Source organism: Salmo trutta, chromosome 14 (genome assembly GCF_901001165.1).
Source record: "Salmo trutta chromosome 14, fSalTru1.1, whole genome shotgun sequence".
In the NCBI taxonomy this organism is placed as follows: domain Eukaryota; kingdom Metazoa; phylum Chordata; class Actinopteri; order Salmoniformes; family Salmonidae; genus Salmo; species Salmo trutta.
The window spans coordinates 17,993,261-18,137,439 of NC_042970.1; the positions used below are offsets into that span (position 1 = coordinate 17,993,261).

The 144,179-nt window shown below is 43.4% G+C and overlaps 1 protein-coding gene across 3 annotated transcripts; it reads left to right on the plus strand.

The window, feature by feature from the left end:
* The first annotated feature begins 4,484 nt into the window (after positions 1–4,484).
* LOC115207541 (contactin-3-like) lies at positions 4,485–88,819 on the plus strand. 3 transcript variants are annotated; one of them, XM_029774703.1, is made up of 23 exons: positions 4,485–5,014; positions 27,187–27,322; positions 29,094–29,229; positions 59,588–59,763; positions 62,057–62,155; positions 66,658–66,861; positions 67,416–67,518; positions 67,946–68,130; positions 70,934–71,070; positions 71,501–71,630; positions 72,282–72,432; positions 72,918–73,045; positions 73,865–74,040; positions 78,050–78,167; positions 79,430–79,588; positions 79,681–79,830; positions 82,667–82,737; positions 83,643–83,877; positions 84,263–84,372; positions 85,768–85,954; positions 87,292–87,404; positions 87,671–87,836; positions 88,354–88,819. In XM_029774703.1, exons 2-23 carry the CDS (start codon positions 27,268–27,270, stop codon positions 88,455–88,457), a joined length of 3,093 nt encoding a protein of 1,030 aa, XP_029630563.1. In that variant the 5' UTR covers positions 4,485–5,014; positions 27,187–27,267; the 3' UTR covers positions 88,458–88,819. The 3 variants fall into 3 exon arrangements, with proteins under 3 accessions (XP_029630563.1, XP_029630564.1, XP_029630565.1); XM_029774704.1 differs by lacking the exon at positions 4,485–5,014 and having other exon boundaries at positions 26,964–27,322; XM_029774705.1 differs by lacking the exons at positions 4,485–5,014; positions 27,187–27,322; positions 29,094–29,229 and adding exons at positions 48,460–48,570; positions 55,370–55,452.
* Positions 88,820–144,179: the final 55,360 nt, after the last annotated feature.

The window sequence follows — 144,179 nt, forward strand, 5'->3', positions numbered from 1 at the left end:
TGGGTGGGGTTATATCCTGCCTGGTTGGTCCTGTCCAGGGGTATAGTCGTACAGGGCCACAGTGTCTACCGACCCCCCCCGTCTCAGCCTGGTGTAATTCTCCTGTCTTATCTAGTGTCCTGTGTGAATTTAAATATGCTCCCTCTAATTCTCTCTCTTGCTCCCTCTCCCTCCTCTCCCGGAACCTGAGCCCTGGGACCATGCCTCAGGACTACGTGGCCTGATTACTCCTTGCTGTCCCTAGTCCACATGTCCGTGCTGCTGCTCCAATTTCTGTTCTGCCTGTGGCTATGGAACCCTGACCTGTTCACCGGACATGCTACCTTGTCCTGGACCTGCTGTTTTTGACTCTCTCTGTCTACCGCACCTGCTGTCTCGAACTCTTAATGCTGGGCTATGAAAAATCAACTGACATACTGTATACACCTGAGGTGCTGACCTGTTGCACCCTCTACAACCACTATGTTATTATTATTTGACCCGCTGGTCATCCATGAGCGTTTGAACATCTTGGCCGTGTGCAGTTATAATCTCCACCCGGCACAGCCAGAAGAAGACTGGCCATCCCTCAGAGCCTGGTTCCTCTCTAGGTTTCTTCCTAGGTTCCTGCCTTTCTAGGGAGTTTTTCCTAGCCACCGTGCTTCTTCATCTGCATTTCTTGATGTTTGGGGTTTTAGGCTGGGTTTATGTATAGCACTTTGTGACATCGGCTGGTGTAAAAAGGGCTTCATGAATACATTTGATTAATCGCGTGCGGATTGTGACTGTTGCGTGTCATTTTCCCTACCTAAATACCCACTCACTCATGTCGATAAAGATAGTCTGAGTTTGGCTATTAAAATGTGTAGGCCTACTTTATGCTCCACACTGAAAACACTAATGCCTAGTTGATTACATCACATTGATTATGCAAACATTGTTTGCGAGAGCAGACCGCGATTTAGCAACATTCATGTCAGCCATATCCCCTGATTGTAGCTAATCACAGTAACATTTTTGTCAAGGGCTTTATTTTCTCTACCTTTGAGTAATTTGAGTTAGATATAATTCCAATAATCAATAAAAGTGTTTCTTACCTGTATCAGGTAAGAAACAGGGGAGAGTGGGTAAAAGTTTGGGAAGGGGCGTAGGCCTATCCATTGTCGACCTGAAACAGGTGAGTTTACTTTTGAGAAAAGTGTGTAAAAACAGTGTTTATTGTCATGTATTTCCTTCCTTATTCATACCTGTTATCATTTGTCAGGTACATGTTCTTGCATTTAGTTGTTTTGTTCCAACATGTAGGCCTAAAAGGAATGTTGTGATAACAACATAGGCCTATTACCGGATGCCACCTGTTTATAATATGGTGGTAGTATATTACACTAACACGGGCTTCCTGACATAGACATATTTAATTCATTTGGTTTCAGTCCTTTGAATTCTACTAAGGGGCCAGAGTTCCTGTCTAGAAGCACGGTTTCGAATACTCCTACAGTTTTGCTTCAGTACTGCAGTTCAACTGACGCCTGGTCCAGAAAGACAAAATTCCTAATAAGACACTTTAGTCATCCCCTTTGTGCACAGAACATTCATTGAAATATTCAAATAATTGTAGCTGAGAACACATTTTTTTCCATCACTCACAGCCGAAGATATAAAAATGTTATATTCCACCATGTCTGCCATGCTTTTGGATGATGTGATGACGTCATCGCTGCTTGCACTGCTCCCTTTGCACACTGAGTGCTAGTGTGCATGTGATGTTGGTCCGTATAAACCGGAAGCAATATAGACGGTCCATGAATTGGTGTATGCGAAAGTGAGTAGATTATCTTGAAAACAATTGTTGGACATCTTAGACGCAGTCTCCAATATAAGAAATCCTGCTAAGGCCTCCAATGAGACATCAAACAGGCAAAGCGTCAATACAGAACTAAAATCAGATCCTACTACACTGTCTCTGATACTTAACGGATGTGGCAGGGCTTGCAAACTATCATGGATTACAACGGTAAACCCAGCCGCTAACTGCCCAGCAACATGAGCCTACCAGACAAGCTAATTGCCTTCTATGCTCGCTTTGAGGCAAGCAACACTGAACCATGCAGGAGAGCACCAGCTGTTCTGATGTGAGTAAGACCTTTAACCTATCTCGGGTATGTGGGACGAAATCGTCCCACCTAGTCAACAGCCAGTGGAATCGAGTGGCGCGAAATACAAAAACCTTAAAAATGCTATAACTTCAATTTCTGAAACATATGACTATTTTACACCATTTTAAAGACAAGACTCTCGTTAATCTAACCACATTGTCCGATTTCAAAAAGGCTTTACAGCGAAAGCAAAACATTAGATTATGTTAGGAGAGTACCCAGCCAGAAATAATCACACAGCCATTTTCAAAGCATGCATATATGTCACAAAAAAACAAAACCACAGCTAAATGCAGCACTAACCTTTGATGATCTTCAACAGATGACACTCCTAGGACATTATGTTATACAATACATGCATGTTTTGTTCAATCAAGTTCAAGCTTCAAGTTCCTCACTGTCAACATCGCTAAGGAATTAACATGGTCCACACACAGCCACACAGTTGTAAAGAGGGCACGACAATACCTCTCCCCCCTCAGGAGACTGAAAAGGTTTGGCATGGGCACACAGATCCTCAAAATATTCTACAGCTGCACCATTGAGAGCATCTTGACTGGCTGCATCACTGCTTGGTACGGCAACTGCAAGGCACCCTACTGCAAAGTGCAACAGAGGGTGGTGAGTACATCACTGGGGCTGAGCTCCCTGACATGCAGGACCTCTATACCAGGTGGTGTCAGAAGAAGGCCCAAACATTTTTCCAAGACTCCAACCACCCAACCCATAGACTGTTTTCTCTGCTACCGCAAGGCAAGTGGAACAATGCACCAAGTCTGGAACCAACAGTACCCTGAACAGCATCTACCCCCAAGCCATAAACCTTCTAAACAAGACTGCTAAATAGCTAATCAAATGGCTACCCGGGCTACCTGCACTGACCCATTTTTGCACTGACTCTATGCACATACACTTGACTCTACCCACACACTCACACATATGTACAACGACACCACAACACACACATACACACATGCACTACATACGCCCACACACATAAAATGCGCACACATACACTACCGTTCAAAAGTTTGGAGTCACTTAGAAAAGTCCTTGTTTTTTAAAGAAAAGCACAATTTTTGTCCATTAAAATAAAATTGATGAGAAATACAGTGTAGACATTGCTAAAATTGTAAATGACTATTGTAGCTGGAAACGGCTGATTTTTATTGGAATATCTACATAGGCGTACAGAGGCCCATTGTCAGCAACCATCACTCCTGTGTTCCAATGGCACGTTGTGTTAGCTAATTCAAGTTTATCATTTTAAAAGGCTAATTGATCATTAGAAAACCCTTTTGCAATAATGTTAGCACAGCTGAAAACTGATTAAAGAAGCAGTAAAACTGGCCTTCTTTAGACTAGTTGAGTATCTGGAGCATCAGCATTTGTGGGTTTGATTATAGGCTCAAAATGGCCAGAAACAAATATCTTTCTTCTGTAACTCGTCAGTCTATTCTTGTTCTGAGAAATGAAGGCTTTTCCATGGGAGAAATTGCCAAGAAACTGAAGATATCGTACAACGTTGTGAAATGCTCCCTTCACAGAACAGCGCAAACTGGCTTTAACCAGAATCGAAAGAGGAGTGGGAGGCACAACTGAGCAAGAGCACAAGTACATTAGTGTCTAGTTTGAGAAACAGACGCCTCACAAGTCCTCAACTGACAGCTTCATTAAATAGTACCGACAAAACACCAGTCTCAACATCAACAGTGAAGAGGCAACTCCAGGATGCTGGCCTTCTAGGCAGAGTTCCTCTTTCCAGTGTCTATGTTCTTTTGCCCATCGTAATCTTTTATTTTTATTGGCCAGTCTGAGATAGGGCTTTTTCTTTGCAACTTTGCAACTCCCGGTGTCACCTCTTCTCTGTTGACGTTGAGACAGGTGTTTTGCGTGTACTATTTAATGAAGATGTCCTGTTTATTGGTTGCTTTATAAAACATTGATCTTTCAACACAATTTGTGATACATTTTCTGTAGGATATTGCATTTAAGCCTAGAGCTAAATAGATGTATTAGATATAACTTGATGCACCAGCCCTACAGTGGAATACATTTGAATTGGTCTGTTGACTTTGAATACTGGTCTTAATTGAATAATCATCTCAGGACGATATGATGCTCATAACATTCACTATGCAATTACCATGAGGTATTACACAAATTACCCTGACAGTCGTGAAATTAAACTACAGCTGTAACTCCCTCCATTTGGATGGCTGTGACTAATTCCAAATGGGCAACGCATATAAATGACCGTGTGCCATGTAATAAAAAAAAACTATCCATTTGGCTTTGAATGTGGAAATTAGAGCATGCAGGGTGTATATTGAGAGCCTGACTGGTGCTGGATTTCATTTGCACGCGTTTTCACGTGTCATCAGTGTGCGCTTCACCACCTCTGCACAACCGCTGAAGCCCAGGGATGCGCAGAATGTTAATAAATCTCGACTCAGAGATCACTCTGTCACAGTATTCCTCCAGACTGGCAGCATTTTTGGAGTGTCTTAGTTGTTGAAAGACTAAACCAAAGCACCTGTGAGTGAGAAGGCGACGTCGGAGTTGGAGTTCTGTCACTGCTGAGCTAATTGTTTGGGTGCCTCGGGATTACATCGAGGAGCATCTCCCCCAAACCAAGAGGAGAGGCATATGCGGGACTTTTTACGAGTGTAGTGTGCACGGACTGGGATTCTGTGGACCAGCGTTTACGCGCAACCTCTCGATGGGATTCTGAATGAGAGAGCCAAACCTGCTACGAAAATGTATATATTTTTTTAAAGGACATAGAGACACTCGATAAATACCACCACTTATGTCCGGCTCATTTCTCTGATCATACAATTTCATGAAGAGGAAAAAACATTCTGTTTAACAACTCAGTAAGTATTTATTAGTTGACTTGATAAGCTTATACAAATGTTAAAAGGCTACTTTAAATGTCTCTCATAATAGTGGATACATTGCATGTCAGTATGAGTGTCTATGAATTCCACAATCCCTCCGCATAGGCTATAGACTACTAGTATTTTTCGAAATGCTGGGAAGTTTATTTTTCATTTTCAATAAATGAAAAGGCAATGAGAAATATACGAATTATTTTATAGTTAACAATGTTATGGCAACTGCAACGTAAATCACACGGTCCATTGTTATGGTTGGTTTTGTGGCTAGCAAGAACAGCCAAATGAGAGGTAAAAACATCATAAGCGCCTATGGTGCTGAGTTATTCCTGAACACTGCAATATACCCCTGACATCTATTACTACAGAGGAAAGGATTGTGTCCATTTTATTTGAGCTCAATTGGTTTGTAAATCCCTTCTGAAGAGTGGCAATCTTTTTCATGCAATCTTTTTCATGCTTCACATTTTCACTTATGGGCAGTGGCAAAGGTGAAACAGAAACAACACCCTGATTCAATAATTTATTACACTTCCTGTCTTCTGAATTATAGAAAAAGCTATTTCATGTTAAAAACAAATATATTGAGGTGTGTGAGGGGGCACCATCAGACGTGATATATAATGGTTGTGCATGATCATCTCATGCATAATGCTGATATAGTAGACTACACCATGAGCCGTGAATGGCTGCTCCAGGCTACTGAGATTTGTCTTGGTGCTCAGGCAGCTCAGTTAACTCATCTAGGGCACAAGGGGCTGCTTTGCTTTGTGCGGTGCGGCCAGGGAAGGTACAGTAGTCTTCATAGCTCTTGACTGCAGATAGGCTATAATGCTGAGGTTGGTTGCAACAGAGCCCCCTTTCTCCACATAGTCAGATGCACCTTGTGTCTCTTTTGAACACCATCTTTTCCATATTAAACTGTGATTAGTCATCCAACACATAATTCAATTATGCTTTTAATTATGTTGTTATGCTTTTAATGATGTTGTTGTGCTTGTAATTATGTTGTTATGCTTTTAATTATGTTGCTGGCATTGTATTTTGTATTGTATTTTTCCTGATAAGTACTTTGACTCCTCTGACTGTGTGGAATGATTGCCTACAGGCTGCCGTCTGGGGGACCTTTGTGACCAAAACCGTGTCACGTTTGTTATATTTCCTCTAGCTAAATACATATATGAATGTCTCAAAACTCTATCTCTTCTGTTTTGACCATATTGTGGACCCCTTAAAAAAGACAGAACACCAGCTGCAGCAGAATCGCACATGCTCAGCCAATACACATCTTCAAAGTATGAGCTATTCATGGGGGATTTTGATCCCTCTCCTCTATTCATGTTTATTTATAGATTTCTCTAGCATGCTTTGCTCATCTCATTTTGTGGCTAACAAGAACAGCCAAATGAGAGGTGAAAACATCATAAGCGCCTATGGTGCTGAGTTATTCCTGAACACTGCAATATACCCCTGACATCTATTACTACAGAGGAAAGGGTTGTGTCCCTTTTATTTGAGCTCAATTGGTTTTGAAATCCCTTCTGAAGAACATCAGAGTGGCAGTCTTCTTACAGTAAGTGCATTTCTGTTTTGAATATAGTGCTGTACATGGATGCACAGAGATCTAGCTCTAGTCTAGAGATAATCTGTCCCTCTACCGCGCTTCATTCCACATAACCCACACCTCCAACCCAGTGATGTATCTATGGCTATTGGGATGGGGGTCTGGAGATATGCGACCACAATGATGTGGTTGTGGAACGGATCACTGCTCCCTGTCTCACTGTCTGTTAAAGGGATGCTACAGAGGTTTTGTATAATTTCAGCCAGTAGTTTTGAAGGCAGTGCTCACGAGCCAAAATAGGTCCTCGAAAATTGTGCACAGTTGTGTACTACGTCATTTGTCCAATCATATGATATGTTATGTCGTTGCAATTCGTACGATATGTTACACATTTGTAAGTGCTTAAGATCCCAGACTGCTTCTTTAAGTGCATTTACTCTTCTGCCTGGCCCCATGGTTTGCAGCAGCTGCTGGGTTCACCGATGCATTGGACCCTTTGTTAACATCTGAGGGAATGACTGGATTATACTGTTTGTTGTCTTTTGAACAGTGTGGCCTTCCAGGAATTATTTAGTTTTTCACAGTTATAAGAACCTTCCTTCTTTGGTGATGTTTTTTCGACCAGATAACTATCAATCACCCCACCCTTTGTGCACAGCTGTTATTGGAGTGTTAAACAAACTCTCTCACTTAATGTGTGAAAACTTTTAATTTCTTCCCCTGAAAATATCTTGCTACATAAAATGTAGTTTAATGGATTACATTTGTGACATATTGATTGTCTTCAAATGCAAGATTGTTGATTAAAAACCTTAATCTTTACAAATAATTTTCAATTTTGAGGTTTGGCGTTACTTTCTCGGTTTCAGTTAACCATTTATCTGTTATACTATACTGTAGCTACATAAAACAATTGTGACTCAACGTCACTATAATGCTTCTCTGAGTGACAGAAGTGAGAAACGCAATAACATTGGCCTCTTTAAGGGTTCGGTCTACATTACTCATTAATGTGATCTGTGCATTTTTAGTCTTAGTCACAGCCAGTTTGTCAGTTCTAATCATATGTTATCTTATGCACGCATGTATCTAACGACATGTCAATCAGTCATCTTTATGGAGCGTCTCAGTGTTCTGCATTATGTGATGAGCTTCCATGGCAGCCGCACTTGAAACAGCAGACAGAGACATCTCTGGAGAGGCATTCATATGATTATGTAAAACCATTCTTTCATTGGATGGACATCGTACACAGTTTTAAGGAGAGCAAGGGAGGCAGTAAAGTAAGAGGTTACAAAATATATTACAAGTCACTACATTGAAATGGTCTTGGGCAAACACCATTCAGTTACTCAGCTCAGTGCGTTTAGACCATCATTGTGTAACAATCTCAAATACTTCTTTCAATGCCCTTGTTCCGTTCTTTAATACCCAACTTTGATATCCTAACCATGTGCAATGCAACATTTATTCATCCTCATTGGCCCATGTGAAATTAAGTCTACTCAGTAGCCGGATCGCTGGATAAACTAAACAGTGAGGCACACTCAGATGACGATGAGCTCATTATCTTTCTTGGGTAAATCACAGCACATGGTGGAACTTAGAACTGAAATCATGTCTCTGGTCGATGCTGGCCTAAGAGATTTTCCAACGTAGTGCAATAATAGTGATTACAGCACAATTATATGTATCCTGTTCTAAAAAGAGACAATCTTCAATATGAATGAGGTTTTAGATGAGGCTGTCTTGTCATACAGTGAATAGCATACCTATGATCTGTTTTTCTAATCTAACTGTGTAACAGTGTCTCCTTTTGAGGTGTACACTACAGTACATGCTGGTCCAGCTTTGTTTGCCACAGGTCTTGTTGCATCAGAAAACAGCTCACCCTCTCTCATGTTGTGAAGGAACCTCTCTCCTTTACTCCCGCCATTATTAGATTCTTTGGAATTATGCATCCCCTCAGGGGAAAACGAATGCCTTTAACCACCTCTCCTATCATTTATGCGCCAAACAACAACCCCTCTAACCAAGAAGTCATCTAATTTACTCTGGGATACGTTTAGCCATTGACTTTCATTAGGCTTAGCTATTGTGAAGGTGAAACTGTGATGCCTCATTATATTTGGCAGAGCAATCTCGTATTCATAATTTCACTTCACCTCCGCCAGTGCATAATGATATCCAGCCATCCTTACCATTACAGTACACGGCCAAATAGAAGACAGACTGTAATTATAATGCATACCTACACTGAGTGTACAAAACATTAAGGACACCTTCCTAATTGAGTTGCAACCCCCCCCCCCCCTTTTCACTCAGAACAGCCTTAATTCATCAGAGCATGGACACTACAAGGTGTCGAAAGCGTTCCACAAGGATGCTGGCCCATGTTGACTCCAATGCTTCCCACAGATGTGCCAATGCCCATGTTGACTCCAATGCTTCCCACAGTTGTGTCAAGTTGGCTAGATGTCCGTTTGGTGGTGGACCATTCTTGATAGACACAGGAAACTGTTAAGCGTGAAAAGCCCAGCAGCGTTGCAGTTCTTGACACAAACTGGTGCGCCTGGCACCTACTACCATACCCCGTTCAAAGGCACTTACATTTGTTGTCTTGAACCTCTGAATGGCACCCATACACAATCGATTTCTCAATTGTCTCGAAGCTTAAAAATGCTTCTTAACCTGTCTCCTGCCCTTCATCTAAACTGATTGAAGTGGATTCACTTGGGCCTCCCAAGTGGCGCAGCGGTCTAAGGCACTGCATCTCAGTGCATGAGGTGTCACTACAGACACCCTGGTTTGAATCCAGGCTGTATGACAACCGGCTGTGATTGGGAGTCCCATAGGGCGGCGCACAATTAGCCCAGTGTCGTCCGGGTTTGCCCAGTGTAGGCCGTCATTGTAAATAATACTTTGTTCTTAACTGACTTGCCAAGTTAAATAAAGGTTAAATACATTTTTATTTTTTAAATGTTTTGAAACAAGTGGCGTTAATAAGGGATCATAGCTTTCACCTGGTTTTACCTGCCATGGAAAGAGCAGGTGTCTTTAATGTTTTGTATTTGCAGTATGAGCTCTTTATTTTTGATGAACTCAGTGGAGATATTTTTGCTTGACATGTTGACTGCCCAACTTGATTTCTCTCACAAGCAGGGGATCCAACATGCCAAGCAATGTCTCCACCAGAGTATGTGAGCGAAAACCATTTAGGCCTACCTCTCTGCTCAGCCTGGAAAGAGTGTCCAAAAGGGTGTTTAGCATCCACAGTGGCTAAATGTGGAGAGAACATTCTCCGCTGCTGACCGGCTCTCCAGGCACCATCGCATGAGCCTGAAGCCACAGACTGGCCAAACTCGTGTTTCTAAAAATTAATTCTAAAAATTAATTCAAAGTCACTAATAAGTCATTTTTCATTTAATTTGTATTTAATTCTAAGTAAGGCACAGACTATATGCACCATTTATAGACTATAATGATTTAATACAATGAAATGTTGTTTAAATGCTTCACGTTTATGTCCCTACCAGTCGATTGTGTCGCAATTATAAATACTTCTCAATGTATTTCTTTGTAGGCTATAGCCTTGAAATAATTAATATATTATGCCTAAATAATTCATTTTTTCCCCTTCTTAGTCTCCTTGTCCGGCTCTTGACGTATTTAGAGTGTTTATATGCTGTTTATTATGACATGTAACCTATTTGAAATTATGCGCGCTTCTTAAATTCAGCTTTTCATGTTTATTCAAATGCTTTTCATTGAAATCCATATGGTTTGGTTTCAATACTTAAAAAACTATTCGTAGATCCAGGTAGTCACAAAAATAGATGGGTGTTGGTTAAATTGGGATTTTAATGAATGGAGTGAATTTGGAGTGGGAGTTTTTTTTCCCTGTGAGCATAAAGCGGCTTTTAGCAGAGCGGTAGGTAGGAAAGCACATGGAGCCCAAGCAACGTTCCATGAGCAATGAGCGGGATTACTAGAGGTACAGTCTGTCCTCCATGGGTCCCTGCATTAGACTGGGAAGGATAGGATGGGATGACTGGGATGGAGCAGAGCAAACCAGACAAACTGAGGAATGTGGCACACATCTCTACCCAGTACGATCTCAAAGCGTGTAATCCAATGTGACACGATTTACAGTGGCAAAATGCCCCCTAAAACTTGAAAGACAACAGGAAATCCACTCTGAGACACACTGTCCCGTAATTACAGCAGATGAGGAACAATTACTGGCACTAGGACCATGGTGCTAAACCAGCACTGGCCGGAAGATTATGTAATCTATAACCAAATGAGATCACCCCCCTGAAGAGTGTGTTCTGGGCGACAGTATTGGTGGCTGCAGGAGGCTGGTGCTTCTTGCAAAATGTGACTCATAACAATGGATATACAATAACTGCTAGGCTTATACTGCTCCCTTTAAACTGCACACACAATTCTGTCTTGGTTTGTAAAACATTTTAAGATGATGAAACCATAGTTTTATATGCCATGTTACTGCTATATTAAGAATGCAAAAGATAGTAGTACCCTATTGGGTTAATCCACAAAAGTGTCACGTTCTAAGAATGTGAAGAAGGGATAGGATGCTTAATCCTGAGAGGCATATCAGTTACCTGTGGTAACAGGGATGTATTGTCGGTCAAAGCTTTAGGAAAGAAAGCGTTTACCATTGGAATAATGCTTGAATTGGAATTCTAGAAAAATAGGCACCAGTTCCAGATCAGAAATGCTTTAAATGCCCATTAGATTACTTGTCAGACAATATTGTGTATGATGCATTGTGAATTCAAATCAAAACAAATGTTATTAGTCACATGCGCCGAATACAACAGGTGTAGACCTTTCAGTGAAATGCTTACTTACGAGCCCCTAACCGACAGTGCAGTTTCAAAAAATATGGATAAGATTAAGAGATAAAAGTAACAAGTAATTAAAGAGCAGCAGTAAAATAACAATATATACAGGGGGGTGCCGGTACAATGCGAATAGTCTGGGTAGCAATTTGACTAGATGTTCAGGAGTTTTATGGCTTAGGGGTAGAAGCTGTTTAGAAGCCTTTTGGACCTAGACTTGGCGCTCCGGTACCGTTTGCTGTGTGATTGCAGAGAGAACAGTCTATGACTAGGGTGGCTGGAGTCTTTCACAATTTTTAGGGCCTTCCTCTGACACCACCGTGTGGCTCAGTTGGTAGAGCATGGTGTTTGCAACGCCAGGGTTCGATTCCCACGGGGGACCAGTATGGGAAAAAAAAAAATGTATGAAATGTATGCATTCACTCTGGATAAGAGTGTCTGCTAAATGACTAAAATGTAAAATAGAGGTCCTGGATGGTAGGAAGCTTGGCCCCAGTGATGTACTGGGCCATTCGCGCTACCCTCTGTAGTGCCTTGCGGTTGGAGGCCAAGTAGTTGCCGTACCAGGCAGTGATGCAACCAGTCAGGATGCTCTCAATAGTGCAGCTGTCAAACCTTTTGAGGATCTGAGGACCCATGCCAAGTCTTTTCAGTCTCCTGATGGGAATAGGTTTTGTCGTGCCCGTATCATGACTGTCATGGTCTGCTTGGACCATGTTAGTTTGTTGGTGATGTGGACACCAAGTAACTTGAAGCTCTCGACCTGGTCCACTGTAGCCCTGTCGATGAGAATCGGGGCGTGCTCGGTCCTCTTTTTCCTGTAGTCCACAATCATCTCTTTTGTCTTGATCACGTTCAGGGAGAGGTTGTTGTCCTGGCACCACATGGCCAGGTCTCGGTGTTCCTCCCTAAAGGCTGTCTCGTTGTTGTCGGGGATCAGGCCTACCACTGTTGTGTCATCGGCAAATGTAATGATGGTGTTGGAGTTGTGCCTGGCCGTGCAGTCATGAGTGAACAGGGATTACAGGAGGGGCTGAGCACGCACCCCTGAGGGGCCCTTGTATTGAGGATCAGCGTGGCGGATGTGTTGTTACCCACCCTTACCACCTGGTACGGCCCATCAGGAAGTCCAGGATCCAGTTGCAGACGGAGGTGTTTAGTCCCAGGGTCCTTAGCTTATTGATGAGCTTTGAGGGCACTATGGTGTTGAACGCTGAGCTGTAGTCAATGAATATCATTCTCACATAGGTATTCCTTTTGTCCAGGTGGGAAAGGGCAGTGTGGAGTGCAATAGAGACTGCATCATCTGTGGATCTGTTGGGGCGGTATGCAAATTGGAGTGGGTCTAGGGTTTCTGGGATGATGGTGTTGATGTGAGCCATGACCAGCCTTTCAAAGCACTTCATGGCTACAGACTACGGGTCGGTAGTCATTTAGGCAGGTTAGGTTAGTGTTCTTGGGCACAGGCACTATGGTGGTCTGCTTAAAACATGTTGGTATTACAGACTTGGACAGGGAGAGTTTGAACATATCAGTGAAGACACTTGCTAGTTGGTCTGCGCATGCTCGCAGTCCACGTCCTGGTAATCCGTCTGGCCCTGCGGCCTTGTGAACGTTGACCTGTCTAAAGGTCTTACTCACATTGGCTGCGGAGAGCGTGATGACACAGTCTTCCGGTACAGCTGGTGCTCTCATTCATGTTTCAGTGTTATTTGCCTCGAAGCGAGCATAGAAGTAGTTTAGCTCGTCCGATAGGCTTGTGTTACTGGGCAGCTCTCAGCTGTGCTTCGATTTGTAAGCTGTAAAGGCTTGCATGCCCTGCCACATCCGACGAGCGTCAGAGCCGGTGTAGTACGACTTGATCTTAGTCCTGTATTGACGCTCAGTTCAGACTTTGCGAGCATGGCATAGGCTCAATGGAAAAACTTCTCTCTAGCATCTGGCTGTGAAACCAGGTTTGAAAGCTTTTGAAAGGGAATATGAAAACCTTAGTAAGTAACCCTATGCAAACAATTCAAATAATTTAGGAGTGATTTCATATAATATACTATATCATTTCAATGGATTATAAGGTAATGGAATAAATATCCTCACACTCAGGACTAATGCACACATTTCATTTAATTAAGCTAAGATTTCTGTCACAAGACCTTCCGGTATGGCGCAGAGCTGATCAGTCATATCTTTTTCAGCGCCGCTACAAATTTGAAATACATCCTGAAATAAGTTCACCCTTAAGCTCAATGTACCAGGAAAGGCAGTAATAGTTTATTAGCTTCGAAAACCCATAATGCGGACAAAGAAAAGTCAAACCAAAAAGGCAGACGTAATAAGTGAAAGGGGTTGTGCTAGCTTCATGTGCTAGTGGTGGAAGCAGGACTGCGGTGACAAACACGTGCAGTGCCGTTAGCTCCAAAGATATCCTCAAGGCCATCAAAGATATGAATGCAGAATTCTCTATCAAATTCAAAAATGTACTGTCTGCAGTGGACAACGTTACTCACCTGTGTGTGGATCTGTTGAGCACCTTATACGGAGTGTCACTGAGAGGTGGAGAGGGTTAATCACACATTTGTGCTTGATTGTTAGGCATGTGTTTTTGTACAATGACGTGCTTTAAAGCGTCCTGTGTTTTTGTTTATGGTGGTAACAGAGGTCTACTGGTATTCTTCCGGCGCCGACAGAGATGGCCGCCTCGCTTCGCGTTCCTAGGAAAGTACGCAGTATTTAGTTTTTTTATGTATTATTTCTTACATTGTTACCCCAGGTAATCTTAGGTTTTATTACATACAGTTGGGAGGAACTATTGGATATAAGAGCAACGTCAACTCACCAACATTACGACCAAGAAAACAACTTTCCCGAAGCGGATCCTCTGTTTGGCCTACCACCCAGGACAATGGATCGGATCCCAGCCGGCGACCCAAAACAACGGTGCCGTAGAACGGGCAGACGGAGCGGTCTTCTGGTCAGGCTCCATAGACGGGCACATCGCTCACCGCTCCCGAGCATACTACTCGCCAATGTCCAGTCTCTTGACAACAAGGTAGACGAAATCCGAGCAAGGGTAGCATTCCAGAGAGACATCCGAGACTGTAACGTTCTTTGTTTCACAGAAACATGGCTCACTCGAGACACGCTATCTGAGTCGGTACAGCCATCTGGTTTCTTCATGCATCGCGCCGACAGAAACAAGCATCTCTCTGGTAAGAAGAAGGGAGGGAGTGTATGCCTTATGATTAACGAGACGTGGTGTGATCATAACAACATACAGGAACTCAAGTCCTTTTGTTCACCTGACTTAGAATTCCTCACAATCAAATGCCGAACGCATTATCTACCAAGAGAATTCTCTTCGATCATAAGCACAGTCGTGTATATTCCCCCCCAAGCAGACACATTGACGGCCCTGAAATAACTTCATTGGACTCTATGTAAACTGGAAACCACATATATATTTTAACAAGGCTAATCTGAAAACAAGGCTCCCCAAATTCTATCACCATATCGATTGTGCTACCAGGGCTGGTAAAACACTGGACCACTGTTATTCTAACTTCCGCGACGCATATAAGGCCCTCCCCCACCCTCCCTTCGGAAAAGCTGACCACGACTTTGGTGTGCAAGTTTATTAACAAGTGACAAAGGCCCACTACCAAAACCTGTGGGCTCTCCTTCACTGCAGCCAACGTGAGTAAAACATTTTAACGTGTTAACCCTCGCAAGGCTGCAGGCCCAGACGGCATCCCTGGCCGCGTCCTCAGAGCATGCGCAGACCAGCTGGCTGGTGTGTTTACAGACATATTCAATCAATCCTTATCCCAGTCTGCTGTTCCCACATGCTTCAAGAGGGCCACCATTGTTCCTGTTCCCAAGAAAGCTAAGGTAACTGAGCTAAATGACTACCGCCCTGTAGCACTCACTTCCGTCTTCATGAAGTGCTTTGAGAGACTAGTCTAGGACCATATCACCTCCACCCTACCTGACACCCTAGACCCACTCCAATTTGCTTACCGCCCCAATAGGTCCACAGACGACGCAATCGCCATCACACTGCACACTGCCCTAACCCATCTGGACAAGAGGAATACCTATGTAGGAATGCTGTTCATCGATTACAGCTCAGCATTTAACACCATAATGTCCTCCAAACTCATCATTAAGCTCGAGACCCTGGGTCTCGACCCCTCCCTGTGCAACTGGGTCCTGGACTTCCTGAAGGGCCGCCCCCAGGTGGTGAGGGTAGGTAACAACATCTCCACCCCGCTGATCCTCAACACTGGGTCCCCACAAGGGTGCGTTCTCAGCCCTCTCCTGTACTCCCTGTTCACCCACGACTGCGTGGCCATGCACGCATCCAACTCAATCATCAAGTTTGCAGACGACACTACAGTGGTAGGCTTGATTACCAACAACGACAAGACGGCCTACAGGGAGGAGGTGAGGGCCCTCGGAGTGTGGTGTCAGGAAAATAACCTCACAATTAATGTCAACAAACAAAGGAGATGATCGTGGACTTCAGGAAACAGCAGATGGAGCAGCCCCCTATCTACATCGACGGGGCAGTAGTGGAGAGGGTGGAGAGTTTTAAGTTCCTCGGCATACACATCACGGACAAACTGAAATGGTCCACCCACACAGACAGCGTGGTGAAGAAGACGCAACAGCTCCTCTTCAACCTCAGGAGGCTGAAGAAATTCGGGCTTGTCACCAAAAACACTCACAAACTTTTACAGATGCACAATCAAGAGCATCCTGTCGGGCTGTATCACCGCCTGGTACGGCAGCTGCTCCGTCCATAACCCGGAAGGCTCTCCAGAGGGTAGTGAGGTCTGCACAATGCATCACCGGGTGCAAACTACCTGCCCTCCAGGACACTTACACCACTCGATGTCACAGGAAGGCCAAAAAGATCAGCAAGGACAACAACCACCCGAGCCACTGCCTGTTCACTCGCTAACATCCAGAAGGTGAGGTCGGTACAGGTGCATCAAAGCGGGGACCGAGAGACTGAAAAACAGCTTCTACTGTTAAACAACCATCACTAACATTGAGTGGCTGCTGCCAACACTCAACTCCAGCCACTTTAATAATGGAAACATTGATGTAATCAAATTATCACTAGCCACTTTATATAATGTTTACATATCCCACATTACTCACATTACTCATCCCATATGCATCTTGCCATCTTGATGTAATTAAATGTATCACTAGCCGCTTTAAACAATGCCACGTTATATAATGTTCTCATACCATACATTACTCATCTCATATGTATATACTGTATGCTAAACCATCTACTGCATCTTGCCATCTTGATGTAATGTATCACTAGCCACTTTAAACAATGCCACTTCATGTAATGTTTTCATACCCTACATTACTCATCTCATATGTATATACTGTACTCTATAACATCTACTGCATCCTGCCATCTTGATGTAATGTATCACTAGCCACTGTAAACAATGCCGCTTTATATGTTTCATACCCTACATTGCTCATCTCATATGTATATACTGTACTCTTACCATCTACTGCATCTTGCCTATGAGGTTCGGCCATCACTCATGTATATATTTTTATGTACATATTCATATTCTTTCCTTTACACTTGTGTGTATAAGGTAGCTGTTGTGGAATTGTTAGGTTATATTACTTGTTCGATATTACTGCATGGTCAGAACTAGAAGCACAAGCATTTCGCTACACTTGCATTAACATCTGCTAACCATGTGTATGTGTCAAATACATTTGATTTGATTTGATTTGATATTAGCCTGTTACGGCTAGGGGGCAGTATTTGCATGGCCAGATAAAAAATGTACCCGATTTAAACTGGTTACTACTGCATGTTTTGTTCAATCAAGTTCATATTTATATCAAAAAACAGCTTTTTACATTAGCATGTGATGTTCAGAACTAGCATACCCACCGCAAACTTCCGGTGAATTTACTAAATTACTGACGATTAACGTTCACAAAATACATAACAATTATTTTAAGAATTATAGATACAGAACTCCTTTATGCAATCGCGGTGTCAGATTTTAAAATAGCTTTTCGGTGATAGCACATTTTGCAATATTCTGAGTAGATAGCCCGGCGATCACAGGCTAGCTATTTTGACACCCCCAAGTGTGGTACTCACCAAACTCAGAATTACTATTAGAAAAATTGGTTACCTTTGCTGTTCTTCGTCAGAATGCACTCCCAGGACTTCTACTTCAATAACAAATGTTGGTTTGGTTCCAAATAATCCATAGTTATATCCAAATAGCGGCGTTTTGTTCGTGCGTTCAAGACACTATCCGAAGGGTAAAGAAGGGTGACGCGCCCGACGCGTTTCGTGACAAAAAATGTTTAAATATTCCATTACTGTACTTCGAAGCATGTCAAACGCTGTTTAAAATCAATTTTTATGCGATTTTTCTCATAAAAAAGCGATAATATTCCGACCGGGAAACCCTGTTTTCGTTCAATGACGAAAAAATAAAAACATGGTGTCGGCTCGTGCACGCGCCTCAATCTCATTGTTCTCAGATCGACCACTATCCAAATGCACTACTGTTTTTCAGCCATGGCCTGCAAAGTCACCATTCATCGTTCTGGCGCCTTCTGAGAGCCTATGGGAGCGTTAGAAAATGTCACGTTATGCCAGAGATCCCCTGTTTTGGTTAGAGATGATCAAGAAGGCCAAGAAATAGTCAGAGAGAGCGCCTCCTGTTTGGAATCTTCTCAGTTTTTGGCCTGCCAAATGAGTTCTGTTATACTCACAGACACCATTCAAACAGTTTTAGAAACTTTAGGGTGTTTTCTATCCAAATCAAACAATTATATTCATATTTTAGTTACTGGGCAGGAGTAGTAACCAGATTAAATCGGGTAAGTTTTTTTATCCGGCCGTGCAAATACTGCCCCCTATCCCAAACAGCTTAATCTAACCACACTGTCCAATTTCAAAAAGGCTTTTCAACGAAAGCAAAACATTAGATTATGTCAGCAGAGTACCCAGCCAGAAATAATCAGACACCCATTTTTCAAGCTAGCATATAATGTCACATAAACCCAAACCAAAGCTAAATGCAGCACTAACCTTTGATGATCTTCATCAGATGACACTCCTAGGACATTATGTTATACAATACATGCATGTTTTGTTCAATCAAGTTCATATTTATATCAAAAACCAGCTTTTTACATTAGCATGTGACTAGCATGTGACTAGCATTCCCACCGAACACTTCCGGTGAATTTACTAAATTACTCACGATAAACGTTCACAAAAAACATAACAATTATTTTAAGAATTATAGATACAGACCTCCTTTATGCAATCGCGGTGTCCGATTTTAAAATAGCTTTTCGGGGAAAGCACATTTTGCAATATTCTGAGTAGATAGCCCGGCCTTCACGGGCTAGCTATTTTGACACCCACCAAGTGTGGTACGCACCAAACTCAGATTTACTATAAGAAAAATTGGATTACCTTTGCTGTTCTTCGTCAGAATGCACTCCCAGGACTTCTACTTCAATAACAAATGTTGGTTTGGTTCTAAATAATCCATAGTTATATCCAAATAGCGGCGTTTTGTTCGTGCGTTCAAGACACTATCCGAATGGTAAAGAAGGGTAACCAGATTAAATCGGGTACGTTTTTTATCCGGCCGTGCAAATACTGCCCCCTATCCCCAACAGGTTAACGAGAGTCTTGTCTTTAAAATGGTGTAAAATAGTCATATGTTTGAGAAATTGAAGTTATAGCATTTTTTAGGTATTTGTATTTCGCGCCACGCGATTCCACTGGCTGTTGACTAGGGTGGGACGCAAACGTCCCACCTTGCCCAGGGAGGTTTGGCTGATCCAATGTGCTCTTATGGGGCAATGTTACAGTTCAAGTGTACCTGGTAAATTCGATGACTCATAGTGTTAAGGTAAAATTCTCATCCTGGAACTGTATGGGATTAAATAAAATCGGCAAAATAAATCGGGTAATAAGTAGATCAAAACAACTTCAGGTGAAGATCATATTTTTGCAAGAATCACATCTATTATCTGGCGATATGATATGCCTCGGTGGCCTGGACAAATCATTGCGGCCTCATTTAGTTTCCATGCAAGAGGAGTTATTATTCTTATCCAAAAGTCCATTCCATATCAGATATTGCAAACAATTTGTGATCCCGCCGGCAGATATGTTATTATACGGGGTACCTTGCTGTCCGAGCAGTTCACGAAGATCACTCTGGTCCCAACGAAGATGACTCTGAATTCTTTAATGATTTGTTTTTAAACCTTTCCACACTTTCAGGTAATTATATTGTTGCAGGAGACTTTAATTGAACTTTGGATCCTGTTAAGATCGCACCTCAGGTTCGAACTACTCCCACATTACGCTTTATGAAGGATTTAAACTTATTCGAGATTTGGAGAGAAATGAAACCAGATGATGTGGAATACTACTGTTACTCTAGCACTCACCAGACCTATTCCCGAATTGACAATTGTTTTATCTCAGCAGCATTACGCTCTACAATTGAAAATTGCTTTTATGATAGCATTGTTATCTCCGACCATGCTCCAGCATCTCTTAGATATACCAATTCTAATTTAATAGGTGACCCACCTAAATGGCGCTTCCAACCTAAATGGCTGCAAGATACAAGTTTTACAGAATACATTGGACAGCAAATTGACCTATACTTTTCAATTTAATACAACACAGACTTCAACTTGTACTAGATGGGAAGCCTTTAAAGCTTTCATAAGGGGACAAATTAGAGATTTCACCAGCTCCAAGTCAAAAAATACTTGTCAAAAAATGAAATTACTTGAAACCAAAATTAAAACTCTGGAGAGAGAAATTTTCCTCACTAATTCCACAGGTGCACAAAAGGAGTTGCGCTTGTTCAGGGCTCAATATAACAGCATTTCTGCGGGTAGAGCTGCAGCAAGCTTATTGAAACTAAACCAATCATATTATTACCAGGGTGAAAAAGCTGGGAAGCTGTTGGCCTGGCGAATCAAACAGCAGCAAACAGAGAGAGCAATAAATTCAATTCAATGTGCAGGGGAGCTGTGACGGTAGACCCTCGGCAGATAATACCTTTAAATCCTTTTATGAAAAATTATTTGCATCAGAGTATCTTCCTGAAACTGATACCCAGGCTAGCTTTTCAGATAGATTGGAGTTTCCCAATATGTCTGATGAGTCTAAGGATATTCTTAATGCTGAGCTGACTGTGTAGGAAATTTCCAATGCAATTGATAGTATGAGGGTGGGGAGGGCATCTGGCCCAGACATCTACAAGAGATTTAAAAACAAACTGTGCACTCTCCTCCTGGATATGTTTTAGGAATCTTCCGAAAATGGTCTTCTGCCCCCTTCTTTGAGAGGAGCTCTGATCAATCTACTCCTAAAACCTGGAAAGCTGCATACTCTGTCAATCACCACATCCTTATCGGCAGACTCAACAGCCTTGGTTTCTCAAATGATTGCCTCGACTGGTTCACCAACTACTTCTCCGATCAAGTTCAGTGTGTCAAATTGGAGGGTCTGTTGTCCGGGCCTCTGGCAGTCTCTATGGGGGTGCCACAGGGTTCAATTCTTGGGCCGACTCTCTTCTCTGTATACCTCAATGATGTCGCTCTTGCTGCTGGTGAGTCTCTGATCCACCTCTATGCAGACGACACCATTCTGTATACTTTTGGCCCCTCTTTGGACACTGTGTTAACAACCCTCCAGACGAGCTTTAATGCCATACAACTCTCCTTCCGTGGCCTCCAACTGCTCTTAAATGCAAATAAAACTAAATGCATGCTCTTCAACCGTTGCCCGCACCTGCCCACCCATCCAGCATCACTACTCTGGACGGTTCTGACTTAGAATATGTGGACAACTACAAATACCTAGGTGTCTGGTTAGATTGCAAACTCTCCTTCCAGACTCACATCAAACATCTCCAATCCAAAATTAAATCTAGTGTTGGCTTCCTATTTCGCAAGAAAGCGTCCTTGACTCATGCTGCCAAACATACCCTCGCAAAACTGACTATCATACCGATCCTCAACTTCGGCGATGTCATTTACAAAATAGCCTCCAACACTCTAATCAACAAATTGGATGCAGTCTATCATAGTGCCATCTGTTTTGTCACCAAAGCCCCATATACTACCCACCACTGCGACCTGTACGCTCTCGTTAGCTGGCCCTCGCTTCATACTCATCGCCAAACCCACTGGCTCCAGGTCATCTACAAGTCCCTGCTAGGTAAAGCCCCGCCTTATCTCAGCTCGCTGGTCACCATAGCAGCACCCACCCATAGCATGCGCTCCAGCAGGTGTATCTCACTGATCACCCCCAAAGCCAGTTCCTCCTTTGGCCGCCTTTCCTTCCAGTTCTCTGCTGCCAATTACTGGAACGAACTACAAAAATCACTGAAACTGGAGACACTTATCTCCCTCACTAGCTTTAAGCACCAGCTGTCAGAGCAGCTCACAGATCACTACACCTGTACATAGCCCATCTGTAAATAGCCCAACCAACTACCTCATCCCCTACTGTATGCATTTATTTATCTTGCTCCTTTGCACCCTAATATTTCTACTTTGCACATTCATCTACTGCACATCTACCATTCCAGTGTTTAATTGCTATATTGTAATTACTTTGCCACCATGGCCTATTTATTGGCTTACCTCCCTTATCTTATCTCATTTGCACACATTGTATATAGACTTGTTTTTCTACTGTATTATTCATTGTATGTTTGTTTACTCCATGTGTAACTCTGTGTTGTTGTATGTGTCGAACTGCTTTGCTTTATCTTGGCCAGGTCGCAGATGTAAATGAGAACGTGTTCTCAACTTGCCTACCTGGTTAAATAAAGGTGAAATACATTTTAAAAAATACAAAATTCCTATCGTGCTATTTCGCTTTTGAATTCTGACAGTAAGGTTGTTTGTAAAGCACTTGCGAGGAGGTTGGAGGGTTTTCTCCCGGATGTGGTGGGTAGAGACCAAAATGGCTTTATTCAAGGTCGTGAAGGATTTCATAATGTTAGGAGAGTGCTAAATGTTCTACATACTAAAATTGGGTTGTCAGACACAGCGATCCTGTCATTGGAGGCAGAGAAGGCCTTCGACAGGGTTGAGTGGCCCTACCTCTTTGAAGTGTTAACTCGTTTTGGTTGTGGTGAGAGCTTTTGTAAATGGATAAAGATACTACACTGCTCAAAAAATAAAGGGAACACTAAAATAACACATCCTAGATCTGAATGAATGAAATAATCTTATAAAATACTTTTTTCTTTACATAGTTGAATGTGCTGACAACAAAATCACACAAAAATAATCAATGGAAATCCAATTTATCAACCCATGGATGTCTGGATTTGGAGTCACACTCCAAATTAAAGTGGAAAACCACACTACAGGCTGATCCAACTTTGATGTAATGTCCTTAAAACAAGTCAAAATGAGGCTCAGTAGAGTGTGTGGTCTCCACGTGCCTGTATGACCTCCCTACAATGCCTGGGCATGCTCCTGATGAGGTGGTGGATGGTCTCCAAGGCGATCTCCTCCCAGACCTGGACTAAAGCATCCGCCAAATCCTGGACAGTCTGTGGTGCAACGTGGCGTTGGTGGATGGAGCGAGACATGATGTCCCAGATGTGCTCAATTGGATTCAGGTCTGGGGAACGGGCGGGCCAGTCCATAGCATCAATGCCTTCCTCTTGCAGGAACTGCTGACACACTCCAGCCACATGAGGTCTAGCATTGTCTTGCATTAGGAGGAACCCAGGGCCAACCGCACCAGCATATGGTCTCACAAGGGGTCTGAGGATCTCATCTTGGTACCTACTGGCAGTCAGGCTACCTCTGGCGAAATGCCACCCCACACCATGACTGACACACCACCAAACCGGTCATGCTGGAGGATGTTGCAGGCAGCAGAACGTTCTCCACGGCGTCTCCAGACTCTGTCACGTCTGTCACATGTGCTCATTGTGAACCTGCTTTCATCTGTGAAGAGCACAGGGCGCCAGTGGCGAATTTTCCAATCTTGGTGTTCTCTGGCAAATGCCAAACGTCCTGCACGGTGTTGGGCTGTAAGCCCAACCCCCACCTGTGGACGTCGGGCACTTATACCACCCACATGGAGTCTGTTTCTGACCGTTTGAGCAGACACATGCACATTTGTGGCCTGCTGGAGGTCATTTTGCAGGGCTCTGGCAGTGCTCCTCCTGCTCCTCCTTGCACAAAGGTGGAGGTAGCGGTCCTGCTGCTGGGTTGTTGCCCTCCTACGGCCTCCTCCACGTCTCCTGATGTACTGGCCTGTCTCCTGGTAGCGCCTCCATGCTCTGGACACTACGCTGACAGACACAGCAAACCTTCTTGCCACAGCTCGCATTGATGTGCCATCCTGGATGAGCTGCACTACCTGAGCCACTTGTGTGGGTTGTAGACTCCATCTCATGCTACCACTAGAGTGAAAGCACCGCCAGCATTCACAAGTGACCTAAACATCAGCCAGGAAGCATAGGAACTGAGAAGTGGTCTGTGGTCCCCACCTGCAGAACCACTCCTTTATTGGGGGTGTCTTGCTAATTGCCTATAATTTCCACCTGTTGTCTATTCCATTTGCACAACAGCATGCAAAATGTATTGTCAATCAGTGTTGCTTCCTAAGTGGACTGTTTGATTTCACAGAAGTGTGATTGACTTGGAGTTACATTGTGTTGTTTAAGTGTTCCCTTTATTTTTTTGAGCAGTGTATATATAAATCCCACTGCAGAGATCCTTACTACTAATACGGTATCTAAACCTTTTGACATCGGCAGGGGTTCTAGGCAGGGCTGCCCTCTTTCTCCTCTCCTGTTTACCCTAGCCATTGAGCCTCTAGCCATACCTGTTAGGTCCAACCCCAATATTTCAGGTATCAGAATAGATCAGATGGATCATCGAATTGCCCTTTATGCAGACGATGTAATTTTGTTTCTTACAGACTTGTGCAATTACATATCCGCACTTCTGGGACTAATCAAAGAGTTTGGGGTGTTCTCGGGATACAAAATAAATAATGCAAAATCCTCAATTATGATGCTAAAGGAGGAGGAAAGTCTTGGACCTACACCTTTGGCTTCTTTTGTTAATGCAACGGAATGCTTTACATATCTCTACATTTGTATTGTGCCAAAGGTTGACCCCATATTCTCAACTAACTATGAATGTCCTCCCAAAACGGTTGTATCTATTTCAGAAAATTCCCTTGCCGCCGCCACCATCCCTCTTTACAAGGATTAAAAAGATGTTTACTATATTTATCTGGAATAACAGACGTCCCAGAGTTTGCTTGTCGTTATTGTACCTACCGTATGACAGAGGGGGGCTCCATTTGCCTAATATCCAGTGGTACTACTGGGCAGCTCAGCTTCGCAATGCTATGTATTATTTTACCTCTGAGTCTCTCCCTTCATGGATGGAGATTGAAATGTCTTCAGTTGTACCCAAATTGCCCCTTTACCTCTACATTTACTCAGCTGATATCAAGACACTAAAAAAGCAAACAAATAATCCCTTTGTTTTTAATACGATCAACATTTGGTATGAGGTACAGCAGTTCCTTGGTGAAACAAATTCTTTGTCACGTTTTAGTCCTATCTGGGGAAACCACAGTTTCCCTCCTGGGAGAGCTGATCCAGGTTTCCAACTAAGGGCCAACAAGTGTTTAAGGAAAGTTTGAGACCTGTATAAAGAAGGTATTTTTATGTCACTTGAAGTACTCATAGCAAAATATGACATTCCTAGATTTTTTTTTTTTACATATTTACAGTGAAGGAGCTTCCTCACGGCTGCCCAAAACCAAAACCTAACATAACCCCTTCTGTCCACTTTAGAAAATACGATCTCAACCCATTGTAATGGTAAGGGTAGAATTTCAGCTCTACACAATATGCTAGAGTCTGGCTCAACCAAATCCTCTGCGCACAAACTGAACACTTGGAAGGAAGATATTCGGAAGGACATAGACTTGGACGAATGGAGTAGTATATGTACTAAGGCTCAGACACAAACTGTGAGTACTCGGCTAAAACTATTGCAGTACAATTGGTTGACGTGAACATATGTAACCCCTGCTAAGTTAAATACGTTTAATAGTACAATTCCAGATATATGCTACAAGTTAGAGGTCGACCGATTATGATTTTTCGACGCCGATACCGATTATTGGAGGACCCAAACAAAAAGTCGCTACCGATTAATCGGCCGATTTTTTTCAATGTATTTGTAATAATGACAATTACAACAATACTGAATGAACACTTATTTTAACTTAATATAATACATCAATAAAATCAATTTAGCCTCAAATAAATAATGAAACATGTTCAATTTGGTTTAAATAATGCAAAAACAAAGTGTTGGAGAAGAAAGTAAAAGTATATGTGCCATGAAAGAAAGCTAACGTTTAAGTTCCTTGCTCAGAACATGAGAACATATGAAAGCTGGTGGTTCCTTTTAACATGAGTCTGCATATACCTTGCCTAACAATGGAACAGATAACATATACGGTTAAAGGTAAACAAGACACTTTTGAAGAGGTTTGGGGACCATTTTTGGATTTGGTTGAGCAGAGCGATGTGTGTGACATATTGGCTAATGAAGGGAACTCTGGGTAGTGTACTATTCCTTCGAAGAGTTCAGTTTGTGCACAGAGGATTCGGTTGAGCCAGACTCTAGCATATTGTATAGAGCTGAAATTCTACCCTTACCATTACAATTGGTTGAGATCGTATTTTTGTAAAATGGACAGAAAGGGTTCTGTTAGGTTTTGGTTTTGTGCATGTGGGGTTGTGGTGAGAGATATCCGATTGGCTTGTGGCGCTGTGTTTCATCAAAAATTTGTCCCAATTATGTTCTATCCTATTGGATCAGACCACTGTAAAATGTAATTTTGGTGGTTTTATGCTTCTGTAACACTTTTGTTTTATCTTAGTTGTTTCATCATTTATTTTTTTTATTTTTTTGTTTCTGTTAACTTTTGATGTGGTTTTTGCTATATTTTTTTTTCATGTAATATTTCAGCTTATATATGTGTTGTCAAAGAAAAATCTATAAACGTATTGTTAAATAAAATAAAAATAACAAAAAATATCCCACCTCTGCAAAAATGGGACACATATTGCGAGAATAAACCTTTTTTTCTGCTAGTCAAAGGAGATACGGAAGATCGGTAGTGTTTTGAAAGGAACATTTATCTACAGCATTTATTCACAAATGAGTAGGTTGAATGACCACCTAAGTTTATCTCATTGTATGCAGTACCAGCTACAGTATGTGCCGCATAGTACGCTACGTATTTCTTTTTTTTTAAATATATATGTCCTTTCTTACTTACCCGCAATTTGTCAACACTTGTATTTTACATTATGTTTAGTCATCAAAGGGCATACAGTATAATTCATAATGTAATTAATCAACCATTGCATACAGTAATGTTGTAATGTGCATGTGTTGTCCTTAGTGAGTGGATTTCATTTACACTGCTTTCACTGTTTGTTTTTTACTTCAAGTCTTCTAAAAACTATTGAAGAATAAAGAACATAAATAGTGCAACTTTTGCAATAATGGAATCATGTTCTGTTGTTGAATGCTTGTCATATTTGCCTCAAAATGTCTTATTTTAATTATTTCTATAATTACTTTCCCCTTAGATTAAGATTCTCGTAATCAAGGGAGAGCATTCCATTCACAAGCAATTGGATGAGAGTCGTATTTGCCCTTGGCAACTGAAGATGATGTTACTATGGAAACGACTTCTGCTACTGTCAATCATTGGTTGCCTTGCCGGTAAGATGTTCTACTACACATTTTATTCATGAAGAGGTATTTACAGTTATCATTCTACAAGTTCCTAATCCTGTATGATTTTCCATCAGTGGGATGATTCATGTTTATATTAACGTTGTTACTTGCAAAATGTAAGTAGGCCTTATTGCTCTTTTTGTTACAAATGAGAAACTGGTATACCTTTTTGGCAAGTTTACTGCAATACCGCTCAATGGAGCACTGATAGTTTGAAGTTGACAGTATGACACTGATGTGTGTGCCCTATGTTGTCTATTTGGTCTCATATGGAAATGTAAGAGATCTCATCCTTATGGTGTTGCCTACATCATCTTAAAGTGCTATATGCATTCCCCCGGATTCGGCTTGACAGCGCGCTATGAACTAAAATGAACCATTCTATGCACTGACTACACAATTCTACAGATTCTGTATTGCATTACTTTAGATGGCAGGCAGATTCAAAGCCTAGTATTTGCAACCAACCATATTATATTTTATACAGACAAGGTTAAATTGATTAAAATTCAGTTTTTCATTTACGCTACTTCCCCTGTTGCTCTTCAGCCATCCCTTGGGCAGCCTACTGCATTTGCACCTCCAGGGACATCTGAGATTCCATTCCTTTTTTTTTCATTGTTTTAGTGTGTGCAAATGACATTGCAAATCCCAATGTAAGTCATTTTAATTGTTTTGACATAGCTTATAGGTAATTCACACCTATTTCTCAAAGGAAGGCGGTGTAGACTAAATCAGCATAGCTAATATACCCATCAAACTTAGCATGTGACTTTAATATCTATGGAACTCAGTAAAATGGTTCCCGGGGAAGGCAGCACTGCAGGCACTAGGGTTGTATGTGAAAAAGTCAAGAGGATATTGAGATAAATCAACCTCACTAGGTATTACATGTCTAAATGATGTTGAAATCGTTCCTTACATTTTAAGAAGTAAGGGCCGCTGCACACTGGGAATCCAATGTTCTTCAATAAGTATACTGTCTTATAGGAGAGATTGATGCAGCAGGGTTTGGAGACATCGCCCTCGGATGGCCAAAAAGTTGAAAGTGTTGAGTTATTGATTGGCCACTTTTGATGGACTGCACTCTTCCGATTGATGCAGCATTCCATCAACTAATCGAATGTGTAGGCTTTAAGGGTCTCAACAATCAACACAAGTATCCGAAACATAAGGTCTTAGGCTACCAATAAAAACGTCCAAAATATTTTGAGGTTTGCACAGTGATGTAACACTAACAAAGCGGGAGAGATTTGTTGGTTATCATAAATTGTCTTGCTTCCAAATGGATTCACACAGGTTCAAGCATGTGACTGACCTTTCAATGGCACATGAAGTCTCCATGGTTTTTGCACTGCTCAGATGCTTTTTGTAGTGCCAACATTGAATTAATTCTGCCAACAAGATGGTTTTTCATGGATAAACTATCAGAATTATCGGGGTTAGTAGCATACTATTTCATAAAATAATGGTTTCCTTATCTCTCGTCAAATTCAAATATTCTAATGGCCCCGTCGCTCTTGTACAGTGTATTACCATCTTGTAATCAAAGACATGGTTTTCAAATGTGTCATCAATTTTTGTCACCTCTGTTGGCGAGTGCTGGCGTGTCAGGATTCGCGAGTTTTCACCCTCTACCCGTTTGTTCAGACTAATTTGTTATCCTTAGATGTTAGATGACTGAAATGTCACACATTGACGAAAGCCAATTGTTTAACGCCTGAGTATCACTGCCTGTGTTTCTTATGTTCTCCAGCTCATGCACAAGATGTCCTGTTTCAAGGGCCAAGATGGAGGACAGAGCCCAGTGACCTCATTCTCCCCAACAACTCCCCTGACCAGGAAGCCACCATTACATGTGAGGCAGAGGGGAAACCCTCCCCACAGTACAGGTAATGGATTCCATCTATTTACAATATAATTCCACAAGTCAGTGTGGAACTGACATTTAGCAGCCATTTAACACGAAGGTTTAACCAAATCTTCAGTGTCTCTCTCTCAAGTCATTCAAACAGGATACTGATAGCATTAATTGGTATTGATTTGGAGGAGAGAGAAAAACATTGGGCTGGCCATGTTTGCAGTAGAGATACTATAACATCCAAGCCAGACAGTTAACCAGACAGAGAAAATCATTCATAGGGCATGTTCATTCCAAAACCCACAGAAACTGTAAAATAACGTACACGTTCATCTATGATTTAGAAGGGAAGTCAGCCAACCATTAGCTAATAAATACTTCAGATATGTGAGTGTAGTTATCTTTATTACAGATTTGATTTAGGTTGCTCTTGGATTGAAGCTAATGTGTGCTGCACTGAAATCATTAGTAATGTAGGGAGATTTCAATGACTAGATTCTCTGATATCCCTCCGGTTATTCCCCGGTGGTGAGTGTGCCTGAAAATGGCAGCCCGCACTGGTTTTGTGGTAGATTGTGTTTCGTAGCTTGGTCAGCATCATGTAAATGCACAGCAAGCAGTTGAGAGAGGCAATAACCTTGTGAGTGACATTCCCTTCTTGAATGCTTACATTTCCTCTAATGCGTCTGTGCTGAAAACATGGTCTTAGAGCAGCAGCAGTGGGTATCATTATACTTGTTGTGCAAGCTGAGCGATCAAAGGATGAGCTGAACCATTACAACTTGAACTGATTGAAAAATAAGTTTAGTGTATGTGTTCCCACCATCAAACTAAACAATTGTGACTTTTAGTACTGCTCTGACTATTCAGGCTTGAGTGTTTCTGCACAGGTACAAGCATATATTGTGGTTATGAATATGTTGTTAAAATATGGCATAGTCAACTGTGACACATAAAGTGGAATAGCTCTTGCATGCTGTGAGTAAAAGCCTCTTTAGATGTTTAAGTGCAGCTCAAAAGTTTCCTGCATTAGTAAAGTAACAGCGATATGTTATCACTGGTTTAATATTGGATGGATAAAACATTAGTCATCATAAGCAATAAAACATATTATGATTGTTTTTATGCAGGCTAATAACTTACTCCACTTAAGTGTGTCTAAATGAGCTATTTCACACGATTAATGTCAATTCTAAAATCCAATCCAAGACAAATGAAAGACAGTCCACGCTTCCGTTGTGAACATAGACAGAACACAAGTCAATCAATTGAAAAGCAGGACTTCATTTTACGTAAGCTATTTGTAATAAAACAAAATTACTACAGAGCACAGGCCTCAGAGTAGAAGTGAGTCACTTTATTAATGAAGCAAACCCCCAAGCCTGCATCGTTTAGTCCTTGGACTCACTGCAAGAGAAGGGATCGTTTGTGGCTTTATTTGGTTTGCACCAGAGTGTATGTTTGACACTGACTGTTCTTGACTTGTGTCCCCTCTGGCAAGGAGAGGAATTTTGTCTTGATGATTAAAAGCGAAACAATAATGTTTAGCAATAGGCCTACGTTTCATAACACAAAATACTCAAGACCTCAAATACCCCCAATGAACTGCCCTAGCTGTCCCTCAGAGCTGCAAATGGACAAGCTTTGACCTCCCACGATTCTGCAGGAACGCATCAACTGGATATTTTGTCTTGTTTTTCACATTTTCCAATTCATTTTTTACCATTAAAGCGGTGCTCTTTAGTACGGTCTTTATTTTGTATATTTCATTACCAGTCCCACCCCGCCCCACCCCAAAACGTCACACGACACCACTCCACCCCACTACACACGTCACTCAACCCCACCCCACTACAAACGTCACTCTACACGTCACACCACCCCACACATCACTCTACTCCACACCACCCCACCCCACCCCACACCATACCACACGCCACACCACTCCACACGTCACTCTACACTCCACCCCACTCCACACGTCACTCTACACGTCACAACACCCCACACGTCAATCCACCGCACACCACACCACCCCACACGTCACTCCACCCCACACCATACGTCACACCACTCCACTCCACCCCACATGTAACTCCACCCCACCCCACATGTCACTCCACTCCACACCACCACACGTGTAGAAAGAACGGCCAAAGAGGGTGGTGTTGCAATCTACTGCAGAGATAGCCTGCAGAGTTCTGTCCTACTATCCAGGTCTGTACCCAAACAATTTGAACTTCTACTTTTCAAAATCCATCTCTCTAAAAACAAGTCTCTCACCGTTGCCGCCTGCTATAGACCACCCTCTGCCCCCAGCTGTACTCTGGACACCATATGTGAACTGATTGCCCCCCATCTATCTTCAGAGCTCGTGCTGCTAGGTGACCTAAACTGGGACATGCTTAACACCCCAGCCATCCTACAATCTAAGCTTGATGCCCTCAATCTCACACAAATTATCAATGAACCTACCAGGTACCACCCCAAAGCCGTAAACACGGGCACCCTCATAGATATCATCCTAACCAACTTGCCCTCTAAATACACCTCTGCTGTTTTCAACCAAGATCTCAGCGATCACTGCCTCATTGCTTGCATCCGTAATGGGTCAGCGGTCAAACGACCTCCACTCATCACTGTCAAACGCTCCCTGAAACAATTCTGCGAGTAAGCCTTCCTAATCGACCTGGCCCGGGTATCCTGGAAGGATATTGACCTCATCCCGTCAGTAGAGGATGCCTGGTTATTTTTTTTAAATGCCTTCCTCACCATCTTAAATAAGCATGCCCCATTCAAGAAATTTAGAACCAGGAACAGGTATAGCCCTTGGTTCTCTCCAGACCTGACTGCCCTTAACCAACACAAAAACATCCTGTGGCATTCTGCATTAGCATCGAACAGCCCCCATGATATGCAACTTTTCAGGGAAGTTAGAAACCAATATACACAGGCAATTAGAAAAGCCAAGGCTAGCTTTTTCAAGCAGAAATTAGCTTCCTGCAACACAAACTCAAAAAGGTTCTGGGACACTGTAAAGTCCATGGAGAATAAGAACACCTCCTCCCAGCTGCCCACTGCACTGAGGTTAGGAAACTCTGTCATAAATCCACTATAATTGAGAATTTCAATAAGCATTTTTCTATGGCTGGCCATGCTTTCCACATGGCTACCCCTACCACGGTCAACAGCACTGCACCCCCCACAGCTACTCGCCCAAGCCTACCTCATTTCTCCTTCTCCCAAATCCAGTCACCTGATGTTCTGAAAGAGCTGCAAAATCTGGACCCCTACAAATCAGCCGGGCTAGACAATCTGGACCCTTTCTTTCTAAAATTATCTGCCGAAATTGTTGCAACCCCTATTACTAGCCTGTTCAACCTCTCTTTCATGTCGTCTGAGATTCCCAAAGATTGGAAAGCAGCTGCGGTCATCCCCCTCTTCAAAGGGGGGACACTCTTGACCCAAACTGCTACAGACCTATATCTATCCTACCCTGCCTTTCTAAGGTCTTCGAAAGCCACGTCAACAAACAGATTACCGACCATTTTGAATCCCACCGCACCTTCTCCGCTATGCAATCTGGTTTCAGAGCTGGTCATGGGTGCACCTCAGCCACGCTCAAGGTCCTAAACGATATCGTAACCGCCATCGATAAGAAACAATACTGTGCTGCCGTATTCATTGACCTGGCCAAGGCTTTCGACTCTGTCAATCACCACATCCTCATCGGCAGACTCGAAAGCCTTGGTTTCTCAAATGATTGCCTCGCCTGGTTCACCAACTACTTCTCTGATAGAGTTCAATGTGTCAAATCAGAGGGCCTGTTGTCCAGGCCTCTGGCAGTCTCTATGGGGGTGCCACAGGGTTCAATTCTTGGGCCAACTCTTTTCTCTATATACATCAATGATGTTGCTCTTGCTACTGGTGAGTCTCTGATCCATCTCTACGCAGACGACACCATTCTGTATACTTCTGGCCCTTCTTTGGACACTGTGTTAACAACCCTCCAGACGAGCTTCAATGCCATACAACTCTCCTTCCGTGGACTCCAACTGCTCTTAAATACAAGTAAACCTAAATGCATACTCTTCAACCGATCGCTGCCTGCACCTGCCTGCCCAGTTCTGACTTAGAATATGTGGACAACTACAAATACCTAGGTGTCTGGTTAGACTGTAAACTCTCCTTCCAGACTCACATCAAACATCTCCAATCCAAAGTTACATCTAGAATTGGCTTCCTATTTCGCAACAAAGCATCCTTCACTCATGCTGCCAAACATACCCTTGTAAAACTGACCATCCTACTGATCCTCGACTTCGGCGATGTCATTTACAAAATAGCCTCCAATACCCTACTCAATAAACTGGATGCAGTATATCACAATGCCATCCGTTTTGTCACCAAAGCCCCATATACTACCCACCACTACGACCTGTACGCTCTCGTTGGCTGGCCCTCGCTTCATACTCGTCGCCAAACCCACTGGCTCCAGGTCATCTACAAGACCCTGCTAGGTAAAGTCCCCCCTTATCTCCGCTCACTGGTCCCCATAGTAGCACCCACCCATAGCATGCGCTCCAGCAGGTGTATCTCACTGATACACCCGCCTTTCCTTCCAGTTCTCTGCTACCAATTACTGGAACGAACTACAAAAATCACTGAAACTGGAGACACTTATCTCCCTCACTAGCTTTAAGCACCAGCTGTCAGAGCAGCTCACAGATCACTGCACCTGTACATAGCCCATCTATAATGTAGCCCAACCAACTACCTCTTCCCCTACTGTATTTATTTATTTTGCTCCTTTGCACCCCATCATTTATATTTGTACTTTGCACTTTCTTCCACTACAAATCTACTATTCTAGTGTTTTACATGCTATATTGTATTTACTTTGCCACCATGGCCTTTTTTGCCTTTACCCCCCTTATCTCACCTCATTTGCTCACATTGTATACAGCCTTATTTTTCTACTTTTCTCTGTGTTGTTGTATGTGTCAAACTGCTTTGCTTTATCTTGGCCAGGTCGCAATTGTAAATGAGAACTTGTTCTCAACTTGCCTGCCTGGTTAAATAAAGGTGAAATAAAAAAAATAAAACATGTCACTCCACTCCACTCACCCAACATGTTATTCAACTCCACCCCACATGTCACTCAACCCCACGTCAGTCTACTCCACCCCACGTCACTCCACTCCACCACACGTCACTCCACCCCACCCCACATGTCACTCCACACCACCCCACATGTCACTCCACCCCACCCGACACGTCACTCCACCCTACTCCACATGTCACTCCACTCCACCCCATGTCACACCGCTCCACTCCACCACACCCCACGTCACTCCACTTCACCTCACCCCACATGTCACTCCACTCCACCTCACCCCACATGTCACTCCATTCCACCCCACATGTCACTCCACCCCACCCCACTTTCACTCCATCCCACCCCACACGTCACTCCACCCCACACCACCCTACGTCACACAACTCCACTCCACCCCACATGTAACTCCACCCCACCCTACATGTCACTCCACCCCATCCCACGTCACATCTTACTCCACTCCACTCCACGCCACATGTAACTCCACTCCACTCCACCGTACATGTCACACCACTCCACTCCACCCCACATGTAACTCCACTCCACTCCACCGTACATGTCACACCACTCCACACCACCCCACATGTCACCCCACATGTCACTCCACATGTCACCCCACATGTCACTCCATTCCACACCACCCCACATGTCACTCCATTAAACAAAACACCACATGTCACTCCACCCCACACGTCAGTCCAACCCACACCACTCCACATGTCACTCCCCCCCATTTCCACGTCACACAACTCCACATGTCACTTCACCCCATCCAACTTGTCACTCCACCCCACCCGTCACTCCACTCACCCCACTCCACATGTCACTACACTCAATCCCACTCCACACCATCCCACATGTCACTACACTCCACCCCACCCCATATGCCACTACACCACACAACTCAACTCCACCCCAAATGTCACTCCACCCCAGCCCACATGTCACTACACTCCACCCCACGTCAGACCACCGCACTCATGTCACTCCACTCCACCTCACATTTCACTCCACCCGACCCCACATGTCACTCCACCCCACACCATGTAACTCCAACCCACCCCTCATGACACACCACTCCCAGTAGTTCATTCCACTCCAACCCACATGTCACTCCACCCCACATGTCACTCCACTCCACTCCCCCCACATGTCACTCCACTCCACTCCACCCCACATGTCACTCCACTCCACTCCCCCCCACATGTCACTCCACCCGACCCCGCATGTCAATTGACCCCACACCACCCCACATGTCACTCCACCCAACACGTCACTTCACACTATGCCACATGTCACTGCATACCAAACAACCCCACATTTCACTCCACCCCACATCACTCCACACCACCCCACATGTCATTCCACTCCTTTCCACACCACCCGACATGTCACTCCACCCCACCCCACATGTCACTCCACCCCATCCCACCCCACGTCACACCACTCCACCCCACATGTCACTCCACCCCACCCCACACGTCACTCCACTCCACCCCACATTTCATTCCACTCCAACCCACATGTCACTCCACCCCACATGTCACTCCAATCCACTCCACCCCACATGTCACTCCACCCCACCCCGCATGTCAATCGACCCCACACCACGCCACATGTCACTGCATCCCAAACAACTCCACATTTCACTCCACCCCACATCACTCCACTCGACCCCTCATGTCACACCACGTCACTCCACCCCACATGTCACTCCACACAACCCCAAATGTTACTCCACCCCACCTCACATGTTACTCCACTCCACTCCACCCCACATGTCACTCCACTCCACACCACCCCACATGTGACTCCACTTTACACCACCCCACATGTCACTCCACACCACCCCACATGTGACTCCACTTTACACCACCCCACATGTCACTCCACTCCACCCCACATGTTACTCCACTCCACATTTCACTTCACTCCACCCTCATGTTACTCCACTCCACTAAACCCAACATGTCACTCCAATCCACACCACCTCACATGTCACTCCACTCCACACCACCCCACATGTGACTCCACTCCACACCAACCCACATGTCACTCCAATCCACACCACCTCACATGTCACTCCACTCCACACCACCCCACATGTGACTCCACTTTACACCACCCCACATGTCACTCCACTCCACCCCACATGTTACTCCACTCCACATTTCACTTCACTCCACCCTCATGTTACTCCACTCCACTAAACCCAACATGTCACTCCAATCCACACCACCTCACATGTCACTCCACTCCACACCACCCCACATGTGACTCCACTCCACACCAACCCACATGTCACTCCACTCCACTCCAACCCACATGTCACTTCACCCCACCCAACACGTCACTCCACTCCAACCCACATCACTCCACTCCACCACTCATGTTTACATTACATTTACGTCATTTAGCAGACGCTCTTATCCAGAGTGACTTACAAATTGGTGCATTCACCTTATGATATCCAGTGGAACAACCACTTTACAATAGTATATATTTTTTTTGAGGGGGGGTTACTTTATCCTATCCCAGGTATTCCTTAAAGAGGTGGGGTTTCAGGTGTCTCCGGAAGGTGGTGATTGACTCCGCTGTCCTGGCGTCGTGAGGGAGCTTGTTCCACCATTGGGGTGCCAGAGCAGCGAACAGTTTTGACTGAGCTGAGCGGGAACTGTGCTTCTGCAGAGGTAGGGGGGCCAGCAGGCCAGAGGTGGATGAACGCAGTGCCCTTGTTTGGGTGTAGGGACTGATCAGAGCCTGAAGGTACGGAGGTGCCGTTCCCCTCACAGCTCCGTAGGCAAGCACCATGGTCTTGTAGCAGATGTGAGCTTCAACTGGAAGCCATTGGAGTGTGCGGAGGAGCGGGGTGGCATGAGAGAACTTGGGAAGGTTGAACACCAGACGGGCTGCGGTGTTCTGGATGAGTTGTAGGGGTTTAATGGCACAGGCAGGGAGCCCAGCCAACAGCGAGTTGCAGTAATCCAGACGGGAGATGACAAGTGCCTGGATTAGGACCTGCGCCGCTTCCTGTGTAAGGCAGGATCGTACTCTGCGAATGTTGTAGAGCATGAACCTACAGTATCGGGTCACCGCCTTGATGTTAGCGGAGAACAACAGGGTGTTGTCCAGGGTCACGCCAAGGCTCTTAGCACTCTGGGAGGAGGACACAATGGAGTTGTCAACCGTGATGGCGAGATCATGGAACGGGCAGTCCTTCCCCGGGAGGAAGAGCAGCTCCGTCTTGCCGAGGTTCAGCTTGAGGTGGTGATCCGTCATCCACACTGATATGTCTGCCAGACATGCAGAGATGCGATTCGCCACCTGGTTATCAGAAGGGGGAAAGGAGAAGATGAATTGTGTGTCGTCTGCGTAGCAATGATAGGAGAGACCATGTGAGGATATGACAGAGCCAAGTGACTTGGTGTATAGCGAGAATAGGAGAGGGCCTAGAACTGAGCCCTGGGGGACACCAGTGGTGAGAGCACGTGTCAAGTGTCACGTTACAGCACAGATGCTGTATTTTCGATAGAGATGCAACAGAAGGACAACAAATTGTCAGACAGGGCACTTCCTGTATGGAATCTTCTCAGGTTTTGGCCTGCCATATGAGTTCTGTTATACTCACAGACACCATTCAAACAGTTTTAGAAAGTTTAGAGTGTTGTCTATCCAAATCTACTAATTATATACATATTCTCATTTCTGGGCAAGAGTAGTAACCAGTTTAAATCGGGTACGTTTTTTTATCTGGCCGTGCAAATACTGCCCCCTAGCCCCAACAGGTTAAAGTCACCCAGAACTGTGAGGGGTGAGCCATCCTCAGGAAAGGAACTTATCAAGGTGTCAAGCTCATTGATGAACTCTGCAAGGGAACCTGGAGGGCGATAAATGATAAGGATGTTAAGCTTGAATGGGCTAGTGACTGTGACAGCATGGAATTCAAATGAGGAGATAGACAGATGGGTCAGGGGAGAAAGAGAGAATGTCCACTTGGGAGAGATGTGGATTCCAGTGCCACCACCCCGCTGACCAGATGCTCTCGAGGTATGGGAGAACACGTGGTCAGACGAGGAGAGAGCAGTAGGAGTAGCAGTATTTTCTGTGGTAATCCATGTTTCCGTCAGCGCCAAGAAGTCGAGGGACTGGAGGGTAGCATAGGCTGAGATGAACTCTGCCTTGTTGGCCGCAGACCGGCAGTTCCAGAGGCTGCCGGAGACCTCGAACTCCATGTGGGTCGTGCGCGCTGGAACCACCAGTTTAGAGTGGCAGCAGCCACGCGGTGTGAAGCGTTTGTATGGCCTGTGCAGAGAGTAGAGAACAGGGATAGACAGACACATAGTTGACAGGCTACAGAAGAGGCTACGCTAATGCAAAGGAGATTGGAATGAAAATGAACTAAACAACTGGGGAAGCGAGAGAGCAGGGCCTCCCTCACTAACCTTTCACTGAAACACTCAAATATAACTCTTCCAACTTCCACTTTAGAAATTATAATTGATGTAAACTACAGTGGTTCAATGTTTCCAGGAATAGGCTCAAACATAGTTTATTCAGATAACTTGGTACAGTATTCTTTCGTGAAACCCACCCAGTGCACCGTATCCAATGACGCCGTAGCTAACTAGCATGCTAGCATCCAATAACACATGGTTAGCACCAATACTTGGTTACAACAAACTAACAATGGATCAGTCGTGTCCGTGTCTAGTTCCTTTCATAACGCAGAAGTAATTAAATGTTGGCTAGCTCACACAAAGTCAGTCCTGCTAGCTACACAAGTGGACTACACATCTCGAATGTTCAGAAAATTAAGAAAGTTAAGCTTACTCCATGTCACATCACTCCACTCCACCCCAACCAACATGTCACACCACACTACGTCACTCAACCTCACATGTCACTCTACACAACCCCAAATGTCACTCCACTCCAGCCCACATGTTACTTCACCCCACCCAACATGTGACTCCACTCCACTCCAACCCACATGTTACTTCACCCCACCCAACATGTCACTCCACTCCACACCTCATGTCACTCCACCCCACACATCACTCCACGCCACACCACCCCACGTCACACTACCCCACCCCAGACGTCACCCCACCCCACAGCACCCCACATGTCACTCCACCCCACACGTCACTCCACCACACACCACCCCACGTCACTCCACCGCACCCAACCTCACACCACTCCACTCCACCCCACATGTCACTCCACTACACCCCACATGTCACTCCACTCCACACCTCATGTAACTCCACCCCACCCCACATGTCAGTCCACACCTCCCCACATGTCACTCCACCCCACACGTCACTCCACCCCACACCACCCCACACGTCACTCCAACCCACCCCACCCCACACGTCACTGCACTCCACACCAACCCACATGTCAATCCACTCTATCCACATGTCACTCCACTCCACCCCACATGTCCATCCACTCCACCCCACCCCACATGTCACTTCACCCCACACGTCACTCAACCCCACACCACCCCACATGTAATTTCACCGCACCCAACGTCACACCACTCTACTCCACCCCACATGTCACTCCACTCCACACCACCCTACATGTCACACAACACCACATGTCTCTCCACTCCACCCCAAGTCACACCACTCCACTCCACCCCACATGTCACTCCACACCCCTCCACACCAACCCACATTTCACTCCACTCCACATGTCACTCCACCCAGCCCCACACGTCAGTCCACCCCATACCACTCCACATGCAACTCCACTCCACTCCACCCCACATGTCACTCCACTCCACACCTCATGTAACTCCACCCCCCCCACATGTCAGTCCACACCTCCCCACATGTCACTCCACCCCACACGTCACTCCACCCCACACCACCCCACACGTCACTCCAACCCACCCCACCCCACACGTCACTCCACTCCACATGTCACTGCACTCCACACCAACCCACATGTCAATCCACTCCATCCACATGTCACTCCACACCACCCCACATGTCACTTCACCCCACACGTCACTCCACCCCACACCACCCCACATGTAATTTCACCGCACCCAACGTCACACCACTCTACTCCACCCCACATGTCACTCCACTCCACCTCACCCCACATGTCACTGCACTCCACACCAACTCACATGTCACTCCACTCCACCCCAAGTCACACCACTCCACTACACCCCACATGTCACTCCACACCAACCCACATTTCACTACACCCCACATGTCACTCCACACCAACCCACATTTCACTCCACCTCACGTGTAACTCCACTCCACCCAACATGTCACTCCACCCCACAACACCCCACATGTCACTCCACCCCACCCCACGTGTCACTCCACACCACCCCACATGTCACTCCACACCACCCCACATGTCACTCCACTCCACCCCACATGTCACTCCACTCCACCCCACATGTCACTCCACCCCACATGTCACTCCACCCCACATGTCACTCCACTCCACCCCACATGTCACTCCACACCACATGTCACTCCACTCCACACCACATGTCACTCCCCTCCAATCCACCCGACATGTAACTTCACTCCCCACCACTCCACATGTCACTCCACCCCACATCACTCCACTCCACCCCTCATGTCACACAACCCCAAATGTCACTCCACCCCACCTCACATGTTACTCCACTCCACCCCACACGTCACACCACTCCACCCCACATGTCACTCCACTCCACTCCACTCCACCCCACATATGACTCCACTCCACTCCACCCCACATATGACTCCACACCACCCCACATGTCACTCCACTCCACCCCACATATGACTCCACTCCACTCCACATGTCACTCCCCTCCACTCCACCCCACATGTTACTCTACCCCACCTCACATGTCACTCCACCCCACCCCACCCCACGTCACTCCTCTCCACCCCTCATGTCACACCACTCCACTCCACCACACATGTCACTTCACCCCACCCAACATGTAACAACACACCACGTCACTGAACCCCACGACACTACACACAACCTCAAATGTCACTCCACTCCATATTTCAATCCACTCCACCCCACATGTAACTCCATTCCACACGACCCCACATGTCACACCACTCCACTTCAACCCACATGTCACTTCACCCCACCCAACATCTCACTCCACTCCACACCACGTCACTCCACCCCACATGTCATTCCACTCCACTCCACAACACCCCACATGTCACTCCACTACCCCCCACATGTCACTTCACACCACGCCACATGTCACTCCACCCCAAACCACCCCACATGTCAATCCATCACACCCCACGTCACACCACTCCACCCCACATGTCACTCCACTCCACCCCACATCACTCCACACCACCCCACATGTCACTCCACCCCACATGTTACTCCACTCCACACCATCCCACATGTCACCCCACCCCACCCCACATTTCACACCACTCCACTCCAACCCACATGTCACTTCACCCTACCCAACATGTCACTCCACCCCACGTCACTCCACTCTACCACTCATGTCACACCACTCCACTCCACCCCAACCAACATGTCACACCACACCACGTCACACCGCCCCACATGTCACTCCACCCCACCCAACATGTCACTCCAGGCCACACCAGACGTCACTCCATCCCACCACACCCCATATCACTCCACACCACTCCGCCCCACGTCACTCCACTCCACCCCACATGTCACTCCACCCCACAACACCCTATATGTCACTCCACATCACCCACATGTCACTTCACTCCCCACCACCCCACATGTCACACCACTCCACCCCACATGTCACTGCACCCCACCCCACGTCACACCACTCCACACCACATGTCACTCCACCCCACCCCGCTCCACATGTCACTCCACCCCACCCCACACGGAACTTCACCCCACCCCACACGGAACTTCACCCCACCCCACCCTACTCCACACCACCCCACCCCGCTCCACATGTCACTCCACTCCACCCCACATGTCACTCCCCTCCACTCCACCCCACATGTCACTCCACTCCACATGTCACTCCACTCCACCCCAACGCACATCACTCCACCCCACCCCCTCATATCACTCCACCCCACCCCACATGTCACATCTCTCCACTCCACATAACACTCCACGTCACCTCACATGTCACTCCACCCCACCTCACATGTCAGTCCACCCCACCCCATATTTCACTCCACCCCATATCACACTTCTCCACCCCACATCACTCTACTCCACCCCACACCACATGTCACTCCACTCCACTCCACCACACCCCACCTCACCCCACATGTCACGCCACCCCACCCCATGTCACACCATTCCATTCCACATGCCACTCCACGTCACCCCACATGTCACTCCACTCCACCTGTCTATTCCACTTCACACCACTCCACATGTCACTCCACTCCATTCCACCCCGCATATCACTCCACATGTCACTCCACTCCACCCCACATTTCACTCCACCCCACATCACACTTCTCCACCCCACATCACTCTATTCCACATGTCACTCCACTCCACATCCACATGTTACTCCACTACACCCCGCTCCACATGTCACTCCACCCCACCCCACGTGTCACTCCACATCACATCACTCCACACCACCCCACCGCATATCACTCCACCTCACCCCAAATTTCACTCCACCCCACCCCACATGTCACTCCACCCCACCCCACATGTCACTCCACCCCACCTCATATGTCACTTCACCCCACATCACACTTCTCCACCCCACATCACTCTACTCCACCCCACACCACATGTCACTCCACTGCACGTCACGCCACCCACCCCACTTGTCAATCCACCCCACCCCACATGTCATTCCACCCCACACCACCACACGTCACTCCACCCAACCCCATGTCACACCATTCCATTCCACATGCCATTCCACGTCACCCCACATGTCACTCCACTCCACCTGTCATTCCAATTCACACCACCCTACATGTCACTCCACTCCACCCCACCCCACATGTCACTCCACCCCACGTCACACCACTCCACCCCACCCCACATGTTACTCTACTCCACTCTACATGTCACTCCACCCCACCCCAAATTTCACTCCACCCCACTCCCACCCCATCACACCACTCCACCCCACACCACATGTCACTCCACTCCACCCCACAACACCCCACATGTCACTCCACTCCACCCCACATGTCACTCCATCCCACAACACCCTATATGTCACTCCACATCACCCACATGTCACTTCACTCCCCACCACCCCACATGTCACTGCACCCCACCCCACGTCACACCACTCCACCCCACATGTCACTCCTCTCCACACCACATGTCACTCCACCCCACCCCGCTCCACATGTCACTCCACCCCACCCCACACGGAACTTCACCCCACCCCACACGGAACTTCACCCCACCCCACCCCACTCCACACCACCCCACCCCGCTCCACATGTCACTCCACTCTACCCCACATGTCACTCCACTCCACATGTCACTCCACTCCACCTCGCTCCACATGTCACTCCACCCCACATGTCACTCCACTCCACCTCGCTCCACATGTCACTCCACCCCACCCCACGTGGCACTCCACTCCACACCACCCCAACGCACATCACTCCACCCCACCCCCTCATATCACTCCACCCCACCCCACATGTCACATCTCTCCACTCCACATAACACTCCACGTCACCTCACATGTCACTCCACCCCACCTCACATGTCAGTCCACCCCACCCCATATTTCACTCCACCCCATATCACACTTCTCCACCCCACATCACTCTACTCCACCCCACACCACATGTCACTCCACTCCACTCCACCCCACCCCACCTCACCCCACATGTCACGCCACCCCACCCCACTTGTCACTCCACTCCACCCCACATGTCACTCCACCCCACTCCACATGTTAATCCACCCCACCCCACATGTCATTCCACCCCACACCACCTCACATGTCACTCCACCCCACCCCATGTCACACCATTCCATTCCACATGCCACTCCACGTCACCCCACATGTCACTCCACTCCACCTGTCTATTCCACTTCACACCACTCCACATGTCACTCCACTCCACCCCACATTTCACTCCACCCCACATCACACTTCTCCACCCCACATCACTCTACTCCACATGTCACTCCACTCCACATCCACATGTTACTCCACTACACCCCGCTCCACATGTCACTCCACATCACATCACTCCACACCACCCCACCGCATATCACTCCACCTCACCCCAAATTTCACTCCACCCCACCCCACATGTCACTCCACCCCACCTCACAAGTCACTCCACCCCACCTCATATGTCACTTCACCCCACTTCACACTTCTCCACCCCACATCACTCTACTCCACTCCACACCACATGTCACTCCACTGCACCCCACCCCACCTCACCCCAAATGTCACGCCACCCCACCCCACTTGTCACTCTACCCCACTCCACATGTTAATCCACCCCACCCCACCCCACATGTCATTCCACCCCACACCACCACACGTCACTCCACCCAACCCCATGTCACACCATTCCATTCCACATGCCATTCCACGTCACCCCACATGTCACTCCACTCCACCTGTCATTCCAATTCACACCACCCTACATGTCACTCCACCCCACCCCACATCACTCTACTCCACCCCACACCACATGTCACTCCACTCCACCCCACCCCACATGTCACTCCACTCCACCCCACGTCACACCACTCCACCCCACCCCACATGTTACTCTACTCCACTCTACATGTCACTCCACCCCACCCCAAATTTCACTCCACCCCACTCCCACCCCATCACACTACTCCACCCCACATCACTGTACTCCACTCCACCCCACACCACATGTCACTCCACTCCACCCCACAACACCCCACATGTCACTCCACACCACCCCACATGTCACTCCACTCCACACCACGTCACACCACCCCACATGTCACTCCCCTCCACTCCACACGGAACTCCACCCCACCCCACTCCACATGTCACTCCACCCCACCCGCTCCACATGTCACTCCACCCCACCCCACATGTCACTCCACTCCACCCCACATGTCACTCCACTCCACCCCGCTCCACATGTCACTGCACCCCACCCCACGTGTCACTCCACATCACTCCACACCACCCCACCCCACTCCACATGTCACTCCACCCCACCCTGCATGTCACTCCACTCCACCCCACATGTCACTCCACTCCACCCCGCTCCACATGCCACTCCACCCCACCCCACATGTCACTCCACCCCACCTCACATGTCAGTCCACCCCACCCCATATTTCACTCCACCCCACATCACACTTCTCCACCCCACATCACTCTACTCCACCCCACCCCACATGTCACTCCACTCCACCCCACATGTCACTCCACTCTACCTCCACATGTCACTCCACTCCACCCCGCTCCACATGTCACTCCACCCCACCCCACGTGTCACTCCACTCCACATCACTCCACACCACCCCACAGCACATCACTCCACCCCACCCCCTCATATCACTGCACCCCACCCCACATGTCACACCTCTCCACTCCACATAACACTCCAACCTACCCCACATGTCACTCCACCCCACCTCACATGTCACTCCACCCCAACCCATATGTTACTTCACCCCACATCACACTTCTCCACCCCACATCACTCTACTCCACGCCACACCACATGTCACTCCACTGCACGTCACGCCACCCCACCCCACTTGTCACGCCACCCCACCCCACTTGTCACGCCACCCCACCCCACTTGTCACTCTACCCCACTCCACATGTTAATCCACCCCACCCCACCCCACATGTCATTCCACCCCACACCACCTCACATGTCACTCCACCCCACCCCATGTCACACCATTCCATTCCACATGCCACTCCACGTCACCCCACATGTCACTCCACTCCATTCCACCCCACATATCACTCCACTCCACATGTCACTCCACTCCACTTTACACCACCCTACATGTCACTCCACTCCACCCCACACCACATGTCACTCCACTCCACCCCACCCCACATGTCACTCCACTCCACTCCACTCTACATGTCACTCCACCCCACCCCACCCCAAATTTCACTCCACCCCACCCCCACCCCCACCCCATCACACTACTCCACCCCACATCACTCTACTCCACTCCACCCCACACCACATGTCACTCCACCCTACCGCACATGTCACTCCACCCCACCTCACTCCACCCCACCCCACATGTCACTCCACCCCACCCCAAATTTCACTCCACCCCACCCTCACCCCATCACACTACTCCACCCCACGTCACTCTACTCCACTCCACCCCACACCACATGTCACTTCACTCCACCCACCCCACATGTCACTCCACCCCATCCCACATGTCGCTCCACTCTACACCTCATGTCACTCCACACCTCATGTCAAATCCTATTGTTTGATTTGTTACAACAATAGATTTTTGTCTTTGTTAGTGACCCATAATGAGCACTACTTTGGGCAGTGTGACTGTTTACTGAATGTAAGGTAGAACCAAGGGCATAGTAGAACCAAGGGCATAGTGACCATTGGACAACAATAATAATTTGTTTTTGATGTTCCCTGTCTCTTAATGTGACATCAGGGAGATGTTGTCGCCGTCTCTTACTTTATAGTCTTGTACTGGAAAAATACTTAAATAGTTCTCAGAGGACACATTAGGCAATTTCAGTTTCTCATTTAGTCTGGAAGCGATCACAGCGTGGAGCCAGAGGAGAAAACTTTGCATGCATCTCCTGCCCTGACAAAGTCTGTCTACTGAAATATTAATTATTCAATTTCAAATACAACCATGTTAAATGATGATATCCAGTAATATCTGATGAGCTGTTGGTATTATTGTCTGCCAACTATCAGCGTTGAGACCAAGGGCCCTCTGCCTCCTTGCCAGCAGTGTGGTTTTTAAGGGCCAGGATTAGCTATACTACATATACAAAAGTGTGTGGACACCTCTTCAAATTTGTGGATTCTGCTCTTTCAGCCACACCCATTGCTGACAGGTGTATAAAATCGAGCACACACCGATGCAATCTCCATAGGAAAACATCGACAGTAGAATGGCCCATACTGAAAAGCTCAGTGACTATCAATGTGGCACTGTCATAGGCTGCCCCCTTTCCAACAAGTCAGTTTGTCAAATGTGTGCTCTGCTAGACCTGCACCGGTCAATTGTTAGTGCTGTTTATCGTGAAGTGTAAACAACGGCTCAGCCTTGAAGTGGTAGGCCACACAAGCTCACAGAACGGGACCACCGAGTGCAGAAGCGCATAGCGTGTGAAAATTGTCTGTCCTCGGTTGAAACACTCACAATCGAGTTCCAACCTGCCTTTGAAAGCAACATCAGCACAATAAAGCTTGCCGCCACTGGACTTTGGAGCAATGAAACGCATTGTCTGGAGTGATTAATCATGTTTTCCCCATCTGGCAGTCCGACGGACGAATCTGGGTTTTTCAGATGACAGGGGAATGCTACTTGCCTGAATGCATAGTGGAAAGTTTGGTAGTGGACAAATAATGGTCTGGTGCTGTTTTTCATGGTTTAGTCTAGGCCCTTTAGTTCCAGTGAAGGGAAATCTTAACGCTACAGCATACAGTGACATTCTTGATGATTCTGTACTTCCAATTTGTGGCAACAGTTAGGGAAGGCCCTTTCCTGTTTAAGCATGACAATGCCCCCGTGCACAAAGCGAGGTCCATACAGAAATGGTTTGTCAAGATCGGTGTAGAAGAACTTGACTGGCCTGCACAGAGCCCTGACCTCAACCCCATCAAACACCTTTGGGATGAATTGGAACGCCGACTGCGAGCCAGGCCTAATTGCCCAACATCAGTGCCCGACCTCACTAATGCGCTTGGGGAATAATGGAAGCAAGTCTCTGCAGCCATGTTCCAACATCGATTGGAAAGCCTTCCCAGAAGAGCTAAGGCTGTTATAGAAGCACAGGGGGAACCATCTCCATATTAATGCCCATGATTTTGGAATGAGATGTTAGACGAGCAGGTGTCCAGTTCACATACTTTTGGTCATATAGTGTATGTGTCTGTGAGTGTGAGTGTGTGTGTGAGTGTGCTTGTGAGTGTGTGGGCCTGCTTTTGCCTGTGTGTGTGGCCTCAGGGGAAACCAGGTGAAGAATGCGGCTGGAGACAGCTCTGAGCGTGGCTCCATTCCCTGCCTGTATTTGATGAAGAGGCCTCATGCAACATTGATGTAAACCTCAAGGTCAGCCAGAGTTCATCAAATTAAATCAAATCAAATGTTATTAGTCACATGCGCCGAATACAACAGGTGTAGACCTTACAGTGAAATGCTTACTTACGGGCCCCGAACCAACAATGCCGTTTTAAAAATACAGATAAGAATAAGAAATAAAAGTAACAAGTAATTAAAGAGCAGCAGTAAAATAACAATAGAGAGACTATATATAGGGGGTACCGGTACAGAGTCAATGTGCGGGGACACCCCGGTTAGTTGAGGTAATATGCACATGGAGGTAGAGTTATTAAAGTGTCTATGCATAGATGATAACAACAGAGAGTACCAGCGGTGTAAAAGAGGGGGAGAGGGAGAGGGGGGGCAATGCAAATAGTCTGGGTAGCCATTTGATTAGGGGTTCAGGAGTCTTATGGCTTAGGGGTAGAAGCTGTTTAGAAGCCTGTTGGACCTAGACTTGGCGCTCCGGTACCACTTGTCGTGTGGTAGCAGAGAGAACAGTCTATGACTAGGGTGGCTGGAGTCTTTGACAATTTGTAGGGCCTTCCTCTGACACCGCCTGGTATAGAGGTCCTGGATGGCAGGAAGCTTGGCCCCATGTACTGGGCCGTTCGTACTACCCTCTGTAGTGCCTTGTGGTCGGAGGCCGAGCAGTTGATGCAACCAGTCAGGATGCTCTCGATGGTGCAGCTGTAGAACCTTTTGAGGATCTGAGGACCCATTTAAAAAATATTTTCAGTCTCCTGAGGGGGAATGGGTTTTGTCGTGCCCTCTTCACGACTGTCTTGGTGTGCTTGGACCATGTTAGTTTGTTGGTGATGTGGACACCAAGGAACTTGAAGTTCTCAACCTGCTCCACTGCAGCCCAGTCGATGAGAATGGGGGCGTGCTCGGTCCTCTTTTTCCTGTAGTCCACAATTATCTCCTTTGTCTTGATCAAGTTGCGGGAGCAGTTGTTCTCCTAGCACCACACGGCCAGGTCTCTGATCTCCTCCGTATAGGCTGTCTCGTTGTTGTCGGTGATCAGGCCTACCACTGTTGTGTCATTGGCAAATTTAATGATAGTGTTGGAGTCATGCCTGGCCGTGCAGTCATGAGTGAACAGGGAGTACAGGAGGAGACTAAGTACACACCCCTGAGGGGCCCCAGTGTTGAGGATCAGCATGACAGACGTGTTGTTGCCTACCCTTACCACCTGGGGCGGCCTGTCAGGAAGTCCAGGATCCAGTTGCAGAGGGAGGTGTTTAGTCCCATGGTCCTAGTCCCAGGCTTAGTGATGAGCTTTGTGGGCACTATGGTGTTGAACGCTGAGCTGTAGTCAATGAACAGCATTCTCACATAAGTGTTCCTTTTGTCCAGGTGGGAAAGGGCAGTGTGGAGTGCGATTGAGATTGCGTCATCTGTGGATCTGTTGGGGTGGTATGCGAATTGTAGTGAGTCTAGGGTATCCTGGAGGATGCTGTTGATGTGAGCCATGACCAGCTTTCAAAGCACTTAATGGCTACCGACATGAGTGCTACGGGGCGGTAATCATTTAGGCAGGTTACCTTCGCTTTCTTCGGCACAGGGACTGTGGTTGTCTGCTTGAAAGTTGTAGGTACAGTGGTTCCTACTTTAAAAGTTGTGAGCTTACGCCGGGGGACATATAGGTCATTTGTGGTTTAGTACGGTACCCTTCATCACCACTTAATTTCTCCAGACCAGCGCAAGGGGGAGTTAGAGCACTGATTATGCTTTTGGGCCCTACTGTGTTACTAACTGACAATGAATGGACGACATAAACCTAAATAGAAACTGATAATTGTGCACGACTTCAGTATTACATACTAAAACTGTTGTTACACTAAGGTTTTTATTATTTTATTTTGTTAGGATTATTTTGCTCTTACTGTAGTACTGTAGGCCACTCCTGACCGGTCACATTGTATAGCGCCTGAGTGGCACAGCGGTCTAAAATCTCTGTTGCTACAGATGCTGGTTCAATACCCGTGCCGGCCTCGACTGGGAGACCCATGAGATAGATGACTGTAGGTGTTTGGTTTTTCTCCCTCTAAAAACAGAAATAAATAATTCTAAGTAACAAACTGGCTTTATTTACAAATGAGTAACAATGTCTCACCCCATGTTCAACAATGGCCTTTTTCTCGCTCATTTTACGTTATCATCTCCAAAATATTGTTATTTTTTAAACAAAGCGATTATTATTATTAATTTAGAATTATATAAAAGCCTGTTGGATATTCTCACAGGATATATTATTAACCCATAATATTAGCAAGACAATATATATTGGTCATGGCTCCCGAGTGGCTCACAATGGGACTGCCTTGCAGTTCTCCAGGTGTATCCACTGAAAGCACGCAAGGTTCAAGGCACGAGATCAGGGGGCACGGGATGGGCCGCAGAGCCAAGCACAGAAGACCGACCTAGCCCATTGTGAAGGGAGGGGGAGGAAGGGGGGGTGGACCCCCACCCCGCCAAACTGGCAACACTTTAATAAGGGGCATTGCACTAACAATGGCGCTGACTAGGGAAACATTCCCGCTGTTCTGTTCTTAGTGCCAGTCTGCAGGTTTAAACTAAAACAATGCAACTAATAATGGCATCTTTATGCTTTCATTAATAAAATAATTATAAAAATACTCTTTCAAAATGCCGATGTTTATTTAGTTATGGGTCCATAACGAATTACTATGTGTTAGCTGGTGGCATTTTGAAAACAGTTTTTAAAACACTTGTAGCCCGATTAGCAGGACAGTAGACTCTTTATAGCCAGGCTACTGTAGTTGTAAACATCCCCATACCTGCAATGTATTCGATACTTAAGTACTCTGAAGTGTTATATTTATAACTCAAAACAGCAGTATTGTATTTTCTTCATCAACATCTTTATGCTTTCGTTAATAAAATAATGATAAAAATACTCTTTCAAAATGCTGATGTTTATTTAGTTATGGATCCATAACAAATTACTGTGGGAATAAATATCACGGAATTACATAAATATTGTAACAAAGTTGTCTAATGAAGGTAAACAGATTGTTGCTTACTGGAAAATACTCTTTCAAACACATGGTCACGTTGTACAGCGCTATTATTGCTATTAGCAGGGCTATATTTTGGCCATTATAGGCGGTGCACAATTGGCCCGGCGTTTCTCTCCCTCTAAAAACAGAAATAAATGTTTTTGCCTTTACAAATATTGTTTTGGCCTTTATTCAGATTACAATCGCTCTCTTTCCATTATGGGCTATTAGCTGAACAATATACCTTTACCAACAACTCTCTGTATTTTGATACTTTGTGGATGGGAGGCTCCGGAGTGGATGCGGGCTCCCACTGTGCAAAATGTGGTGCTACAGATGCAGGTTTGATACCCTTGCCGGCCGACACCGGGAGACCCATGAGGTGGCTTTTGGTTTTAATTTAAAATCCTCCAATCATCTATATGTAATTATTTGCGGAGAGTCACATCATGTTTTTCGATATACTGTAGGCCTACCGTAGGTAGCATGAGTCTCACTAGTGTTGAGTAATGTGCTGTTAAAAGTGGTGTAGGTTGTTGTGTCTTTGAAGACTGTTATTTTATCAAATCAATTCTCTGTAATTATTATTACATGATTAAACTAATCATGTAAATGTAATTAACTAGGAAGTCGGGGCACCATGGAAAATCTTCAGATCACAAAGTTATAATTTTCGAATATAACTCTTCAGATATTTTAATATATAATCAATTAGTCTTATATTAATGAATTATTCTTTACCTCACATCAGCCTCATTACAAACATCGTAAATTGTTGGTTATCTGCACGAACCCAGCCTTTACTATGAATCATCCATACACCAATTGGCTTAGTCATTTATTTACTAACTAACTAAATAATCACAGAAATGCACAAACAAACAGTAGATATGTTACTAACAAATGATAGGGAAGATTCCTTAGTGGGCTAAGCCGAAATGACGGCTTGGTGGACAAAGGGAAATGGGTGTGGACTGAGAAAGAGCGGGAAAGACAAAATAAATCGCTACACAGTTGCTAATTATATTAATTGAAATGCTAATCCTTTGCACATGAACGCTCACTCATTCGGGAATAATTGCAATCAATATATATTTATGCCCATGTGTCGTGATCTTTCCTGTTGGAATCCGGTCCGTCTGCTGGAGAGTTTATCCGATTCTCTCTCTCTCTTTCTGTTTCCCTGAAGATCAAAGTCTTTCGTGGTTAGAATGGGGGTTTTATTCGTAAGAGTAGAAAAGGCGGTTCTATGACACCTGATCATGTCTGTGCTCACGGGGGCGGGCCAATGACTTAGTTAAACTTTAAAGGGAATACAATACTCTCACATTAAATGTTTAACATCACATTACATCATTTCACAAATAGTTTCATCTTTACTCATTCATTTTATACATTAATTAGATGCAAACCCCATAATTGAGAAATGTACACATTCAGAGATATAGTTATGTGTGTTTCCTGTCCTCTCTGAGATCACCAAATGAAACACACTCGTCATACCCGTCCCTTAAGTGTCCACGGACCATTCACACCTCCTCACAAGTGGACATTTTGTTTCATATTCCCATTTTGGGGATTTAGGAGTTTGCCACGTGAAATCCTTTGTTTTCTCTGTGTCTCTCTCTCTGCATGACCAGGGGGAGCGAGTCCCCGCCAAAAATGTATGGCCTGAGATAACAGAACCTGGGTGTAGAAGGGTGAGAGAGAGGGCGAAGCCACGATCTATACCCAGAAAGGGCCACATCATGACAAGGTCTTATTTATTTAAAGAGTGTATTGAAGTTAGAAGCAATATAATTTATTTAACTAGGAAAGTCAGTTAAGAACAAATTCTTATTTATAAGTACAGCCTACACCTTCCTCCCCGTCTGGGAATGGAACCCCGGTCTCCCGCATGCCTGCAGGACACTGAATTCTTTAGCTAAATAGAACAGTACTGTGCTCCCGACCGTCACATTGTATAGCGCCATATTTTCCATCCTAATGGAAATCCAGAGTGTTTTTCGTTTTCCTTGGAATAGAAACACTATAATAGTAATCAAGTTCATTAAGCAAATATCAGTCAAAAGTTTGGACACACCTACTCATTCCAGGGTTTTTCTTTGTTTTTCCTATTTTCTACATTGTAGAATCATAGTGAAGACATCACAACTATGAAATAAGACATACGGAATCAGTTAAGAACAAATTCTTATTTACAAGGACAGCCTACTCCTTCCTCCCCGTCGGGGAATTGAACCCTGGTCTCCCGCGTGCCCACAATCTGTAGTACAGCCATTATTGAAGGCTACCAAATGCTTCTCAAAGATGCCCTCTGGTGGTCAAACTAGCACTAACTAATATTCATGGTACCAGTGGATCACACTTAAATAATGTGCCATAGAATTCTGCGACACCATGCAAGCTGCGCCTCAGTACACTGCAACTTTTAAAGGAGGAACCACTGTATTACAGACTCAGTCAGGGAGAGATTGAAAATGTCAGTGAAGTCCGCGCATGCTTTGAGTACACGTCCTTGTAATCCATCTGGCCCCACGGCTTTGTGAATGTTAACCTGTTTAAAGGTCTTGCTCACATCAGCTACCGAGAGCATTATCACAGTCATCCAGAACAGCTGGTGCTCTCATCATCCAGAACAGCTGGTGCTCTCGTGTAGTAGGATTCAATCTTAATCCTCTATTGACGCCTTGCTTGTTTGATGGTTCGTCTGAGGGCAAAGCAGGATTTCTTATAGACGTCCAGATGAGTGTCCCGCTCCTTGAAAGCAGCAGCTCTAGCCTTTAGCTTGATGTGGATGTAGCCTGTAATCCATGGTTTCTGGTTGGGATATGTACGCACGGTCACTGTGGGGACGACATCGTCGATGCACTTATTGATGAATCCGATGACTGAGGTGGTATACTCCTCAATGCCATTGGATGAATCCCGGAACATATTCCAGTCTGTGCTAGCAAAACAGTCCTGTAGCGTACAATCCGCGCTATCTGACCACTTCCGTATTGAGCGAGTCACTGGTGCTTCCTGCTTTAGTTTTTGCTTGAAGCAGGAATCAGGAGGATAGAATTATGGTCGGATTTGCCAAATTGAGGGCGGGGGAGAGCTTTGTATGCATCTCTGTGTGTGGAGTAAAGGTGATCTAGAGTTTTTTTCCTCTGGTTGCACGTGACATGCTGGTAAAAATTTGGTAAATCGGATTTAAGTTTGCCTGCATTAAAGTCCCCGGCCACTAGGAGCGTCGCTTCTGGATGAGAATTTTCTTGTTTGCTTATGACCTTATAGAGTTGGTTGAGTGCGCTCTTAGTGCCAGCATCAGTCTTTGGTGGTAAATAGACGGTTACGAATAATATAGATAAGAACTCTCTTGGTAGATAGTGTGGTCTACAGCTTATCATAAGGTACTCTACCTCAGGCGAGCAATACCTCGAGACTCCTTTAATATTAGACATCGCAAACCAGCTGTTATTGACAAAAAGACACACCCCCCACCCCTCATCTTACCAGATGTAGCTTCTCTGTTCTGCCAGTGCATTGAAAATCCCTACAGCTCTATATTGTCTGTGTCGTCATTCAGCCACGACTCGGTGAAACATAGGATATTACAGATCTTAATGTCCCATTGGTAGGATAATCGTAATCGTAGGTACATCGATTTTATATCTCACTGATTGCATGTTAGCAAGTAGAATTGATGGCAATGGGAGTTTACTTGCTCGCCTACGGATTCTCAAAAGGCAGCCTGATCTGCTTCCTCTTTTCCTCCGTCTTTTCTTCACGCAAAGGATGTGGATCTGGGCCTGTTTCCGGGAGAGCAGTATATCTTTCTCATTGGAATCGTTAAAGGAAAAGCGTCTTCCAGTTTGTGGTGAGTAATCCCAGTTCTGATGTCCAGAAGTTATATTTGGTCATAAGAGATGGTAGCAGCAACAATATGTACAAAATAAGTAAAAAAATAAGTTACAAACAACGCAAAAAAATTTACAAAATATCACCATTTATTACAGGCATGTAAAACGTCAGCCATCCTCTTCGGCTATAGGTTTCAGGATTTCCAGGCTGCTTACCACTCTCTCCCAAAATACATCATCCAGAAAGATCCTCTTGATGGGGCAGTCCATATCGGCAGACTGTGATATGGACATTTCTTGGAGAGACTCCTTCCCCTGCAGGAGACTGTCAAACATGATGACATCACCATCCCAATGGGTGTTGCTGGGCAGCTTCAATGTGGTGCTCTTATTCTTCTCACTTTGCTTGATGAGGTAGATTGCAGTTATAACTTGATGACCCTTCACATACCTAACCATTTCCTTGGCTGTCGTGTAGAGTGTATTCATTCTTTCAGTGCCATGATGTCCTTGAGGAGCAGATTCAATGCATGAGCGGCACAGCCAATGGGTGTGATGTGAGGTAGAACTCCTCCACTTTAGACCAAGTAGCCTTCATGTTCACAGCATTGTCATTCACCAGTGCAAATACCTGTGGTCCAAGGTCATTGATGTTTGCCTTCAGCTCATCTGCAATGTAGAGACTGGTGTGTCTGTTGTCCCTTGTGTCAGTGCTCTTGTATAATACTGGTTGAGGGGTGGAGATGATGTAGTTAATTATTCCTTTCCAGCGAACATTCAACCACAAATCAGAGATGATTGCAATACAGTCTGCTTTCGCTATGATTTGCTTGACCTTCACTTGAACTCCGCATCTGTGAACCAGTTGCATACACAGCTCGAGCAAGACATTCATCAGCATTTCTCTGACTACGTTCCTCCATTGAGTAAAAAAAAATCTGATTCCAGGAGGACCATGAGCTGTTGCTATCGATAAGGTGTCTGATTCATCATTTTCACCTCGAAGAGAAGTAGAGGGACTTTTGTCAGAGGTTGCTTGTTGTGAACGCTGAGGGAACATTATGCACTTGGCCAGATGATTCTGCATCTTTGTTGCATTCTTCACATTTGGCATAGTATTTGCAAATGTACACATCTTTTCCTTCTACATTAGCTGCAGTGAAATGTCTCCACCCATCAGATAGAGCCAGTGGCATTTTCCTGTAAAAAAAAATACAATTCCATGTACAGATAAATAGTTAAGCAGTTAGATTAAACAACTCCTTTGTTCGAAAAATGTTTTAAATTTAAACATGTATGGAAATAGGTGAATTAACACTCCTCGGTTAGCAGTCTCAAACAAGCTAAAACCCACATGGTAGCAAAAACTAACTAGCAGAAATTGTTAACAAGTTATAAATTACTTAAACACACTTTGCTGTAGGCTACTATTTACTAGTTAACAAAAATAATGTATGTCATATAAAATATATTCACCCCACCCAGTATTGTAATCAAAACTTACCAGAAAGCATGTAGTCCTTGGCTCAGACAGTGTAGTAGTGTGGGCTCAATAGCATCTCATTAGTGTGCAAGATCTTGAGAATCAGCTGTACATGTGATGGAAGAGTGCACTGCACATGTGATGGAAGAATGCACTGTGCATGCAGAGGGTTGCAATTCCATTGAATTGTGGACAGTTTAACAAAAATATGCCACAAGACCTAGAATTGCCTTATGTGTATCCCACAAAAAAAGGTTCACTGTTATAAGCTAACTTTTTTGATGAATTTAAGCAAAATCCCCCAAATTCCAGGCCTTAACTTCCCATGGAAGAATTCCGGAAATTTACCGGAAAGTTTCCCACCCTTTGCAACCCTAGCCCTCATTAGTCCGGAGCTGGCAACAGGTTTGAGGGCACAGACTGCTATACAGGTCACAGCATGCTGCTTGCAACAATCTTAAACTCTCACAGTAAAAATATAATTGGAGCCGGCTGTCTAATTTAATGTTTTTGCCTCCATATTTGAGGTTTTGCTCACAACCTCACAGGTGATAAGAACCATTTTACTGACTGTTAGAGAGATACACATCACTGCATATGATGATGATGGTGATGATGATGGTGATGACTCAAATACAATATGACTATGCTAACATGGATAATTCATGTTTCGGATAGTGGATGGCAAAGGATAGTTATGTCCGCATGGGGTTTAATTGGTGGAGTGATAATAACATCTCAGTGTGATGACTGCTTGGTAATTTGGGATTTATTTTGTATGACGACAATGTGTGATTTCAATTATATTGGTTCAGGTTAAATAACTCCACAGCTGCTTGTGTTGTGGTGAAATTACACTAGCTGCAGCACTGTGGTCTATCCTTGTTGTTTACTCTTACTCTCATGGAATGGGTGCTCTATATGTGATGGGAGTTACATGCTCTGTCACCTAGCCTTCACCCTCAGGGGGGTTTCATACCAGGCTTTTTCTGGTGGCTACTTAGTGGTGGCAGGTGAGGGGTGTCTCTGACAACTTGTCCCACTGTTCAGGCTTGCAGTTTAAGGTGTTGCTGCTGCTGCTGCTGCTGCTAGATCGGGTGGCTGGCATAGTGACTGGATGTGTCGTGCATAGACACCATCACACCCAGCAGAGCTCAGCCATCTGCTCCAGGGGTGTCTGATCTGCTCAGCCTGCCTACTGTCCTCTCCCATTAACTTCAGATATTCTGGGGCGGCCGCGAATATAACTAGCCACCAGACCACCACTCCCTCTCCCCCTCTCCCCCTCTCCTCTTTATTATAAATCAAATCAAATTTTATTGGTCACACACATATTTAGTAGATGTTATTGAAGGTGTAGCGAAATGCTAGCGTTCCTAGCTCCAACAGTGCAGTAGTATCTAGCAATTTACAACAATACACACAAATCTAAAAGTAAAAGAATGGAATTAAGAAATATATAAATATTAGGACGAGATTGCACATGTGAGATCCTCCTTCTATCGACTGTATACCTATGGTAACGTGATGAATCATACTGTATCAACAGAGCCGTTTGGAACATGTATAAACAAGCAGTTTTTTTTTTAAAGCAATTGAGATTCAATAAGTCATCAAACTCTCTTGTTTGTTGCATTCATATTTGTGCGCCCAGGAAACATAGGCTTCATCACACACTGTAACTTCAAACATTTTGAAAATAATTTTGGTATCTGGAATGGTGACAAAATATGTCTGATTAAGTGAAAACCACACTGTGATAGATGAATAATGCAGTCAACAACATGAAAGACAGCTATATCTTTTGTAGTCTGTCAGGCGGGAGTCTGGGGAGAGTCATGGCTGGTTTTAAGGCTGTGTGAAGAATCATTTTCTCTGCTCGTTAGTTTACTGAAAAGGGGAAAAATAATATAGATTTATTTTGCTCATCATTGGAATTGTCTTTTCACTGTCCCAGAATGGCATTGTTCAAGCTAGCTGGATCAAAGTCTCATCCTAATCATTCACAATTACTTGCTTTCTTAAGTGGAAAATAATCCATACTTATCATGCCTCTCAGCTTCGTTAATTTTCCTTTTCCGTTTTTAGGTTTCTGTCTCACTTTGGAAAAACAAAAAATAGTTTTCCTATTTGTAAATTGTTTATTGCAGCAAATCATTAGTACTAAACAGTCCAAAACATTTTATATTTTACTTTATTTGACCTCACTCAGTGTATATCCTGGTATTTATCATAGCTGGTGATTGATGTTTTTAGACAACTTGAAAGTATTATTTGTTTTGTGCTATGACTCATGAAAATTATTTTATGTCATTAATGTGAGATGTGAAGTACATTTTTCCCATAATACAATTATGTACAATAGAAACAAATAGGCCAGTCTTTGAAATGCCAAGGCAGCTAGCTAGGCTAACCCAATACACTATGAAAAGTCTCATGCTAAAAACACCAACAATTACAGGGTGATTATATCCAATATCTTTCATTTGATTCAATTGTCTTTATCATGAGGGAATCATAAAGATTCAAACTAATGTTTTGATATTTCCTGTCTCGTGGTGTTCACAGAATAATGGCCACCTGCACCCATCAAATCGATCCAAATGATAAATGTTTGTGAGTGTGCATCTCCAGAGGCCCGGCTACTGATTGTGTTTGCGTCTTTCCAGATGGTCGCTTAACGGAACACTCATTGATCTTGGGAGTGACTACCGGCGTCACATGTCTGGAGGCAACCTGATCATTAACAGTCTGGACAGGGACCAAGACACGGGGATATACCAGTGCACTGCCTTCAACACATGGGGGATCATCCTCAGCTGCCGAGCCACTCTACAATTTGCATGTAAGTGATTGGGCTATTTTTAACACATCTGTGTGTGTGTGTGTGTGTGTGTGTGTGTGTGTGTGTGTGTGTGTGTGTGTGTGTGTGTGTGTGTGTGTGTGTGTGTGTGTGTGTGTGTGTGTGTGTGTGTGTGTTGCTGTGGCCTTAGAATTCAGATTTCTTGTTTGGTTTGCTTCAAATATATATTTTTAAGGGTTAATTGAATGAAATGTCAGATGCAACAAAATGGGTAAGGCAGCTTCTGACTCCATTGATTCTCATTAGTCGCTGTGTTTCCAGCTTTGACAGCATCTGTGCTCACTCGGTATTGACTGATGCTTTGCAAATCTATGCCAGCATCTGCGATCTGGACTTGAAAGGAAAACAACACAAATAAAGCTTAAGACTTTGCAAACCAGACACAATCATTTATATGAATATGAGGCTTTGGCATCATTCTCTACCATATAGAGAGCCGACAGACAGACAGTGTAGCGACACCTCTCCCCTCTCAATGATCATGTCGTCTCACTATTGATCATGTCGTCTCACTATTGATCATGTCCTAGAGATAAAGAGCCTTTCCTTCCCCTTAAGAGATTGACTGCCTTTACCCTCATGGGCTGGATAATGAATCTCACTTGTGGGGCCTAGATGAGGAGGGAAGCTGCTTGATATTTATTGTCTAGTAGGTGAATGCACAGAGGAAGTATTGGCGATACATGAGGGTTGCTGCATAGGCTGCTAGCTTTTCCTCGTAATGAAGAAGCTGCCATAGACAAGGATGGCTTGCTTCCTCCCTTTCCTGTCTCCACAATTCAACTGTCATTTTGATGATGTGTTTCTTTTTTGTGATGTGTTATGGCCATCAACTTCATCCTACTTACATTGAATTTCTGAACAACTGTAACACAACTGTAATACAATTGTAATACAAATGTATCAAACACTGTAGAAGCCACTCCAGGGAGTACTTGTGACTTGTGTTGCAATTCCTTTGTGATAGAAATAGAATGAACCTGAAGAGTTTGCAAGGGGTTGGATAAGATACCTCTATATTTGTTTTGTTCTGGCTTCCTTCCCGACACATTCTTGTTGGCTTTCAGAGTTGGAGTCTGTGCAGAGGAGACATATTAGCCTAGAGGAAGCACTCATTCTGCTACAGACAGGGTGGAGCCAGCCTGCAGAGTGCTGCATTTTAGCACCAGTCCCTGCTGTGACTTTCTGTGTGAGGAGAGAGGAGTATAGGTGGGCCTAATCTCTCTCCTCCTTAACTGATTACTACCTTTTAGTTCCAACCCCCACTGTTTGAAATTAATATTATCGTCATGATCTGCTGCAGCTGTGTGGTTATGTTTTCCAACCAGCCTGCACCACCTGTCTGTAGATAGCCTAGCTAGCCTTCCTCCTCCTGCTTTAGAATCAGCACCTTGGCTGAGAGTTCTAGTTCTCCACTGCTCTGTTAGAAGATGGCCACCCACCGCGTGGCCTGGACAGAATCCTGCTATGACTTGGCCGTGTTGGATTTCACCACGGTCATCAGAGACTGGCTCATTAATCTTCCCTTCACTCTCCCACTCCCCTCTATAATCCTTCTCTTTTCCCAGTTTGTCTTAACGGTCACATTGACTTTCTTTTGTTTGTGTTCGGGGCCTGACTGCAGGGCTGCCAGCCCAAGGGTGCGGAGTCATTAGGCACAGGGGTACAGTGGTTTGCCCATCACTCACTGAAACAGAGTAACGTTTCATCATCCCAGGTACAAGCTCAGTCTGTCAGCTTTTTCCCCTTTCATTTGCAGGGATGAATTGCGCCCAGAGTATCAATGGGGAAGCTAAGTGCAAGATTACACTGCATTTAATAATGATGTTGGTTATTGCTCTTGGCACTGAATCCTGTTTTTCGTCAAGTGCTCTGTGTTTGTTCAGTTCTTCCAGTTTCCTCCTCTCTTTTTTATTCCTTTGCAAGTTAATCTCCTGCTGCTATCATAACAACTGTGTGTTGTGAGGTATACATCACATACTCAAGTCCATCAATAATGTTCAATGTTACAATTGCCTTTCAAAGTATTGTATAGCATTGGGTGTGTTCTAAAGCAATCAGTCGCTGTACCTGTGAATGGTTTCCTGCATCCAATATAACGGATGCATGTGTTGGTGAAACTCTAACCACAAAACACATTGGCTGATACTGATTGAGTTGTCAGCTGTATTTAGGCATGATGCTACTCATGTTAGTGCTTACTGTCCATTATGCTTTATAATGCATGTTCATCCATTCTGTAGTAACACTAAAGCTTGATTTTTGTGTTGATTAGACCTAGATAACTTCAAGACCCAAACTGCACGGAGTGCTGTCAATGTCCGAGAGGGCCAAGGAGTGGTTTTGTTATGTGGACCACCCATGCATTCTGGAGGTATGTTTTTTCCTTATTAGAGATATCTATGAATAACTGGAAAGGTACCGCTCTTCTGTATCCCATTAAAATCTTTGATTAAGTATTTTAGTGCATATACAGAAGTTATTCGGGGTGTTCACAATCTGTTTATTCATAACACCTTATTTGTTAGCCCTCAAAGCAATCATTCCAGCTAGCAACCTCACATGAAACGTATTGCGCACAGATGTCTGCAGAATAAAGCCGTGCGTGATGGGCCTCTGTTTGTTTTTCATTCTGAACTATTTCCTTCAATTAGAGACAAATCTGGGGGCAAATGAAAAAATGTTCCTCAAATTGGAGGCTTAACCTGATCCTTAGGCAATACGTTCCCAGCAAAGTGATTTTAAAACCTGGATTACATAATCAATTGTAACTTATCCCAACTCAAATGGAATGTAGAATTCAAAGGGATTTTTCAAACTCATTTATTCTATACCCTAGAGGAAAAACAAACAACAAAACTTTCTGGGATATCTTGTTTATCATTCATGCTATTTTCAACTTTTACAGATGAATGACTCTGCACATTTGAGATTGCTATTGAAGTGTGTGTGATCGCAACCCTACTCAGTTCAACTTTCCTTGGTATTGAATAATGGACTTTGCACATACAGGCTGACCCTGCTGCAGGACCATAATATATACAATTTAGCAAACACTTTTATCCAAAGCGACTTACAGTCATGCGTGCATACATTTTACGTATGGATGGTCCCAGGAATCAAACCCACTACCCTGGCATTTCAAGCGCCATGCTCTACCAACTGAGCTACAAAGGACCACCACTCACTTTAAAGGGATACTTCGAGATTTTGGCAATGACGCCCTTTATCTACTTCAGAGTCAGATGAAGAAGTAGAAAAGCTTCAAGTTCCTCGGCGTACACATCACTGACAATCTGAAATGAACACCTACAGCACCCGATGTCACAGAAAGGCCAAAAAGATCATCAAGGACATCAACCACCCGAGCCACGGCCTGTTCACCCCGCTACCATCCAGATTCGAGGTCTGTACAGGCACATCACAGCTGGGACCGAGAGACTGAAAAACAGATTCTATCTCAAGGCCATCAGACTGTTAAATATCCATCACTAGCCGGCTACCACCCGGTTACTCAACCCTGCACCTTAGAGGCTGCTGCCCCATATGCATTGGAAAGAAAAAGTTTGTGAACCCTTTGGAATTACCTGGATTTCTGCAGAAATTGGTCAAAACATTTGATCTGTTCTCCATCTAAGTCACAAACACAGTCTGCTTAAACTAATACCACACTACAAATTATACATTTTTATGTCTTTGTTGAACACACCGTGTAAACATTCACAGTGCAGGGTGTAAAAAGTATGTGAACCCTTGGATTTAATAACTGGTTGACCCTCCTTTGGCAGCAATAACCTCAACCAAATGTTTTCTGTAGTTGCGGATCAGACCTGCACAATGGCCAGGAGGAATTTTGGACCATTCCTCTTAACAAAACTGTTTCAGTTAAGCAATATTCTTGGGGGTGAACTTCTCTCTTGAGGTCATGCCACATCATCTCAATCGGGTTGAGGACAGGACTGACTGGGCCACTCCAGAAGGCCTATTTTCTTCTGTTGAAGCCATTCTGTTGTTGATTTACTTCTGCGTTTTGTGTCATTGTCCTGTTACATCACCCAACTTCTGACGAGCTCAGTTGGCAGACAGATAGCCTTACGTTCTCCTGCAAAAAGTCTTGATAAACTTGGGAATTCATTTTTCTGTTGATGATGGCAAGCTGTCCAGGCACTAAGCAGCCCCAAACCATACTTTACAGTTGGGATGAGGTTTTGATGCTGGTGTGCTGTGCCTTTTTTTCTCCCCACGTAGTGTTGTGTTCCTTCCAAACAACTCAACTGTAGTTTCATCTGTCCACAGAATATTTTGCCAGTAGCGCTGTGGAACATCCAGGTGCTCTTTTACGAACTTCAGACGTGCAGCAATGTTTTTTTGGGACAGCAGTGGCTTCTTCTGTGGTGTCCTCCATTGAACACCATTCTTGTTTAGTGTTTCACGTATCGTAGACTCGTCAACAGAGATGTTAGCATGTTCCAGAGATTTCTGTATGTCTTTAGCTGGCACACTAGGATTCTTCTTAACCTCAATGACAATTATGTGCTGTGCTCTTGCAGTCATCTTTGCAGGACGGATACTCCTAGGGAGAGTAGCACCAGTGCTTAACTTTCTCCATTTATAGACAATTTGTCTTACCGTGGACTGATAAACATCAAGCCTTTTAGAGATACTTTTGTAAACCTTTCCAGCTTAATGCAAGTCAATAATTCTTAATCTTAGGTCTTCTGAGATCTCTTTTGTTCGAGGCATGGTTCACATCAGGCAATGCTTCTTGTGAATAGCAAACTCAAATTTTGTGAGTGTTTTTTATAGCGCAGGGCAGCTCTAACCAACATCTCCAATCTCGTCTCATTGATTGGACTTCTGACTCCATACTTTTTCCAACCTACACTGTTAATATTTAAATGATATATTCAATATAGACATGAAAAATACAATCATTTGTGTGTTATTAGTTTAGGCACACTGTGTTTGTCTATTGATGTGACTTAGATGAAGATCAGATCAAATTTTATGACCAATTTATGCAGATATCCCGGTAATTCCAAAGGGTTCACATACTTTTTCTTGCCACTGCACATAGAAATGGACTTTCATAATGGAACACTATTCACTTGAATAATGAATAATGTTTACATACTGCTTTACTCATTTCATATGTATATACTCTATTCTATTCTACTGTATTTTACTCCATGCCACTCTGACTTTGCTCGTCCTAAGATGTATATATTTCTTAATTGCATTCTTTTACTTTTAGATGTGTGTGTATTGTTGTGAATTGTTTGATACTACTGCAATGTTGGACATAGGAACATAAGCATTTCGCTACACCCGCAATAACATCTGCTAAATATGTGTATGTGACCAATATAATTTGATTTGAACTTGTGGATATCATTTTTATGACTGTGTGCAGTTTAAGGAAGTGGCTAACTAACTCTAGCGTAATTGCTAACTAGCATTAGCTCCATGACTGGGAATCTATGGGTATCATGGCGCTAACGGCTCGCAAACCAACTCTAACTTCCTTCATAGAGAGATTCCACACAGAGACATAAAAATGGTATACATGGTTCCTATGACTCTGGGGAAGTAGATAAAGCGCCTCATTGCCAAAAACCTGAAATATCCCTTTAAACGTGACCCATTAGAGGTTCCTCTCTTTTGTATTGTACACATTGTGTGTGTGTGTGTGTGTGTGTGTGTGTGTGTGTGTGTGTGTGTGTGTGTGTGTGTGCGCGCATGTGTATACAGCTGCAGGAGGTGATAATGGGCTTGTGTAGCCAGTTTGAAACACACAGCGACAGCCTCTTGCTCAGAAATGATCTTATGCCAGGCATGTTGTTGTCACCATAGCAGTATTGTGTTTTGTTTGGTTTTCCTATTTGAACAAGAGAATACGACCCAGTAAGCGTAGCACTGCTCTCATTGCATTGTGAAGCATGAATGTTACGCACAACCTTGAACTCGTTGGGCCCATCGTTACCCACTGCCTATAAGACATCCCTGCAGGTTTTTATTCTGCCTCAGCGGCTTCAAATGTTGGAATAGATGATTTCTCAAATGACACATTATATCTCATGTTACATAGACATGGCCACAAATGAAATATTGTTGCTGGCTAAAGTGACTGCATTAGGACTCTGCTCCATCATAAATATTTGTTTAGAGCTCAATTAAGGGATGGTTTCCTTTTGTGTTGTAGCTATGGCATGTTTGTAACGTTGTGCATGTTACATAAATGGCTATTGAGTTCAATAAGAAAAGAGGTTGTTGCACTATATTTTCATTTTCCTCTTTACTTGTATTTGCTTGACAAATGCTATCACTGTTCATCACTGGCCACATAGCTTAGAGTCAGTGATACCCGGTCTTGCTTTGCTTCATCAGAATGAATTAGTTTTGGCTTCATTAAACCGACTGCCAAAGCGTGATCCCAGCAGCCAAGGTTGCAAGGCGTTCTGCTCCCAGGGGGACAGGAAATGAGTGACAGTACGTACACACCTTGTAGCTCCCTACACACTCTCGCCTCCACACCACTGTGGATAGGCTACTGCTACAGTACTTCACGCCTGTGAATCTGTGCTCTCTTCAAGATGACTCAGTAATGCTGTGTTCTGTGTTCTTAATTATGCTAGGCCTGTTAGCTGAGGAGAAGCATGGCATGCATGAGACAAGCCTGGAAGAAAGCCCCGTCCCGAGTCACTCAGACTAGAGAACAGGGCATGTGTCATGAGAGTGTCAGTGCGGTGCTGTAATCCATTTTGGTTAGTCAACATTTTTCAATGTTGACTACAATGTTGACTACTATGTCTACATGTACGTTACTGTTCAGCACTAATACTGTATTTACCGCTGTCACATTCCTCTCCCTCCTAGAGCTGACGTTTGCATGGATCTTCAATGAGTACCCCTATTTTGTCCAGCAAGATAGTCGTCGATTCATCTCCCAGGAGACAGGAAGTCTGTACATCGCTAAAGTGGAGCCTTCTGATGTGGGCAACTACACCTGTGTGGTCAACAATAGCATCACTAAGGGCAAAGTCCTCAGCTCTCCTACACCACTGGTCCTGAGGAATGACGGTAAGATCCCATCCTTTATGTAAACATACACGCTGATCAGACTGCACAAGCTGCCCAGATTAAGCCCCTTATAAAGAGATAGGTGCTACACAGGCTACAACATCAAATAGTCTACCTCGCTCAACGTGTAAAGCATTGGCAGACTAAACACAGTCTACAATAGACCATTCTTTCCAGATAGTCTATAATGCTAATTGTACTTGGTAAAAGACAAAGTGTAACCTTACCTCCTCAAAGGGAAAAGTCATTGGGTGGAGTTGTTGCCCTCCTAGCAGCTTGAATATTAGATTCAGTCTGAAAAGAGTCACATCTCCACAGGAGATGAATACATACCATCCCCTCCCCCAGGTGTATTCTTCTTTGAATCTTTAATAAACCTTTTCCATTTCTCTCCCTCTTACCAACCTCTCAGTGATCGTTTCTGTTCCACACACAAAGACCTTTGTGTTTCTGGGCCCAAGTTATTGTTGAGCCTTGTCTTCCAAGGCGTAAAGTGTGTGTGCCATTAATCATTGATGCCAAAATGCTGTTTGTGTATTGTCTCCCTTTCATAGGAGCAATGGGTGAATATGAACCGAAAATAGAAGTTAATTTCCCTGACACTGTTCCAGCTGCGAAGGGATCCACGGTAAAACTAGAATGCTTCGCACTGGGAAAGTAAGTGAATGTGCACGTGTTTGTGCGAGTGCAGGTTTATTTGTTATGCAGGTCTTCGTAATTAGGAGGTTGCTGTTCATAGGATGCTGGAACATTAGTGATATTACTCATTGTCTTGAAGTCAAGTATCACAGACTTACAGAGGAGTAAAGAAAGCAGTAGCACATTGTGAGGATGTGAAAATCAAACATCCTTTCATATGTCCAGGAAGGCAAAGCTGTTGAAATTTGATACAGTGAAAATGGATGAAAGCCAGATTTCCAGATTTGTATGGTTACATTAATTCTAAAGGCTTTGGCAGCCTCCTCTTTAGAGAAAAATTGAATTCCATTACACAGAAGAAGCTTCTGTACAGTTAATCAAATTTTTTCACCTCAGACTGACAGACAGTCGTCATAAGGGATTTTTTCTCCTCATTGTGTTGCAGCCCAGTCCCAGAAATAAGTTGGAGGAGAACCAGCGGCGTCCCATTTCCCAGTAAGGTGAAGATGAAGAACTCCAACGCTGTTCTCGAAATTCCACATTTCCAGCAGGAAGACACAGGGACGTATGAGTGCGTGGCAGAAAATAGCCGGGGGAAAAACGCTGCACGAGGTCGTATCGCCTTCCAGGGTAAGTGATCCATTTTACATTGAATGAATCCAGAGACACTTATGAGTCAATGTGCTGTTGTAATAGATACCCAAATTTGTAAATGGAGGCTTGGAGTCAGAATACTGACTTTGGCCTTGGTCATCTGTTAGAAAACCTGGCTGTGTGAAGTTTCAAGTTTTAATGTCACGTGCAAAAGTAGAGTGAAATGCCTTTTTTGCAAGCTCCAAACCCAACAATGCAGTAATCAATATCAATATACCACAAAAAATAACATAAGGTACCACTAAAAACACACAAGAAAATAAATAAGAAGAACACAACAAAGTAAGAAGCTGGGTTAGTTCCAATACCATATTCCCAAGCCAAACCTTTTCAACTTCGTGAGGAGGAAGAGGTGCTATCGCGCCTTCTTCATGACTGTGCACTTGTCAGTGGACCATTTTAAGTCCTTAGTGATTTGGACACAGAGGTACTTGAAGCTCTCGACCCGCTCCACTGCAGCCCCGTCGATGTGGATGGGGGCGTGCTCGCCCCCCAGTTTCCTGTAATCCACGATCAGCTCCTTGGTCTTACTAACGTTGAGGGAGAGGTTATTGTTCCAGCACCACACTGCCAGATCACTGACCTCGTCCCTGTAGGTTGACCTCCTCTCTGTCTCATTGTCACCGGTGATCAGGCCTACCACTGTCGTGGCGCCAGCAAGCTTGATGAGGGTGTTGGAGTTGTACGTGGCCACGCAGTCGTGGGTGAACAAGGAGTACAGGAGGGGACTAAGCACAACCCCCTGTGGGACTCCCGTGTTGAAGGTCAACGTGGCAGAGGTGATACCCTCACCACCTGGGATCGGCCCATCAGGAAGTCCAGGATCTAGTAGCAGAGGGAGATGTTCAGTCCCAGGGTCCTAAGCTTGGTGACAAGCTTGGAGTGGACAATGGTGTTGAACTCTGAGCTGTAGTCAATGAACATCATTCTGATATAAGTATTCCTCTTATCTAGGTGGGTGAGGGCAGTGTGGAGTGCAATTGAGATTCCATCATATATGGATCTGTTCAAATCAAATCGTATCAGTCACATACGCATATTTAGCAGATGTTATTGCAGGTGTAGCGAAATGCTTGTGTTCCTAGCTCAACTGTGCAGTAATATCTAGCAATTCACAACAATACAAACAGATCTAAAAGTAAAATAATGGAATTAAGAAATATATAAATATTAGGATGAGCAATGTTGGAGTAGCATTGACTAAAATACAGTACAATAGAATACAGTATATACATATGAAATGAGTAAAGCAATATGTAAACATTATTCAAGTGACTAGTGTTCCATTATTAAAGTGACCAGTGATTCTCTAAGGTGCAGGGTTGAGTAACTGGGTGATAGCCGGCTAGTGATGGATATTTAACAGTCTGATGCCCTATAGATAGAAGCTGTTTTTTTAGTCTCATGGTCCCAACTTTGATGCACCTGTGCTGACTTTGCCTTCTGGATGATAGTGGGGTGAATCAGGCCGGGGCTCGGTGGTTGATGTCCTTGATGATCTTTTTGGCCTTCTTGTGACATCGGGTTCTGTAGGTGTCCTGGAGGGCAGGCAATGTGCCCCCGGTGATGCATTGGGCAGACCGCACCACCCTTTGGAGAGCCCTGCAGTTGCGGGCGGTGCAGTTGCCGTACCAGGCGGTGATACAGCCCGACAGAATGCTCTTAATTGTGCATCTATAAAAGTTTGTGAGAGTCTTAGGGGCCAAGCCAAATTTTTTCTGCCTCCTGAGGTTGAAGATGCGCTGTTGTGCCTTCTTCACAACACTGTCTGTGTGGGTGGACCATTTCAGATCGTCAGTGATGTGTACGCAGAGGAACTTGAAGCTTTCCACCTTCTCCACTGCGGTCCCATCAATGTGGATAGAGGCGTGCTCCCTCTGCTTTTTCCTGAAGTCCGCGATTAGCTCCTTCGTTTTGTTAATGTTGAGGGAGAGGTTATTTTCCTTGTACCCCTCCACCAGGTCCCTCACCTACTTCCTGTACACTGTCTCGTCATTGTTGCTAATTGGGACTACTATGGTTGTGTTGTCTGCAAACTTGATGATTGAGTTGGAGGCATGTGTGGCAATGCAATAATGGGTGGAAAGGGATTACAGGAGGGGGCTGAGTACGCACCCTTGTGGGGGCCCCTGTGTTGAGGATCAGTGAAGTGGAGGTGTTGTTTCCTACCTTCACCACCTGGGGGGCGGCCCATCACGAAGTCCAGGACCCAGTTGCGCAGGACTTAATTGCCCCTAGTGGTGAAGCCGACGTGTTGATGGAAGTTGGGCAAGTTGTGTCTAAATGACGTGGAATTAAAATCGCCGGCAAACAAGAAAGACAGCCCCCGGATGTACGTTTTCTGCTTGTATATAACAGTTCATTAATTGCCAACTTGTTATATTTCTTGTCTTGAGGTGGGATGTATACAGCAGTCACGATAACAGCTGAAAGCTCCCTTGGGAGGTGGAAGGGTCAGCATTTGGCCATCAGGCATTCCAAGATGGGTGAACAATGGGTTGAGACTTTCATTGTTCTCAAGTCAGCACACAATTTGCTGTTGATGAAGAGGCATACCCCTCCCCCTCTCGATTTCCCTGAGGCTACTGTCCTGGCAGCTCGGTGAATGGAGAATCCAATGATGGAATATTCATTCAAACTGTTAAGGCACAATTCTGATATTATGTCAGCGGTCCACGATAACAATTTATTTTCAGTCTTGGCTCCGTTGTCCTTGTTATCATCATTATTTCTTTGACACATCGTGTCCCTGACATCTGCATATTCCCTCTTTTCATAGCGAAACCCCATTGGCTGCAAACAATGATCGACGGGGCCCTGTCCATTGAGGAGAACCTGTTGTGGGAGTGTAAGGCAAACGGAAAACCCAAGCCCTCCTACAGTTGGCTGAGGAATGGAGACAACCTAATGGCAGAGGTATGTATGGAGTCTTGCATGTTAAACCACATCAGCATCTCCACATAGTGTGCTGTGGTTCAGGATCTCTGAACAGCTGATGGGGTTCAAATTCATTCTGAGTAAGACATCAGCAGAAAAATGTTTCTGACTTGTTTTAGTGGCTTTTCCAACTTGATGGCCATGGGAAATAAATAGCTTATTAGTGGTCTACTGCTATTGACAACATCACTTTCTTTGTTTTTGTTGAAGCAGCAGGTCAGCATTTTCTAACCCCTCACCCTATCCTAGTCCCAATCTGAGCATACATACCAGAACAGGGTGCTATAAAGTGTTATTTCTTCCCCTCTCTTGTCTCTTCATGGTGTACAAGTAATTGCATTTGCGCCTGTGGACATAATAGACTGCTCCAGCAATACATATGCAGATCTGCTTGCTTTCTCGTCCACAGGGCCGGGTGCAAATCGAAAACGGGGCTCTCTCCATAGCAGCATTAAACCTGTCAGACGCAGGAATGTATCAGTGTGTGGCTGAAAACAAACATGGCATTATTTATTCCAGCGCTGAGCTAATGGTGTTAGGTAAGATAGCTTTCTTCTCTGCTTTTTATGTGTGTCTAGATTGCTGTGTGTTTGATCATATTCTTAAAGATAAAACTAGCACCCTGCCGTTGCCCTTTTCAACATTCACTCGCAGCCTCATTTAATGCCACTTCGGCTCCAGAGAAGAAAATATGAATCTGACGGAGTGTCTCATTTTACTTTCAATCATTTCATCATATTGATTTTGATACTACAAACGCATTGCACAGTGGCATCAGAGGGCTTTCTCATGTAGATTACATATCGATTTATTCAGAGAGCTTTGCTGAGTTCTATCTGACTGACTGGATGAGAAATCCAATTCTGTCTTGATATTTAATGACACTGGGGGTCTCAGATGATGACTGACAAAATGTGATGATGACAGACAAAGCCCAACATTTAGAGAAGCCCATAGTGTGTAGTGAGGACTGGTCTCTATGGGGGAGGGGGGAAATGGCTTCATCGCTGACATGGCTTCATCGCTGAAGCTCTGGAGCAGTTCCTATGGAGATCATGGTTTTGATGCCATTGGATAGGGGAAGGAGGGAGGGAATGACAGTCAATCTCAGCTCAGCACAGTTGATCTGGGAGTTGGTTCAAGTTGTCTTCTTCACCCCCCCCCCCCCCCCCCGTGTCTGTCTCCTAAAGCATCACCTCCCAGTTTCTCCAAGAATCCACTGAAGCCCCTGCTGAAAGCTCGCTCAGGCAGTGAAGTGGTTCTGGAGTGCAAGCCCCAAGCCTCGCCCCAGGCAATTAGCCTGTGGAAGAAAAGCAATGAGATCGTGCAGAAAAACGAGAGGTAGTGTGAAACCCAGCATGAACAAAGGGCAGTTGTGTGTGATTAGAATATTTGCAGATGTGTGGATGAATAGGGAGAAAGGCTGATGAGAAGAAAACAAACCCCTGGAAAAATGTAGATATAGATAGTAAATGTTGTATGCGGAGTCTGTGCATATTGAATGCTTAGCATATGCAAATACCTACATTTCAGTCATTCAGGTTTCAGTCAGGATTATTTTGTTTAAATTAAAAAATTCACATGCAGATAACCATCTCTTGGATGACAAGCCTGGGTAGAATGATTGGCATTAGGACACCAATTTCACAGGAAATTGCTAAATGCAAAGTCAATTTTCAGTTTTCTCTGTTGGAATACAAGGAAAAATGTAAATGATGTTGAAACGGAAGGCTATTATGCATCCTAGCACTTGGACTGGATTCAAAAATGGCTCTTCTATTCTCTACCCAAGCAACAGCTCAGAATCTCTGTTATTTATCCCCTAGGATTACTCTGCTTGCCAACGGGACACTGAAGATTGTCAATGCAACCAGAAGGGATGCGGGGAGCTACACATGCATCGCTAAAAATCAGTTTGGGACTGCAAGCACCACCGGAAGACTCCTTATCACAGGTGTGATATCATAACATGTTCTCACAATAAGCCCGAGGCATCTCCCAAAAAATATTCATTTTGGTTCATGATTTTAACGTAATTGCCATTTTTAACATCAACCGCTGTCCTTACTGTCGGATATTTTTATCTACTGTCTTGTACTGATTATTGTACCAATAATTCCAGCCTAACATTTAATGAAAGTGATCGTTACAATTCTGTCCGTACAACTTCAATTGGTCATTACTATTTTGTCTGTACATAGACAAGGTTGTAATTTTGCAATTAAAGCAATTGGAATTGATTTCACTAGAGAGAGTGGTGAAATAGACAATACATTATTATACAGCAATTAAGTGAAGGTCATTATTTATGGGTGTGGTGACGTAATGTGTTGGTGCAGTTATCAGGTACATGTATTGTAAACGTCCGTCACTACCTCCATTGTTTTTCTCATTAGCTTTTTTAGGTCATACGCCAACAGCTGAACCCTTTAATCTAATGGAATTTAATTATCCTGACCTTTCTCATACAATGCCCATACTCCACTGCAGCCACCATTGGGAATGTATTCTGCTTGCATAATCCTACTTCAAACATTTCCCCCCAAATTGACCATGCAAATACGAAGTGTCAACCAGAAATGTTGTTAAATGTTAGTGAGGCAACACTAGTTTGAAAATTAAGTTCTAGAAGCTAGATACATGTAGCTATGGTGATCCTTGTCATAACAATAGTTTGATATAGTTATAATCTTAAACACTAGAGTTGTTTGAATTTAGTGGTTCCCACCCAGAGAGTATTAAGATGCATACTAAACTGTCGTTGTCTGGACAGAGCCCACCAGAATCACCCAGAGGCCTGCTAACATGGAGATCATTGTTGGTGAGAGTATCGTGCTGCCCTGCCAAATAGCCAGCGATCCGGCCTTGGATGTGTCTTTCTCCTGGGAATTTAACGGGCAGCTCATAGACTTCCACGGGGATGCCGACCATTTCGACAGAGTAGGAGGGGTAAGTCATCAGCAGCATTGTACCACCGCTGTGAGGCTATTCTACACTCTTAGAAAAAAGGGTTATTCGGCTGTCCCCATAGGAAAATCCTTTTTGGTTCCAGGTAGAACAATTTTGGGTTCCATGTAGAACCCTCTTTAGAAAGGGTTCTACATGGAACTCAAAAGGCTTCTTCAAAGCCGAAGAACCCTTTTAGGTTCTAGATAGCACCCTTTTTTCTAAGAGTGTGGGATATTTTTTTCACACAGTGTGGCAGACTATGCAAAACAATATGGCTTATTTGGAAACTGTATAATCTCTGTATAATAGGTTGGCTACATCTTAAAAACATCTAAAAGCCCTATTGTCACACAGTAGGCTACTTTATTAAATGTGTATTCAAGAAGACTACAAATGAAGGATGTGTTGGGATCAAATCTTAGCAGCAGTCTCATCATTGAAGTGTTGCTTCAATAGGCTGAATTTAATTTCCATTGTTTCAAGCTATAGTTTCTTTTTTTCAATGAATCTGCCATGCATATTTCGTCTCCCTGTCTATCGGACAGCTCATATGAATTGCGATGTTATCCACAAGACAATATAAAGGTGAAAAGCCACACCATTTCGTAGGAGATCATGCTAATCCGTAAGATGTTTCTATGGTGGAATAAGCCTGATTAATTAAAAGTATTTTTACTTTTCATCCAACCACCTCAAGGGAGAACATTTTGTTATCATCTCTCTTTGCTGTAATTTAATTTGCATACCTATTTATGAATCTTGTGCCCTGAAAGAGTTTTATAATGAGTTGGCTGGCATTAACCAAGGGCAAGCCTTGGCACCTGTAAAATTCCTCATTCCTTGAATTAACGATAAGAGACTACTCTTTGTTGAAAATATGTGTTCAGTTTTGATATTCATTTGTTCTGCACTTGTCTCTGCCAAATAGTTGTAGGAAAATGTTTTCACTGTTTTATGGATTCATTCCTCACCCCAGGTTCATTGTATGGATATAGTTGGAAAAAAACTTAATGAATGGATAAAAGTTGAGTTTGGTATCGGAGTTGAACCCCTCCAATGTTGTGGTCATGCTAAGTTCACTCCTGCGTGGAAATTACAAATGACATTGACATGTGGACATACATAATGAGAAAGAGTTTTCACAGATTCCATATCCCAATGCCCAAGGAGATTACCAGCTCCTCTCAACAGCTTCTGATGAATGAATTAACATAATTAAACCAGATCTGCCTCATAGCTTCCTGCCTGCCAAAGCATGGGATTTAACCCCTCGTTCTCCGGTCAGACATCTGCTGGCTGGCATGTCAGACGTAGACATGGCATAAGCATGTTAACCTCTCAGAGGAGAGGAGTGCCATGCCATCCCTTAGCTACACATAAGTGCCACTCTGCTCCGCTTGGTCTTTGACTCCGAAACGTGAGGATCCTCAGGCCTTTCATTAGAGGGTTTTCACGGATCCACCTGTCCCCGAATACCCGGGAACCGGGTCTAGGTCGGATCTGATACGGGTCTCAGGTATGTGTCTTCAGGTCCGTTTAGAATGGTTCTCTATATATAAACAAATATTTATCGTGTCCGGGTGGGAAAGCCCCAGGTCCATTTCGGAACAGGTCTAACTTTTTGGACTGATGAAGACCTCTAGCGTTCATACCCAATTGCAGCCAAGCCAAGTTGTGGTCACTGCCCAGTGAGTTGATGAAATCTGGCGTGACTTGAGTGTGTCTAACCTGGCTAGCCCTCAGGTGAATCATCTCTGCACAAGCACACTCCATTTTAAGTCCTGAAGGATGACATGCTGTGTATGTGTAACAGACCACTTCACCAAGTGAACATTGGCCCTGGATTTTTGGAATGTGAGTCCAACTCCCGAGAGTGATGGTAGCCTTGCTATGTGCCTAATAGTTAACTGCAGATACAGTGGTCCAGGTAGATCCCCTTTTTTTCTCTCACCCGTCTACACACAATACCCCATAATGACAAAGTGAAAACGTGTTTTTAGACATTTTTGCAAATGTATTGAAAATGAAATACAGAAATATGTAATTTCCATAAGTATTCACACACCTGAGTCAATATTTTGTTGAAGCACCTTTGACTGCGAATCCAGCTTTGAGTCGTCTTGTGTATGTCTGTATCAGCTTTACACATCTGGATTTGGGGATTTTGGATTTGGGAATTTTCTCCCATTCTTTCTTGCAGATTTTCTCAAGCTCTGTTAAGTTAGATGTCTTCAAGTCTTTCCACAGATTTTCAGTGGGATTCAAGTGTGATCTTTGTATGGGCCACTCAAGGACTTTCACATTCTTGCTCTGAAGCCATTTAAGCGTTGCTTTGGCTGTATGCTTGGGGTCATTGTCCTGTTGGAACTTACATTTTTGCACTCTGAAGCAGGTTTTCTTCAAGCATAGTCTGTATTTGACTCCATTCATTGTTCCCTCTATCCCTATCAGTCTCCCAGTCCCTGTCGCTGAAAAGCATCCCCATAGCATGATACTGCCACTGCCATGCTTCACGGTAGGGATGGTGTTAGACAGGTGATGAGCTGCATACAGGTCAAAGAGTAAAATGTTTGGCTCATCAGACCACTGAATCATTTGCCTTATGCTCTCAGAGTCTTTAATGTGCCTTTTTCTCAGGAGTGGTTTCCGTATGGCCACTCTCCAATAAAGCTCAGATTGGTGAAGTGTTGTAGAGACTGTTGTCTTTCCGTCAGGTTCTCCTATTTCAGCCAAGAAACTCTGATTTTCTGTCAGTGGTCCTTCTTGCCGGTTGCTCAGTTTGGTCGGACGGCCAGCTCTAGGCAGAGTCTGGGTAGTTCCATATTTTTTCAATTTCCCAACGATGGAAACCACTATGCTCGTGGAAACTTTCAACACTCTAGAAATTGTTTTATAACCTTCCAGAGATATATGCCTCATCGCAATTCTACCGTGGAGATCTACGGACAGTTATGTTAACTACGGGACCTTGTGTAGACAGTTGTGTTTCTTTCTAAATCATGCCCAAACAATTGAATTGGCGACAGGTGGACTACAAACAAGTTGTAGTGACATCTCAAGGAAATTGGATGTACCTGAGCTGAATTTGAAGTGTCATAGTAAAGGGTATGTGAATGCTTATGTAAATGAGATATTTCTGTATTTAATTTTCAATAAATTAGCTAACATTTCTAAAAACATGTTTTCACTTTGTCATTATGGGGTATTATGTGTAGATGGATAAAATGTTTTATATTTAATACATTTTTTATTCAGGCAGTAACCGCAAAATGTGGAATAAGTCAAGAGTTATGAATACATTCTGAAGACACTGTAAATACGATCCATATCACTCACTTTAAAATATGAATACTATTACTTGTATCGCTCTTCCACATTAATTTATGTAACTATACTAAACCTCCATGGCAGACGGGAAAATGTACACAAGGTGTTTCATCACATCTTGCTCATCTTTGGGTTTTTCAACAGTTTATCAGTTTTAGGATCTCAAAGAGCACACGGTTTTATATAGAACAATATTAGCTCCTAGTCTGTGAGACATACACATTTTTTATTTAATCTGGCTTATGTGATTATGGAATAATTAGGATCATCTTGCCAATTAGCCGAAATGTGTTTGTTTGTTTTGTGGGTCCTGTGCGAGGCTGAGTAGGGGAACATGCAGTGCCTGAAGGGTAGCCAACAGGATTGTTTGATTAGAACACAGCTGACGTTCTTGTTGGTTCCTGTGTGTCACAAGACTCAGTGGCCTGAGGACCACATGCAGCTCTGTGCATAGAGCTACCTCAATGTTAAAGCTACAGTCACACTTAGAAAGAAAAATAAGGTAGGGGCACCACCCCCTATTGTTCTGATGTAATACATGTATTTATTAGTCAACCTACAGTAGGATCACACATGCAATTGCTCAGAGAGAATAATAAAACAGTTCAGAGTGTATTTCCTTTAGATTTCTTGATCTTACAGCATTTTTTTGTTGTTATTGTGTTATTGTTATCCCTTGTAGAGCATTTCAGGAGATCTGATGATTCGTAACATCCAGCTGAATCACGGGGGGAAATATGTCTGTGTTATCGACACCGACGTGGAGAGCTTGTCCGCTTCGGCCATCATGGTTGTGAAAGGTAAGCGAACCGACTGTTAAGGTTGTAAGGGTTCCTCTATGGAATTCATGTTCAGTTCACTCTGGCTATGAGATTCACATTTGTACAGGGACTAATTTCTCTGAAGTGATGACATTTTAAGTTCTTTAGAAAAGTCTGAATGTTGAAATACAATATAGTGTCGGCTGTGAATACTTGACCTTAGAGATTGCAATGAAAAATCTTGCAAGAACTTTGACAGAATTAAAATTGATTCATGCAATAAATTGGAGCTGAAATTGGAATCTAGAAGGCATACTTAATTTTCTAGGCCTATATGAAGAATATTGGTTAATTAAACTTGCTGTCAAGCTACCTTTATGACAAATATGATGTGGTAGTCATATTTTGGTGAGAACTGTGCAGACAAATGTACATGTATATAATATCTATAAATATCTTAAATATTTTTTTTTACATTTCATGACATGGCATGTTATACAATGTAATGATATGTGGTATTTGTGTAATGATTTTTATGACATATTTTTGAAATAATGGAAAGACAATATTTCACATTGCTGAATTTGAAAATGGCACACACTCTGGCACTGGTACATTTGTGAATGCAGCTTCCACAGTGGTAGTTGATATGTGTTTGGCGTAGTGTATCATCTCTCATTATTGTAGCTTATCTCTAGTGATTTACATTGGTATGCACACTCATAACACCCTGTAATAGCTGTCCCAGGTGTTTTGGAAAGCCATTGTTTATTACAGAGAACTTTAATTGGCTAATTTACATACCGACAAAATACCATAGAAACATCTGAATAATGGAACAGTGGAGCAAACAACAACATCATGGCATGCAACCATCTTTGGAGTAGATATCCATGAACACTGTCTGTCATTCTTTGCCTCTTAGTGTTGCGGTCTCTCTCACTCAATCTCTCTCTCGCTCTCTCTCTCTTTCTCTATCACTTCCTCTCACTGTCCATCTTCCTAACACACGCATATGTTTCACAAATTGTCCCCTCCCATGTTCCTGTCTGGCGTTAGTGATCCCATGCTCTTAATCACTTCTCAGCCTCACATATCCCATGTCTGCATTAAATGTCCCTGTGAAGCCGGATCAAGGACACAGAGCTTAATTAGAGGGAGTATGATGGCATTGGACCAGCTGTAAAGGCACGAGGATGATGAGTTGGTAATGGGGGCGTGGTGTTGGTGGTGTTTATGGTGGTGGTGGGAGTGCTGGTGCGGTGTGGAGGCTCACTTTGCTAATTGTCTGATTGAGTCAGGTCCCCCTGGGTGCCCGGACACAGTAGCAGTGGAGGAGATCACAGATAGCACGGCCCAGCTCTCTTGGAGCCCCGGCAGGGACAACGGCAGCCCTATCACCGGCTACATCATCCAAGCCCGGACCCCCTTCACTGTGGGCTGGCAGGCTGTGGACACAGGTAGCTTATACACCTACCATACAGTACATAACAAAGCACACCATAACTATGTTTATCCAGCATGATAATAATGGTCTACTTTCCACTTCCAGTTCCTGAGGTGATCAATGGCAACACACTGACAGCCACTGTGGTGGGCCTGAACGCCTGGGTGGAGTATGAGTTCAGGGTGGTGGCCCGCAACAGTGTGGGCATGGGAGAGCCCAGTCCAGCCTCAGCCAAGACCAGGACAGAGGATACCAGTGAGTGTTTCTCCTCTAGTCTCTCTAAGATACATACGCAGACACACACACTAACAAACACATACACACACTAACACACACTAACATACACTAACACACACACACTAACACACACATACACATAAATACTGTAGATACAGTATACACAGACATCTGACATGAAAGGCTGCTTGAACCAGATGTCTTGTGATGGACCATTTACTTTGGGCTGGAATCAGGATGCACATGCGCGGTCTGCAGTGTTATGCACGAAACAGTTGTCAAGTAAAATGTCATTTTCTGAATATTAAACTGAACAGCTAAATCTAAAAAAAGTTTTTTATTCTTTGTGACATTTGGCATTTGAGTTGGACCATATAGTCCAAAACATGTCGGGTCGATAATATCAAAGGAGAAGTTTGTGTAGTGTAAAATAAAATAAATATTGTGAATGCATTTTACAATTTTTCCCAATTGTTAACACACGTTTGCTGATACTACATCTCAGGTACTCATGGAAGCAGTTGCAGACCTGAGCTGCCAGATGGAAACGCACGTTGTCCCAAATTAGAACATTCATTTGCTGCTCAGGATCACCTGGCCCTCTCTGCTCTAGCTGAAAAAGATTGTCATGTAAGGTGTTCAGGAAATTAAGGAGATAGGCAGTGTTCTGTGGAGGACCCCATTGTGGCTCATAGCTGAGCATATGGCGACATTTTCCCCGCGCTGGTCAGGTACAGTACCTCAATGATGGCGCGTTGACCAATGATGTTCCTTCCTCTCCTCCTCTTCTTTGCTAAATTTAATCCAGCCTCATCTATGAATATGAGTTCGAGGGGCATGGGACTTGCATCCAACTCCATTGTTCTCTGATATGACAGTAAATACTGTAATTGCTGTATAGTAAAGTTCACTGTCAACATCAGTGAGTCTCTAATGTTTCAAGAGTGTAATACATTGCTACATTGCTTACTTGCACATATTCGTACCATTTATCCTTTACCCTTTGGGAATTCCTTTCGAATGGGTTTCTGTTGATTTGCTTTATACGGAGATGGTGTTTCTGAAGGATGCGGGCTATGGTTGATAAGATCACTCTGTTGTTGTGGAAGATGGCAGGGTTTCCCACAGTCCCACAGATGCTAGATTTCCCACAGTCTTATGGCATCATTTTTAACTACCATTTGCACAATGGCAGCCTCCTGTTCGTCTGTAAATAGTCGTCTTTCAGTTCTACAAAAACAAAATAGCATGCAGTACAGTAAACACAACAGTAGTACAGTACACAAGATACACGTTACAAAGTAGTATAGCTCTGTCACGCCCTGACCTTAGTGAGCCGTTTTATTTCTCTATTTGGTTAGGTCAGGGTGTGATGTGGGGTTGGCATTCTATGTTGTCTATTTCTTTGTTTTGGCCGAGTATGGTTCCCAATCAGAGGCAGCTGTCTATCGTTGTCTCTGATTGGGAATCATACTTAGGCAGCCTTTTCCCACATGTGTTTAGTGGTTAGTTATTTTCTGTTACCTGACAGAACTGTTCGTGGTTCATTTTGTTACTTTGCTCAAGTGTTTCGTTGATCAATAAAAATCATGAACACTTTCCATGCTGCGCTTTGGTCCACTCATTCCGATGAGAGCCGTTACAGAACTAACCACCACCAAAGGACCAAGCAGCGTGGTCAGGACGATTGGACCTGGGAGAAAATCCTAGACGGGAAAGGACCCTGGAGGCAGGACGGGGAGTATTGCCGTCCGAAGGAGGAGCAGTACGGCGACGTTACGAGGAATTAGCACGGCAACAACGGAAGACCGAGAGGCAGCTCCAAAAAAAAATTGGTGGGGGGGGGGGGGGGGGGCACACGGGGAGATTGGTGGAGTCAGGGTTGAGACCTGAGCCAACTCCCCGTGCTTACCGTGGGGAGCGTGTGACCAGTCAGGCACCGTGTTATGCGGTGATGCACACTCTATCTCCAGTGCGCATTCATAGCCCAGTGTGCTCTGTGCCTGCGCTCCGGCATTTACCGTGCTAGAGTGGGCATTCAGCCAGGACGGATTGTGCCGGCTCAGCGCTCCTGGTCTCCAGTACACCTCCTCGGTCCAGCATATCCTGCGCCAGCTCTACGCACTGTGTCGCCAGTGCGCCTTCACAGCCCAGTTCATCCTGTGCCAGCGCCCCGCACTTGCCGGGCTAAAGTGAGCATCCAGCCAGGACGGGTTGTGCCAGCCCTACGCTCCAGACCTCCAGTGCGCCTCCACGGCCCAGTATATCCTGTGCCAGCCCCACGCACCCGGCCTCCAGTGCGTCTCAGAGATTACTCTCCTTGTTCTTGGTCTTCCTCTACCTCTTCCTCCACCTCTACCTCTCTCTGCCAAGTTTGCTTCCATTGTTCTCCAAAAACAGGAGTACTCACCTGTGGCCTTTTTATCCATGCCAGAGGTCTGATTGCAAAGTGACACATTTACGCAATTAGTGTTTGAAGAGAGGACGGGATCAATTGGTAATTGAGCTAAGCTTGTTGAACAGTGTTGCATTTCATTTGCACACAAGACATTTTAGTTGTGAAGGTTGTGCCAAAGGTAGAGAATTGTGTGTTGTGTTTTGCCAAATGTTTGTTATGGAATTGCAATCTGAGTGTAAAGCAAAACATATGCCAGTAGTATTGCAGATCTGGTGTCTGGTTCAACTAAATTAGTTACAGGTTTGGGTCATTGTGCCTCATGGGCCAGTTTTAGTGTGTAAACAATTGGGAAAATCTGTAAAGCTGTGTCATGAGACTAGACGTATGGCATATAGTCCTGTATTTCAGCTATGTTAAAAGCCTTAAAATTGCTCTCTTCTGGGCTTTGCCTTACAGTGCCTGATACAGCTCCCACTGATGTTGGAGGCGGAGGAGGCACAAAATCTGAATTAGTGATAACTTGGGAGGTAAGTCATCTGTCAGGTTTTGCTGTTCTCTACATAGCCGGGTAATTTTTACTGTTCTCTCCATAGCCGGGTAATGGTTTCACTGTTCTCTCCGTAGCCGGGTAATGGTTTTACTGTTCTCTCCATAGCCGGGTAATGGTTTTACTGTTCTCTCCATAGCCGGGTAATGGTTTTACTGTTCTCTCCATAGCCGGGTAATGGTTTTGCTTAATTGTGCAGAATTGAATGGAGCAATATTATGATCTGCACTAGAGCCAGCCCTCTCTTCTGTGCTGGCCATGGAGTGCCATTTCTCCCTTCCAATGTGATTGAACTGATGGACAGCGATTGTTTAATTTTTTCTCCCTGCAATAGCACATAATTGTGGATGAAGTGGGCTTCAAAGAAACAATCAGTGATTTCTGCACATCTGTGGGTTGTGGTGTAGGTGTAAGCCAGGGATCATCAACTACATTCAGCCGCCGGGCAATGGTCAGGGGGCCTGAACATCATTACAAATCATTTGTGGACTGCAAATTGACAGCAAGAAGCCCAAACAGATATAATATTTGACTAAAACATAATCATTTCAAAGCTTGCTTAGATTTGTATATGATCACATATATCTCTCTATGCGTGGGAATACTTTGGAACAGATTTCCTAAATTAAAATCACTTGGAGCTGATTTGCTGGTGTTTTTAGTCTTTTTTATAAATAAAATACATATAATAATTTTTTGCTCAGAAAACTAGGGGGCCAAATAAAGTCACAGCCATTTGGGGAACCCTTGTGTAAACACTACATCTAATCATTGCAACCAAGGTTGAAGACCTCTTTGGCAGGTGCCTGACGACAAACACAGGGGTGTCAGTGCATTTGTCTGTATGCGTTTTAATATCACTATAGTTTTGTGTTTCGCTCCCAGCCCGTGCCTGAGGAACTGCAGAATGGAGAGGGCTTCGGTTACATCATCGCCTTCCGGCCGCTGGGTGCCATCACCTGGACACGAGTGGTCATCTCCACGCCCGGGGTGGCCCGATACATCTTCCGCAACGACACCATCCCGCCTTTCTCGCCGTTTGATGTGAAGGTTGGGGCGTACAACAACCGTGGGGAGGGCCCCTTCAGTTCCATAGCCACAGTGTTCTCAGCAGAGGAAGGTAAAGGAAATGGCTGCCAGTGGAAGTCATGCTGAAACCGCGCCTAATCTTTTCATTCTGGAGGCACAACCTTCTATAGTAAAGATGAAATGCGTTGGTTCAGACACTTTCCCCCTCTCAAGCTGGGAGTGTCAACTTGATATTAGTTATTGCAGTGGTAGATTACAGGAAATCCTAGCAGAAACTTACTACACTGGGCTGTCAGTGAGGTACTGTGTTATTTGAATTTGCCATGCAAGTCAGATCCCAATAACAACCAAGCCGAGGCAAAACCTCTATCCAGTGAATCTACAGGTCTATTCTCTGCTTTCCTCTCCTTCCTATTAGTGTGTTTGATTGTGTTGAATGAGTCTGTGGGGTTCTCACCAGCTCTCTATTTCTGCAGTACCAATTGAGGCTCCTAAGAGGGTTTGGGGCAGGAGTGTGTCTGCAGCTACAATTGAAGTGATCTGGGAAGCCCTCCCCGTCACCCCTGAAAGAGTGCTGGGTTATGAGGTAGGATTCACTCAATTTCCTCAATGAAACAACATACTCATTGCCATTTCTAGTGTTTATATGTAAATCAGTAGCTTCATTTATTCTATTTGAACACACGGTTCTTGAAATATCCCCTGGGGTGCTGTGTACTGTAACATCTCACTGTATACGATATCATGAGGAGTTCTGTAACCTTGACAACATTTTGTTAATATGTTGACTCCTACACGTACTGTATATGTCCCAGCACTGCTTAGAGCAGCTGTGTCTGACGACCACCACCATTTAGCTGCAGCAGCTTTTATAGCCGGTTGAGAAAAGCTCATTTAAGTACGCAAGAAGAGCTTTTCCTTTTCTCCCAGTGCTCTTTCAATCCTGCTCACCTCTGCCCCCTGGAACAAAACCCTTTGGTTGCCATGGCACTGGCTATATTGTGTTGATACAATAGTGCTATCAGGTCAGCAAACAGGATTGGAGAGAGAGGGGCTTTTAAGGGGGTAAGCTGTTAGTATGCATCTTGCGCCTTAGAGGTTGGGTACAGTGGAGGTCATAGGATTCTGAAAGAGATGACACCTTTCACAGACAGATGCATTAGTATTGTTTGTGTTAGTAGCCAAACTGGCAGGATAGGTCTAAACTGATAATATGCCCATCATCTACAGTATGGATCTAGTTTTTTACTCCAGTATGGTATATTGTTAAGTTTTTTTGCATGAAAATTAGTATCTAATAGGTTAATTTAGTTGCATGGCCAATACCAGGAGTATAGATGTGCCTATCCCAAGAGCAGACTTCACATTTTCTCTCTAATTATTTACTTTACTCTTATGTCACTTAATACCCGAAACATGAATATTGAAAATGACCCTAAGCTAGCATTGGATTATTTCATTTGCTTCATCAAATATCTCTTCACCTGCACCGTTAATTGAAAGCTAATACCCCCAAGGAAAGTAATTAATTGCTCTGTCTAGTGTTAAAGAGAATACGATATTTCTCCATGCTGTAGCTGGATGTGTTCATTTCTAAGTACAGAAACTGTACTTTTATCATTGAAAATACAGATTTGTAAGGGGAATACATTTTATTGAACCAAAAACAGTGGATCTTAAACACATTATTGTGACAAGAATATCCCTATACTGTATTAAACAAGCCCTTTGTCATTTTACTTATTACTCTTGGGTGCCTTTGTAGAATGACCATGGGCTAGAGATTATGGGTATCAAAAATTGAAGACCCATATATCATTGATTGGGAAGCCAGTCCTCCACTGCACACCAAATGGCATTACAGATTGAATGATGAGGCAGTTCTAATAATGTTTTTTTTTCTTAAAAGTCCCTTTGGCTAGAATTAAATTGCTTGTCTAATATCTCAATCTCTTGTTGTTTTCTTTCCATTGGTTAACAGGTGGTGTACTGGGAAGATGACACCAAGCCTGACACAGTAGGCAAAGTGAGAACCTCTGGAAACTACTCAGTGGTTAATGTGACTGGACTGAGCGCTAACACACAGTATTATCTAGCTGTGTGCGCCTTTAACACTGCAGGGACAGGGCCACAGTCTGCACACATCAACGCCACCACCAAGAAGCCAGGTGAGTGAATCTCATTTCCATGTACGTTTTAGTCATTTAGCAGTTGCTCTTATCCAGAACGACTTATAATTAGTGCATTCATCTTAAGATAGCTAGGTGAGACAACTACAATTATCACAGTCGTAGTAAGTACATTTTCCTTCAGCTGTTTGGGGATTGTACTGTATATACACTGCATGCACAATTATTAGGCAAATTGTATTCCTCTGGATTAATTTTATTGTTGAACAAACACAATGCTCTCAGTCAATCCAAAATGTTATTGAACCTCAAACCTGAATGTTTAACAAAGGAAAAGTGAGTTTTGTCTTTCTCAGGGAAATATATAAGTGTGCAGAATTATTAGGCAACTATTAGTGTGCAGAATTATTAGGCAACTAAATTACAAAAATAATTTCTCTCAACTCGTTTATTCTCAATTTTTAGAGTAAGTGTAACAGATAAGTAACACAAAATGACAATTATATAACATTGTTGGCCTTTCAAAAATATTCAGTGACCAATATAGCCACCCTTATTTTCAATAACTGCCATGAGCCTTCCATCCATGGAGTCTGTCAGTTTCTTGATCTGTTCACGATACATTTTTGCAACCACAGCCTCCCAAATGCTGTTCAAAAAGGTGTATTGTCTTCCATCACTGTAAATCTCACATTTGAGAATGGCCCACAAGTTCTCAATAGGATTTAAGTCAGGTGAGGAAGGCGGCCAGGTCATTATTCAGGCATCTTTGAGGCCCTTGCTGGCTAGCCAAGCAGTGGAGTACTTGGATGAATGTGATGGAGCATTGTCCTGCATAAAGATCATGTCCTTCTAGAATGCTGAGGACTTCTTCCTGTACCACGCGTTTTTTGCGCCCCAGTTGACTATTTGCAACAAAACGTTTGAATGTCCGGTGGTCACACCTCAATAGTATAGCTATTTAAAGAGTGTCGCATCCGTCTGAAAGGCATTTTACATTTTTGGCTTTTCAGTGTCATTTAAATGTCTTTTTTGGCCCATTTTACCTGAGAGAATGAAGCTGCCTAATAATTATGCACACCTTGATATAAGGTGTTATTCACTTTCGCCACACCCTCCCTCATTACACAAATACATATCACCATAAAATGATTAAATCCAATAAGCATTCAAGTTTATATGTTTTGGAGTTCGAAAATGTGAATAGAAACAATGATAAGATCAGAATACTCACTTGCATAATAATTGTGCACGCAGTGTACATTTTTACTTAAACATTTAGGGGGAACAGAAACTCATTATTTTGTAAAACTATACAAGTATTATATGAACATCTCTCTGTTCTTCTCTCTTTCATCATCACTTCTCTCTCTTAGCACCAGGCCAGCCTCCTTTGAATGTAGAGTGGACCATGATTGGCTCTCTGCTCACTCTACACTGGGGTCCTGTGATAGCCATGGAGACAGAGGCAGAGGTCATCGGATATCTTGTATGTCTCATGTCACTGTGGCTCTATTCTTTTGTCAAGCACAACACGACCATCTCAAACCCACTCTTTCCATCATATTGGTAAGGTTTTCCACAGGGACAAAACATCCATAGCTCCAACCAGCAAACCTCACTGTACTGTCACCAAGCACTAGGAGCCATTTTATCATCCAATCAGCAAAATCAAGTTTAAATTCCCTCACTCCTCACTGCTCATTTCAGCCAATCTTTCATTTTTGATTGTTTGTTTTGCATTGCCGTTTCTAGGTGCTGTTGAGAAGACACCGGTACAATGACGTAAACAGCATCATAACAAACAAAACCAGGATGGAGCTGACGCTGTCTCCCAACGACAACTACCTGATCCAGATCAAGGCCCTGAGTGAGGGCGGTGAAGGTGTGGGCAGCGAACCCATCCACATCCACAAATTAAGTACGTTTGCCACTTCCTCTCTCTCCCCTCTCCTCTCCCTGTGTTCCTTGATGAAGCTTTAATGATGATTAAATCAGCCAAACAGAACATTTATTTTGGGCTCTTGCATCCCTCTTCAACCATGTTTAATAGACTTCTTTCGGGTGCAAGAAATGCAACCTTTTTAGAAATGCATGTGTGGTGCAATCCATCTCTGCCATTGGGTTATTATTCCTTGTTGACTTCCCAGCTCTGCGGCATATAAAATGGTACAATGCCCCCCCCCCAAGAGATCTGCTCTCTGATGTGATATAAGCCTCATCTCTGTGTACTTGTCCTATCCGGTTGAAAGCAATTACTAATAGATGTGGAAAGCACTATGTAATTCACAGTTGCCCTTTGATTTACAACGACTTGTCATCAAATTTAGCAGATAGAGACAGAAACTGCCCCGATTTTTCGGGTTTTTTTGCTCTTTTTGAAAAGTGGAATTTTCAGTTCTTGAAGAGCTTCTCTGACTGCTGGTTTGTGGTTTCAGGCATGGGCGCACGAGGCTCGGGAGCGTCTAGTCTCAATCCGCAATTGCTGTCTCATTTCTCTGCATTCCTCATCAGCGCTCACCTCCTCAACACCTCCTGGTGATGTCTGGACACAGTCACAGCCCTCCTACCAGCCCTCCTCTCTCCCTCTCCTCTAGCAGCCTGCTCCTGCATTCAGATTGGCATGGGTGCAAACCTCTGTGGCAGTGCTGGACAGAACAGGAATTTTGAAGGGGCCATGCATTGAGGATATAAATTGTTCTGGAGAAAACATGAATTTGTGTGCATGATATTTTACAGTTTCCTCTCATGTCATAAGTGCTGTCATGCTGTAAAACCATCTTGGAAATATTTTTTTCCAATGGAATATACTTCTATTTGGGAGTACTGATGTCTACATTATATAAGTACAGTTGAAGTCGGAAGTTTACGTACACCTTAGCCAAATACATTTAAACTCAGTTTTTCACAATTCCTGACATTTAATCTGAGTAAAAATTCCCTGTTTTAGGTCAGTTAGGATCACCACTTTATTTTAAGAATGTGAAATGTCAGAATAATAGTAGAGAGAATGATTTATTTCAGCTTTTATTTCTTTCATCACATTCCCAGTAGGTCAAGTTTACATACACTCAATTAGTATTTTGTAGCATTGCCTTTAAATTGTTTAACTTGGGTCAAATGTTTCGGGTAGCCTTCCACAAGCTTCCCACAATAAATTGGGTGAATTTTGGCCCATTCCTCCTGACAGAGCTGGTGTAACTGAGTCAGGTTTGTAGGCCTCCTTGCTCGCGCACACTTTTTCAGTTCTGCCCACACATTTTCTATAGGCTTGAGGTCAGGGCTTTGTGATGGCCACTCCAATACCTTGACTTTGTTGTCCTTAAGCCATTTTGCCACAACTGGAAGTATGCTAGAGGTCATTGTCCATTTGGAAGACCCATTTGCGACCAAGCTTTAACTTCCTGACTGATGTCTTGAGATGTTGCTTCAATATATTGACAATTTTCCTTCCTCATTGTCACGCCCTGGGTAGGCAAATCTATGTTTATATTTCTTTGGTGGCCTAGTATGGCTCCCAATCAGAGGCAGCTGTTTATCATTGTCTCTGATTGGGGATCATACTTAGGCAGCCCTTTTCCCCACCTGAGATTGTGGGATCTTGTTTTTGCATTGTGCTGTCCAGCCCTGCAGAACGTTACGTTCGGTTTTGCGTTTTGTTGGTGTTCATTATTAAATGAAATGATGTACGCCTGCCACGCTGCACCTTGGTCTCCTCATTCAAACGACGAGCGTAACACTCATCATGCCATCTATTTTGTGAAGTGCACCAGTCCCTCCTGCAGCAAAGCACCCCCACAACACGAGGCTACCGTGCTTCACGGTTGGGATGGTATTCTTCGGCTTGCAAGGCTCTCCTTTTTCCTCCAAACATAACAATGGTCATTATGGCCAAACAGTTCTATTTTTGTTTCATCAGACCAGAGGACATTTCTCCAAAAAGTACAACCAACCTTTGTCCCCATGTGCAGTTGAAAACCGTAGTCTGGCTTTTTTATGGCGGTTTTGGAGCAGTGGCTTCTTCCTTGCTGAGCGGCCTTTCAGGTTATGTCGATATAGGACTCGTTTTACTGTGGATATAAATACTTTTGAACCTGTTTCCTCCAGCATCTTCACAAGGTCCTTTGCTCTTCTGGGATTGATTTGCACTTTTCGCACCAAGTACGTTAATCTCTAGGAGACAGAACGCGTCTCCTTCCTGAGCGGTATGATGGCTGCATGGTCCCATGGAGTTTATACTTGCGTACTATTGTTTGTACAGATGAAGGTGGTACCTTCAAGTGTTTGGAAATTGCTCCCAAGGATGAACCAGACTTGTGGAGGTCTACAAATGTTTTTCTGAGGTCTTGGGTGATTTCTTTTGATTTTCCATGATTTCATGCAAAGAGGCACTGAGTTTGAAGGTAGACTTTGAAATACATCCAAAGGTACACCTCCAATTGACTCAAATGATGTCAATTAGCCTATCAGAAGCTTCTAAAACCATGACATCATTTTCTGGAATTTTCCAAGCTGTTTAAAGGCACAATCAATTTAGAGTATTAAACTTCTGACCCACTGGAATTGTGATACTGTGAATTATAAGTGAAATAATCTGTCTGTAAATAATTGTTGGAAAAATTACTTGTCTCATGCACAAAGTAATGTCCTAACCAACTTGCCAAAACTATAGTTTGCTAACAAGAAATTTGTGGAGTGGTTGAAAAACGAGTTTTAATGACTCCAACCTAAGTGTACGTAAACTTCCGACTTCAACTGTATATATGTTTGACACTGATCCTTGAAGATTACTAATGCCTTAAATCCATTTACATACCAAAGTAGTTGACAAAAATATTTAGTTATCTTGTGTTTTCAAAGTAATGTGAGGTTTTAATGAAGGTATGTTCACATAATTGTGGTGTCAGCTGCTCAATGGAGAGATGTGTTGTGGTTTATATGGGTTGGATGTCCTTTGATATAACTAACTGTACATGGCATCTTGGGTTATTATTATGAGGTTGAAGACGTACAACTAATTATCTAACTGACACCATGCCCAAACTAATGTCAAATTGGCCACTATAGCAGATAAAACCAGTTTTACATGATAACTGTTTGAATCATATACTATTTGATCAAGTGATTTTATGGCTGTAGCTCGACCATTACCTTGTATGCTTTGTGTTTGAGCTGTGTTAACTGAATACCAGTTTGGTCACCTGTCCCTCTAAGCCACTCATCTCTGCAATTGAAATAGTATTAGGCACCTTACAGAGCTGTTGGCTCCTGAGCTTTAGCCCCCTCTTTACAACAAGCTGATGGGACTTGACATTTTGTTCTGTATCTCATGCTCCTCTTAATAATTGATGTATATCACACTCTGCATTCAGCACACAGTGAAATGTTAAGGTTCCTGAGAATAGAATCATGTAGAGTTATTGTGTAAAACAAATCCCACTTGTAATTTTCTGCATTCAAATTACCTCTAAATGCTAAATACGTCTATCATTTATGACCTGATTATTCAGAATTCCGATCATCAGTCGGCAAAATATATATAAATCATACATGTTTAAGTATAGGACATATATGAGTGCCTTCACTGGAACATCTTACAAATTGACGGACATATCCACTCTTTCTGGATCAGTTTTTGGAAAAAAAAAAAAAATTTGGGGGGGGGTCTATACTTTTATGGTCCTGAGAGATCCCGGGCATAATAAATGTAAGATTGAATCTGCAGCATAATTTACCAGTTATTAAAGCATCTTAATAAATTATGTCATGTCTATGGAGCCATGACTGGAAATTAAGGGAAAAGTTGGCTGCTGTCATGTCCCCTTCTCAAACTTCACTCTGAGAAAAAAGGGTTCTTCGGCAGTCCCCATAGGAGAACCCTTTTTGGTTCAAGGTAGAAATATTTTGGGTTCCATGTACAACCCTCTATGGAAAGGGTTTGACACAGAACCCAAAAGGGTTCTTCAAAGGGTTATCCTATGGGGACAGCCAAATAAGCATTTTAGGTTCTAGATAGCAGATTCTTTTTTAAGAGTGTATAAAGTACAAGACTAGAGAACTGCTACAGTACTATTTTAAAGAACTGTGACTAGCCTGATGGTGAGGGAGAAACTGTTTCCTGTTCATGTTATTGTACGATGGGTCCATCATCATGAGCCATCATTCTGGGGCCACTGACTACTGCTATAAGGAATTGTGCCTTCACTGAACTTTGTTACTGATTAGGGCTGGCTGACCTATGATCACGTTGTTGTGGGACTGTTCCCGTCATCTGCAAAGTCGAATGAAAGCAGAAGGAAGTGATCCTAGGTAACTGTGTGACTCTGTCCCTGCTTAGCCACCAGAACAGGTGTGCAGGCCCCAGAAGCCCGTAAAGCTCAACCAGTGGATGCAATCAGCCTGTCCTATCTGCTCCTACAGTGGTTTCATAAAGGCCTGTGCTCATTGATTACTGCTGCAGCCCAGTCAATGGGATATTGATTTCCCTGTCCCATTATTGCAGCTGTCACAATTCAGCTGCTTGATTGACTGATGCTGGGGCTTCCTGTTGCACATTTTTTGTTGGTTACTATTTGAGATGTCCTCCCCTACTCTTTCTCTGTCTGTGTGTCCACCTCATCCAGAGGGGACAAGTCAAAATCCTAATAATACAATGTAATATACATTACATGTTTTTTTTATAAGAGCTACTGTGACAAACTGATGTTTTAGGTAACGTCCCCCTACTAGTTCCGAGTACTTTTAACGGATTTTAAGTGCTGCACATTTATAAATTCCCTTACTGAAATTCATATGAAAATTAACAGCATTTTGTTCCTCATTAAAGGTCATGAGTTGGTTAAGAGAGGAAAATTGTCATGTTCCTTTTTTGTAATGTATTTTTGACTCTTCAGCTCTTTTAAAAAAAACTGTAATCTGAGGCTGAAGAGTGACATTGTTATATAGCAGTCCTTTTCTTTTTCTACAAATGATGAACAATGGCTTTTTAGGTGTCAAACTGTCTGGGGACTTAGCCTGTGTAATAATACTACTGTAAAAAAAAAAGTACAGCGCGGTGTCCAAAAATTCAAGGATAAAACACAGTAACACAGTGTTTAATTGAAATAGTATAACTCTTAGACCTTTTTCCTAATTCCTATGCTCATCACCTGATCATTATTTCTGTATGCTGGTTAGTAGAATAGTATATACTTACCAGTTCACCTTCACATCACACAGCACTAGAGTATGTGGATTTACAAATAAGTCCTTTATCAAACTTGGCCAGACTATCCTATAATTTACATAGCTATATACATGTATGTTACACCCTGCTGACTGTAAAATATAGGAGAAATAATGTACCTTTTTTGGGATCGTACTTTGTGAATTACTACAAAATGCATCCAAGAAAATTATTGTAGCCATCAGGTCAGCTTACATTTTGAGTTTACATTTTTACAACATGACATGATTAACACTGATGTTGGTTACTTAAAGAGTGCGCTTTAGTTCTGACAAATGTGCTTGGTCAAATGTAAATAGCTTGCATATATATTTTTAAAGATGGCCTACAAAGACAACCTACTGATATTTTATACAACTTGTGGCCCTTGATTTTAATACTGATGTATTAATCCATGATCTCCATGAGATAACTGACCTATAGAACTGCGTTTCATATTGAAAAGTAACTGTTTTGTCTTGTATACTAAAATTGTGCATGTGAATCATTGTTTTGTGCTTTTGTGTTGAATTTTCTAAAACTGTAACTTAATAAAACATTAACTGCAGCAAGTTGTTTGCTTTAAAGAGACACTTTCTTTCTCTCTTCACACATACAGTATGTGACCTACCGTATGGTCTTTTCAACTGCCACATCAGACAGATGAAGGTTTTCCAGCACTATTTGACCTTTTAATATTCATAATAAGGCACATCTAGTATATAAAAAAAGCAGCCTACAGGCTGGGATTAATTCTTTGACACCCATTTGAGCTTTGATGGGTTTCAGCATCCCCACTCTGAGAGTGTCGTCAACACAGCTATTGTAAATCAATTTGACAACTTGGCAAAATTTCAGAGGGGTGACAGAATTACAGATATGTAAGTGCTGTATTATGCAGTTGATTTTTTTTACATGCATGGGTAACATAGTAATGCCTAATTGGGTCGAAGACAGTTCCCTCATGTAATCTAATGCAGGGATTGCAAAGTTCAATACGTCTTGGGAAAGCTGTGCTCCAGGGATTCACACGTCAATGATAAGCAAGGCTTTTTAGTCAGTGGGATCCAGATAGGATTACTTTTTGCCATATCAGTTTGTAGAACAAAGTACTGCTTCTGCGTGTAATCACTTTTTAACATCAGAGAGAGAGAGAGTACAGTGTTCAAGAGCTTTCACTGCTGCTCATATTAACTGGAAGACCACACTCGTGCACACACCACACACACACACACACACACACACACACACACACACACACACACACACACAGGCCCAGTATATTCCTTAATCTTAATCAGTTTGAATTATAACTCTAAACCAGTGCATGCAATTCATGCAGCCTACTGTATGCATGCTCAAGCCTTATTTTTAGACAATCCTAACCTAATGAACATAACGTGGCGATACGGACGAGTGGAATAAAATCTATGCAGACATACAGATATAACTGCCAAAATAAAGGAACACCAACATAAGCCCACTGGGCACACACTGGTTGAATTAACGTTGTTTCCACATCATTTCAATGAAATTACATTGAACCAATGTGGAATAAACATTGAATTGAAGTCTGTGCCCAGTGGGAAGTATCTTAATAGGGCATTGGACCATCACAAGCCAGAACAACTTCAATGCACCATGGCATAGATTTTTCAAGTGTCTGGAACTCTATTGGAGAGATGTGATACCATTCTTCCATGAGAAATTTCTCAACCCAATTGTTGATTATGGTGGAAAACACTGTCTCAGGCGGCTCTCCAGAATTTCCCATAAGTGTTCAATTGAGTTGAAATCTGGTGACTGAGACGGCCATGGCATATGGTTTACATCATTTTCATGCTCATCAAACCATCATGGCTATGCCCACATATCATCCTATGTGGGCATAGCCATGGTAGCCAAAATAATGGCCTGCCCAGCATTTTTATACATAACTAAGCATGATGGGATGTTAATTGCTTAATTAACTCAGGTACCACACCTGTGTGGAAGCACCTGACATCAATATACATTTTATCCCTCATTTACTCAACTGTTTCCATTATTTTGGCAGTTACCTGTACAGTATGTACAGAAGCTACAGTATATATAGCGTATGTCATTACATTTGAATCTCTTCACAGAATTGCATATTTTCTTGTTGGTCTCACTCTAAACAACAAAAGAAAAACAGGTGGATGCTGAACATTGATTTAAGGTTGGTACATCGTTTTACCCTGTGACATTTCGAGGGCTTTGGGAGATTACAGATAATTTTGAGCGGATCACTTTTGTATAGTCGGTGACCATCGTTGCTCACGACTTGAGCCTACATGTCAACTGCATGAACTTTACAAAAATCATGTGCTCAAAGGTCATGAAGTTTTGATTGCAGTCGACTGCAAATTTCTGCAGTTGCTCTTCACCAACTTCATCCTCTAGCCGTCACCTGCTTTGTGGATGGCTCTATTATCAACCAATCATTATGGTGTTTTTGATTAACCCACACGAACGTGACCAAAGAAGTAACTGAAACAGGAACCAACTTCGATGCAATTTATTGATTGTACAATGTACACACATGTATCTTCAGTTTGGAAGTGTGTGATATAGAGTTGGAGTTTATTTTTTGACATTATTAAGAACAACTTTTATAAACAGTGGCAACACTACCATGTTGCCCTGAGCCTTTCTGTTGGAAAACCACATCATTGTCTGATTTTCGGCTGTCGCAGATGCACCTCCCCCGACCTCACTCAGAGACTTTCGTCTACAGTCGGTTGCTATCGCCTTGCCACTCAAACCAGCCCAATGCTCTGAATAGTGTGTAATTAGGGGTTGAGCAGCACTGAGCATTTTCCTAATTAAATAGAAATGCCAAGCTCGTCAGACAGTGGCCAACGCAACGTTTGAATGCCAACCACTGAAGCTATTTGTAAATAAAGTGTCAGAAAAGTAAAGTGGGCCTGTCCTTAGTCCAGAAATACACGTTCACAGCTTTCACTTTAGCTTTTGCTTATTGTACAAGCAATTTATTTAGAATGTTTCTGTTTTAGCTTAACTTATTGTTATGCATTTCGCTTAACTAAATGCATAACATTTAGTGCGGTGAAAAAAACTCACTTACTTATGATTGATTCTTATTTGGTCATGAAGTAATTCTTAAAAGTAGTAGCCTACCCAAAAGGTTGAAATAGTTTGCTCTTACACATTCAAAAATAAGGTCACAGTTAGGTCACAGTTTTGTTCCCCGGGTCGAAGGTACACATAATGTTCCTTCAGAGGTACACATGTGATCTCCCATGGTACTGTTTGATACTTTTTAGGCTACATGCGTATAAGGTAGGCTACCATCATCTGCTCTTTATGCTTGATTGATTGGTCTATCGACCAATAACATGGAGCTGTGACATCATCACTCACCGTCTGAGGGGGCTCGACATTGTCTTACGTCAGATGGCTTCACTCCTACGTGACGATCATCTTGATGCAAGACAATGGGGCCTCCAACGCTTCAAAGGTAATTTAGATTTTGCCACAAAGAGAAATGATTGTGCAATGGATGAACTGTCAACTAACAAACCAAGAATTAGAAAGCTGTTTGAGAAAGTGACTCTAAAGTATTTTTGGCTTGCTAAGGTGAGTCATTTGACACATTTTTACATGATTTGGCAGCAGACTAACTTAACTTAGCTAGCTAGCTATCGTTTTTAGCATCTTAATATAGCTAGCTAACAAAGTTCTTTGTAACATTTTCTTATAGATCACAGGTCTGCTTAAATGATCTAAGAGTAATATGTTGGGAAAGTCCTTTTAAGATATACAGTGCATTTATAAAGTATTCACACCCCTTGACCTTTTCCACATTTTGTAGTGTTACCCAGTGGTATTAAAATTGATTTAATTGTAATTTTTGGTCAACAATCTGCACAAAATACTCTAACGTCAAAGTGGAAGAAACATTATAAGATGTATTAAAGATAATGGAAAATAAGACACTAATATATCTTGATTAGATAAGTATTCACCCCCCTGAGACAATACATGTTAGAAACACCTTTGGAATTGATTACAACTGTGAGTCTTTCTGGGTAAATCCTCTTTGGGCTAGGGGGCAGTATTCAGAAGTTTGGATGAATGAAGTGCCCAAAGTAAACTGCCTGTTACTTAGGCCCAGAAGCTAGGATATGCATATAATTGGTAGTATTGGATAGAAAACACTCCAAAGTTTCCAAACCTGTTAAAATAATGTCTGTGAGTATAACAGAACTGTATAGCAGGCAAAAACCCGAGGAGAATCCATCAGGAATTTTTATTTTTGGAGGTGACACCATTTAAAATGCTTGTCTATGGGGAAATCAATGGAATACCTCCCAGATTGCAGTTCCTAGGGCTTCCAGTAGATGTCAACTCTTTAGAAAGAGTTTCAGGCTTGTTTTTTGAAAAATTAGCTAGAATTTGTAGTTTTTCTAAGTGGCTCCCATTTTGGCTGTAGTGTTGTGGTGCGTGTCGGTGAGGGCGCACACTTGGTTATTTATCTCCGGTAATGAACATTCTATTCTCCGTCTTAAATGTTATCATTTATTTACATATTAGGGTACCTGAGGATTGATTAGAAATGTTGTGTGACTTGTTTAGACGAAGTTTATTGGTAACTTTCCGGATTCATTTGTATGCATTTTGAACGGGGGAAACTGGTGGATTACTGAGTCAAGCACGCCAAATAAACAGACTTTTTTGGGATATAAAGAGGACTTTATCGAACAAAAGGACCATTTGTTATGTAGCTGCGACCCTTGTGATTGCAACCAGAGAAAGATCTTCAAAGGTAAGTGATTTATTTTATTGCTATTTCTGACTTTCGTGACACCTCTGCTTGGTTGGAAAATGTATGTAATGCTTTTGTATGCGGGGCGCTGTCCTCAGATAATCGCATGGTATGCTTTCGCCATAAAGCCTTTTTGAAATCTGACAAAGCAGCTGGATTAACAAGAAGTTAAGCTTTTAAACGATGTAAGACACTTGTATTTTCATGAATGTTTAATATTACGAATTTTGTATTTTGAATTTCGTGCTCTGCAATTTCACACTACCGTCCCATCTAGCCCAAAGAGGTTTAGAGCTTTGCACACCTGGATTGTACAATATTTTGCACATTATTCTTTTTAATATTCTTCAAGCTCTGTCAAGTTGGCTGTTGATCATTGCTAGAAAGCCATTTTCAAGTGTTACCATTGATTTGAAGCTGGTTTCAGTCAAAACTGGAACTAGACCACTCAGGAACACTCAATGTCATTTTGGTAAGCAACTCCAGTGTAGATTCGGCCTTGTGTTTTAGGTTATTGTTCTGCTGAAAGGTGAATTTGTCTCCCAGTGTTTGTTGGAAAGCAGACTGAACCAGGTTTTCATCTAGGAATTTGGCTGTGTTTAGCTGTATTCCGTTTCTTTTTGTCCTAAGAAACTCACTAATCTTTGTCGATGACAAGAACACCATAACATGATGCAGGCACCACCATGCTTGAAAATAAGAAGAGTGGTACTCACTCTTCAAATTTATCATAGACTGGTTTGTTGCTTAGCAACAAAACAGAGATATGTGGAACTACGTAAACGTAACATGTAAAGGGTTGGTCTGATGTTTCATGAGCTGAAATATAAGATCCCAGAAATGTTCCAAATGCACCAAAAGCTTATTTCTCTCAAATGTTGTGTACAAATTTGTTTACATCCCTGTTAGTGAGCATTTCTCCTTTGCCAAGATAATTCATCCACCTGAGGTGTGGTATATCAAGAAGCTGATTAAACAGCATGGCCATTACACAGGTGCACTTTGTGCTTGGGACAATAAAAGTCCACTCTAAAATGTGCAGTTTTGTCACACAACACAATGCAACCGATGTCTCAAGTTTTGAGAGAGCTTGCAATAGGCATGCTGACTGCAAATGTTTATTTCTCTACCATAAGCTGCCTCCAACATTATTATAGTGAATTTGGCAGTATGCCCAACTGGCCTCACAACCGCAGACCACGTTTAACCACGCCAGCCAGGACCTCTACATCCAGCTTCTTCAACTGTGGGATCGTCTGAGACCAGCCACCCGGACAGCTGATGAAAGAATTAAAGAATTTCATCCCAGGGAAGCTCATCTGCGTACTCATCATCCTCACCAGGATTTTGACCTGACTGCAGTTCGGCGTCGTAACCGACTTCAATGGGCAAATGTTCACTTTCCATGGCCACTGGCATTCTGGAGAAGTGTGCTCTTCACAGATGAATCCCGGTTTCAACTGTACCGGGCAGATGGCAGACAGCATGTATGGGGTCGTGTGAGCGAACGGTTTGCAGATGTCAACGTTGTGAACAGAGTGCCCGATGGTGGCGGCGGGGGTTAGGGTATGGGCAGGCATAAGCTATGGACAACAAACACAATTCAATTTTATCAATGGCAATTTGAATGCACAGAGATATTTTGACAAGATCCTGAGGCCCATTGTTGTGCTATTCATCCACCGACATCACCTCATGTTTCAGCATGGTAATGTCGCAAGGATCTGTACACAATTCCTATAAGCTGAAAATGTCCCACTTCCATGGCCTGCATACTCAGTAGACGTCCCCCATTGAGCCTGTTTGGGATGCTCTGGAATTACGTGTATGACAGCGTGTTCCAATTCCTGATAATATCCAGCAACTTCTCACAGCCATCAAAGAGGAGTGGGACAACATTCCACAGGCCATGATCAACCGCCTGACCAAGGAGATGTGTCGCACTGCATGTGGCAAATGTTGTTCAAACCAGATTCTGACTGGTTTCTGATCCACGCCCCTACATCTTTGACCAACAGATGCATATCTGTATTCCCAGTCATGTGAAATCCATAGATTAGGGTCTTATCCGACTGATGTCTATGAACTGTAACCCAGTGAAATCTATGAAATTGTTGCATGTTGCATTTCTATTTTTGTTAAGTATACTTTTCATCTCCAATGTTTATTGAAAACAAATACATTTGCACAATGAGCACTTTTTGTTTTTCAAATACATTGTTACAGTTGTTGGTTAGCTAGTGAATTTCAGCCATATTAGCATACACATGACATCAATCAATACACCTCAAAACAAGACATGATGTCAATAACAAGATACAACAAGCTAAAGCCTTCCCTGTAGCTCAGTTGGTAGAGCATGGTGTTTGCAACACCAGGGTTGTGGGTTCGATTCCCACGGGGGCCAGCAAAGGGGAAAAAAACAAAAAAAAAATTATGAAATTGTATGAAATGTATGCATTCACTACCGTAAGTCGCTCTGGATAAGAGCGTCTGCTAAATGACTAAAATGTAAATGTAATGTAAAACGAGTCACTTACAATTCCCCACAAGGCAGCTTCTTGTCATTGTTGCTAGCTATCTTGATATCCAGAATCACAAGAACAGACATCTGCCCCATTGAAGCATATGCATTGTTTTCGTGACGTTGTCAGCTAACCCATCTATAGGTGACAGCAACTATATTTTCATGCAAACTAACTTTCACCAAATGTATACATGATGCACTACAACCGTAAACTAGTTGTTGAATTAAACATAGGCCTAGCTAGGTTGAAGTTCGTTAAAAAAGAATAATACCATGTAAAAGAGATCCACAGCCAGTGGTATGATTCTGACATACAGAATGAGCATGTGTGTCCCTCCTTGAATACCATCCTCGAGGAGTAAACACTTTTTCTGTGCATAGGCTTGTGATTTCTCTTGACATGCGTAGACAGTTTACCATACTGAGTAGGATGTAACTTCCCACCGGGATAATTATGTTTGAGATTGCCACTAGAATTCTGATTCCAATGACCGCCTACAGCATCCAGGCACTATTAAATCAATGCAGTATGAATTTCATTTACACCATAACTACATCGAAAATGTTATAATCTAAAATAAAATGGATATTTTTCTTCATCTGAACCAACTGCAGCTTGGTGGCAGAGAAAATAATCACTTTGCAGCACCTTGAATATGGGTACAAGTGGATTGCCTTGAATCTCCAGTCTTTAAATCAAATCAAATCAAATGTTATTGGTCACATACACATGGTTAGCAAATGATAATGCGAGTGTAGCTAAATGCTTGTGCTTCTAGTTCCGACAGTGCAGTAATATCTAACAGGTAATCTAACAATTTCACAACAACTACCTTATACACGCAAGTGTAAAGGGATGAATAAGAATATGTACATATAAATATATGGATGAACGATGGCCGTGCGGCATAGGCAAGATGCAGTAGATGGCATAGAGTACAGTATATACACATGAGATGAGTAATCTAGGGTATGTAAACATTATATATATAAATTGGCATTGTTTAATGTGACTAGTGATATATTTATTACATCTAATTATTAAAGTGGCTAGAGATTTGAGTCTGTATGTTGGCAGCAGCCACTCAATGTTAGTGATGGATGTTTAACAGTCTGATGGCCTTGAGATAGAAGCTGTTTTTCAGTCTCTCGGTCCCAGCTTTGACCTCACCTTCTGGATGATAGCGGGGAGAACAGGCAGTGGCTCGGGTGGTTGTTGTCCTTGATGATCTTTTTGGCCTTCCTGTGACATCGGGTGATGTAGGTGTCCTGGAGAGCAGGTAGTTTGCCCCCGGTGATGCATTGTGCAGACCTCACTATCCTCTGGAGAGCCTTGCGGTTGAGGGCGGAGCAGTTGCCATACCAGGCTGTGATACAGTCTGACAGGGTGCTCCCGATTGTGCATCTGTAAAAGTTTGTGAGTGTTTTCAGTGACAAGCCAAATTTCTTCAACCTCCTGAGGTTGTAGAGGCACTGTTGCGCCTTCTTCACCACGCTGTCTGTGTGGGTGGACCATTTCAGTTTTTCCGTGATGTGTACGCCGAAGAACTTAAAACTTTCCACCTTCTCAACTACTGTCCCGTCAATGTGGATAGGGGGCTGCTCCCTCTGCTGTTTCCTGAAGTCCACGATCATCTCCTTTGTTTTGTTGACGTTGAGTGTGAGGTTAATTTCCTGACACCACACTCCGAGGGCCCTCACCTTGTCCCTGTAGGCCGTCTCGTCATTGTTGGTAATCAAGCCTACCACTGTAGTGTCGTCTGCAAACTTGATGATTGAGTTGGAGGTGTGCATGGCCACGCAGTCATGGGTGAACAGGGAGTACAGGAGAGGGCTGAGAACGCACCCTTAATCATAAGGCCCTTCTTTTTACCAGAGAGATGTTTGTTTCTGTCGGCGCGATGCGTGACGAAACCGGGTGGCTGTACCGACTCTGATAACATTTCCAGAGTGAGCCATGTTTCCGTGAAACAGAGAATGTTACAATCTCTGATGTCTCTCTGGAAGGCAACCCTTGCTCGAATTTCATCTACCTTGTTGTCAAGAGACTGGGCATTGGCGAGTAGTATACTCAGGAGCGGTGAGCGATGTGCACGTCTACGGAGCCTGACCAGGAGGCCGCTCCATCTGCCGCGTCTGCGGCGCTGTTGTTTTGGGTCGGCTACTGGGATGAAATCCATTGTCCTGGGTGGTGGTCCAAACAGAGGATCCGCTTCGGAAAAGTCGTCTACCTGGTCGTAATGTTGGTAAGTTGACATTGCACTTATATCCAATAGTTCTTCCCGGCTGTATGTAATAAGACTTAAGATTTGCTGGGGTAACAATGTAAGGAATAATACATAAAAAAACTAAATACTGCATAGTTTCCTAATAACGCGAAGCGAGGCAACCATTTCTGTTGGCGCCATCTGCAGAACAATGACATTCAAAGACCTAACTCAATAAAACAGTCCACGGACATGTCTGAGCTTAATAGGTAGTTTGTGTGTAAGGGACTGAATACCTCAATTATTCTAGCAGACTGCTCATTATACAGTAAGTAGCTCTGAGCGATGACTATGTCTCAGTGATCTTATCCATATCTCTTGTAAGCTCAGTCTTTTTCTCTGCTTTTCCTTGTGACTAGGTTTAGTGGAATTTTGACAGGCATCATAGAGGCCTATATATTATTGTCTTTAGCATTCTCCTCTAAGGTAGTGTTGTGGGTCTTCCAGTAAACCCATGATGAATGTGTTTGATTGTTCAGGTGCCGTAGTCCCATGGGTGATAAGTTAAACACAGCTCTTGAGGGGCATGTCAAAACTGATAGATATGACCACGCTCAACAAACAATTATTTTTGAAGCTGGTATTCCAACTGAATCAGTCATCATGAGTGATGTGTTTCATAGTGTGACTGTAAAAGTTAATCCCATGTTGAGCAAAGGCCTTTGGGTCATGTAGACCATAAGAATAGCTTCAAATCTAAACCTAATAGTATTGTTTAAATCAATACAAATTTTATTTGTCGCATGCTTCGCAAACAATAAATGTAGACTAACAGTGAAATGCTTCCTTACCTACCAACAATGCAGAGAGAAAAATAGAAAAATAATAGAAAAACAATAATGAAGAAAAAAAGCACAGTAAGTAACAATAACTTGGCTTTCCTTAAGAAAGTATTTACACCCCTTGACTTTGACATTATGGGGTATTGGTTGTAAGCCAGTGGCACAAAATCCCAATTTAAATTCAGGCAGTAACACAACAAAATGTGGATAAAGTGCTATTATGTTTTATTTTAAATTTTTATTTGACTAATTAATACTAACGAAATGCTGAAATATTTTGAGTCAATAACTATTCAACCCCTTTGTTATGGCAAGCCTAAATAAGTTCAGGAGTAAACATTTGCTTAACAAGTCACATAATAAGTTGCATGGACTCGTATCCATGTGCAATAATGGTGTTTAACATACATTTTGAATGACTACCTTATCTCTGTACTCCACACCTACAATTATCTGTAAGGTCCCTCAGTCGAGAAGTGCATTTCAAATACAAATTCAACTACAAAGACCAGGGAGATTTTCCAATGCAAAGACGGGCAATTACACTTTGGATGGTGTATCAATTCTCCAGTCACTACAAAGATACAGGCGTCCTTCCTAACTCAGTTGCCGGAAAGGAAGGAAACCCCTCAGAGATTTCTCCATGAGGCAAATGGTGACTTTAAAGCAGTTACAGAGTTTAATGGCTGTGATGAGAGAAAACTGAGGATGGATCAATAACATTGTAGTTACTAACCTAAATGACAGAGTGAAAAGAAGGAAGCCTGTACAGTGTCGATGGGTGAGAAAAAAATACATGTAATCCATTTTGAATTCAGGCTGTAACGCAACAAAATGTGGAATAGTCAAGGGGTATAAATACTTTCTGAAGGCATTGTACACGGGGTATAGTACTGAGTCGATGTGCAGGGGTACGAGATAATTGAGGTATATATATAGGTAGGGGAAAAGTGACGAGGCAACAGGATAGACAATAAGCAGTAGCAGCAGCCTACTTGATCATTCGAAAGTTTTAGTGCAAAAGGGGGTCAATACAGATAGTTCAGATAGCTATTTGGTTAACTATTTAGGGGTCCTATGGCTTGGGGGTAGAAGCTGTTCAGGCTCTTATTGGTTCCAGACTTGGTAGATCGGTACCGCTTGCCGTGCGGTAGCAGAGAGAGCAGTCTATGACTTGGATGGCTGGAGTCTTTTACAATTTGTAGGGCCTTCCTCTGACACCGCCTAGTATACAGGTCATGGATGGCAGGGAGCTTGGCCCCATTGTTGTACTGTTCCATACGCATTACCCTCTGTAGCGCCTTGCGGTCGGATGCCAAGTAGTTGCCATACTAAGTGGTGATGCAGCCAGTCAATATGCTCTCAATTGCGCAGCTGTATAACTTTTTGAGGATCTCAGGACCCAGGCCAAAACTTTTCAGCCTCCTGAGGGGCAAGAGGCAATGTCATTCCTTCTTCACGATTTTGTTGGTGTGTGTGGACCATGTTATTTCCTTAGTGATGCGGACACAGATGAACTTGAAACTCTCATCCCGCTCCACTACAGCCCTGTCGATATGGATGGGGGCGTGCTCGACCCTCTGTTTCCTGTAGTCCACGATCAGCTCCTTTGTCTTGCTGATGTTGAGGGAGTGGTTGGTGTCCTGGCATCACACTGCCTGGTCACTGACCTACTCCTATAGGCTGTCTCACTGTCGACAGTGATCAGGCCTACCACCGTCATGTTGTCTACAAACTTATGGTGTTGGAGTCGAAGGCGGCCACACTGCCGTTGTTAAACAAGGAGTACAGGAGGGGATTAAGCATGCACCACTGAGGGGCTCCTGTGTTGAGCGATAGTCATTTAGACAGGTTACCTTTGCTTTCTTGGGCACAGGGTCTATGGTGGTCTTCTTGAAGCATGTAGGTATTACAGACTGGGTCAGGGAGAGGCTGAAAATGTCACTGAAGACACTTGCCAGGTGATCAGCGCGTCCTGGTAATTCGTCTGGCCTCGCGGCCTTGTATGTTAACCTATTTAAAGGTCTTACTCACATTGGCTACTGAGAGCAAGATCACACAGTTGTCCTGAACAGCTAGTGCTCTCATGCATGGTTCAGTGTTGCTTGCCTCGAAACGAGCATAGAAGGCATTTTGCTCACCTGGTAGGCTCGCAGATATTGCCATGGCTTCTGTTTGAATTTTAGTGTTTGCTTATGGCGTTAAACAAGTGTCGCAGATCATGGTGACTTGAACAAGGAGTGAAATGTAATCTGTAACAAAGAAGCTTTTGACAATGAATATTGAGCCCTTGGCACTGAGTTGTGGGCTACAGGTCAAACTATGGCAATATTTTACATTTATATGACCTTAAGGGAATGTTTCTAGCTCTTGGATCAATAAAAATGAGAGCATTGTGGCAGAGAGGGAACTTGTACATCGATAAGCCACAAATTGGATCGGCCTCATAAATTCAAGAGCCCTCAGGAGTGGCCATGTTTGCCAACTTCATGATTGTTTTGCTATTTGTTTTTGACAGTGACTTATTTCAAATGCACCTGTGCCTCTCGTTGCAAAGAGCAGTATCCCTCTCTCTTTGTCAAGCCAAAGGGGAGATGGGTCTCTCAAATCAGTCATCTCTTTACAAATAATGATTTGCAATACAGTTTTTCTTAATTGTTTAGTGGGTTCACATTAAGACTTCTTGAATCATTGATATTATGAAAGTCTTCTGCCAGTTAAGAATGGTTTAAGGATAAACAATATGATTACTTCAGCAATATAAAAATTACACTATAATATTACAAGCATTTCACTAGACCTGCAATAACATCTGCTAAACACGTGTATGTGACCAATCAAATTTGATTTGATAAATGTTGATAAAAACAGCCTATATAATGTACAGTAGCTGTTGAGTTGGGAACCTCTAGAGGATAAAATCCCGTTAACAGGATTGGTTGGAGAACAACCAGTGAGATAGCACGGCGCGATATTCAAAAAATAATAATCTCAAAATTAAAATTCAAGTATTATACGGCATTTTAAAGATACTCTACTCGTTAATCCAATCACATTGTCCGATTTCAAAAAGGCTTTACGGTGAAAGCAAAACATTAGATTATTTTAGCATAGCACATTAGCAAAAAAAAAGCAATTTTCCAAGCACAGATAGCCGTCACAAAACCAGATATACAGCTAAAATTAAGCACTAACCTTTGACAATCTTCATCAGATGACACTCCTAGGACATCATGTTAGACAATACATGCATTTTTTTGTTTGATCAAGTTTATATTTATATCCAAAAACCCAATTTTTACATTGGCGTGTGACATTCAGAAAATGTTTTCTCCCCATAACTACCGGTGAATAGGCACATACATTTACAGAAGAACTCATAAACGTTGACAAAATTTATAACAATTATTTAAAGAATTAGAGATAATCTACTCCTTTATGCAACCACTTTGTCAGATTTCAAAATAACTTTACGGAAAAAGCACATTGTTCAATATTCTGAGTACAGAACTTAGCCTTCAATGCTAAGCTATACAGTTAGCCTACAACCACGACGTCGACAAATCTCTAAAAATATGTTCGAAATATTTACTTACCTTTGCTGATCTTAAGCGGAATGCACTCGGAAGGGCACCCACTTCCACAAGAAATGTTCATTTGTTCTGCAAAGTCCATCATTTATGTCCAAATACGTCCATTTTGTTGACCCATCCAGAACACTTTACAATGCCATGTGGCGTGGACGCAAATCCATAGACGAAATGTTCAAAGTTCCATTACCGTTTATAGAAACACGTCAAACGATGTTTACAATCAATCCTTTAGGGTAATTTTTTACGTAAAATTGCGATAATTTTACAACCGGGCAATAGGTATTCATCCCAGAAGAAAAATAAAAAACAACAAAGTCATGTGCACGCGCGTCATAAGACACCTGTCCTCAGACTGGCCAGTGATTGACTGAGCCATAATTTTCTGCCCGGTAACAGGTGACGGATGAAACCAGTTCCTAAAGATTGTTGACAGCCAATGGAAGAGTTAGGAGGTGCAACGTAAATCCTACGTCACTGTAGTATTTCAAAGGATTCAAAAGAAAAACTACATTTCTAATTTCCCCCACTTCCTGATTCATTTTTTCTCAGGTTTTGTGCCTGCCATATGAGTTCTGTTATACTCACAGACACCATTCAAACAGTTTTAGGAACTTCAGAGTGTTTTCTATCAAAACCTACTAATAATATGCATATTCTATTTTCTGGGCCAGAGTAGTAACCTGTTTAAATTGGGTACGTTTTTCATCCGGCCGTGAAAATACTGCCCCCTAGCCCCAACAGGATTTATTAAAAGAAGTTTGCTTAGTAGAAGGTAGTATCACCTTCTTCACAGCAGTTGGTATTTATCTGGCTGCTTTGAAGTGTTGTGTCTGGGAGCATTCAATAATAATAACACAATTTCCCACAAGTTACAACAGGCATAGTCATGGGGTATCATCAAAGACCAACCTATTCAACAGATGCAACTCTTTCAATATGACTTCTTAAATGCTTTTGTTCCCTGATAGTATTTTATTTGAAGTACTCCAAAACAAATACTTTATAGCTTTGTGAGCTTATGTAAAACAATCAACCAGCTTTATGTTGAACCTCAGCTGATGACCTTACGGGTAACGGTGATCGGGAACGGTGAAACTCCTCAGCCTTCTTTCTCTCCATTCGCGTTGCTATAATTGCTAGCTTTTAGGTGGCGCGACTGGGTATGGACCTTCAGTAAGGCGGTCACGTGTTTGCGAGGAAGAGATCCTGGGTTCAAGCATCGGTATGAGCAGAATCAGGAAGAAGCGGTACTCACTAAGCAAGCAGCATGATTTCCTTGACTTGTACAACAACAGTTGTGATGATACAGTTAATTATGCTCAATCTGACATAATCTACAAACTTGTCATTCAAACACCACAAATCAATATCTTGAATTAAATTTCAACCAAGCAGGTTTGGCTTAGCTGCTTGCATTTTAGATTGCTTAGCACAAGCTTTTAAATAGTCTGTTAAAAGGCTAACTTTTTGTTTCAGTCCCAGTGGAGGCTATGGTCGTATTTCCCTGCTCAGACGTTGCATGCATCATCCAATGGTTGCGTGCCACGTCATCGACTGTGTCATCGACTGTGTCATCGACTGACAGATTGCTATAACATATGATGTGGTTATCTGATACTTAAAATACCTATTCAGGCATTGTAAGATCTGACAGGTGTCAGCATCTCCTGGGCAGAGGAATGTGACATGTATTTAGCAGGACTTCAGTGTTAGCAACACCAGCTGTTCTCTTCCCTCTAATAGCGAGTTGTTATTTTTAAAAACCTGCCATTCCTAACAATCTATTTCAGGCTTTTGCCTGGGAGATGTTTTTTATGGCGTTTCAGCAAATATTTTTACATTTAAAAGTTCAGGGTCATTCTCATTCATCCCTAAGGTATTGCAAGCACTTAATTAAGAATTAGAGGAACTTGGTGATGTCCAAGAGAAAATATGTTATTCCATGAATTCGCCCATAATTGTGTACTTCTAAAATAGCTCAAGTGGGGTGCTCCAAAATCTAATGATCAACCTTCCACCTTTTGGCTGTTCTTTGGGGTGAAGTGACTATGCATAGATAATAAACAGCGAGTAGCAGCAGTATACAAGGAACCTTTTGGTCCTAGACTCGGTGCTCCGGTACAGCTTTCCGTGCGGTAGCAGAGAAAATAGTCTATGACTTGTGTGACTGGAGTTTCTGACAAATTTATGGGCTTTTCTCTGACACAGCCTATTATATGGGTCCTGGATGGCAGGAAGCTTGGCCCCAGTGATGTACTGGGCCGTACGCACTACCCTCTGTAGCGCCTTACAGTCAGATGCCGAGCAGTTGCCATACCAGGCAGTGATGCCAATTTGTAAGTCGCGTCTGCTAAATGACTTAAATGTAAATGTAAATGTGATGCAACCGGTCAGGATGCTCTCGATGGTGCAGCTGTAGAACTTTTTGAGGATCTGGGGACCCATGCCAAATCTTTTCAGTTTCCTGAGGGGGAAAAGGTGTTGTCGTGCCCTCTTCACGACTGTCTTTTTGTGTTTGGACCATGATAGTTTGTTGGTGATGTGGACACCAAGGAACTTGAAACTCTCGACCCGCTCCACTACAGCCCCGTCGGTGTGAATGGGGGCCCGTTCAGCCTGCATTTCCCTGTAGTCCACGATCAGCTCCTTTGTCTTGCTCACATTGAGGGAGATGTTGTTGTCCTGTCACCACACTGCTTCCATATAGGCTGTCTCATCGTTGTTGGTGATCAGGCAGCAGTATACAAGGAGCCTTTTGGTCCTAGACTCGGTGCTCCGGTACAGCTTTCCGTGCGGTAGCAGAGAAAATAGTCTATGACTTGTGTGACTGGAGTTTCTGACAAATTTATGGGCTTTTCTCTGACAGCCTATTATATGGGTCCTGGATGGCAGGAAGCTTGGCCCCAGTGATGTACTGGGCCGTACGCAGCAGTATACAAGGAGCCTTTTGGTCCTAGACTCGGTGCTCCGGTACAGCTTTCCGTGCGGTAGCAGAGAAAATAGTCTATGACTTGTGTGACTGGAGTTTCTGACAAATTTATGGGCTTTGTGTCGTTGTGTCGTCAGCAAGCTTAATGATGGTGTTGGATTCGTGTTTGGCAACACAGTCGTGGGTGAACAGGGAGTACAGGTGGGGACTAAGTAAACACCCCTGAGGGACCCCAGTGTTGAGGATCAGCATAGCAGACGTGTTGTTGCCTACCCATACCACCTGGGGGGCAACCCGTCAGGAAGTCCAGTATCTAGTTGCAGAGGGAGGTGTTTAGTCCCAGGTTCCTTAGCTTAGTGATGAGCTTCGTGGGCACTATGGTGTTGAACGCTGAGCTGTAGTCAATGAACAGCATTCTCACATAGGTGTTCCTTTTGTCCAGGTGGGAAAGGGCAGTGTGGGCCATGACCAACCTTTCAAAGCACTTCATGGATACCGACGTGAGTGCTATGCGGCGGTAATCATTTAGGCAGGTTACCTTCGCTTCCTTGGGGACAGGGACTATGGTGGTCTGCTTGAAACATGCAGGTATTACAGACTCGATCAGGGAGAGGTTGAAAATGTCAGTGAAGACACTTTCCAGTTGGTCTGCTCATGCTTTGAGTACACGTCCTGGTAATCTGTCTGGCCACGCGGCTTTGCGAATGTTGACCTGTTTAAAGGCCTTGCTAACATCGGCTACTGAGAGCGTGATCACACAGTCGTCCAGAACAGCTGATGCTCTCGTGCATGCTTCAGTGTTGCTTGCCTCGAAGCGAGCATAAAAGGCATTTAGCTTATCTGGTAGGCTCTCGTCACTCTGCAGCTCGCGTCTGAGTTTCCCTTTGTAGTCCGTAATACTTTTCAAGCCCTGCCACATCCGACGAGCATCAGAGCCGGTATAGTGGGATTCAATCTTAATCCTGTATTGACGCTTTGCTTGTTTGATGGTTCGTCTGAGGGCATAGCGGGATTTCTTATAGGCATCCGGATTAGTGTCCCGCTCCTTGAAAGTGGCAACTCTAGCCTTTAGCTCAATGCGGATGTTGCCTCTAATCCATAGCTTATGGTTGGGATATGTATGTCTGGTCACTGTGGGGACGACGTCATCGATGCACTTATTGATGAAGCCGATGACTGAGGTGGTATACTCCCCAATGCTTTGGATGAATCTCGGAACATATTCCAGTCTGTGCTAGCAAAACAGTCCTGTAGTATAACATCCGCATCATCTGACCCCTACCGTATTGAGCGAGTCACTGGTACTTCCTGCTTTAGTTTTTGCTTGTAAGCAGGAATCAAGAGGATAGAATTATGGTCAGATTTGCCAAATGGAGGGCGGGGGAGATCTTTGTATGCATCTCTGTGTTTGGAGTAAAGGTGGTCTAGAGTTTTTTTTTCCTCTGGTTGCACATGTGACATGCTGGTACAAATTTGGTAAAACAGATTTATGTTTGCCTGCGTTAAAGTCCCTGGCCACTAGGAGTGCCGCTTCTGGATGAGAGTTTTCTTGTTTGCTTATGGCCTTATAGAGTTGGTTTAGTGCTGTCTTAGTGCCAGCATCGTTCTGTAGTGGTAAATAGACGGCTACGAATAATATAGATGAGAACTCTCTTGGTAGATAGTGTGGTCTACAGCTTATCATAAGGTACTCTACTTCAGGCCGGCAATACTTGAGACTTCTTTAACATTAGACATCGCGCACCAGCTGTTATTGACAAATGGACACACAACCCCACCCCTCATCTTACCAGGCATAGCTTCTCTGTTCTGCCGGTGCATGGAACATCCTGCCAGCTCTATATTAACCGTGTCGTAGTTCAGCCATGACTCAGTGAAACATAAGATATTACAGTTTTTAATGTCCCTTTGGTAGGATAATCTTGATCGTAGGTCATCGATTTTATTTTTACATCACTGCAATACATTTACATAAGTATTCTGACCCTTTACTCAGTACTTTATTGAAGCACCTGTGGCAGCGATTACAGCCTCGATGCTAAAAGATTCACACACCTATATTTGAGAATTTCTCCCATTCTTGTCTGCAGATCCTCTCAAGCTCTGTCAGTTTGGATGGGGAGCGTCGCTGCGCAGTTATTTTCAGGTCTCTCCAGAGATGTTTGATCATGTTCAAATCTGGGCTTTGGCTGGGCCCCTCAAGGACATTCAGAGACTTGTCCCTAAGCCACTCCTTCGTTGTCTTGGTTGTGTGCTTAGGGTTGTCGTCCTTTTCGAAGGTGAACCTTCACCCCAGTGTGAGGTCCTGAGCGTTCTGGAGCAGGTTTTCATCAAGGAAGTCTCTGTACTTTTCTTCATTCATCTTTGCCTTAATTCTGATTAGTCTCCCAGTCCTGCCACTGAAAAAGATCCCCACAGCATGATCCTGCTGCAACCATGCTTCATCGTGGGGATGGTGCCTGGTATCCTCCAGATGTGATGCTTGGTATGGTCTGAGAGTCCTTTAGGTGCCTTTTGGCAAACTCCAAGCGGGCTGTCATGTGCCTTTTACTGAAGAGTGGCTTCCGTCTGACCACTCTACCATAAAGGTCTGATTGGTGGAGTGCTGCAGAGATGATTTTCCTTCTGGAAAATTCTCACATCTCCACAGAGGAACTCTGGAGCTCTGACAGAGTGACCATCAGGTTCTTGCTCACCTCCCTGACCAAGGCCATTCTCCCCTGATTGTTCAGTTTTGCAGGGCGGCCAGCTCTAGGAAGAGTCTTGGTGGTTCCAAACGTCTTAATTTTAAGAATGATGGAGGCCACTGTGTTCTTGGGGACCTTCAATGCTGCAGAAATGTTTTGGTACCCTTCCCCAGATCTGTGTCTTGACACAATCCTGTCTCAGTTTACCACAGGTGGACTCCAATCAAGTTGTAGAAACATCTCATGTAGTACCCAAAAAAACAAATCAAAATGTATTTTATATTTCAGATTCTTCAAAGTAGCCACCCTTTGCTTGATGACAGATTTGCACACTCTTGGCATTCTCTCAAACAGCTTCATGAGGTAGTCACCTGGAATGCATTTCAATGAACAGGCGTGTCTTGTGTTAATTTGTGGAATTTCTTTCCTTCTTAGTGCGTTTGATCAGTTGTGTTGTGACAAGGTAGGGGTGGTATACAGATGATAGCCCTATTTGGTAAAATACCAAGTCCATGTCATGTTAAGAACAGCACAAATAAGTAAAGAGACATGACAGTCAATCCTTTATTTTAAGACATGAAGGTCAGTCAATCCGGAACATTTAAAAAATGTTGAACGTTTCTTCAAGTGCAGTCACAAAAACCATCAAGCGCTATGATGAAACTGGTTCTCATGAGGACCACCACAGGAAAGGAAGACCAAGAGTTACCTCTGCTGCAGAGGATAAGTTCATTAGAGTTACCAGCCTCAGAAATTACAGCCCAAATAAATGTTTCACAGAGTTGAAGTAACAAAGAAACCTCTACTAAGGACACAAATAAGAAGAAGAGACTTGCTTGAGCCAAGAATCACTAGCAATGGACATTAGACTGGTGGAAATCTGTCCTTTGGCCTGATGAGTCCAAATTTGAGATTTTTGGTTCCAACCGCTGTGTCTTTGTGAGACGCAGTGATATGCTATCCCATCATGTTTGTGCTTAGTGGGACTATCATTTGTTTTTCAACAGGACAATGACCCAACACACCTCCAGGGTGTGTAAGGGTTATTTGACCGAGAAAAAGAGTGATATAGTGCTGTATCAGATGACCTGGCCTCCACAATCACCCGACCTCAACCCAATTGAGATGGTTTGGGATGAGTTGGACCGCAGAGTAAAGAAAAAGCAGCCAACAAGTGCTCAGCATATGTGGGAACTCCTTCAAGACTGTTGGATACGAATTCCAGATGAAGCTGGTTGAGAGAATGCCAAGAGTGTGCATAGCTGTCTTCAAGGAAAAGGGTGCCAACTTTGAAGAATCTCAAATATAAAATATATTTAGATTTGTTGAACAATTTTTTTGGTACTTAATGATTCCATATTTACTATTTCATAGTGTTGATGTCTTCAATATTATTCTACAAGATGTGTTCACTATTATTCTACAATGTAGAAAATAGTAAAATAAATAAAAACACTTTGACTGGTACTGTATGAAGCAAGCTAAGGTGACAACAATGCCTGCCATAAACATTTCTCACTTGCTTTGAATGTTCAAAATCATAGTGTGAAGAATTCATAGTTTAAGAACATTTAACTTTTATTAAAGCATCAAAGGATAAGGTAAGATGATAAGATGATCTATCTTCAAAACAAGTTATTTTTAGCTTGCCACAGCAGTTAACTAGGCAACAAGGTAGCTGTTTAGCTTTCTAGCACATTCACTCATTTGTTTGTAAACAATTAACAAACCAGTTAGTTACCACATGTTGTTGTCAGATTGTCAAATCAGAAGTTGGCAAGGAACAAAATATGCCAAATAACAGTCTAAAAACCACTTGAGGGCAAATAAATCAGATTTGACCGTTTGCATGGCCAGGAATCAGATTTGTATCTGACATCATAAATGTGGCTTGAAATATCAAATTCCATGTGCTTTGGCTGTTCAGACTGCAGGAAAAATAACAGATTAGAATCAGATTTGGGGAAAAAAAATATTTTTGTCATTTCAAACTGCCATTGTGAACAAGGCTTTAGTGAGCCCTGTCTAAATGTGAATTTGAAATAGGTCTCAATGTTCCTGGACAGTGGTGAGCTGGTGGCTTTATCTGCAGCGACAGGCCAGACCCTTGACTGTGTGTGATCATGACACAGCTCTGGGTTGGCGCTGGGTTCAGCTGACAATGTGAATTATGGAGACCTGAAAAAGCCTCGTGCAGCATCAGCTGACCCCATCCCCTTGCCCCTGGTCTATCCCAGAGGTAGGTTAGACCAGCGAGTTGTCATGCAGTACGTAGGTTACGTCGGTGTAGTTGGCTGGCTGACACGCCCTTGTGAGAAAAAATCAACAGGAGACATGATGGGGGTAATGAACCCAAGTTCTGTCCTCTGTGTTGTTTCTTGTCTATGCATGTTTATATCCCTGTCATATTTCTATAAGTGCGAATTAATTTCAGGGATGTTTCTAGTAGGTCATAAATCAATGGCTATAGAGTATCGGCATCTTGGAAAAACAAACGTATATATATATATATATATATATATATATATATATATATATATATATATATATTAGAACACAATCACCATGGGGTAGACAAGTCCCCAGAAATAAATGTGTGCATTTGTGATCTGTGCCTTGTCTTGAACCCTGAGACTAACGTCTTGGTCTAAGAGATAGGAAAATTGAACCATTCAAATGAAATCCAAATCCTGTTGCATGTACTTCTCTAATCCTGCCTTTGGATGATACGTACACAGCATAGCTTAGAAACACATACCACCCAAGCTGAACTGCCTAGCACAGTCTTGGGACTGAAAATAAAATGGAATGTAGCTTTGCATTCTCTCACCCTCTGCCCTGCCAAGTTCACATTCCCACACAAACATCAATCTACTGCCAACAAAGCCCACAACAGATACCAGACTGCTAGGACTAAAGGTAGAAATATAAAAGAAGCACCAGACCTTGACAGACCCAGCTCAAATCCGTATTGAAGAGATAGTGTAGGCTACTTGCCTCCAGTTCCTGTTTGCTCAATGTATTACATGTGTACTGGATGGATATTATTTTGTAGCATTAAGTTACGTAGCCTTTAGAGTGCTTCCATTACAGTACACATTAAGAGGTTCCAAACAGGTCAAGGTTATCATTTCTTAGATTAAAGCTCCAGAATATGTGTTCATGCAGGTCTAGTTGTTTGCTCACTAGCATTTCGCTACACCCGCAATAACATCTGCTAAATATGTGTTTGTGACCAATACAAATGTATTTGATATAGCGCTCATCATGTAGTAACATCACTTGTAAGAGTAGTTATCTGTGTCGCTTTGCTGCTTGATATTGTAAGTGCTGTGGATTGAAAGGCAGTTACTGCAAATGAATGAGTGTACGTTTGTGTGTGCATTACACAAGAGACGGAGATACAAAGCGAGGAGACGGGAGAGCGGGAGAATGAGAGTATGTGTGATAGAGAGAATGTTATCTATCCTACTACACCTTATCAGGATTGCTCTGAGAGCCCTGTGGAGGTAGAAGGGTGAGAGCAGCATGTCTGAAGCAGATATGCTCTAATCTCATTAGTTAGAAACATGAGTCTCTACTATTGGCATGTTGTGGGAGGCAGACACCCCCACACAGATATAATATGGAGCCTGTTCATATCCATCTCCAATCCAATACAGTGTGATCTACATTTACTGGGAAAGTGTCACAGATGTCTTTGCTGCACACTAATGAAGGTTACAATTGATTTTATGTTCTGGGATTCTTATATTATACAAGTTGTGGGAAACTTTTAAAATGAGACAAATACCACATTGATTTTCAGTTGTACATCAGTGTAACTATCATTGAATTCTAACATGTTGGTTTTTATCCTAATTCAGTGTATACATTATTGTACTCAACCTATGACACTGGGTTGCTAAAAATCTTAAATATTTTCAGGATGGAAAATCAGCAAGGAAAATGAAATGTACTGATGCTATGAACATTTGACTTGATGCTGTGTACGCAATTTGTGTTCTTCGTTTCAAACAGACAAACATACATACAGAATCTGTTCAGGACATGCTTGTCCTATGTCCAGGAGAGATACCAAGTCCTGGGATTTATCCAAACCATTGTGTGGTTCTGTCCTCTGGAAGCTCTCTTCCTTGGCTGCCAGTAATGATAAGATCTCTAGTCTCCAGATCTCCAGCCTCCAGCCTCCTGACTGTCTACCCTTTTTCATTTCACATCATCATGACTTGACCTCTGGAGAATTGAATTAACTTCCCCCTAAGATGGATATCTATCACAAAGCATAAAAGATAGTATATCTACCATATTTATCCTGTTTTTGTTTTTTATCCATATGTATTCTATTTCATTAAACTAGATTAGGCTACTTCAAGTAAGTCAGTAACATTATTCATCTCATCCGTTTTCTGTTTTGACAGAGAAGCAGCATCAACTTTCATTACCCCTCACTACTTTGACTTCTCCCCCCCAACTCATAAATATCTTCAATTATTCAATCGCTGTCAATATGTATGTCAAGTCTGAAATGTATTGCCCTGCCAGAGAGGGCCATGGGATTCAGGAGGACTGGCATTCTGTATGTGAAACAGACCCTAGCCACCACATGACTCACTGACACCGAATTCACTGGCCCTAGAGCTATACATGATCTTTGTATTTTGGCTTTAATCCACTGGGTTGGAAACATGGAGCTGCAATGAATTATTAAGGGCAATCGCAGATATCTACAGAAATAGAGACAATAGTCCAACACAAACACACACACCTGACCTCCCCAATGAATATAGTCACTGAACAAATGTGTGAAGAAGAAGATATGAAATGCCAGAATATATTTAAAGAATTGTTTGGCTACATACTGCACTGCATTTATTTGGTCTTACATACTAACCCCAAAGTCTCAGATTGGTTAAAGCAGACCACAAAAGCACAAGGAAAATGGGTCGTTTCACGAAAAGAATACCTTTTGATATTTTAAGTAGAAATTGTCCACCAATATTGAATTTTAAAATCCTGGTATATTAAATCAAGTGCCCTTTAATAGAGAATACATGGGAAATTCAATGAATCAGATTTTTTATATGAATAAAGACTTTCTAAAGTGCCAAATTTCAGCGTTTTGCCATGTCCCTCTGCGTACCCGCTGTGACTTCTAGAAAGATTTTAACCCACTTAACCACAACTTTCTTACAACTATCGTTGTAAAGCCCTAGTTATTTTGTTGCACTGACAAAGTCATTTCTGAAGATTATTATTTATTTAATTGTGATTAGTGATTTAATCACATGAAATGTCTGTCTTTCATTTTAAGGTTAATCATGTTACGTGAACTGGACTCTCATTTTAATATGGTTAAACTATTCCTTTTTTTTATTCTAAAGAAACATTTAGCATCTTATAGTCAAAGTGTCAGAGTGTCATAGTGTAAAAGCAGGAGAGCTGGTTCTACTCTTTTTTGGCAATTCTCTGGTGTTTTGGGGTGGTCAACGAAGGGGGGGTTGCATTTTGTGAAGATTGCATTCTATTGCCACTCCTTGCACACAACAAGCTTCCACTCTCCCTGTCACAAGGGGATTTATGGCTGATTTAAGGTGAAGTCGTCAACCCTGTTACTTTATTTGGCACTTAATAGACACTTACTATATTTCTTTTTTTACTTAACTTCTTGAGATGGGAAAACATGTTTTTCTTAAGTTGAACATGTGGTCTTTATGACAGAATGTTAAAATTAGGTGAAATCATTTTGGGGGACAGGTTATATAAAAAAAATTTTAAAAAGAAGTGGTGCCAAGCATTTCCTCTTGGGTAGTCAAGGAAGATTTGACGCATTAAAACAATTTGTGCATTTTAGAGTACCGTAAAACCTAAATCAAACACAGTCTCAAATAGCTACCTGTCCCTTTTAATAGTCGGGCATCAGCACACATTTCAGCAAATAAATGCCATTCAAATAAATACTATTTTTACGAGCTTACCATGGACACAGCTCTGATATTACAAAAAATCAAACATCTAACATCAGGACATAAGGAACCAGACTGCCCAAAGCTAAACAAAACTTCAGTGAGTAATGGTACCACTCTCCATGGTGCTGAAGTGTGAAATCAGGGGTGTATGATAGGCAGCCTAGTCTTTGCAAGTCTGATCTGAGATGGATTTGGTATTATAATGTTTATACTGGTCATACTGGTCACAATAAACAGTGTGGTAGTCTTTTCAACATTTTATTGCACAAAAGCTGTGTGCATTAAGGAAATAGTGTCACGCCTACACCCACTCTACCACTCCGGCGCTCAACGTCGCTGGTCCACCAACAACCGGTCCTGGCAACCCACATTACGCACACCTGGCAACCATCATTACGCACACCTGCTCCCTATCATTATGCACACCTGGACTTCATCAATACCTTGATTACTTCCCCTTTATTTAGCCCTCAGTAGCTTCAGTCTTCAGGCAGTATTGGTTTTGTTTTCATGTCCAGTATGCTTCTCTTGGTTTGCATATCTTCATGTTCTTTTTATTAAACTCACTAACTGCACTTGCTTCCTGACTCCCTGCATCTACGTTACAAATAGACACCTGGCTCAAATAGTCTCTGATCCATTTTACATTTACATTTTAGTCATTTAGCAGACACTCTTATCCAGAGTGACTTACAGTAGTGAGTGCAAACATTTAATACTTTTTTTCCCTCCATACTAGTCCCCCGTGGGAATCGAACCCACAACCATGCAAGTGCCATGCTCCACCAACTGAGCCACACGGGACTAATAGTCTGTAATAAGTGCCGGCCGTGTTCAGGGATTGAGGCAAATAAACGCCCCAGCTATTAATTGAAGGTATATGGGTACTTTGTAAAATAGCTCTATAAAATAGCAATTGACCCTACGAGTGGGACATTCTTCCCAATGACAGCGTCTGCTAGGAGTGTGAGAGGTGTTGATAAGTGTTGTTTTACCCAGAAGGTATGCTCTCTCCCCAGGGAATACCAACCGTCACTAAGACAATATAATGCTTTGAGGGGAACAGTGTGTGTTGCAGATCGTCTAAATCTACCAGGTACTGCGTCATACGATGACCCACATCCACAGTCTTCTGAAAACGTGTTTTCGTTTTTCTTCTGTGGGAGGTATGAACGTAAACATTTTGTTCTTACGAGGACTGAAAACGGTGTCTGATTCACTCAGTAGATTCCCAGTTCAGTGTGCTGCTGTGAACTGACACAATGAGGCTACACTGCTGTCACTCCCAACAGAGATCTTTAATGAATACACATACTATGGGATGTAGACCGACACGTGGACCAAGTGTAGGAAATTTGGTGAATAGTCTTTTTTGGAACAGTACAGTGCAGATGGTAAGTGACCTACTGCAGATTAGATATGTATGAACAATAGTTGTGCATAAAGCTGTTTTATTGGTGTGGAGATTTGTAAGCCTACCCATCATTTTCATTATTTCCAACATTCAAAGCAGAAATATGGCAGTGTGAGATTTAGTTAGATGACACATTGTATTGAGAGTATTGATAGAAAGGCAGACAGATCACTGACAAGTCATTCTCCAGTAATAGGTCAGAGAGGAAGATTCTGCCTTTTTGTCTCCTGGCAAAATGTCCGTTTTCACCACAGATGAGTCTATTATGCCCACAGTCAAGTGCTGCTCTGTCTGTAAGCGACATGATGTATGTCTGTCTGTCTGAATGGTGCTTCAAAGGTTTCCTCTACACTCCAATCTATTTCATATTTCATGCTTAAATGTTGGTGTCAAGAGTGAAACTTCAGCCTACTAGACAGATTAAATGAGAGTGAAAATGGAGCCGAGAAAAATGTCCTGACATATACAATTTTTCTGTGAGGTCAATTGCCCAAGCATTTTCTTATTTTCTTTAAACAAACCCTATTTCATCTTTCCTCACAAAATGTGAAATGTGATCAAGGGGATGTGGTCTCCATGCAGCGACTGTTCCCAGGTTATAGTAAGGCAGTAAGTGAGGCAGCAATGCAGTGGGTTTGGTTTTGCTGATGCCTTTTCCCTGGGCAAACACTACTGCTATCACATAGGGTCCCTGAGCTTCCCTGAGGTCTGACCAGAGACAGGGCCTGTCTATCAAAAGGGCTCGGTCAGCACTATTCCTGTAGCTAGCAGACTCCCCTCTCCCCAGCTCTCCCCAGCCCCCCAGTCTCTAATAACACTCCACTTGACGTGTAAGAAGGGCAGCTTGTGGTAGACCACAGTATCATTGTTTGCTGGTAAATAGCTCACTACGGTGGGTACGGACAGAGTCTCAAACTCCAGAGTGCTAGCTATGACTGCAGATCAGGCAGACGAATAAGGACGTAATTCCAGGGTTTAGCATTTACCCAGCACTACCAGTCTAGTCAGGGCTTACAATGCAGAGATTGAAGAGTATTTCCTTCAAGTAAGGCCACTCACAAGAGACAAACATTTTTGTATGAACAGCTTATGAAGGATTATTCTGAGCATTGTAGTGTTTTGCCATTTTATGTAACTAAATATTTGAGTGAACTACAGACCCAGAATTCTGTGGCACAACCTACATTTTGTCCTCAAACCCCATTGTATTTTACGTTATTTTTTATATTTTAAAAGAATAACACAATACTGACCTCAAACTTAAACCCCACTACAATGAGAAAAAAAGCATCACATGTACAGAGCGATACTACATATATCTACGTGTTAGACAATAACCAGGCCATGCCTCAAAACAAAATGCTTTCAGAGGAGGCTTAGAATTAAACACATTCTCCATCAGCAGGGAATGTGCAGTCTGATCTAAACATGCATGTAACGCTTGTTCCCCAGTTTGAGGGCCTGAATGCAAAACAGAGTGAAGTGGAGGTTGTCAAATTATGTTGGAAATTGTGGCTGGTGAGCTACAGAGGTGTTCAGAAAATGTTCCAGGTGGAAGGTAACACCTCCCACTAACAACCCACTGTCTGGAATTTGGCCTGGCAGTCTGGCACATTTTTAAAGGACCTAGAATTATTTTGTCTCACTTCACTGGTGAGGTTACTGCAGGTTAGAGTAAGGACAATAGTGTGAACAGAGCAATGGACTGGATTGACTCTGTCCATGGTCCTGATATCCTAGAAGCTGCGGTGCTGACCGGACAGCAGAGATACACATTGAACCACACCCTCTTCTTTAAAAAGCTTTACTACTCCTTCAGAAACAGCTTTGTTCTTACTCTGTAGAGATCTGAAGAGTGCAGTACAAGTTCAAAAGCCTGAGGTGTTTCTTTAACACTTCCTCTCTAACAGGAGTCGCAGTCCTTCCCATGTACTCATAAAGCACAAAAGCTATATTATGCCTATTTGATTCTGTTTGGGCTCATACGACCATTAACATAACAATTAAATATCTGCATGCTCCACCCACCCACCCCATCCTCCAAGTGTGAAAAACTCCTCAGTTTGAGCAGTGCCAATAGAATGATCCAGGACTGCCTTGTTGAATCACCATGATCCCCTCTCCAAATCAATAGAAAGATTTATAACAGTTTCTTAAGCATGCTTTTACTCTCCCCTCCTGATTGGAAGGCGCATAATTGCTGAAATCTATTCCACTGATCAGACATAAATCACATAGGGCTGCATTGTGCAATTCACAGCTAATTAAAGCACTGAGTTAAGAGACGAGCTTGGTTAATTAATTAGTTAATTAGAGCCTGGCTCCATCACATATACAGATACAATCAATGACATGTTGATCTACATTCATAACTGGGGATATTTGTTTCGAAAATTATAACGCTTACTATACAGCAGGACAGTGTCTCAACCAAAACAATGCAGTGTAGTCCACTCCATATTATTGCACCTTAAGGGTTTGACTGTTTGTTAGTGAAATTGTTTTGCTGAGTTAGTTATCATTCCATTTGCCGAGCAGTTTGCTCTTCATGGTAATTAAAGTTTACATTTCAATCATTTAGCAGACACTCTTATCCAGAGCAACTTGGGTTAAGTGCCTTGCTCAAGGGCACATCAGAAGATGTTTTATCTAGTCAGCATGAGGATTCAAACCAGTAACCTTTCAATTAATGGCACAACGCTCTTAACCACTAGGGTACCTGCCGCCCCGGGTCAAGTGGCAGATTTGTCTAATAAGGCCCTACAGACATGACCCCCCTCTATGTTCATAGACATCTATCTCTGTAAACACATCAACATGTCTGCAAAAAAATCACTAGATTTAAATGTATGTGACTTTGAAGAGCACATTGAACAACCATTAGGGGAGTACACTTTTTCAAAGAGCAAAGCAGACAAAGAGAATAGATTTCACCTGCTGCCTTTGAAACCTGATTGCTTTTGACTGTAAATAATTAATCATGGAATGAGCACCAGGTCACTATCAGGATCTCTATGATCCTCTCCTCACCACCAGAGAAATCTCTGCTACAAATGTACCAGTATAGCAACAAAAAGTCTGCCCGTACACCAACAGATTGTCACAGCGGAATTCTCAGTGGGGTTTTACAGTGCAACGATAAGAGAAAAATGCGAAGTTCAATTGTCCGATTATTTGTCATTGACCTTGTTCAGTTGCATGGCAGAAGTATTGCTAGTGTTTATTATTTGGAAAGACATATTATATTATCAGTCTTACCCTTGAGATGATGTGCAACAAAATAATATTTATGTGCATTTATTCCTGGCCCATATATTGATGCTCACGGTAGCAAAATAACCACAGCAACAGAGTATTACTGTTGGGTTGCCATGACCTGTTAGGTATATTTGACATTATCTTAGAATGGATCCCATAGGCAGAAATATTGTCTTTGATTACACCATTATTATGGCATCATTTGATTACTGTCAAAAATGGTTGAGTGTCCATTCCCAAACACTGGATCTCCATTAAGACTGGTAAATTCATCAGGCACAGCTGTGTATGCTAAAATGCAGGTGAAACACAAAGACATGCTTGTAATGCAGAGACAGTCATAAGCCCAATGTTCAGACATGATTTTGTTAGATGCAGCATGCAGTACAGATAACTGGCATTTTGTAAATATTAGTCCTGGTATACATTTTCAGGCTGAGTGACTCCATTCATATTAAGTGGCTACACACAAAAAGGCTGCATGGCCTTGCTTGAGGGAAAAGATGAGAGGGAGTCTTTTGACTGACAATTCTCTGCAAGGTTGTAATATCCCTTCACCAAATGATTGTCTAATGAAATACAAAGGCAGATTGACTGTGGGGGGGGGGGGGGGGGGGGAGATATCACTGAATAGGAGCATCCTATTGTTCAACTTTAAACATCAGAGTTACGGATTGCTCTTTGTTTCACACGGTAATGACTTCCCCATTATTCATAGAGTGTGTGCATCTGAGAAATCACCTTTTGGATGTTTTGATGGCTTGGTGAGTGGTGAAATAAAGCCAACAAAGACATGAATGTTCAATCCCCCTGAGAGTGGATGATGATAAGTCTTCACAGAGGAGGGATCTGTGTGTTTGTCCATCGCTCTTTTTATTCACCCCGCTGTAGCCATCCCATTCTCACTTCATCTGCCTATTTCTCTTTGTGTGAAATTAGTGAGCAGATGTCCAATTGATAAATAAATAAAGAGGAGAGAATGAAGACCTGCTCTTTGGTACTGTCGTCATACGTTTCTGCGCATCTATTTTTAGGGCCTATTTTCTCATGGTGGGGAGACAGGGACAAGGGGAGGAATGTGTGAAGTGTTGCTGATGTGGCATACAGGAAGGATAAAGCGAGAGTTGCAGACTCTTATCACAACCCTGGCGATTAATCCTGGTGGGTTGAGCTCCCACACATTTCCAGCTCCTCCTGTTTGGCACCTCTGCTTCGCACCTAATTTACAGGCGGAGGGACAGCAGGTGCTCAGGAGAAAGTAAACAGAGGAGACCTGCTCCAGCCTGCCATTATCAGGCTCCCTGCTGTAGTCAGAATAGGGATGTATCTCTCTTGGCATGCAGAGGCTGTTTAGCCTGCCCATTCCTGCTCTGCCCAAGAGCTTAGCTGGGGCCCAGGTCATGGCTTTAGATCAGGCTGCCCAAATGCTGCTGCTGCGCCCCCGAGGCACCAACCAGTCAGGAAATGAACAGGCAACACAGTATGTTATCTTGCTCTTGTGTGTGTGAGACAGTTGGCTCACTGCCATCATGGCCCTTTGTCTTCCCTTGGTACTGGTGGTGTTGCACCTTGCAGGTTTATTCTCCTGCTATTTTTGCAATTAGATAAAATGATATGACCCGGACTACAATTAGGACAGTGTTTATTCCTTTTATGTTAGTGCAGTGATGTTTCCCCCTGCTATATGAGCAGTGTTCAAGCAGCAGTGCTAGTAGCAACAGTAGAATTAGAATTCTGTCATGGTGTTGGCCTCTAGACTCAATGCTACCTGACCTTTACCACACTGTGAACTTTCTCATTCTGTTAAATATACATATTACACTTCAGCACATGCTGCTAGTTTTCAACATATTTGGCTGGCATTTCCATGTGAATCACTAAGATAGGTGCATTTGATATTTTTTCCGTTATACTGCAGAGGCCTTGGAAGTCCTTGCTGGCATTTGCCATCAATAGACGAGTCTCTATGGGACTCAGCTTGAAGAGGGCTGAATACACTTCAAATGTCCACGTGATAACAACTATGTGCTCAATCTGCCCATCTAAAGTACCCTTTCTAAGATATGATTGTGTGTGTGTGTGTGTGTGTGTGTGTGTGTGTGTGTGTGTGTGTGTGTGTGTGTGTGTGTGTGTGTGTGTGTGTGTGTGTGTGTGTGTGTGTGTGTGTGTGTGTGTGTGTGTACTGTATGTGTGCTTGTGTATGTATGTATGTGTGTGTGTGCGTACGTGCGTTGGTTGTTTGAGTCATAGACTCGCATTTTGTTTGTTTCCAGAGTTCAGGCTTTGACAGAGCATGCCAAATCATATCTCTTCTACGAGACAGCAACAAGCGTTTCCAGACTAGCAGCTTTTGTTGTCCATTCAACGGTGGCCTCATTGTAATTTTCAGTCGTCTATGGACAGGCAACATTCTGAATCCATAGGGACATTCTGCAGACCATGAAAATGATAAAGAATGAAATGAATATGGGAGTTGTGTGAGATGACCAAGTGTAAATGCATGAAAGGAAAGGTCAAATGAATGGATTAGAATGTGCCTTTGTAGGTCAGGGAAAGAATATGACGATTAATTTGACCGTCTCATTTGGTGAACAAAAATATGTGTGTTGAGATATGCGTGTGATGATGAAGATTGGAATGCTGTACATCTGTGTAGATTTCAAGCATTTGTCCATTGCAATCATTTTGTATTCCAGAACCAAGATATCTTTCAGATAGAGAGGACTTTTTATGCTCTCAAGGTTTCTCGATTCTGCTATCACAAGCACACATTTACATTCAGTGTGCATCTTAGACTATAAAATGGCACAGCCTCCATGCAAAGTGCACCCCTCTCAAAATTCCTTGTCAATGCTGATTTTCATGCTCAAGCTTGTGAAATATTGCTTTGACCTCAGCCCACTCAACATAAATAAAGTTCAACCGGAACATCCATTTATCAAACAAGCCAAGCACTTTTATGCTTCCTGAGCCCTGGATTTAAGCAATTATCGTCTCCTAAGTGGCATTGCAAACTCTGCATCTGTGTGGCTTGAAATGAATGCAGAGGAAGGCTATTCAGGTTATAAAACATTGTGTTTAATGTTCTTCACACTTTTAAAGGATTATGCATTCATGACAAATGTGTCATGCTGAGAGGTAAGACTTAAGGAAAAACTGTGTATATTTGCTGGTCAAAGATTCAATGAATGTATTCACACTGATGCATTACCTTATTTTAATGTGAAATCATTCAGATGCATTTCTCACAAAATGTAAAATAATATTATATAATATTGTTGATATATATATATATATATATATATATATATATATATATATATATATATATATATATATATATATATACACTGCTCAAAAAAATAAAGGGAACACTTAAACAACACAAAGTAACTCCAAGTCAATCACACTTCTGTGAAATCAAACTGTCCACTTAGGAAGCAACACTGATTGACAATACATTTCACATGCTGTTGTGCAAATGGAATAGACAACAGGTGGAAATTAAAAGGCAATTATCAAGACACCCCCAATAAAGGTGTGGTTCTGCAGGTGGGGACCACAGACCACTTCTCAGTTCCTATGCTTCCTGGCTGATGTTTTGGTCACTTTTGAATGCTGACGGTGCTTTCACTCTAGTGGTAGCATAAGACAGAGTCTACAACCCACACAAGTGGCTCAGGTAGTGCAGCTCATCCAGGATGGCACATCAATGCGAGCTGTGGCAAGAAGGTTTGCTGTGTCTGTCAGCGTAGTGTCCAGGGCATGGAGGCGCTACCAGGAGACAGGCCAGTACATCAGGAGACATGGAGGAGGCCGTAGGAGGGCAACAACCCAGCAGCAGGACCGCTACCTCCGCCTTTGTGCAAGGAGGAGCAGGAGAAGCACTGCCAGAGCCCTGCAAAATGACCTCCAGCAGGCCACAAATGTGCATGTGTCTGCTCAAACGGTCAGAAACAGACTCCATGAGGGTGGTATGAGGGCCCGACATCCACAGGTGGGGGGTTGTGCTTACAGCCCAACACCGTGCAGGACGTTTGGCATTTGCCAGAGAACACTTCACAGATGAAAGCAGGTTCACACTGAGCACGTGACAGACGTGACAGAGTCTGGAGATGCCGTGGAGAATGTTCTGCTGCCTGCAACATCCTCCAGCATGACCGGTTTGGTGGTGGGTCAGTCATGGTGTGGGGTGGCATTTCTTTGGGGGGCCGCACAGCCCTCCATGTGCTCGCCAGAGGTAGCCTGACTGCCATTAGGTACCGAGATGAGATCCTCAGACCCCTTGTGAGACCATATGCTGGTGCGGTTGGCCCTGGGTTCCTCCTAATGCAAGACAATGCTAGACCTCATGTGGCTGGAGTGTGTCAGCAGTTCCTGCAAGAGGAAGGCATTGATGCTATGGACTGGCCCGCCCATTCCCCAGACCTGAATCCAATTGAGCACATCTGGGACATCATGTCTCGCTCCATCCACCAACGCCACGTTGCACCACAGACTGTCCAGGAGTTGGCGGATGCTTTAGTCCAGGTCCGGGAGGAGATCCCTCAGGAGACCATCCGCCACCTCATCAGGAGCATGCCCAGGCATTGTAGGGAGGTCATACAGGCACGTGGAGGCCACACACACTACTGAGCCTCATTTTGACTTGTTTTAAGGACATTTCATCAAAGTTGGATCAGCCTGTAGTGTGGTTTTCCACTTTAATTTTGAGTGTGACTCCAAATCCAGACCTCCATGGGTTGATAAATTGGATTTCCATTGATTATTTTTGTGTGATTTTATTGTCAGCACATTCCACTATGTAAAGAAAAAGTATTTAATAAGATTATTTATTTCATTCAGATCTAGGATGTGTTGTTTAAGTGTTCCCTTTATTTTTTTGAGCAGTATATATATATATATATATATATATATATATATATATATATATATATATTATATATATTATATATATCAACAATATATATATTGTATTTTGGCAGTAAAATATAATTGTTGTGACTTTACTTTCATTAATCTGAAGACTGTTATGTAAAGGATGTAGGACCCAGTCTTTCAAAGATAATTTGTAAAAATCCAAATAACCTCACAGATCTTAATTGTAAAGGGTTTAAACACTGTTTCCCATGGTTGTTTAATGAACCATAAACAATTAATGAACGGTCGTTAAGACACTAACAGCTTACGGTAGGCAATTATGAAAACTTAGGACACTAAAGAGGATTTTTACTGACTCTGAAAAATACCAAAAGAAAGATGTCCAGGGTCCCTGCTCATTTGCGTGAACGTGTCTTAGGCATGCTGCAAGGGGGCATGAGGACTGCAGATGTGGCCAGGGCAATAAAATGCAATATCCGAAATGTGAGACGCCTAAGACAGCGCTACAGGGAGAAAGAACGGACAGCTGATCACCCTTGCAGTGGCAGACCACGTGTAACAACACCTGCACAGGATCGGTACATCCCAACATCACACCTGCAGGACAGGTACAGGATGGCAACAACAACTGCCCGAGTTACACCAGGAACGCTCAGTCCCTCCATCAATGCTCAGACTGTCCACAATAGGCTAGAGAAGCTGGACTGAGGGCTTGTAGGCCTGTTGTAGGGCAGGTCCTCGCCAGACATCACCGGCAACAACGTCGCCTATGGGCACAAACCCACTGTCGCTGGATCAGACAGGATTGGCGAAGAGTGCTCTTCACTGACAAGTTGTGGTTTTGTCTCAACAGGAGTGATGGTCGGATTCACGTTTATCGTCGAAGTAATGAGCGTTACACCGAGGCCTGTACTCTGGAGCGGGATCGATTTGGAGTTGGAGGGTCTGTCATGGTCTTGGGCTATGTGTCACAGCATCATTGCACTGAGCTTGTTGTCAATGCAGGCAATCTCAACGCTGTGCGTTACAGGGAAGACATCCTCATCCCTCATGTGGTACCCTTCCTGCAGGCTCATCCTGACATGGCCCTCCAGCATGACAATGCCACCAGTCATACTACTCGTTCTGTGCGTGATATCCTGCAAGACAGGAATGTCAGTGTTTTGCCATGGCCAGCGAAGAGCCAATCCCATTGAGCACGTCTGGGACCTGTTGGATCGAAGGGTGAGGGCTAGGGCCATTCCTCTCAAAAATGTCCGGGAACTTGCAGGTGCCTTGATGGAAGAGTGGGGTAAAATCTCACAGCAAGAACTGGCAAATCTGGTGCAGTCCATGAGGAGGAGATGCACTGCAGTACTTAATGCAGCTGGTAGCCACACCAGATAATGACTGTTACTTTTGATTTTGTTACCCTATAAAAATAATCATGTAACAATTAACCTCCCTGGGCAAGGTGGGACGCTTGCGTCAACAGCCACTGGAATCGCGTGGCGCGAAATACAAATACCTCATAAATGCTATAACCTGTTATGGATAGGGGGCAGTATTTTCACGGCCGGATAAAAAACGTACCCGATTTAATCTGATTATTACTCCTGCCCAGAAACTAGAATATGCATATAATTATTAGCTTTGGATAGAAAACACTCCAAATTTCTCAAACATATGACTATGTTACATCATTTTAAAGACAAGACTCTTGTTAATCTAACCACATTGTCCGATTTCAAAAAGGCTTTACAGCGAAAGCAAAACATTAGATTATGTCAGGAGAGTACCCTGCCAAAAATAATCCCACAGCCATTTTCAAAGCAAGCATATATGTCACAAAAACCAAAACCACAGCTAAATGCAGCACTAACCTTTGATGATCTTCATCAGATGACACTCCTAGGACATTATGTTAAACAATACATGCATGTTTTGTTCAATCAAGTTCATATTTATATCAAAAACCACCCACCGCAAACTTCCGGTGAATTTACTAAATTACTCACGATTAACGTTCACAGAATACATAACAATTATTTTAAGAATTATAGATACAGAACTCCTTTATGCAATCGCGGTGTCAGATTTTAAAATAGCTTTTCGGTGAAAGCACATTTTGCAATATTCTGAGTAGATAGCCTGGCCTTCACGGCTAGCTAATTTGACACCCACCAAGTTTGGCCCTCACCAAACTCAGATTTACTATAAGAAAAATTGGATTACCTTTGCTGTTCTTCATCAGAATGCACTCCCAGGACTTCTACTTCAACAACAAATGGTGTTTTGGTTCCAAATAATCCATAGTTATATTGAAATAGCTCCGTTTTGTTCGTGCGTTCAGATCACAATCCGAAGGGTGACGCACGAGCGCATTTCGTGACAATGTTTTTTCAAAATATTCCATTACCGTACTTAGAAGCATGTCAAACGCTGTTTAAAATCAATTTTTATGCGATTTTTCTCATAAAATAGCGATATTATTCCAACCTGGCGACGTTGTATTCATTCAAAGAGAGAAAGAAAAACATGGAGAATTCACATGAACTCATTCATTCATTCACATGAATGAAGAATTCGCATCTCCAGTGTCACTGTTCTCAGCCTGACCACTCACAAAATCTCCTGCTGTTTTTCGCCCAGAGACTGGAGAGACGTCATTCCACTTTCAGGCGCCTTCTGAGAGCCAATGGAAGCCTTAGAAAATGTCACGTTACAGCAGAGATGCTGTATTTTTGATAGAGATGCCGCAGAAGGAGAACAAATTGTCAGACAGGGCACTTCCTGTATGGAATCTTCTCAGGTTTTGCCCTGCCATATGAGTTCTGTTATACTCACAGACACCATTCAAACAGTTTTAGAAATTTTAGAGTGTGTTCTATCCAAATCTACTAATTATATGCATATTCTCGTTTCTGGGCAAGAGTAGTAACCAGTTTAACCTCTTACATCTAGATGTTCCGCTAGCGTAACGCCTCACCAATATCCAATGATAGAGCGTGGCGCGAATTACAAACACCTCAAAAATGCAAAAACTTCAATTTTTCAAACATATGAATATTTTACACCATTTTAAAGACAAGGCTCTCCTTTATCTAACCACATTGTCTGATTTCAAAAAGGCTTTTCAATGAAAGCAAAACATTAGATTATGTTAGGAGAGTACCCAGCCAGAAATAATCACACACCCATTTTTCAAGCTAGCATATATGTCACAAAAACCAAAACCACAGCTAAATGCAGCAGTAACCTTTGATGATCTTCATCAGATGACACTCCTAGGACATTATGTTATACAATACATGCATGTTTTGTTCAATCAAGTTCATATTTATGTAAAAAAACAGCTTTTTACATTAGCATGTTTTATTCAGAATTAGCATACCCACCGAAAACTTCCGGTGAATTTACTAAATTACTCACGATAAACGTTCACAAAAAACATAACAATTATTTTAAGAATTATAGCTACAGAACTCCTTTATGCAATCGCGGTGTCAGATTTTAAAATAGCTTTTCGGTGAAAGCACATTTTGCAATATTCTGAGTAGATAGCCCGGCCATCATGGCTAGCTATTTTGACACCCACAAAGTTTGGCACTCACCAAACTCAGATTTACTATAAGAAAAATTGGATTACCTTTGCTGTTCTTCGTCAGAATGCACTCCCAGGACTTCTACTTCAACACCCAATGTTGTTTTGGTTCCAAATAATCCATAGTTATATCCAAATAGCTGCGTTTTGTTCTTGCGTTCAAGACACTATCCAAAGGGTGACGCGCCGGCGCATATCGTGACAAAAAAATTCTAAATATTCCATTACCGTACTTCGAAGCATGTCAAACGCTGTTTAAAATCAATTTTTATACGATGTTTCCCGTAAAATAGTGATAATATTCCAACCGGGAGACGTTTTCGTTCAAACGCTGAAAATAGAAAATGGAGTCTTCACATGCACGCGCGCTCCAGTGTCATTGTTCTCAGAACGACCACTTTCCAAATCCCCTACTGTTTTTCGCCCAGGGACTGCAGAGTTATCATTCAACGTTCTGGCGCCTTCTGAGAGCCTATGGGAGCCTTATAAGATGTCACGTTACAGCAGAGATCCTCTATTTTCTATAAAGAGGCTACAGAAGGCCAAGAAATGGTCAGACAGGGCACTTCCCATATAGAATCTTCTCAGGTTTTGGCCTGTTGTATGAGTTATGTTATACTCACAGACACCATTCAAACAGTTTTAGAACCTTTAGGGTGTTTTCTATCCAAATCAAATAATTATATGCATATTCTAGTTTCTGGGCAGGAGTAATAACCAGATTAAATCGGGTACGTTTTTTATCCGGCCGTGAAAATACTGCCCCCTATCCTAAACAGGTTAAATCGGGTACGTTTTTTATCCGGCCGTGCAAATACTGCCTCCTAGCCCCAACAGGTTAACTCATTAGGATTTGGGGCACCAAGAGAGCAGTTCTCTTAAAAAATATATTTTTAAAACATTTTACCTCTCCGATTTCATTATATCCAATTGGTAGTTACAGTCTTGTCTCATTGTTGCAACTCCCGTACGGACTGGGGAGAGGCGAAGGTTGAGTGCCAAGTGTCCTCCAAAACACATCCCAACCAATCCGCACTGCTTCTTGACACAATGTCCGCTTAACCTGGAAGCCAGCCACACCAATGTGTCGGAGGAAACACCGTACACCTGGCAACCGTGTCAGCGTGCATGTGCCCAGCCCGCCACAGCAGTCACTAGAGGGCAATGGGACAAGGACATTCCTGCCGGCCAAACCCTTCCCTAACCCGGACGATGCTGGGCCAATTGTGCGTCGCCCCATGGGTCTCCTGGTCACGGCCAGCTGCGACAGAGCCTGGACTCGAAACAGGATCTCTAGTGGCACAGCTAGCAACTGCGGTGCAGTGCCTTAGACCACTGCACCACTCGGGCAGACACGAGAGCAGTTCTTTAAAAAGTTACCATCTCCCGAATAACCACATCCTTAAAACAGTCAACTTATTAATTTATACCTCGTATCATATCACCATTCTGAACAGTTGTAATCTCCTTGCATCTGCAAAAACCTGTGCCTTACTTATGATTCTGTACTACACAAATTGGTTTAATTGTTTATTTCCTAGCTAACTAAATGGTAACACAGGATAAACATACACACTTAATACATTAGAAAAGGTCCCTAGCAGACTGACAACAATATGGCGGCTAGTTACAAAATACATGGAGTAGGCGAGAGAGAGCGGGACATAGACACTTAACGTTGGTACATTTTGAAACTACTCTCACTTATACTTTGCACACGATCCGCACCCACTTGGAGTAAGAAATCATGAACTTATTTACGTGGAAATGTCTTGGTTTGCCATTTATCTCTCTTAATGAGGCCTTCTTGGAAAGGGGGTTGTTTGGGCTTATTAGCAGCACACTTGTAAGGCTCTAATTGTCCAAAAGGGGTCCCCACCCGTCTTATACTGTTGTTCTCCTCTGCAGTTGTCCGGTATCCGGAGACTTGTCGTGTAGTCCTGAACAGAACTACAGAGTTTATTATACTTCCATTCGCTCTGGAAGATGCTTCTTTGAAGATAGGCTAGCCAGCCGTGTCGGTGATTTGAGAAGAGTAGTAGAATGGTCCCACTTAAATTCGCTTTTCTAAATACTTTACTTAGGACAGCTAATCAGCCGTACCAGTGATTGTCCGGGAGGTGACTTTATCGTCTCTACCTCGTGTTGAGATTCAAAGTTTAGACTATTCTAAACGTGAGCTGCAGCTTAACGTCTCTCTGGTCTTATCTGTTAATTCTTAATTCATCATTTTGTACAGTTTGTTAGAAAGGGCGGCTCCGTCAGGCTGACACGCTGTCTGACCTCACTCAATGGTGTGACTTATCACTTGTACAAAGTTATGTAAAACTATTATCTCTTATGGCTACTAAAATCATGTCCCTCTCTTAATGAAGACACTTTCATAATTGTTCCTATTTCATGCACAATGGATTGGATGGACACTTCAAACATGAAGTGTGTCCATTTCCCAAGTTACAGTATTTCCTTTATAACATTTTTAACGACGTCACAAAATAACAACCAAACCGACATCAGTGATATTTTAGGTCACTTCTAACAATTCCCCACATTCTATGTTAGAAATATTGTTCCAGTTTTCGTTTTAGAATGTGTTAGAGTTTCGTCAGGAAAAGGTCTGTGTAGACAAAGGCACATTCTTCTGGTGAACATTGGAGAAGGAGATGCTGAATGTTTTGTCCTTGATTTACAACAGGGCGTGGGCTGTCAACCCCCCACCAGTTATATTTTCTTTTAGATAACACTGTAATGAAAGGCTCTATACAAATGTATTATTGTTATTATTATTATTATTAGTGCACCACTCCCCGAGTGTTCTGCTGGGACTTTCTGTAGCATGGCCAGTGTATGTTAACCCAGGCAGACACCTAGCCTGGAGCATGACTCCTAGTCTCCTAATGTTGAAGCCTCAATGGTGCCACGGCTTACGTCAGTCCCAATGCAGCATCATCCCATCCACCCCCACACACCACTCAGTCAGGACGCACTACACACTTCAACCTCTGAATAGACAGGCACACAGACCATCAAACCCCACAGAGCAACAGCAGAGTCCATTCAGCCCATCATTCTTTCCAACACAAAGTAGCCATTCTGGATCCGACTGAGTTTCAGTATTTCTCTATTCCAACTGAGCTGAATACAATGCAGTGACAGTTAAACAAGAAAATCGAAAAATATATGATATGGATATAAATATAGCTAGAGAGACTAGGGAAAGGCAGATAAAATGCAGAACCACAGATACAGATGATACAGAATGTAGTAGGTGCTGCTTAGGAGATGCAGTGTGAGACATAACATCTGAGAGATGTCTGTAGCGTTCTGCCAGTGTCTCGACAGAAGCAAATAAAGATAAATTGATTGGAACAGAAATCCCCACGGTGCCTGCGATGTGCTATGCTGTTTATAATGGGGAGGAGATGCCAAGTGAAGTGCCATGGGCATTAGAGAGAAAAAAACTGCTAGGTCTCTCAGCACTCAGAGACTCAATTACTAGAGTAACATAGTTCACCATGGCTTTGTAGTTTTTCCTTATAGGGCTGTCTCAAAGGACAGGGATATATGAAAGGGCAACTGTCTCTGTTCGCTTGGGGGTTACTTTTAAAAGAACACATAGCTAAAAGATAGCTGTATGCCCTCTGTCTTCTGAAATGCCACTTTTATTTGTCATGCTTAATCTCAATCAATTGTCTGTTTTGGTAAGGAGTTCTCCATTCAAATTCAATTTGAGCACCAATATAATGCGGCATTTACTACTCAGTTCATAAAACTAATTTAATAATATATTTTTTTATTAATAAGGCAAGCCAGTTAAGAACAAATTCTTATTTACAATGACGACCCATCCCGGCCAAACCCTGACGACACTGGGCCAATTGTGCGCCGCCCTATGGGACTCCCAATCACAGCCAGATGTGATGCAGCCTGGATTCAAACCAGTGACTGCAGTGACACCTCTTGCACTGAGATGCAGTGCCTTAGACCGCTGCGCCACTCGGGAGCCCTAACTATCAATAGAAATGTGAAATTAGACTTTAAGATGTATGTCTTTGGACAAACTCATTCTCTTGAGTAATGTGACATTTCCACACCAAATAATGACCAATATTATCAGAGGTAAAATTGGTATCTTGTAGGTGGTGGCAGTGCCAAAATGGATTGTCTTCCCATTATCATTTTTTACAGAAAACGATTAAACTCACAGTGTGTGTCTCCCACCCTGAGGTGGTGGAACTCACAATTTAACCTGATGATAATTAATGATGATACATGAAGTGCCATTGAAATCTGCTGACAGTGAACAGTCACCCCCACTAATGAACATGCAGGACTCCTTTATACATTTCAACAGCTGGCTTTGTTTTGGTTGTGTAATGAATTGCACCTGTGGTGTGGAATATTTGGAACCAGTTTAATAGTTTTGTTATGCATCATTGTGTCTCCTGTTCCCGCACGATGAGAGTTCCAAATGTCCCTCTTATGCGTTATGAAAGTGTTTCCAATTAGATTTGAAATGCCACAGAAACTGGGTCTCCCCAAGCATTATATGAATAGGATTCTCCCAGGGCACTAGATATTATATCTCATTACTAACAGTGCTATTCACCTGGGATTCCAGTCAGAATAGCTGAGCACTTAAGCAATTTGCTTCTCTCGCATTCCCTTTCTGGGATTGATTGGGTTTATTCTCCCCAAGCACCTCTTTAATGTCAAACACATAATGTATTGACCTCCCTTTCCATGGAAAATGTTCATCTAAACTGTAAACATATTGCACTTAGCAGCATGTGCACTAAACAATGACGTAGATTGAGAGTCAGACACCCACATTTTTTTATGGAAAGTATACTTTGTATTACACTGTCTATTTGAGTGATTCGAAAATAGCACCGGATGTTTTGTTGGTGTTAACAAGCCATTTACAACAGAGAACACTCACACCTCCAGTATGAATCATACAGTATTATCCCGATTGGAGTGTAATGACTGGTGGTTTGGTGCAATGTACCCCTGGCCAGAGCTCTCAGTAGGCAGTAGTGCTGCAGTCCTCAACTCCTAATCTAGCCAGTTGACACAGCACTCCATGGGTTTAAAGTTGAAGAAGGTTTCTTTTAGAAAACGGTTTAGATGGTAACAGTTTACTGCTAATGAGCCCACTGCCGCCATGTAATGAGAGCTAATGAGCCCACATCCGCCATGTAAATGAGAGCCTGACCATCACTACCTCTGCAGAGCCAGTCAAACAGCACTGCTGTATAGATGCAAACTGTATATTCAGAAGCAGTGAAATATTACCTTTCATTTACAGTAACAATGTGTTCTATCTGAGATCCAAACTGTAACTGCGCCCAGGTTAAAGTCCTGATTAAATGCATAAATGTTAAAAGTTAGCGCTGCCCCACTCTCTACACAGAACTTCAGCTTTAATATCTTAAATCAACTGTGTAGTCCTCTACAATGTTAGAGCTTCATGAGGAGATGCATTTCTTCTGCCTCTGTTGCCACATGGACACTAAACTGTCACAAAGAGATTGTTGAGGTTTGACAAGGACATTTCACTGTATTCTTTTTTGGAAGGATATTCATTTTGACACTTTTGAAATAACTTTCCACAAAAAAACTAGACTATTCACAATCTTCCACTTTTCATTTTCATGGATTATGATTTATGTGTTCCTGTGAGATCAATGTTCTGTTTATGCAGTGGTCATGTTTTGAATTCTGCATCAAAGGTCCTTTTATATCCTCCCGATATTCCGAGGTTACTGCTCTGGTATGTGCCCTACATTCTAAGCACCTCACACAATAATGGCTTATGTCAAAGCTTGGATCGATTCCACCAGGCTTTGCAGAGAAAAAATAAAAAAACACTATCACTGTTCTGGCAGCTTGGCAGCCATGGAAATGGGTGTTGTTCTCTCTGTGCTCTCTCTCTCTCTCACCCTCTGTCTGTCTCTCTCCATCTCTCTCTCCATCTCGTTCCATCTTTCTCCCTCTGACAATAATTATTGCGGCAGGGGCAGCACACAGACATCTGCACAGGAAGTGTGGTAGAAGATACCACTTCAAGCTAATTAAATATGTATCTTCCGTTAATTAGTAACTATCAATTTGGAAGTACAAAATCCCCCTTGTTCTGATTTGACAGTGCACCTGCACTTAATTATGCTATGAAGAGAGGTCCTGACCAGGTTCATGCAAATCGACTGTGTCTAGTCTTCAGAGAGGCCCTCCATTATACTGTCTCTTCCAGCGGCATGGCGCATGAGGGCTCTGGAGCATGCTACTCCTTCAATGCTCCTCTCCTCGGCACGTCTCCACCGTCCATCTGAGGAGACAGCGTCTTCCCCTCCCTGCTCCCTCCTCTCCCTCCCTCTTTCTTTCACTCCTTCACCCCAGGCAGGCACCTCCTCAGCCGTCACAGGAGCAGGGCAGCTGTTCAGACTAGACCAACTATCTCCTGCTTTACAAGGATGCCAAACTCTACTGTGGATATGCAAAAAAGGCCCTTTTAACTTATAATAGTACAGTAATAAATACAGAAAATCAGACCTCAGAGCCTTTGATTCACACCTGCCCAAACCTCAGATAACCAGAGTATGAGATGGAAGACAATGGATAATGCACTAGCAATGTTAATGTTATTTTAGGCCTATCTTACAGTATTGCAACACAATAAACACTGAAATGTGATTATACAGCAGTGCATAACATTGTGCAATCTTTAGTGTTTATTTAAACTGCTGCAGATGTACATGTTCCCAGGGGTGTTAACAGTCATAATGTATGTAACCTAATTTATGTTCCTCTAACTCCCCTCTGTCATTCCGACAGCTATTGTCAGCAGTAATCATGTGCCTATGGACCTGAGTTACACTGTTAGCACTGAAACAGTCTGCCATAGTAGGAAGCCCACTGTGAGTAGTTCACCCTTCACTATCAGCTCAAATGTAAATATCGCTAGCATGTCTACTACCTCTGATAAGCCTCTCACTAAAGCACTAAAATCAAACAAGCAACCTAGAAAAGGGCAAACAATTGCCCATGTTAACATTCAGTATGTAGGCTGAAAAACAAGGTTAATGAAATCGCTAACTTCCTAGATCAAAGGTCAAATTCATATGTACTGAAACTCACTTAGAAAATTCCTTTGATGATACAGTGATAGCAATACATGGTTTTAACATCTACAGAAGATACAGGAATGCCATTGGGGGAGGTGTTGCTGTGTATATTCAGAGTCATATTCCTAGAAAGCTTAGAGAGGATCTCATGTCAAATTCTGTTGAAGTAATATGGCTACAGGTTCACCTGCCTCACCTAAACCCTATTCTTGTGGGAAGTTGCAATAGACCAGAGGCGGGCAAGGTCACTCTGTATTCACACTCTCAATTCCAGTCTACGTTTACCATCCACGCTTGAAAACATTGACATGAAAAATTTGTGTAATATCTGAAAATATAGCTAGCTATCGCTAGACTATCTTACTTGTAAACATCATTGTGCATGGACACGTCTCCCTGTCAGGAATGCCATGCCACGGTTACCCTTAGTTTGAAGATGTAATCCGGAGACAGGTGTTTCCTCCATCTCTTTAGCTATCATACTCTAATTCCACTGATTTCAAAACTTGATCCTCCAGAAAGTGGACAGCCGCACGTATGCAGCTCCAGTACCCAATACATTTTAAAAAAGATGCATTTGACAGGATTACCAACAGACGGACTAGCTTCTATGGCACACCAATCCAAACTCCTCTCTCGGCATGTCCAGCCCACTCATAATCTCAGCCAATCATGGCTAGTGGGAAGGTTGATCACTTTTTCTGTGGCTTAATCAACAAGGCTTGTAATTTAACAATTTTATTCGTATTTACAGATGGCATACAAGTTTGTTATTAAGGCACATGAAAGTTCACATGTTCAAGAAGGCATTTCTGCCCAAAAATGCATTTTGATAAAAAATATTTTACGTTCAAACGGCTCTCCTGTGACGTCGTGACTTGCCTATTTTCCTGAATCGGGTCACATATAGCTTTATAGTTCGTCCTCCCAAAAGCACATGTTCAAAGTGGATGGCCCTTGATAATGTCTGGGGAATAATACGATTTTCCCAAGCAGACGAATCTTAGCTGAGCCGCCACTGTCCTTTACAGTCCATTATGTCTTGTCTATTTTCCTACCAGTACACCAGCAGCATGAGAGAAGTTTGAACGGGATCTCTCTCCATGCTCACTCCATGTGGACTCATGCTGCTCTTGAGAGAAAAGGCATGAGAGAAAAGGCAGTTCATAGCTTCGACTGGATGCCGTGTACAGGTTGCTGGCTCAGACTCAGGTTTCAGGTAGAAGTGGTAAACGACCATAGTGAGTGCCATTGTCGCCATTGCTTCAGCCAGTTAGAGGGGGCGAGGCTCACACTGTTCTTGGTCAAATCATCCCTTCCATGCATCTAGATACCAACTGTGGTCACCTTCACCATATCCTCGAGCGAGGACAGACCAGAACACCAGTTTAGTTTAGGGCATTTCTGATTCAGGAAATCTTGAAAAATTATTCACTGTATGACAAATGACAAATCATTCAGAACCGTTTGAAGATCTCAGGACCCATGCCAAATCTTTTTAGTTTCCTGAGGGGGAATAGCCTTTGTCGTGCCCTCTTCACGACTGTCTTGGTGTGTTTGGACCATTCTAGTTTGTTGTTGATGTGGACACCAAGGAACTTGAAGCTCTCAACCTGCTCCACTACAGCCCCGTCAATGAGAATGGGGGCGTGCTCGGTGCTCCTTTTCCTGTAGTCCACAATCATCTCCTTAGTCTTGGTTATGTTGAGGGATAGATTGTTATTCTGGCACCATCTGGCCAGGTCTCTGACCTCCTCCCTATAGGCTGTCTCGTCATTGTCGGTGATCAGGCCTACCACTGTTGTGTCATCTGCAAACTTAATGATGGTGTTGGAGTCGTGCCTGGCCATGCAGTTGTGGGTGAACAGGGAGTACAGGAGGGGACTGAGCATGCACCGCTGGGCAGCTCCAGCGTTGAGGATCAGCGTGGCAGACGTGTTGCTACCTACCCGCACAACCTGGGGGCGGCCCGTCAGGAAGTCCAGGATCCGGTTGCAGAGGGAGGTGTTTAGTCCCAGGTTCCTTAGCTTATTGACGAGCTTTGAGGGTACAATGGTGTTGAACGCTGAGCTGTAGTCAATGAATAGCATTCTCACATAGGTGTTCCTTTTGTCCAGGTGGGAAAGGGCAGTGTAGAGTGCAATAGAGATTGCATCATCTGTGGATCTGTTTGGGCAGTATGCAAATTGGAGTGGGTCTAGGGTTTCTGGGATAATGGTGTTGATATGAGCCATTACCAGCCTTTCAAAGCACTTCATGGCTACGGACGTGAGTGCTACGGGTCTGTAGTCATTGAGGCAGGTTGCCTTTGTGTTCTTGGGCACAGGAACTATGGTGGTCTGCTTGAAACATGTTGGTGTTACAGACTCAATCAGGGACATGTTGAAAACGTCAGTGAAGACACCTGCCAGTTGGTCAGCACATGCCCGGAGCACATGTCCTGGTAATCCGTCTGACCCCACAGCCTTATGTACACTGCTGAAAAAAATAAAGGGAACACTTAAACAACACAATGTAACTCCAAGTCAATCACACTTCTAGGAAATCAAACTGTCCACTTAGGAAGCAACACTGATTGACAATGCATTTCGCATGCTGTTGTGCAAATGGAATAGACAACAGGTGGAAATTATAGGCAATTAGCAAGACACCCCCAATAAAGGAGTGGTTCTGCAGGTGGGGACCACAGACCACTTCTCAGTTCCTATGCTTCCTGGCTGATGTTTTGGTCACTATTGAATGCTGGCGGTGCTTTCACTCTAGTGGTAGCATGAGACGGAGTCTACAACCCACACAGGTGGCTCATGTAGTGCAGCTCATCCAGGATGGCACATCAATGCGAGCTGTGGCAAGAAGGTTTGCTGTGTCTGTCAGCGTAGTGTCCAGAGCATGGAGGCGCTGCCAGGAGACAGGCCAGTACATCAGGAGACGTGGAGGAGGCCGTAGGAGGGCAACAACCCAGCAGCAGGACCGCTACCTCCGCCTTTGTGCAAGGAGGAGCAGGAGGAGCACTGCCAGAGCCCTGCAAAATGACCTCCAGCAGGCCACAAATGTGCATGTGTCTGCTCAAATATTCAGAAACAGACTCCATGAGGGTGGTATGAGGGCCCGACGTCCACAGGTGGGGGTTGTGCTTACAGCCCAACACCATGCAGGACGTTTGGCATTTGCCAGAGAACACCAAGATTGGCAAATTCGCCACTCGCGCCCTGTGCTCTTCACAGATGAAAGCAGGTTCACACTGAGCACATGTGACAGACGTGACAGAGTCTGGAGACGCCGTGGAGAACGTTCTGCTGCCTGCAACATCCTCCAGCATGACCGGTTTGGCGGTGGGTCAGTCATGGTGTGGGGTGTTATTTCTTTGGGGGGCCGCACAGCCCTCCATGTGCTCGCCAGAGGTAGCCTGACTTCCATTAGGTACCGAGATGAGATCCTCAGACCCCTTGTGAGAGCATATGCTGGTGCGGTTGGCCCTGGGTTCCTCCTAATGCAAGACAATGCTAGACCTCATGTGGCTGGAGTGTGTCAGCAGTTCCTGCAAGAGGAAGGCATTGATGCTATGGACTGGCCCGCCCGTTCCCCAGACCTGAATCCAATTGAGCACATCTGGGACATCATGTCTCGCTCCATCCACCAACGCCACGTTGCACCACAGACTGTCCAGGAGTTGGCGGATGCTTTAGTCCAGGTCTGGGAGGAGATCCCTTAGGAGACCATCCACCACCTCATCAGGAGCATGCCCAGGCATTGCAGGGAGGTCATACAGGCACGTGGAGACCACACACACTACTGAGCCTCATTTTGACTTGTTTTAAGGACATTACATCAAAGTTGGATCAGCCTGTAGTGTGGTTTTCCACTTTAATTTTGAGTGTGACTCCAAATCCAGACCTCCATGGGTTGATAAATTGGATTTACATTGATTATTTTTGTGTAATTTTGTTGTCAGCACATTCATTTATGTAAAGAAATAAGTATTTAATAAGATTATTTCATTCATTCAGATCTAGGATGTGTTATTTTAGTGTTCCCTTTATTTTTTTGAGCAGTGTATGTTGACCTGTTTAAAGGTCTTACTCACGTCGGCTACGGAGGGCGTGATCACACAGTCGTCCGGAACAGCTGATGCTCTCATGCATGCCTCAGTGTTGCTTGCCTCAAAGCGAGCATAGAAGTGATTTAGCTCGTCTGGTAGGCTCGTGTCACTGGGCAGCTCTCGGCTGTGTTTCCCTTTGTAGTCTGTAATAGTTCGCAAGCCCTGCCACATCCGACGAGAGTCGGAGCCGGTGTAGTATGATTCAATCTTAGCCCTGTATTGACGCTTTGCCTGTTTGAGGGTTCGTCGCAAGGCATAGCGGGATTTCTTGTAAGCTTCTGGGTTAGAGTCCCGCACCTTGAAAGCGGCAGCTCTACCCTTTAGCTCAGTGCGAACGTTGCCTGTAATCCATGGCTTCTGGTTGGGGTGTGTGCGTACAGTCACTGTGGGGACGACGTCCTCGATGCACTTATTGATAAAGCCAGTGACTGATGTGGTGTATTCCTCAGTGTCATCGGAAGAATCCCGGAACATGTTCCAGTCTGTGATAGCAAAACAGTCCTGTAGTTTAGCATCTGCTTCATCTGACCGCTTTTTTATAGACCAAGTCACTGCTGTAATCGATCAGTATTCAAACACTTTACTCAGTACTTTGTTGAAGCACCTTTGGCAGCGATTACAGCCTTGAGTCTTCTTAAGTACAAGCTTGGCATACCTTTATTTGGGAAGTTTCTCCCATTCTTCTCTGCAGATCCTCTCAAGCTCTGTCAGGTTGGCTGGGGAGCGTCACTGCACAGCTATTTTCAGGTCTCTCCCGAGATAATCGATCAGGTTCAGGTCTGGGCCCTGGCTGAAGCCACTTCTGCATTGCCTTAGCTGTGTGCTTAGGGTTATTCTCCTGTTGGAAAGTGAACCTTCATCCCAGTCTTAGGTCCTGAGTGCTCTGGTGTAGGTTTTCAACACAAATCTTTCTGTACTTTGCTCAGTTCATCTTTCTCTCAATCCTGACTAATCTCCCAGTCCCTGCCACTGAAAAACATCCCCACAGCATGATACTGCCACCACCATGCTTCACTATAGGGATGGCGCCAGGTTTCCTCCAGACGTGACACTTGGCATTCAGGTTAAAGAGTTCAATGTTGGTTTCATCAGACCAGATAATCTTGTTTTCATAGTCTGAGAGTCTTTAGGTGC

Bases quoted from the DNA above. Each gene is read 5' to 3' on its own strand.
- LOC115207541 (XM_029774703.1), top strand. From the start codon at position 27,268: ATGATGTTACTATGGAAACGACTTCTGCTACTGTCAATCATTGGTTGC. The intron at 27,323-29,093 runs GTAAGATGTTCT...TATGTTCTCCAG, and splicing joins AATCATTGGTTGCCTTGCCG to CTCATGCACAAGATGTCCTG. The intron at 29,230-59,587 runs GTAATGGATTCC...GCGTCTTTCCAG, and splicing joins AAACCCTCCCCACAGTACAG to ATGGTCGCTTAACGGAACAC.